Source organism: Capricornis sumatraensis, chromosome 13 (assembly GCF_032405125.1).
Source record: "Capricornis sumatraensis isolate serow.1 chromosome 13, serow.2, whole genome shotgun sequence".
Lineage (NCBI taxonomy): Eukaryota > Metazoa > Chordata > Mammalia > Artiodactyla > Bovidae > Capricornis > Capricornis sumatraensis.
In genome coordinates, this window is record NC_091081.1 from 57,258,981 (window position 1) to 57,403,159 (window position 144,179).

Below are 144,179 nucleotides of genomic sequence, written 5' to 3' on the forward strand. Positions count from 1 at the left end.
AAAGAGGAGGATTGGCCCACTGGCCTGGTCAGAGTATGCCAGAGCTTTATTCTTTCAAGCATCAGTTTGACATATTTGTGGAAACTTGGTCTTATTCTTCAAGCTGATTTAGGGGTCTCTTCTTTAGCCTCATACAACACTTTTGTGCAGAAGTACTAGAGAATTTCATTTATGGAGTATTTACCCACTGTTCCTTCAGTACTAGGTATTTAATGAACTGTATTGAAGAGTATATTTTGCAGAATGTCCAAGCTAGAAGGGTGAGAGAGTCAGAATTATTAAAATCCAAGTACCTTAGGGATCTACTTTTTTGTTGAATGCTAAACAGATTGTTTTATTGTGGATTATCTTTCATCAGATTCACTTCTAAGACAGCTTTCACTTACTATCTAGCAGATTTCCACATTTCTGCTCTGTGTTCCAAATCATTGTATTCTCAGCAAATGCCAGCTGTTCTTGATATTGGCCAGGGCTTGTACAGTTAAGTAGATAAGATGGTCAGTGGACTTCCCAGGTGGCTGTAGTAGTAATGAACCTCCCTGCCAATGCAGGAGACTAAGAGATGTGGGTTCCATCCTTGGGTTGGGAAGATCCTCTAGAGAAGGAAATGGCAACACACTCCAGTATTCTTGCCTGGGAAATCCCACGGACAGAGAAGCCTGGTGGGCTACAGTCCATAGCGTTGCAATGAGTCAAACAAGACTGAAGCGACATTACATCATCATCAAGATGGTCTGTAAGAATTATTTGTCATAGCCAAATGCAATTAATTTTTATCTTATGCTCACTGATGCTCCATTTATTAAATAAAAGTTGGCCATCCATTTTTAGACCTTCTTAATGTGTTTTCCCCCAAGTCATTTTTTAAATCGATGTATAATTAAATGGCAACACACTCCAGTATTTTTGCCTGGAACAAGAAGGTGGGGTCTGGGCTTCAAAGGGAAGTAAGGTATTCACAGCAGGGTGAAAAGAGTTAACGTTTGGTGAGCAAATATATGCCAGGCCATGTAAACAATAGAACATAGATAAGACTTTGATCTAACCAGTTTGGTAAGTTCCTCTTTGTCTATCACGCCTAGTTCATATTTCACTATACTATTTATGACGTGAGCTCCTTCCTCAAACAGGTCTTATATCTTAAATTCTTTTAGTTAATAAGTGCTGGGAAGTTCAAAGATTCTTCCTGAGTCTTTTCAGCATTCCAGAGTGGCACATTTGGGGGCAGCCTGCCCTGAATCAGTGCTAAACCAACTTTGCTTCCATGGGATACCTGCTACTCAGTTATAATATGTTATCCCTTTTATATATTTCTGAATTCTGTTACTATTTTATTGAGATTGTATTTTTTTCATACGCCACTATCATCACCAACTCCTAATAAAACATGTCTTTTTTTTTTTTTGGATGATCAGCTTTAACTAGTGAAAAAACTCCTGGGTATCATACGGGTCCAAATGACCTTTAACTTTTTTTTGAAAGTTGTGGAATACCTCATACAGCTGGAACTCATGCTGTTCACTTGCTAAATTTTGAGCTAATAATTCTCCTGTTGTGGCTTTGCTATACAAATATTTGACCTGGAAGATACATAGTTCCCAACATTTGGTATGTATATGCAACACCGTATGCCACTGTTAGGGGTCCTCAGTGATTCAGTGGTTAAAAAAAAAAAAAAAAATCCACCTGCTATGCAGGAGACAAGAACTCAATCCCTGAGTTGGAAAGATCCCCTGGAGTAGGAAATGGCAGCCCACTCCAGATTTTTTGCCTGGGAAATCCCATGGACAGAGGAGCCTGGCAGGCTATAGTCCATGGGGTTGCAGTACAGTTGGACAGTTCTTAGTGGCTAAACAAGAGCAATGCCATTTTTACTATGTAAGAACTTCTAACGATTATACAGTGGAAGTGAGAAATATATTTAAGGAACTAGATCTGATAGACAGAGTGCCTGATGAACTATGGACAGAGGTTAGTGACATTGTACAGGAGACAAGGAGTAAGACCATCCCAAGAAAAAGAAATGCAAAAAAGCAAAATGGCTGTCTGAAGAGGTCTTACAAATAGCTGTGAAAAGAAGAGAAGCAGAAAGCCAAAGAGAAAAGGAAAGATACACCCATTTGAATGCAGAGTTCCAAAGAATAACACGGAGAGATAAGAAAGCATTCCTCAGGGATCAGTGCAAAGAAACAGAGGAAACAATACAATGAGAAAGACTAAAGATGTCTTCAAGAAAATTAAAGATACCAAGGGAACATTTCATGCAAAGATGAGCTCACTAAAGGACAGAAATGGTATGGGCCTAACAGAAGCAGAAGATATTAAGAAGAGGTGGCAAGAATACACAGGAGAACTATATAAAGAAGATGTTCATGACCTAGATCATCACGATAGGGTGATCACTCACCTAGAGCCAGACATCCTGGGATGTGAAGTCAAGTGGGGCTTGGGAAGCATCACTACGAACAAAGCTAGTGGAGGTGATGGAATTCCAATTGAGCTATTTCAAATCCTAAAAGATGATGCTGTGAAAGTGCTACACTCAGTATGCCAGCAAATGTGGAAAACTCAGCAGTGGCCACAGGACTGGAAAAGGTCAGTTTTCATTCCAATCCCAAAGAAAGGCAATGCCAAACAATCCTCAAACTATTGCACAATTGCACTCATCTCACACACTAGTAAAGTAATGCTCAAAATTCTCCAAGCCAGGCTTCAGCAATGTGAACTGTGAACTTCCAGATGTTCAGGCTGGTTTTAAAAAGGCAGAGGAACCAGAGATCAAATTGCCAACATCTTTTGGAACACTGAAAAAGCAAGAGAGTTCCAGAAAAACATCTGCTTCTGCTTTATTGACTATACCAAAGCCTTTCACTGTGTGGGTCACAACAAACTGGATAATTCTGAAAGAGATGGGAATACCAGACCACCTGACCTGCCTCCTGAGAAATCTGTATGCAAGTCAGGAAGCAACAGTTGTAAGTGGACATGGAACAACAGACTGGTTCCAAATAGGGAAAGGAGTGCGTCAAGGCTGTATTTGTCACCCTGCTTATTTAACTTCTATGCAGAGTACATCATGAGAAATTCTGGGCTGGATGAAGCACAAGCTGGAATCAAGATTGCCAGGAGAAATATCAATAAACTCAGATATGCAGATGAAACCACCCTTATGGCAGAAAGTGAAGAAGAACTAGAGAGCCTCTTGATGAAAGTGAAAGAGGAGAGTGAAAAAGCTTACTTAAAGCTCAACATTCAGAAAACAAAGATCATGTCATCCGGTCCCATCACTTCATGGCAAATAGATTGGAAACAGTGGAAACAGTGTCAGACTTTATTTTTTGGGGCTCCAAAATCACTGCAGATGGTGACTGCAGCCATGAAATTAAAAGACGCTTACTCCTTGGGAGAAAAGTTATGACCAACCTATATAGCATATTAAAAAGCAGAGACATTACTTTGCCAACAAAGGTCCATCTAGTCAAAGCTATGATTTTTCCAGTAGTCATGTATGGATGTGAGAGTTGGACTATAAAGAAAGCTGGGTGCTGAAGAATTGATGCTTTTGAGCTGTGGCATTGGAGAAGACTCTTGAGAGTCCCTTGGACTATAAGGAGATCCAACCAGTCCACCCTAAAGGAAATCAATCCTGAATATTCATTGGAAGGACTGATGCTGAAGCTGAAACTCCAATACTTTGGCCACCTGATGCGAAGAACTGACTCATCTGAGAAGACCCTGATGCTAGGAAAGATTGTAGGCAGGAGGAGAGGGGGATGACAGAGGATGAGATGGTTGGATGGCATCACTGACTCAATAGACATGAGTCTGAGTAAACTCCGGGAGTTGGTGATGGACAGGGAGGCCTGGCATGCGGCAGTCCATGGGGTCATGAAGAGTCAGACACGACTGAGCGACTGGACTGAACTGCACTGAAGAACTTCTAAAATCCTGATATAAAGAATTCAAATTTTCTGCTGGAGACTAACTTCATGAGTTATCCTGAGTGTATTAGTTTGCTGCCATAGTAACGGAAATAGGTGGCTTAAAAAACAAAATGGTGCTTTCTCACAGTTCTGGAGGTTAGAAGTCTGAGATCAAGTTGGTAAAAATTTGAGATCAAAATTTCCTATTTTTCTCAGTAAGTAAAAATCCATTAATATCATTATTTATATTTACAAACATCAGAAATATTTGCAATTCATAGGTATATCATTTGGTTGGTTTCTTTGGAGGCCTCTCTCCTTGGCTTGTGAGCGGCTGTCTCTTACCTGTGCCTTCACATGCTCCTCCCCGACGCGTGTCTGTGGCTAACGTCTCTTCTTACAAGTACACCAGTCATACTGGGTCAGGGCCCACCACAATGACCTTATTTTAACTTAATTACCTCTTTAAAGACCCCATGTCCAAATAAAATTGTTTTGAAGGTGTGTATTTGAGGGGCATACAATTCAGCCTAAAACTATTTCCTCTGGGCCACCAAATGCCTGTCCTTGTCCTATGCAAAATACATTTCACCCAACACAATAGCTCACAAATCTTAGCCATTTTAGCATCAACTCCAAGTCCAAAATTTTGTCTAAATATCTAAATCAGGTATAGGTCAGAATTGAGGTGTGAGGCATCCTGAGGCAATATTCCCTTCCAACTATGAATCTGTGAAATTAAAAAGCCATAAAACTAAAAGAAGCTTGCACCTTAGAAGAAAAGCTATGACAAACCTAGACAGTGTGTTAAAAGCAGAGACATGACTTTGCTGACAAAGGTCTGTCTAGTCAAAGCTAAGGTATTTCCAGGAGTCATGTAGGGATGTGACAGTTGGACTATAAAGAAATCTGAGTGCTGCAGAATTGATGCTTTTGAACTGTGGTGGCAGAGGAAACTCTTGAGAGACCCTTAGACAGCAAGATCAAACCAGTTAATCCTAAAGGAAACCTACCCTCAATATTCATTGGAAGGACTGATGCTAAAGATGAAGCTCCAATACTTTGGCCATCTGATGCAAAGAGCCAACTCACTGGGAAAGACCCTGATGCTGGAAAAGTTTGAGGCAGGAGGAGAAGAGAGTGACAGAACTTGAGATGGTTAGATGGCATCATCAACTCAATGGACATGAGTTTCAGCAAACTCCATGAGATAGTGAAGGACAGGGAAGCCTGGCATGCTGCATTCCATGGGGTTGCAAAGAGCTGGACATGACTGAGCAGCTGAACAGCAACAACATCAAACCTGTGAAACCAGGTAACAAGTTATCTGCTTCCAAAGCATAAAGGTAGGACAAGCCTAGGATATACATCCCCATGTCCAAAGGGGAAAATTGAAAGAAATCAAGGGGTCACAAGTTCCAAGCAACTCTGAAATGTAGCTGGGCAATTTCCTTTAGATTTTGAGGCTTTTGGTGTGATGCTCTGTCCTCCAGGTTGCGGATGGGGGTCGGCTCAGGAGAGTTTGTAGGTACTTGACTGGAATGACATGGGCATCCAAGCACGGGAGGAGATAGTGGTGAGGTTGAGAGGTTGAGAAGAAAAGAGAGGCTTTCTTCTTTTTTAGCAAAAAGAAAAATTATGTGGAGCCGACCAAAACAGATGGAGCAAAAGGGTGAACATAAACGTGTACTCAGGGAAGTGTGTTAGTGGTCAAACCAATGTGATTAAATTGGTTCAAAGTAGAGGCTTGGCACTGGGAACAGGAAATGCATCAAAAGTTCAGGAAACAAGCAAAGGCAGAAAAGGAGATTATGGTGACCAGTAGGACTTGGACAAATTGAGATCACCTAGGGTGTCTTTGGAAAGAAGGGCAGATCACTGTTAGAGCCGGCCTTCAGACAAATAGTTGGGTCTGCCTGGAGAGTGAGTCCAGAGTAGTACCTCTCAGAATTGGAGAGCTCTGAAAGCCAGAATGGGTAGTTTGAGTCAGCAGCTATTGAGATCATCATTTTGGGTGTATGAATAAAGGAGTGAACTTTGAGGAAAACAGAAACCTTCCCGGACCCCCCCCCCCAAAAAAAAAAAACCCCAAATGCAACAATATAAAACAGAACCATTTGGTTTTGAAGAAATACTGCCTTAGGTTTGAAGATTAGGGAGTGTACCTACCTGCCTAAGGAATAGGGTATAGCAATTCTAATGGAAAGCTGGAAACCCTAGAAGTTGAGGATGGAGATGAAACAGCTTAGAATCTTTGGAGGCTGGGAGTGGATGGGTCGGTTTGCTACTGTTGTTGTCTTCTCGCCCTAGCTTGCTGATGATTGTCTTAGTTGAAGTCAGGTGTAGAAACAGGGGTCAAAGACCATTCAACTGGAGGAGCCTTTCTAAAATGAGAGATGTGAATCCATGAATCATTGTCTTTCAGTCTGGCTGTGCATGGATTAGTTATTAACAATGATATCTGTTAAGGTTCTTCTCATTCTGATTGTAAACAGTCTTTTATTTCATGCCCGTTCCAGTAAACAAAATCTCCAGGTTGAAATTCATGATCCTTTTCATCTCCTGAGCTTTCTGGAAAAGTCATTATCAATTTTTAAAGTGTCTCTGTGAGACCCTGTCAATAATATAATATACTTCCTTTTGCACCATTGCGGGTGAAAGTTTCCAAAATACTGCTTTCCCCCCATAACCATTTTTTTCAGATGCTCATTGAGTTGAAAGATGTACTGGTGTAGTGGCAGTTGGGCTCCAGTAGACACTATAAATTTGTTTTGTTCTGTCTAAATCATTCCCCGGAGAAGGAAATGGTAACTCACTTCAGTATTCTTGCCTTGGAAATCCCATGGACAGAGAAGCCTGGTGGCATATAGTCCATGGGGTCACAAAAGAGTTGGACATGACTTAGTGATTAAAACAAAACAAAAAAACCTCCTAAACCACTTTTAGTTTAGTTTAGTTTAGTCATGGGGTCAAAATTCCCTGCTTTTGTTGCCATATCTGTTTCCCTTCTATGGTGGCAATTTCTTGAGTCCCTAGGAAAGGAATCTTTTATTGGGTTAACAGGGCTGCTGGAGAGCAGTGGACATTCTCAAGGTTGCACAGGATGAATATTTAAAGCTGCTGTTGGGCTGCAGCATCAGCAAGCTGTTTCCTTTAGTTTCCCCAGTGTCAGGCTTGGAATGCCCTGTTGTTTTAATAATTGTTAAGTGTTTTGGTAATTGTATAACAATTAATAACTGTACAACTTATTTTTAAAAACAGATTGTCCTGAAGAGGTTAAAAACCTCATTGTTTTGTTAGCACTTCAAAAGTATAGTGACCTCATTATAAATTCTTGTTACATGACCTTGTTACCTTACCAGACGTTTTCATGTTAGCACAGCTGGTAAAGAATCTGCCTGCAAAGCAGGAGACCACAATTTGATTCCTTGGTCTGGAAGATTCCCCTGGAGAAGCAAATGGCAACCCACTCCAGTACTCTTGCCTGGAGAATCCCATTCCCTGGTGGCTCAGCTGGTAAAGAATCTGCCTGTGATGTGGGAGACCTGGGTTCGATCCCTGGGTTAACAAGATCCCCTGGAAAAGGGTATGGCTATGCACGCAAGTATTTTGGACTGAAGAATTCCATGGACCATATAGTCCTTGGGGTCACTAAGAGTCAAACATGACTGAACGACTTTCACTTCACTTCACTTCACCTGACCTTTAGTTGACAAGCTAGAGTAAAGAATTCATGTGACTTGTTCTACTGACTTTGTTTCTGGTAAATAAAAGTTTGTAATTACATTCCTTGTGGATATTATTGCATTTGCAGCTTTTTAATGACCTTGCGTGTCAATTAAGTAAGACCTATCTGTAGATCTGGTTAGATCAGCCTTATCAGTAGGAGTTTCTTGTAAATCATTCCTGGAGCAACAAGATAATCGGTTAACAAATTGCAGCCACAGTCATTTGCTTCTTATGATGCTGGAAGCAGATTTGCAAGATTAATGTTATTACATCCAACCAAGGTGATATGAAGGGCAGAAAGCAACAGTAGTTCATGAGAAGTTTGTTGGCTTACAGAATTGTGCTGAACGTAGTAGAGTTTAGAAGAGACTCAACTGAGTGTAAGATATAATCGGTTAAAGGAAACCCTGTTCTTATTTCTTTAGTATTCCATCTGTAATATCCCTCATACCTGCTACGAAGTCTAATTTAGTTTTAGAGCATGAAAACAAGTCATCCACAAGCATCAGAATAAGACAGTAACTGTCTATAAATGAAAAAGACTTAAAAAGCATGGTTAAAGACCTGACTACAAGGCAATTATTAAGGAAATTGGCCATTTCTGTGACATACAATATTTTAATATAATAGCTAGTATTAACACTGACAATATTCCAGAACTCTTCAAATTTTAGCAACTTTGTATGATTTCTAGAGGCTTTACATTAATAATATTTACCTATACAACTTAAGAAAATGTATTATTACTCATTTGGCAGTGTTCCCCATGTAATTTTATATACCAGATAAGTTTAATTAGCTTAATGTCTTTCTTTGGGATATACAAGAGCCCTCTGAAGCATCCTGAAGTTAGCTGGAGGTCAAAAGGATTTCATGAATTTGATTTTAGAAAGATTGCCAGGAGAACACAAGGTTTTAAACATTTGGCCAAGTAGAACCATGTCAGTGTGAAGCCATGATTATTCATACAAACAAAATGGCAATAAGATTTCAAGGGCAAGTGAGAAAAGTTACTGGTAAAGAGGCTTTATAAATCTGTTACCAAAAGCAGATGAATATTTCAAGAAAACTTTGTCTTCTCAACAGAAAAGTAAACCAAGTTGCAGTTTTACATCATTTCACGTTTAAAATTAAAACTCATTCATTATTTATGCATTTAAATTTATTTTTAATTGGAGGATAATTACTTTACAACATTATATATGTTTCTGCCCTATATCAACACGAATCAACCATAGGTAATCATATGTCCCCTTCCTCTTGAACCTCCCTCCTACCTCCCACCCCATCGCACCTAAATTCAATGTAACCCCTAAACCAAATTATATCAAAGGGCAGTCAGCCAGTTCACTCCAAAGACCCCTCTAGGTCCCTGCCTAGGAAATGTACTGGTAGCCTCTTAGACTCCAAATCCCAAGAAAAACAGCTAGAGTACAATTCAGGACATTTAAAGCAATGATGTTCAGATATCAGAAGAACTCACCAAAGCACTTTAGGAATACCAAGAAGAGGATAGGACTCAAATGGCCCATGCTGGGACCAAGCACTGGTTTAGGGTGGACTCCAGGTGTCCTCTGTGGGTATTTTTGATGTTCTGCCAACTATGCCAAGAAAGTGTTGACAAAAATGCAATTGCCTATCAAGTAAAGAAAGTAAAAAAAAGGGAATTTTATTTGAGCCAAACTGAGGATTACAAGCTGGACAGCTCTGAGAACTGTTCCGCCTGTTAGAAACTAAAGACACAGCCATATACATTTTCAAGACAAAGGATCATACATCAAAATGTGGTGCTGGAGAAGACACTTGAGAGTTCCTTGGACTGCAAGGAGATCAAACCAGTCAATTCTAAAGGAAATCAACTCTGAATATTCATTGGAAAGATTGATGCTAAAGATGAAGCTCCAATACTTTGGCCATCTAATGGGAAGAGCTGACTCATTGGAAAAGACCCTGATGCTGGGAAAGTTTGAGGGTAGGAGGAGAAGGATGACAGAGACGATGTGGTTCAGTGGTATCACTGACTCAATGGACATGATTTTGAACAAACTCTGGGAGATGGTGAAGGACAGGGAAGCCTGGCGTGCTGCAGACCATAGGGTTGCAATGAGTTGGGTATGACTGAGAGACTGTAAAACATCAGAATGTTCACCAAGGATACATAGTGAGCAGGAATTCACAATGACCCCTACAGAGCTGAGAAAGAAGGCTATTCTTTAAGAAGTTACAGTGCTAGCATCAGAATAAAGGAAAACATTTAAAAAAAAACAACAACTGAACTTCACATTTGAGCAGGGATCCCCCTCTTTGAGGAGCTCTGTTGATATGTATGCAGATAAACACTGCACATTAGGGAAGGAGGGAGGGAAGGAGGAGGTCCAAAAAAGCACAGAGAGAGAATTTTAGATTTACTTTTTCCTTGTGCTGCCTTAAAACTTACATTTTATTTCATCAAAGTATAAAAGTATTTTTGCCTATGGTAGGCAGAATGTCAATGTCCTAATCCCCAGCCCTTGAAGATATGTTAAATTACATAGCAAAGAGAAATGAAATTTATAGATGAAATTAAGATTGCTAATCTGCAAACCCTCAAATAAGGAGGCTATCCTGGATTATCTGGGTAGGACCAGTATAATCCAAGGGCCCTTCACAGCAGAATAGATAAATTGAAGAGAAGAGTCAATAGGAGATATAACTAAGGAAAAATGGTCAGAAAGATGCAAAGTTTTTGGACTAGAAAGTGGAGAAAGGGGACCCAAGGAGTGTAGGCGGCTCCTGAAAGCTAGAAAAGGCAATAGAACAGGTTGTCCCCTGAAGGCTCCAGAAAGGAATCCAGCCCATCTGACATCTTGAACTTAGCCCATTTGAACTTTAAACCAACAGGACTGTAAAATAATAAATCTGTGCTGTTTTAGGCCACTAAGTTTATGATACTGTGGCCTAAAATTTGCTAGCAAATTATGTGGCCTAGTTTGCTACAAAGCCACAGAAAACTTATATGTATCTTAAGTATCAATATTGGCTATCTGACAGAGATTATTTATGTTATAATATTTACTATATTGGGCTTCCCAGATGGCTCAGTTGTAAAGAATCTGCCTGCCAATGCAGGAGATGCAGGTTTAATTCCTGGGTTAATGCAGGTGAAGATCCCCTGGAGAAGGAAATGGCAACCCACTCCAGTATTCTTGCTTGGAAAATTCCATGGACAGAGGAACCCAGTGAGCAGCAATCCATGGGCTCACAGAGTTGGACACAACTAAGTGACTGAGCATGCACACACTATTTATTATAAAGTAATATTTTAAAAAAATACAGTAGAGGCATTCTTACCCTTCTTTTTATTAAAAGATATTTTTTCTTTACTTTTAATGCTGAAGATTTCAATATGTGTTCTATAAATAACACAACTTTGTTAGGTCTAAAACCTAGCTTGTCATCTTTCCAGGGAACTAGCCTGCTGTCCTGATAGCCCTCTATCTGCTCATGATCCCACTCTTCTTTGGGTGATCTGGGTTTAGAATCAGTCCCCAAGCTCAGCCTTCATATTTTTCAAACCCAGCTCATACTGATTTCCATAGCCTTTCTCTGACTTCATCGCACTGGGTCTGTGACAGCTATACCTACCTGGCCTTTTCTGGCTTCATCTCCTCACTCTGGTCCATTCTCTAGAACCAGGAAAATATTCCCAAAGCAAATTTTTTATCCTATTACTCTCTGCCTCCAAATCCAGCTTTGGAATTTCATTTCCAAAAGACTCACATTTCAATTTTTCCAATTCAAACCTTTTCATTTATTCTTTCTTTTGCCACAAACTAATTTTTGACTCCAAATTTATTATTCTTTTAATCATACCACATAGATTTTACAGACTGAAGAATTCTTATCCTTATAGCCTATTCTCATGTCCTGGATCATTTTATCTGTTTATAGAGGCTTTGATTCAAACGGTACTTTAACTCAGACCGAGAGTGCTTGTTGTGTTGTCCAGAATTTAAAACTTTAGTTTTTTAGTTATTCACTGTGAAGTCAATTGATAACACTATGAATATAATTGTTCAAGTGATGGGTTTCTATAAGTACATTAGTGCCAGACTTTGGAACTGCAGAGGACCAGTTAGTGAATATTTTAAGCTTTGTGGTCCAAGATGCATAACCAAAGGTATTATGTAGGTATATGCATGAAATCAAAGATGTGTGCACTTATATAGTAAAAGAGGAAACAAAGTTCACAAATTTTTATTGATAAAATTGAAAATAAAATAGAGCTTTTCTCCTCCTGGTTTGGAGGATAATATTTTATTTTATTGAGGTTCAGAATTGTTCTTCCTGGTCACTCAGACGGTAAAGAATCTGCATACCATGCAGGAAACCTGGGTTCAATCCCTGGGTCAGGAAGATTCCCTGGAGAAGAGATTGGATACCCTCTTTAATATTCTTGCCTGGAGAGTTCCATGGACAGAAGAGCCTAGGGGCTACAGTCTGTGGGGCCACAGCTGGACACAACTGAGCAAGTACACTTTCACTCTCATCTCCAGTATTCATCTGTGCTGACTCTTCGTGAGATTTTATGTATTTCATCTTGAAAAGCAATTTATCACACCCATGCTGCTAAGTCAGTTCAGTCGTGTCTGACTCTGCAACTCCATAGACGGCAGCCCACCAGGCTCCCACATCCCTGGGATTCTCCAGGCAAGAACACTGGAGTGGGTTGCCATTTCTTTTTCCAGTGCATGAAAGTGAAAACAGTGAAGTCATTCAGTTGTGTCCGACTCGTAGCGACCTCATGGACTGCAGCCTACTAGGCTTCTCTGCCCATGGGGTTTTCCAGGCAAGAGCACTGGAGTGGGTTGCCATTGCCTTCTCCTATCATATACATAGGTATGCAAAATACTATCAGTCCACGAGTATGGATTCTACTTTTTCAGTCATTTTTTGGAGATCTAGTAACCCAGTCACTATATTAATATTTCCGTTTCGAGAACTTGGGTCCAATAGTCCATGGTGAGATTTTACCTTGTCCCTTCCTATATGCTGCTGTCTCTTAGCCCTGGCTTGGCATTGCTAGCACCACTCCCACCTGGACAGCTTGTTCTAGATTCAGCTCCAGTTTGAGAACTCCTCTTGCCAAGGGCAAGCTAGCATCTGTGCTTCCTAAACCCATTTGCCTATATGGTTAGCCTTTTCCTGCATTTTTTCATAATAAGCCCTCCTTGAATTTGGCCACCTGCCCATCCATCCCTGCTATTATTTTATTTGAAGTCTCCCTATCTTGATGGACCTTTTCCTTTTGTTGGACCTGAGTCTAATATAAACCTCACCTCCACCACACTCAGTGTACCTAGTTTCTCTGAACCTTTCCAGTCCTGCTTGTCCAACTGCCACCCAAGCTTAGGTGGGAGAACCAGGAAGGGCAGTTGATGTTGGCAGGCCCCTGGGGCTTTCCCAACACATTAACCAGGGTGCTTACTGTGATTTTAGAAAATTCCCAGAATTCTGTGCATGCAGGGACCTTGTAAAATTTAAAAATTATTTATGATTGGTGGGGGATGTAGTGGTAGCTGCCTTCTAGAATAAGAGGATTCTAAGCATTAGAACATACAGAGTGAAGTTTTCATAATCCAGAAGGTGGAGATTATTCTAAAATGAAGGGAGAAAGAATAGTGAGACTTCCAGTTCCACAGACAGAGAAGCCTGGTGGGCTACAGTCCATGGGGTGCAAAGAGTCAGATACGACTAAGCAGGCACGCATGCACACATACAAGATTCAAGTAAGTTAGTGCAGGTTCAGATGACACAGGCAGTCTAGTCCAAAGTCTAAACTGCATGGAAGATGTGGATCTGGCTGATGTCCAGTGCTTAGGAGAACTGTTAGGAAGTTTCCAGGACTCGAGAGACTCAAAAGAGGTTGGAGCTTAAGATTCAGTTAAGAGAAATGTTATAACAGAAAATATGACTGGAGGTTAGGCAATGCCAATATCTCTACTGTACACATTTGTACATGCCCCAGGTAGATTCTCTGAGGCTTACTTCTGTCAAGCTCTGAAGACCTAAGATATTTCTCTATTATAACATCCAACAGTTATAGGCATGGAGATAATCTGAGATCAACTTACAAAATGAAGAATCCAATGCCGAGTCTTTTACTTTGAAACAGACGTAAGACTTTATCAGAGGTCTCCTGACTTCCTTGTCTGGTCTTTTCTTGTGTTCTCAAGGTTGCAAGGGCTTGAGAAACAAGAGAGAAAGAAGGGAGAATGGGTGTTCTGGCAGTGTGGGAGATTAAACAACTGGTTACCATAGCCTAGCCATGCTGACATACAAAGCAAACTATAACAGAGAGGAAGATAAAAGTGGGAGCACTGAGAACCAGACTCAGAGAGACTAGATGGTCTTAAGTGCAAATGTGCTTAGTCACTCAGTCATGTCCAACTCCTTGTGACACCATGGACTGCAGCCTGCCAGGTTTCTCTGTCCATGGCATTTCCCAGGCAAGAATACTTACTATGGCTTACTATGCACTCTTCCAGGGAATCTTCCCAACCCAGGGATCGAACTCAGGTCTCCTGCATTGCAGGCAGATTCTTTACCGATTGAGCCACCAGGGAAGCCCCAGAAACCCAGAAAAAAAACAAAGGCTTATATTACTAGGTGAGTACCTAAGTCCTAGGAATAGGATTTATAGTCCTAGGAATATCTTGCTTTTGAGACAAATTGTGATGTAGGCTTAATCTTTCTTTTATATAATAAGTATGTCATAGCACAACAATAATGACAAAATACCTTGCTGTGGGAATCTGAGAACCTGTCAGAAACCTATTTCTGAGAGATCACTCACCAAGGTGATCTGAGCAGATGACCAAGTCCCTCAGGTCTGTTAGCTTTATCTGTAGGGGATTCCCAGGTGGCATCAGTTGTAAAGAACCTGCCTGCCAATGCAGGAGACATAAGAGACAGGGGTTCTATATCTGGGTCAGGAAGATCCCCTGGAGAAAAGCATGGCAACCACTCTAGTATTCTTGCCTGGAGAATCGCAGGGACAGAGGAGCCTGGAGGGCTATGGTCCATAGGGTTGCACAGAATCGGACACAACTGAAGCGAGTTAGCACACACACATGTACAATTGGCAAGTTTGATTAGAATCCAGAGTGAATGTTTTCAGGAGAGAATTCAAAAGTGCATATAGGACTCAAAGCAAAGTGTTTAGACTAATCTTGACTACATTAAAAAAAAAATCACTAGGAAGGATATTTAAATATACTGCTTCCTTTGTCAAAACTCCAGAAGATTTTAATTCAATCAATGTGGAGCCTGGGCTTCATAACTTAAAAATTAAAATTAAAGAGCTACTTTGGGCAATTCGAAGTTTACCCAGTACCATTTACCAAAGATATTCAAATATGGTTTTGCGCATTTCTGAATTTCTAAAGACCTGGTGGTTCATTGTGGTCCATGGAAAGAACTCCACAAGACCCTGAATTAGATTTTTTCAAAAGGCAAAAAGAACAGTTGTCTACTGCTGCTGCTGCTAAGTCACGTCGGTCGTGTCCGACTCTGTGTGACCCCTTAGACGGCAGCTCACCAGGCTCCCCCTTCCGTGGGATTCTCCAGGCGAGAACACTGGAGTGAGTTGCCATTTCCTTCTCCAATGCGTGAAAGTGAAAAGTGAAAGGGAAGTTGCTCAGTCGTGTCCGACTCCTAGCGACCCCATGGATTGCAGCCCACCAGGCTCCTCCATTCATGGGATTTTCCAGGCAAGAGTACTGGAGTGGGTTGCCATTGCCTTCTCTGACAGTTGTCTACAGTGTACAGAAAATGAACTTTCATCTCATGACACTATTGTTATTACAGCTTTTTTTTACTGTCTTAACTATCCAATCATTAAAGAGCTGCGCTCTTTCCAAACATTTAATAGCCAGTCACAATGATGTAATTCATGCAGTTTCTCTTTGCCAGACTAGAAAAAGGAAAATCAGTCTGCTGTCTTCTGGTGGAACAGGTTTATTTAGCTAACAGAACAATGCAATCTACACTGAGTTTAACAACGGAAGAAACTGTTAAGAGAAAGACTGTTAAGAAGTACAAAATAATTTGTATTGTAAGTACATTTTAATATTTTCACCTTTGTAGTTTGTGGCAAAAGGTACGGGTATGACTCTAGGATTGTATTTGTTTGTGTTGCAATTTAAATAAGAAGTTTTAAGTAACTGTGTTCAGTTTATCCCTGACGACAACTCTAAAGCAAAGTGAAGGATTTAAATCACATTTTGCAAATAAGAAATTTGCATAGCAACAAATTAATATTTGGTCAATCTAAAAAACTGGGATCTGTAGCAAAATACTTAGCAGCACTGATTTTACCATGATTATAATTATAATTATCTCCCAAGTCACCTTTGTGCCTCAGTATGTTAAGACCTCACTATGTTAAGGGTGAGGAATGAAAATCAGTGTCTTCAATTCTTTTCCAATTCTTGATTTTGTGCCATTTAACTTCACTCCTACGGATGGTCTCTTTCGCCTGTTTTCTCTTTCTAGTTCTTTTGTTCCGTAAGATCTCCCCTGTCCTAAAACAAAAACTTTCCTTGATTTTATTACATTGTCTTTTCTTTTTACCATCGAACTCCAACTCTTCATTGCCTCAGTTTTCTCACTAGCCAAGCGTTTTTTTATTCTCTAGTTTTAGGGTTTTTTTTTTTTTCTGCACTGAAGTTGCCTCCTCAAAAGTCATTATTTCTTCTCCTCTGTCCTTCTCCCTGCTAAGTCTCCATAACAACAGTACACAGATATTGTGGAGTAATTTCTCATTTTGAATTCTTTCCCCTTGCTTTCATGATGACATTGAAATTCCTGTTTTTATCACTTTTCTCCTTATCTAAATTATTTGTTTATTTATCTTTCTTCTCTTTGGGCATTTCACCAAACACTGTGTGAAGATCTTTTCCTTAGGGACTCTAACCTGATTCATTTAAGATTTAAGAGTGTATTCTCCACCAAGAATTCCGCAGAAGCCACTAGTTCTCACCTCTGACTGAGTTTCAGTCCTAAGTTAGCAAGTACCTTCTTGCCCTTCCTCCAGCATCTACCTTACAGTCAAAATCATTTGCATGATTTTCTCACAACAATTCCACTGCAGTTTTCTCCTAGATTCCCAACTTTACTTAATGCCATCACCATTTTCTCTTTCATGCAACCATTGTTTGGAAGTGTGAGTGAAACAATGTGTGTAAGTATTGAGCTCAATAACTATAACTAAGGGAACTCTCAAGATATCCCTTTTTTTTTTCTGGGAATTTTGACATTTTTTATTCTCGGAACTTTTAGCTCTTATGCCATTTATCATACTTATCCTATCTTATAAATTCAGGGAATTATCAATTCCTTGAGAGCAAATCTTGTTCGTCATATATTTCCCTTCTTTGTATCCTTTTAATGGTTTATCAGTACACATAAATAGAAGATCAATATTTTAAAATCATAGTTTCTAGTACTATTTCTAGATTTTAGTAAAAGTTGTATTAAGAAATTTAAAGTGTACCTGTGTTTCTAGCATTCTTTATTCAGTCAAGCTAAAATCAAATGTTGGTTTCTCAGTAATTTTTGGAGTTTCAGAGTACTCCCCTCTACAATTTGTAGATAACATAAGATAGTTTAAGATATATTTGCACCTTAATATCAAGAAACTTGTTCAGAGTTACATAGTTAAGTCATGATTATACAAGATTGAAAATGAACCTTCTTACCCTTGAGGCTTCCCAGGTGGCTCAGTGGTAAAGAATTCACCTGCCAGTACAGGAGATACAGGAGACTTGGGTTCGATCCCTGGGTCGAGAAGAGGAAATGGCAACCCACTCCAGTACTTTTGCCTGGAGAATCTCACTGACAGAGGCAACCCTGGCAGGCTACAGTCCATGGGGTCACAAAGAGTCAGACATGACTGACAGTCTTAAGGACAGCTACAGCAACAACAAAAGACAGCTGCTACTGCTGCTAAGTCGCTTCAGTCGTGTCCAACTCTGTGTGACCCCAGAGATGGCAGCCCATCAGGCTCCCCTGTCCCTGGGATTCTCCAGGCAGGAACACTGGAGTGGGTTGCCATTTCCTTCTCCAATGCATGGAAGTGAAAAGTGAAAGTGGAGTCTCTAGATGTCGCTTATTTTTCCAGCAAGTTTGAATGGTAAAAGAACCAAAAATAAGGTGTAAACTGAAATGTAGCTGACTCTGACTCCTGAGGTTCATCATAGGAAAGTGTCCCGGTGCATTTTTGCTTTGTAACATTTTAGGCTTAATCTAAATCTGTGGCTTTAGAGAATGAAAATAAGGGGGAAAGTGCTAATGGTGTTATTTAATAACTGTTTATGTTCACTTTTCTTCTTTACCTTCTCTACTGAATGAACACCTGTTGGAGGTCACTGACCTTGGGCTAACTTTCAAACTTCATATGAGAATTGTTTTCATAGTATTTAACATGCTTCCCCATCCTTGAATTCATTTCCATTTTAAAAGTTAGATGTGTTAATTTTTAGTTGATTTCCAAAAGGCAAACAAACAAACAAATCTATACCTTATGTAGGGTCTTTATTATCAAAAGCAAATTTTTATACTGGTTTTTTTCTTTCATTAAAGTGATTTTTAAAAAAATAACAAATTTCATAAAATACTTTCCTAATTTCAACTAAGAAAATATGCAACTTGAGAGTCGCAAGGTAAGTTTTCTTTGGTACAAAATGAGGGCTGCAGCCCAGTAGAAAGAGCCTCAGATAGCTCTGAGAGATAGCTCCAAAGAGGCAGTGGGGGAAGTCAACATAAAAGATTTTGGTGAAGCGGGTTGTTGTTATTCAGTCGCTCAGTCAAGTCCAATTCTTTGCTACCCCATGTACTGCAGCATGCCAGGCTTTCCTGTTCTTCTACATCTCTCTGAGTTTTCTTAAACTTATGTCTGAGTTTGAGTTGGTGATACCATCCACCATCTCATCCTTTGTTGCCCCCTTCTCCTGTCTTTCCCAGCATCAGGGTCTTTCCCAATGAGTCTGCGCTTTGCATCAGATGGCCAAGGTATTGGAGCTTCAGCTTCAGCAACAGTCCTTCCAATGAATATTTAGGGCTGATTTCCTTTGGGATTGACTGGTTTGATTTCCTTGCTGTCCAAGGGATTCTTCAAGAGTCTTCGCCAGCATCACTGTTTGATAGCATCAATTTTTGAGCACTCAGCCTTCTTTATGGTCCAGCTCTCATATCCATACACGACATAGATTTGACTTATGGACCTTTGTTAGCAAAGTGATGTCTCTGCTTTTGAATATGCTAAGTTTATCACAGCTTTTCTTCCAAGCAGTATGACTACTGGAAAAAACATAGCTTTGACTATGTAGGCCTTTGTCAGCAATGTAATGTCTCTGCTTTTTAATATGCTGTCTAGGTTTGTCATAGCTTTTCTTCTAAATGTCCTTTAGTCTCATGGCTGCAGTCACCATCTGCAGTGATTTTGGAGCCCAAGAAAATAAAATCTCTCACTGTTTCCACTTTTTTCCCCATTTGCCATGAAGTGATGGGGCCAGATGTCATGATCCTAGTTTTTTGAATGTTGAGTTTAAGCCAGCTTTTTCACTCTCCTCTTTCACCTTCATGAATGGAAGGAGAAGTTCAGTGCTATTAAGCACTCATTTTACAAAAGATTTTCTGTTAGTCATAAGGAGCTCATCTAAATATGAAGAGATGCAGGGATTAGAATCCTGAAATCAGTTTCTGAAAATAGCTAGGTATCTAAAGACCTGCTCCACCAGATTCTCTGGAGCACGGAGTGCCTCACTCCGCCCTGAACTCCCTCAGGGGGTGTTAAAGGTCAACAGCTGCAGCAGCACAGGGTTCACCCTCCCACAGAGTCAGATGGCACATGCCCTTGTCGTTCAGTCGCCGGCAATGCTCTTGGCAAGTGCCAGTTTGTGAAAGTGTAAGTGTTGGTTGCTCAGTCTTTGTGATTCCTGTGGACTGTAGCCCATCAGGCTCCTCTGTCCATGAAATTCTCCAGGCCAGAATGCTGGAGTGGGCTGCTATTTCCTTCTCCAGGGGAATCTTCCCAATCCAGGGATCAAACCTGGGTCTCCCACATTGCAGGCAGATTCTTTATTGTCTGAGCCACCAGGGACTCTATTTTGTAGTTGATATAAGTAATCTGTGTACCTAATTAATTACTTAAGTAAACTGTGTGTTCAAGCTCTATCATCCAGGATACTTATCATTGGACTTGATGGGGAAAGAGGTCAGTGAAAAGCATTCTCTTTAATTTATATCACAGTTTAATTTCAGTCACAGTATGAAGTCCATTACACTGAAGAGCTTTGTCAGCATGGTGATAACAATTATATACACAATCTTTAGTCAATGACTTCCAGATTACCCTAAAACATTTGTTTGCTATATAGATTAAAGCAGGTAACTTGCTAGTTAATAGTTTGGAGATTATATTTTTATATGTTAAATATATTCAGAGGAGAGTGAAAAAGTTGGCTTAAAGCTCAACGTTCAGAAAACTAAGATCATGGCATCCAGTCCCATCAGTTGAGTTCAGTTCAGTTCAGTCGCTCAGTCGTGTCCGACGCTTTGCAACCCCATGAATTGCAGCACTCCAGGCCTCCCTGTCCATCACCAACTCCCGGAGTTCACTGAAATTCATGTCCATCGAGTCGATGATGCCATCCAGCTATCTCATCCTCTGTCATCCCCTTCTCCTCCTGCCCCCAATTCCTCACTTCATGGGAAATAGATGGGGAAACAGGGGAAACAGTGGAAACAGTGGCTGACCTTATTTTTCTGGGCTCCAAAATCACTGCAGATGGTGATGGCAACCATGAAATTAAAAGACGCTTACTCCTTGGAAGGAAAGTTATGACCAACCTAGAGAGCATATTAAAAAGCAGAGACATTACTTTGTCAACAAAGGTCTATCTAGTCAAGGCTATGGTTTTTCCAGTGGTCATGTACAGATGTGAGAGTTGGACTATAAAGAAAGCTGAGTGCTGAAGAATTGATGCTTTTGAACTGTGGTGTTGGAGAAGACTCTTGAGAGTCCCTTGGACTGTAACGAGATCCAACCAGTCCATCTTAAAGGAAATCAGTCCTAGGTGTTCATTGGAAGGACTGATGTTGAAGCTGAAACTCCAATACTTTAGTCATCTGATGCAAAGAGCTAACTCACTGGAAAATACCCTGATGCTGGGAAAGATTGAGGGCAGGAGGAGAAGGGGACGACAGAGGATAAGATGGTTGGATGGTATCACCGACTTAATTGACATGGATTTGGGTGGACTTGGGAGTTGGTGGTGGACAGGGAGGCCTGGCATGCTGCGGTTCATGGGGTAGCAAAGAGTCGGACACGACTGAGCGACTGAACTGAATTGAACTGAAATATCTTCACTATTTTCTCATGATCAGAAACCCTGTTTCCTGGAAATGAGGTAGTTCATGATTTCAGAGTTTAGGGATACTTTTAAATAAATAAGGCTTCCTTTGTGGCTCAGAAGGTAAAGAATCTGCCTACAATGCAGGAGACCAAGGTTTGATCCCTGAGTTGGGAAAATCCTCTGGAGAAGGGAATGGCAACCTACTCCAGTATTCTTGCTTGTAGAATTCCTTGGAAAGAGGAGCCTGGTAGGCTACAGTCCATGGGATTGCAAAGAATTGGACAGGACTGAGTGACTAAAATAAATGAATCATTTAAATAAATGATCTCCAAACATGTATCTAGTTAAGAAAGGAAAATGTGCAAAGATAATTGGCCCCCTTGGTTTCGTTTTTACTTTAACTCAATTTGGGGTTAAACCAACTGGGATTAATGTATTTGAATTTAAAATCTGTAATCAATGGTATTTTAAAATTCTGGTATTATGAAAAGCTAGCACACTGTGCTCCCTTAACAATCACTGGGAGAGACGGGGTATCTGGATTTTTGTATATTTTAATGAAATTGTAAAGGTCACATTTTAAAAAATTTTATAACAGGTCCTTCTCATTTTGTTGGTGGCTGTGTCACTTGCATTAGGCCTGGTGGCTGGACTCAGACGACAAGAAGAGCAAGGTACACCCCTCAGCATTTCCGCAGAATGTTTTTTTCCTTCTTTCTCCTCACCTTCACTATTAGAACTTGGACTTGCCCCCCTCTCTCCTGCATGTAGCTCTTCTCCTGCTAGGCTCCTCTTTCTCCCATACCCCATTTTTGTGTGGTTAGCGCTATCCATTGCCACTTCTGGACTTTCCCCTTTGACCTCATCTCCCTTCTTATTTGAGGTTCATATCATTCCAGTTTTTCCCCACTAACTTTTCATCACCTTTCTAGAGGACTTTGGTAACTGGATCAAAGGTTCCTTCTCTCCCTACTCCTACTCTATCATTAATACCAGATGATAAACTCGGCCTTGAAAGTCTTAGTTGCTTCACTCCCAGGACCTCTAGCCACCACATTTGTACTTGACATCACGTTAATATTACCCTATCCTTGAAATCTAGTTATTTCTTGGTTAAGCAGTGCCACTTTCTTGAAATAGAGTGCACAGTAAGAGCTTCACAATTATTATTACTATTTTTGTCATAAGAAGCAAAGAAAAAATAGATTCATGGCTCAAAACATCAAAACACCTCACATGTCTTTTGCCATATCCTATTAGTACGTAAGAGTAAATAAACCATTTATAAGTGACTCTATAAATGCACTTTATGTGTATTTACTAATTTTGCTATGTGTTGTTTAGACACTTTTACTTAGGGAAAGTATTGAAAGGTTGTTGCTGACACACGAAAAGATGCTGGGATTCTTGGCCTCTGGAGGAGAAGAATTCAATCAGGGCCAGAGATGAGGCTTGATCACTCAGAGCTTTGTGTAATAAAGTTTTATTAAAGTATAAAGGAGATAGAGAAAGCTTCTGACATAGACATCAGAAGGGGGCAGAAAGAGTACCCCCTTGTTAGTGTCAGCAATGGAATTATACACTCTAATTAGTTATTCAGTTCAGTTCAGTTCAGTTCAGTTCATTAGCTCAGTCGCGTCCGACTCTTTGTGACCCCATGAATCGCAGTACTCCAGGCCTCCCTGTCCATCACCAACTCCCAGAGTTCATTCAGACTCACGTCCATCGAGTCAGTGGTGCCATCCAGCCATCTCATCCTCTGTCGTCCCCTTCTCCTCCTGCCCCCAATCCCTCCCAGCATCACAGTCTTTTCCAATGAGTCAACTCTTTGAATCCAAAGAATGTCTGGAGGTTGTTAAGACCTCACTAGACCTACTCCCATAATTTACATTTTAAGATAATAGGATTCGCCAGAAAGTTTTTTCCAGTGACTGTCCTCAAGCAGGATACATTATTGTTATGTAATCCTAAGGAATGTAGAGAGGAAAGAAGTTTGTCCCTTATTCCTCCTTGAGCACTCCAGACCCCTCTCTCCTTGGGGACCCCTAGACTTTTTATCAACCTGCTTAGAAAATGACTCTCTCAGTATGAGGTCAAATGTTAGAGAATTTATTCTCCTTTTTCATTTGGTTGATCAGCTTCTAATGTGATTCCGGTGGAGAAAGTCTTATTGCTTCTTCATTGGGAGATCCTTGGTGATGTTAACTGGCAATTTTTCAACATGTTTTCAGTTAATTTACAGACACACAACTCCCCCAGTGTCACATGGGAATACAGTGGAACTGAGAGGTGGGCATTGACTAGAAAATGCCCATCTTTTCTGGTCATTTTGCTGCTGTGTTTCTGAGCTGCAGTACCAGTCCTAGATCTAGCAAATGTTGGCAGGCCATTTTGGTGGTATTAATCTGATGTTAGTGCATACAAGTGGATATCAATTCTTGGTTATTTCCTCCCACAAATCACATAACTTAATTGCAAAAGGCAATAGTAATCTCTGAACAAAATCTCCAATTAATCCAGCTCTTTCCATCCCTTCCTTATGTTAGTACAGCTATTGACAGGCTCCCCAGAGTCATTGTTCCTCATTCTCTTCCTTTCATCTTGGTCCCTCAGGGCTTATTTGTCATCCTTCCCCTCACCCTCTTGCCCAGGGGATTGGCATTTAACACTGATCCCTCTTTGCCAGCTTCCTTAACATAGTCACCCCCTCATTCTTCCACCACAAGTCTTGTTTTATAATCCCCAACTCTTGATCATTTTCACCATTCTCTGCTCTAATCGACCTGCTTTTCATAGGCAGTATTTTTTTTCAAGTGCGAGTTTTTAAACTAGTTTTTTCTAGTTTGAATGACAATTTTATCATTTTTTTGTGCACATCCTTTTTTTACTTGTTTTCAACAAATGAGCACTGACTCTGTACTCAGTGCTATTCTAATCACTGGGGATATAGTGATACAAGAAACAGACAAAAATCCTTCAAAGAGTTTACATTCTAGCGTGGAATACAGACAGGAAAAAATATGCAATATATATTATATATATTATGATAGAGAAAGTGCTAAGGAATAAATAAAACTGAAAAGGGGAACATGAAATATAGAATCAGGAAAGGTAAGAAGTATATAATAACTTTTGAGTAAAGAGCTAAAGGAAGTGGGGAAGAAACAAGGATATTTTGGCAAAGAACGTTTTAGGCATGAGAAAATAGCAAGTGCTATTCTTGCCTGGCATGTTCTGTTTAAAGAATAACAGGAGATCAGTGAGCTAGAACTAAAAGGACCAGAGGGAGGGTAGTCATAAAATGAGATCAACCAGAGTCAGATCATAGAGGGGATGGTAGGTCAAAATATGGGCTTCAGCTTTCATTGAGTGTGATGGGGATTGATTGGAGGTTTTGAGTGAAAAGAATGACATGGCGGTGTTTGCGTTTCTTTTTTTTTTCTTTTTAGTTTTAAAAGGTTTGTAGTTTTTCTTTTATTATTTTCGTTTCACATATGATATTATACATGTTTCAATGCCATTCTCTCAAATCATCCCACCCTCTCTGTCTCCCACAGAGTCCAAAAGACTCTTCTATACATCTGTGTCTCTTTTGCTGTTTTGCATACAGGGTTATTGTTACCATCTTTCTAAATACCACATATATGCATTAGTATACTGTATTGGTGTTTTTCTTTCTGGCTTACTTCACTCTGTATAATAGGCTCCAGTTTCATCCACCTCACTAAAACTGATTCAAATGTATTCTTTTTAATGGCTGAGTAATACTCCATTGTGTATATGTACCACAGCTTTCTTATCCATTCATCTGCTGATGGACATCTAGGTTGCTTCCATGTCCTGGCTATTGTAAACAGTGCTGTGATGAACATTGGGGTACACGTGTCTCTTTCAATTCTGGTTTCCTTGGTGTGTATGTCCAGCAGTGGGATTTCTGGGTCATAAGGCAGTTCTATTTCCAGCTTTTTAAGGAATCTCCACACTGTTCTCCATAGTGGCTGTACTAGTTTGCATTCCCACCAACAGTGTAAGAGGGTTTCCTTTTCTCCACACCCTCTCCAGTATCTATTGCTTGTAGACTTTTGGATCGCAGCCATTCTGACTGGCGTGAAATGGTACGTCATTGTGATTTTGATTTGCATTTCTCTGATAATGAGTGATGTTGAGCATCTTTTCATGTGTTTATTAGCCATCTGTATGTCTTCTTTGGAGAAATGGCTGTTTAGTTCTTTGGCCCATTTTTTGATTGGGTCGTTTATTTTTCTGAAATTGAGCTGCAGGAATTGCTTGTATATTTTTGAGATTAGTTCTTTGTCAGTTGCTTCATTTGCTATTATTTTCTCCCATTCTGAAGGCTGTCTTTTCACCTTGCTCATAGTCTCCTTTGTTGTGCAGAAGCTTTTGATTTTAATTAGGTCCCATTTGTTTATTTTTGCTTTTATTTCCAATATTCTGGGAGGTGAGTCATAGAGGATCCTGCTGTGATGTATGTCAGAGAGTGTTTTGCCTATGTTCTCCTCTAGGAGTTTTATAGTTTCTGGTCTTATGTTTAGATCTTTAATCCATTTTGAGTTTATTTTTGTGTATGGTGTTAGAAAGTGTTCTAGTTTCATTCTTTTACAAATGGTTGACCAGTTTTCCCAGCACCACTTGTTAAAGAGATTGTCTTTTCTCCATTGTATATTCTTGCCTCCTTTGTCAAAGATAAGGTGCCCATAGGTGCGTGGATTTATCTCTGGGCTTTGTATTTTGTTCCATTGATCTATATTTCTGTCTTTGTGCCAGTATCATACTGTCTTTAGGGTTTTCTATGTAGAGGATCATGTCACCAGCAAAGAGTGAGAGTTTTACTTCTTCTTTTCCAATCTGGATTCCTTTTATTTCTTTTTCTGCTCTGATTGCTGTGGCCAAAACTTTCAAAACTATGTTGAATAGTAATGGTGAGAGTAGGCACCCTTGTATTGTTCCTGACTTTCGGGGAAATGCTTTCAATTTTTCACCATTGAGGATAATGTTTGCTGTGGGTTTGTCATATATAGATTTTATTATGTTGAGGTATGTTCCTTCTATTCCTGCTTTCTGGAGAGTTTTTATCATAAATGGATGTTGAATTTTGTCAAGGCTTTCTCTACATCTATTGAGATAATCATATGGCTTTTATTTTTCAATTTGTTAATGTGTTGTATTACATTGATTGATTTGCAGATATTGAAGAATCCTTGCATCCTGGGATAAAGCCCACTTGGTCATGGTGTATGATCTTTTTAATGTGTTGTTGGATTCTTATTGCTAGAATTTTGTTAAGGATTTTTGCATCTATGTTCATCAGTGATATTGGCCTGTAGGTTTTTGTGTGTGTGTGTGGCATCTTTGTCAGGCTTTGGTATTAGGGTGATGGTGGCCTCATAGAATGAATTTGGAAGTTTACCTTCCTCTGCAATTTTCTGGAAGAGTTTGAGTAGGATAGGTTTTAGCTCTTCTCTAAATTTTTGGTAGAATTCAGCTGTGAAGCCATCTGGACCTGGGCTTTAGTTTGCTGGAAGATTTCTGATTACAGTTTCAATTTCTGTGCTTGTGCTGGGTCTGTTAAGATTTTCTATTTCTTCCTGATTCAGTTTTGGAAAGTTGTACTTTTCTAACAATTTGTCCATTTCTTCCAAGTTGTCCATTTTACTGGCTGATAGTAATATCAGTTGATAATTGTTGATAGTAGTCTCTTATGATTGTTTGTATTTCTGTGTTGTCTGTTGTGATCTCTCCATTTTCATTTCTAATTTTAGTGATTTTATTTTTCTCCTTTTGTTTCTTGATGAGTCTGGTTAATGGTTTATCAATTTTATTTATCCTCTGAAAGAACCAGCTTTTGGCTTTGTTGATTTTTGCTATGGCCTCTTTTGTTTCTTTTGCATTTATTTCTGCCCTAATTTTTAAGATTTCTTTCCTTCTACTAACCCTGGGGTTCTTCATTTCTTCCTTTTCTAGTTGCTTTAGGTGTAGAGTTAGGTTATTTATTTGACTCTTTTCTTGTTTCTTGAGGTGTGCCTGTATTGCTATGAACCTTCCCCTTAGCACTGCTTTTACAGTGTCCCACAGGTTTTGGGTTGTTGTGTTTTCATTTTCATTCGTTTCTATGCATATTTTGATTTCCTTTTCGATTTCTTCTGTGATTTGTTGGTTATTCAGCAGCGTGTTGTTCAGCCTCCAAATATTGGAATTTTTAATAGTTTTTCTTCTGTAACTGACATCTGCTCTTATTGCATTGTGGTCAGAAAAGATGCTTGGACTGATTTCAATTTTTTTGAATTTACAAAGGATAGATTTATGGCCCAAGATGTGATCTATTGCGCAGAAGGTTCCATGTGCACTTGAGAAAAAGGTGAAATTCATTGTTTTGGGGTGAAATGTCCTATCAATATCAATTAGGTCTAACTGCTCTATTGTATCATTTAAAGTTTGTGTTTCCTTGTTAATTTTCTGGTTAGTTGATCTATCCATAGGTGTGAGTGGGGTATTAAATTCTCCCGCTATTATTGTGTTATTGTTGATTTCCCCTTTCTTACTTGTTAGCATTTGTCTTACATATTGTGGTGCTCCTATGTTGGGTGCACATATATTTATAATTCTTGCATCTTCTTCTTGGATTGATCCTTTGATCATTATGTAGTGTCCTTCTTTGTCTCTTTCGCAGCCTTTGTTTTAAAGTCTATTTTATCAGATATGAGTATTGCTACTCCTGCTTTCTTTTGGTCTCTATTGGCGTGGAATATCTTTTTCCAGCCCTTCACTTTCAGTCTGTATGTGTCCCTTGTTTTGAAGTGGGTCTCCTGTAGACAACATATATAGAGGTCTTGTTTTTGTATCCATTCAGCCAGTCTTTGTCTTTTGGTTGGGGCATTCAACCCATTTATGTTCAAGGTAATTATTGATAAGTATGATCCCGTTATCATTTACTTTATTGTTTTGGGTTTGAGTTTATATACACTTTTTGTGTTTCCTGTCTAGAGAAGATCCTTTAGAATTTGTTGGAGAGCTGGTTTGGTGGTGCTGAATTCTCTCAGCTTTTGCTTGTCTGTAAAGCTTTTGATTTCTCCTTCATATTTGAATGAGACCCTTGCTGGGTACAGTAATCTGGACTGTAGGTTATTTTCTTTCATCACTTTCAGTATGTCCTGACATTCCCTCCTGGTCTGAAGAGATTCTATTGAAAGATCAGCTGTTATCCTTATGGGAATCCCCTTGTGTGTTATTTGTCATTTTTCCCTTGTTGCTTTTCATATTTGTTCTTTGTGTTTGATCTTTGTTAATGTGATTAATATGTGTCTTGGGGTGTTTCGCCTTGGGTTTATCCTGTTTGGGACTCTCTGGGTTTCTTGGACTTGGGTGATTATTTCCTTCCCCACTTTAGGGAAGTTATCAACTATTATCTCCTCAAATATTTTCTCATGGTCTTTCTTTTTGTCTTCTTCTTCTGGGACTCCTATGATTTGAATGTTGAGGCATTTAACATTGTCCCAGAGGTCTCTGAGATTGTCCTCATTTCTTTTAATTCATTTTTCTTTTTTCCTCTCTGATTCATTTATTTCTACCATTCTATCTTCTACCTCACTAATCCTATCTTCTGCCTCTGTTATTCTACTGTTGGTTCCCTCCAGTGTTTTTGACCTCATTTATTGCATTATTAATTATATATTGACTCTCTTTTATTTCTTCTAGGTCCTTGTTAAACCTTTCTTGCATTTTCTCAATCCTTGTCTCCAGGCTGTTTATCTGTGATTATATTTTGTTTTCAAGATTTTGGATCATTTTCACTATTATCATTATTCGGAATTCTTTATCAGGTAGATTCCCTATCTCTTCCTCTTTTGTTTGATTTGGTGGGCATTTATCCTGTCCCTTTACCTGCTGGGTATTCCTCTGTCTCTTCATCTTGTTTATATTGCTATTTTTGGGGTGGCCTTTCTGTGGCAGTTTGTGGAGTTCTCTTTATTGTGGAGTTTCCTCACTGTGGGTGGGGTTCTATGGGTGGCTTGTCAAGATTTCCTTTTCTAACACAAGGTTTGAAAAGCTTGTGTTATGGTGGGTGGAGCTGGGTTTCTTCTCTCTGGAATGCAATGAAGTATCCAGTAATGAGTTATGAGTTGTCAGTGGGTTTGGAGTGACTTTGGGCATCCTGTATATTGAAGCTCAGGGCTATGTTCCTGTGTTGCTGGAGAATTTGTGTGGTATGTCTTGCTCTGGAACTTGTTGGCCCTTGGGTGGTGCTTGGTTTCAGTGTAGGTATGGAGGCGTTTGATGAACTCCTGTAGATTAATGTTCCCTAGAGTCAGGAGTTCTCTGTTGTTCTCAGGATTTGGACTTAAGCCTCCTGCTTCTGGTTTTCAGTCTTATTTTTACAGTAGTCTCAAGACTTCTCCATCTATACAGCACCGATGATAAAACATCTAGGTTAAAGATGAAAAGTTTCTCCACAGTGAGGGACACCCAGAGAAGTACACAGAGTTACATGGAGAAGAGAAGAGGGAGGAGGGAGATAGAGGTGACCAGGATGAGATGAGGTGGAATCAAAAGAGGAGAGAGAAAGCTAGTCAGTAATCACTTCCCTATGTGCTCTCCACAGTCTGGATCCCTCAGTGATGTTCACGGAGTTACACAGAGAAGAGAAGAGGAAGGAAGGAGACCGAGGTGGCCAGGAAGATAAAAGGGGGGAATCAAAAGGAGAGAGACAGATCCAGCCAGTGACCAGTTCCCTAAGTGTTCTCCACAGTCAGGAACACACAGAGATTCACAGAGTTGGATAGAGAAGAGAAGAGGGAGGGAGGAGATAGAGGCGACCTGGTGGAGAAAAAGGAGAGTCCAAAGGGGGATAGAGCAATCAGGCCAGTGATCTCGCTCCCAAGTAAAAATGGGTAATGAAGATTGGGTTCTTAAAGGTACAAAATTGATAACAAATACTATAAAGCAAAGATTAAAAATCTAGAGTAGAGGTTGGATTTTCAAAAATACAATATTAAAGAAAAAAGAAAATAAAGTCACAAGAATTATAAAATACACATATATATGAAGTTTGCTTTAAAAAATAGAGTCTCTTTTTTTTTTTGCAAAGTAATAATAGGTTATAAAAATGAAAATTAAAGGAGTAATAGAGGACTTAAAATAAAAAAATAAAGAAAAATTAAAGAATGATAGTAAAAATAGTAAAAATACATCTAGGACTTTCTCTGGCATTGTTGTGGGCAGTGTGGGGTCAGTTCATTTTCGGATAGTTCCTTGATCCAGCTTATATTTCTCAAGATCTATAGGCCCCTTCCTGTGTAGTTGGTACTAACTACAGGGTTTTAATCTATTGCACCTGCCACTTCCAAGGAGGTTCCCTCTGTTTTAGCTTCTTCTGTTTGCTGGTCTCTTCAGTGTCTAATTCCCACCCTGACACAGGGGGCGTTGGTGGACACTTTTTTAGGCTTACTCGTTCAGTCGTGCTGTGGAGGGAGGGACGCTGCAAACAATAACACTGGCGCTTGCTCACAGTGTCTTGGCCACACTGGGTTTGCCCCTGCTCACGGCGTGTGTGCTTTCCCTGTCTACACTGCTTAGGCTCTAGGTTGCCCTGCCAGGAACTATCTGAGACCGGCCCTGGGTTGCGTGCACTTCCCAGGTCTAAGCTGCTCAGGTTCAGGTACTCGGGTTGTCCTCAGAGGTGCAGATTCGGTTGGGCCTGCGTTTTGTGCCCTTCCCAGGTCCGAGCAGCTCAGGTGGCCAGGTGTTTGGCGAGCGCGGTCACTGTGACTTATCGCCTCCCCCATCCCTGCCGCTTGGTTTTGTGGGTGTACAACTAGTGCACCTTCTCAGGCGGATGTTGACCGTCCATAATCCCAAGAAGTTTTGGTTAGCAACTAAGCCTGCTTGCAGTTTGGTAGATAATGACTCTCTGGGGCTGCGATTGCCCCCTTCCAGCTCTGGCTGCCCTCGCCTGCCTGTCACCAGGCAGGGGGATGGGCTGGGCTATGTCTGCTCAGTCCTTTGTTCTGTGAGCGGGCCTGGCGGTGTCTTAGGTTAGGGCTTTTTGCGTGTTAGCTATCCCACAGTCTGGTTTGCTATCCCAAGTTAGTTTCCTCAGATTGCCCTCGGGGCATTCAGGCCCGGTCCTTTCTCTAAGCAATGCAGCCTGCGCCTCCCTTGCCCAGCCCCCACTTGCTAGGGGCAAATGCAGGCATCTGCGCTGCTTCTCCGCTGGGGGAGTTACCCTTGGGCACATAATCTGTGGGTTTTAGTTATTTATTTATTTTTCCTCCCAGTTATGTTACCCTCTGGTTCCAAGGCTCGCCACAGACTCAGCAGTGAGAGTATTTCCTAGTGTTTGGAAACTTCTCTCTTTTTTGAGTCCCTTCCTGGGATGGAGCTCCATCCCTACCTCTTTTGTCTCTCTTTTCATCTTTTATATATTTTCCTACCTCCTTTTGAAGACAATGGGCTGCTTTTCTGGGTGCCTGATGTCCTCTGCAGGCATTCAGAAGTTGTTTTGTGGAATTTACTCAGCGTTCAAATGTTCTTTTGATGAATTTGTGGGGGAGAAAGTGGTCTCCCTGTCCTATTCCTCCGCCATCTTAGGACCGCCCCCTGTTTGCTTTTCTATGTGATCACTCAGGCTGCTGAATAAATGCCCGAGTGATACTAGAAGCAGAGAGACAAGTTAGAAACTTATTGCAATGATATAGAAGAGCCATATGTCTTGGACCAGGGTAGTAGCATTGTAACTGGGAAGAAGTATTTGGATCTGGAGATCTTTTGATGTAGTAGATAGACTGTATCAACAGGTTGAATATGGAGTAAGAAATAGAATAGTCAAGAATGACCTCAGGGTTTCAACATGAACTCCTGATATGGAATTTCCATAATTGAGATTAGATAAGACTGTAGAAGGAGTTGGTTTGGGAGGAATAATCAGGAACTCAGTTTTGGATATGTGAAATTTGAAGTATCTATTAGATGTCCAAGTAGAAAAGTCAAAAAGTAGTTGGATATATAAGGCTGGCATTCAAGGAAGTTCTGACTACACATAAAACACGGTGAATACCAGCATCATATGTAGGATTTAAAGCAATGTGACCAGGGTATGCTAGCCTTAAAAGATTGGAAGATGAAGGAAGAAGACTAGGAAAGAGTGGACAGGAATGTGGGAGGGAAGCCAGGTGATTGCTGTGTCCTGAAAGCCAAGTGCAGAAAATGTTTCAAAGGAGCAGAATGAATGTGAAAATGTAAAGACATTTTATGTAAATGGTATATTAACCTTTCCCCTTACTTTCTCACTAAACTTTGTTGCTATCTAATTGCTATGCATGCACCTATTCTTATGCACCTATCTACTTATTGCATGTATCCAACATGTCATTTGACCTATGCCCTCTCCCAGTGTTGCTTTTCTTATATCATTCTGACTTAAGATCCTTTATATATTTCTCCTGCTCTTTCTCTGGGAGCTTCCCAGATCTCTCAAACCCTGTTGATACCTTGGTATGAGTTTCGCTGTGAAAATTTGGTGAACAATTTTGATGTAATAATGTTTGCTCTTCAATTCTGGGAAATTTTATTATGATTTCTTTAACAATATCATTTTTATTTTCTTTGTTTTCACTTTTCAGTACTACCTCCCTGTTTCAGGGTCAGCTAAGTAGTAGACTCAATTACATCTGCAAAGCCCCTTTACCATGTAAGGCAATATATTCATAGACTCAAGGATTAGGGGAGGAAACCTTCCTGAGAGCCATAATTCTGCCTACCACACCCCTCCACTGAATTTTTCATTACTGCTCTCACACTTTTTATTTCCAAGAGCACCCTGAACATGATTTGCCTTTTTAAAATTAGTTTACTTCTTATTTCATGAATGTGATATCTTTTCTGAGCATCTCAATCAATTGCGTGTGTGTGTGTGTCTAACTCTTCTACTTCTTGCATTATTTCCTCTTCAAAAGTTTTCCCTTTTTCTCTTGTTTGTCCTGATCCTTCATGTTGGATGCTATCCTGCTATACTCAAAAGTCTGGTGACCATCTGTTCCATTGAAGAGTAAGACTTGTTCATCCTTTTTTCTCATTATGGCTGTCCTCCATGTCTGCTGCCTCTGTGATGAAAGCAACTCCTCCCACTTTCTTCCAAATTATGAGCCTTCTATTCTGAAGTGGAAAGTGAGGTCCAGACTTTCAACCAGTTTCACTACATTTAGCCTCTGTTTGTCCCTCCTACCCTCTCCTAATGGCCCCTGGTGTCTTTGAGTCTGGGACTTATCTGGAGTCCTGGGGAAAAACCAATTATTATGTATTACTCATTATTTATCACTTTGTACTCATGAGTCAGGTAATGCAAGAAAACTCATCTATTTTTCTGTCCTAATCTGTGCTGGGTACTTCTTGTGCTTCCACCATCAAACTTTGAGACACTGGATAACTGCTGAGCACTGATTGCCTAATCCCTTCTCCCTACAGGCAGCTGCAGAAAAAAATGCTTTGATGCTTCACATAAAGGACTAGAGGGCTGCCGCTGTGATGCGGGATGCAAAGGCCGAGGCGACTGCTGCTGGGACTTTGAAGACACCTGTGTGCAATCAAGTACGAACTCTGAGAACAAGTTTATTAGCATGTTGGTTGTGTGATCATTAATGCATGTGCAAATGTTTGCCAGACACTTGAGTGTTAATAGTTTGCTTGGACTGACATAACAAAGTCCCACATACTGAGTGGCTTAAGCCACAGAAGTTCTGGAAACTAGAAGTCCAAGTTCTAAGTGTTGGCAGGGTTGGTTCATTCCAAAATTGTGAGGGAGAATCCATTCCCTGCCTCTTTTCTAGGTTTTGGTAGGTTGCTGGCCATCCTTGGTGTTCCTTGTCTTGTAGCAGCAAAACTCAACAATCTGCCCTTGTCTTCAGATGACCTTCTCCCTGTTTCTTCACAGTCTTCCTTCTGCATGTGTTCATGTCCAAATTTCCTCTTGTTACAAGAATACCAGTCACACTGGGTTGGGACCCATGCTAATGACCTCATTTTAATTTGTCTGCAAAGAATCTTTTCTAAATAAGGTCACATTCGTAGTAATAGGGGAAGAGAGTTAAGACTTCAGCATTTTTGGGAAGGGACACAATTCAGCCCATAATACCTTGTATTCAGGATCTAGTATTAGCCTGTCCTCTTTTTTGGTATTCTAAAGATAGAATTCACACTTTGTTTAGTTGAGGTTGAGGAATAACAGTTTCCAGCAGATAAAATAGTGTCAAATTATACACATTTCAAAGGCAAGTTTTCCTATGGCTTGTCATCTTATTTAATTTCATTTTTAGTGATTCTTGGAGAGCATGACTCCTATAGAAAGCTGGTGATTCTTGGTGATTCTGATGCCAGTGCTCCATAGAACACACCTTGAGAAACATTGTTCTTTTTTTTAAATTTATTTATTTTAATTGGGAGAAACATTGTTCTTGAGGTGGAAGAGACAGCTTAGTTTGCAATATCTAATTTTCTAGGAAGTCAAGGAAAGTGGTGGTGGCGTGTCTAGTGGTTTAATGATAATGAAGATTAGAAGAGTAGAGCTCCTTACATTATTCTGAAAAGGGCTTGAGGTAGAGGAAATAACCCAGTATGGATAAGCTCTGTATTCCCTTTGATTCATTATTAAAAATCTTTTCTTTCTAAGTACATAATATATAATGAAGAATGAAGAACACTGCATGACTGAAACATACAGCTGTCACCTAGCCAATGCATTTGTCTGATCATAGGGCTGACATTAATGCCAATCACCATTTCCTGGCAGGTGGCCCTTTAGGAAACAATCTCCTCTAGATTTACTGAAACTGATCTCGCATTAAGTGCTTATCTTGGAAAAATACCAGAGGCACATTGGGGAGCTGATCTACCATTCTTTACTGTCAGCTGGAATGTACCCTGGCTGCCTGTGTGCTTACAGACCTGACCATGTTCCTGTTACTCCTGTTGTCACTGCCTCTTCTTTGATGTCGGTCCTTAGATCAGGCTGGGCAGGCTGCTTTTGGGTGGAAATGGTCACTCAAGGCTGGTAGTTCTTTTATCCTTGGGTGGGAATAGGACAGGTGTTCAGTTTCTCCAAACGCAGAGGTGTACCTGATAGGTAGACCAGAAACACAGCTTATAAAGCTACACTCCTCTCTGCCACCCATGCCAAAAGAGGAAAAGTGGTGGATTGCCCCTTATTTGTGTTATGTATTTTCATTTGTGGATGCAGATAAACTAAGCATTTGACTGTATGATAATACAAGAAGAAATGCATGAAGTTTATATTTTTGGTATTGGATGCTTAAAAGAAGTTGTATGCTCAAAACTGAAATGTGTAATTCTTCAGCTCAAATATGGACGTGCAATAAATTTCGCTGTGGGGAGACCAGATTGGAATCCAGCCTTTGCTCTTGTTCAGATGACTGTTTTCAGAGGAAAGACTGCTGTGCTGACTATAAGAGTGTTTGCCAAGGTAAGCAGGTGTTGCCCCTTTGCCTCCATGAGTTCAGTGACCCTAGAGCTGGCCTAGGCTGCAAATATTAAAACCAGTTAAAGAATTTTTAGCCACTCTGTGTGGAAGAAAAGACACAATGTGTTTACTGTGAGAAGAAATGTGTTTTGTGTATGATAGAGAAAATGAGCTCATAGCGTAGATATTATAGAAGAAAAAACTCAACGTTCCATGTTGTCTGTAGAGCAAGATCTTTTTCAGTCCAATGACTATCGTAGACATCCTTGTAGTTTGAGACATGGGATGGCAGATCCTAAAGTTAAAACATCGCAAACAAGATTCTCTGGCCCAAATAGCAGTTGGTTAAACCAATAGGACTGTTGAAACAACTATGTCCTGAGTGGTTGGTTTAATGGCTGATTTAGGACTGGCGAGAAGTCATGCCGAGCCAAGATGAGAATCCAGGTTTATCAATGCCTGATTTCACTTGCTTTGCTACTTTAGGGGTGCAGATTAAAAAAAAATCACCAATCTCTCTAAATATCTGATGAGACTTAAGAAAAATGCACACATACATTTAGCAACAAAATTGCTTCAAGTTTTGCTGAAGCAGTTGCTGTCAACCCTTTTCTCATAATCAACATGTGTAATATCTTTAGACAAAAAAGAGATTAAATTGAATTTTGATTTTTTTAAATAGGAAGAAAATGTTATAGTAGAAACATTATTATCCCTTAGTAGAAAATAGGTTTTGCATTAATGGACAAATCAGTTTTTATGCAAAATATAATTGAATATCAGCTAAGAAAGGCAATCAGAAAGGAAAGTAAAAGCTCCAAATGGTAAGTCTGTTTTTAAATAATAATTGGTACTTAACAGTGAATATTGTGTCATTAAAAATTCATCTAAATTCACAAAGCAAGTATAGTTTCCAGTTTGCTTGTTTCTCTAATAAGTTCACTGACCATACTGCCTCTGACCTTTGTAGTCTCCTGCCTTCTACCCTAATTTTATAACTCTTAATTTTTTATCTCAGTAGTGGTTCTCTGGTCATGTGGTAAATTTTCTCACTGAATTCATTGCACAGTGTTTCTTGAATTTAGCAAAAACAAAAGCGATTGTTACAGGCACTGTTGAAGTTTACCATTACCACTAATTAATTACTTTGATAGTGTTCCCTGAATCATTTCAGTTTTATTTTTTAAACAAAGGTGTTTCCTCACTCTAAGAATTCAACACTTCACAGAGGTAAATGATTCTTGCCAAAATTGTGTCTCCAGGCAGGAGTTGGAGGGAATTAGAATAATTTTTTGTGTAAGAAACCAGCTAGTTACTTTTATATTTTAAGTTTAGAATTTTGAAAAAAAAGATTAATTTCTAATGTATAGATGGAAGAGAACAGTATGTTTTTACCATAGGTCCGTCACCTTTCTTCAGCAATGATCAACTCATGACCATTCTTGTCTCATGCTGACACAGTGAAATTTTCAAAAAGATAAAAATATGACTCTAATAACTACAAAGCAAATATATCAAAGAGTCATTAACTCTTTAAGGAGATAGCTGATTGGAGTCTTAAGCTGGTTCAGAGGCTCAGAAACTAAGTATACATAGAACTGAAAGCGTGTTGGAACAAAATCACTAAAGATATAATTTTTGGTGGGACACAAATGATTTGCTGTGTTACAGGACAATTTACCTGCTATCAGACAAGAATCAGTTACACTGCTATTAGTTTTCTACTGATTAAATGAATCCTTGTGTGTATACTCAGTCACTCAGTCCTGTCCGACTCTTTGTGACCCCACGAACTTTAGCCCACCAGGTGCCACTAGGCTCCGCTGTCCATAGGATTTTCTCAGCAAGCACACTGGAGTGGGTTGCCATTTCCTCCTCCAAAATGCTATCCTTACTAAGGTGTAAAATAAATACTAAAAGATAAGCTAGATAAAGGTATATACTTCTAGGCAACTAGACAATCCAGAGAGGGGTTTTTAAGATTATAATAATTAGCAGCATAACATTAAAATGAAGTCTAATTATCAGTTCTCTTTTTGCTCATTTTCAAGTTTTAGAGTTTTTTCTTAATAAAATACCCTCAACCCAGCTTTCAAAATTTTAGATTACATCAAAGGAAATCCTAATGTTAATATCATTCATCTATAAATATTTTTAGCATATATCTAAAAAAAGATGAACATTTAACAAAATTAGAATGCATCAATATATCTAAAAATGTCTTCAGAAATTATAATATTTATTATCTGTGTTCAGATTTTTCTGTTCCATGATATAAAAAATATTTGTTTCAGGTAGGGTCCAAAGAGATTTCAGACATTTCAATTGGCTGATATATTTCAAGTCCCTTAAAAGTAGGTTCTCCCTTCCTTTAGTTCCTCTCCTGCAATTCACATGTTGGATAAAGGAGTCATTTATTCTGTAGAATTTCCCAGTCTGGGATTTGTAGATTGGATCTTCTGTGACTTAAGCATTTTGTCTTCTCCCATATTTCCTGCAAACTGGTAGTTAGAATTAGAGGACTGTTCAGATTCAAGTGTCTACCTACCTATCTATCTATCATGCATTCTTCACAAGTAGTGGTGTTACTTCCAAGAGCCATATCTGTCTGTTTGGGGTTATTTTGGTCATGTTAGGCATGTATGATGATTGCATGGCTCCACTGCATGTGTGCTGAGTTGCTAAGTTGTGTCCAACTCTTTGTGACCCATGGACTATAGTCCATTAGGAGTTGCAAATGATGGCATTCATATTAGATCGTTTCTACTTCATTAATGAACTGAAATGTTCTATAAACAGAAACATCCATAGAGTGAGAATTTTTAAGTTATGATATTAAAAATTTGTTCAATTTTTCCCATTTAATATCAATATCAATTATTCTCCTTGGTTATTTCTCCTTTATTCTTGCTTTCTTTTCATTTTTCTTTAGACTATATACCTATGTCAATTAAAGGGTCCCTGGTAGCTCAGTTGGTGAAGAATTTGCCTGCAGTTCAGGAAACCCAGGTTTGATCCCTGGGTCAGGAGGATCCCCTGGAGAAGGGAGTGGCAGTTCATTCCCATATTCTTTCCTGCGAAACCCCATGGACAGAGGAACCTGGTGGACTACAGTCCATGGGGTTGCAAAGAGCCAGACACAACTGAGTGATTAACACTTTCATTTATTAAGCTCATTTTTTCCTAGTGGTTGGGAAAGCATTGTCTTCAAGGGAAAAAAAAAAAAAAAAACATTTGGGGAAAAAAAAAAAGAAGGAAGCAATTGTCCCTTTCCAGCTAAAAGAATTTCCTTTGTTTTCTCGTAAAGATGGGCTTCTTGATATTGTTAGTATAGATTACTGATCTGTGCAAATTGCTACAGGCACTGACCTTGCCAACATGTGAGCTAGCATTTAACACCTTCTGTATGAATTTCGTCATTGGAGTAGCATGAATTAAGTCACTTGGAAAGATTGAATCCATTGAATGTTGGTTTCTCTTTTCTTGTCTAAAGATGTTGATCTCATGCTTTTCAGGAGAAACCCCATGGGTGGAAGAAGAGTGCAGCACAGCCCAGCAGCCTCAGTGCCCAGAAGGGTGAGACGGACACGGCCATGTTTATCCTCCTTTAAAAGATGGAATGTGGAAATGTAGTTTAAGCAGGACGAAATTTCCTCCACCATGTTTACACTTGAAAACAAAACAATTAACAAAAGATTAGCTTCCTTGTAGCTTCCAACTCACAACACACTTTGGTTTGCTTTATTGTTTACAAAGCAACTTGTATTAAGTTATTATCTTACAACAATGACTTAAAAAATGGTTTAAGTATCTGTAGTCACATCCCAAGGTCCTATAAAAATCAGAACTAGAATTTAGATCTAAATGACGTTAGCCCAAACTCTTTCCATTGTCATCCTGGCCCCTCAGATTTATTCTCACTGAGGGAAAGGGAAGAGAATTGTCCATGGAAGGCCTCACTGTGCAAGGTGGACCTTGGAGAATGGATGAGGAAAACTCTGTCAGGTGGGCATGGGTGATGAACATGTGAGGCATCACATCTCACCCCACCTTCCCATGAACTCCTTCACATGTTTATGATGGCTGCTCCTGGACTTGGTCCAGCCCCAGAAGTATGCCCCATGTCCCCTCGCAGTCAAGGTGGATTTCCCCTTTGCCTCTGGTATTCCTTTCTGCCCTTCATCTGCTTCACTCTTCTGGCCCAAGCAGTGAGTGGGAACATGATAACGAGACAAAAGAAAGAGAAAATACTATCAGGCTATAGAAAGAATTGATGGAGACATTTTTAGATAATATTACTTCATTTAAAAAAATGTGTGTGGATAATGTGTCTATTTGTATATCATGTTACTTTGGTTTATACCAGATCCAGCTATCCTTTTCAGAAGTTTCTAGTTAGAAGAGTAAAGAATTTAGAATTTAAAAAAAAAACACTTGAGTTTGGGTCCTGATTTCCTTAGGACTTTGCCTTAGTAACTTCCTTAAACTTTATCTATAAAATCAGAATAATAGTAATAATAATAATAGCAATAATAATAGTGCCAAGTTCAGAAGATTTCATGTGAGAAGAAAATCAACATCCTGATTGCATAGATGTATGACACTGTTTTTAAGCTGCAAGATTATTTTGAAGCCATATTTATAAACATAAATTTTAAAATCAGAATTGTGCTAATGACTTTGAGAGTTGGACTACAAAGAAAGCTGAGTGCCAAAGAACTGATGCTTTTGAACTGTGGTGTTGGAGAAGACTCTTGAGAGTCCCTTGGACTGCAAGGAGATCCAACCAGTCCATCCTAAAGGAAATCAGTCCTGAATATTCATTGGAAGGACTGATGCTGAAACTGAAACTCCAATACTTTGGCTACCTGATGCAAAGAACTGACTCATTGGAAAAGACCCTGTTGCTGGGAAAGATTGAAGGCAGGAGGAGAAGGGGATGACAGAGGATGAGATGGTTGGATGGTATCACTGACTCAATAGATATGAGACTGACTAAACTCCAGGAGTTGGTGATGGACAGGGAGGCCTGGCATGCTGCAGTCCATGGAGTCACAAAGAGTCAGTCACCACTGAGCAACTGAACTGAACTGAACACAAATTGCAATATGTCACTTAAATTCCTGGATGATTGTTTTCTACACACTGTAAACTGTCCAAATTTTCTGTTTTTATTTTTTGAGATGTAGTTCTTGTGCATTGAAGTGTTCACACTTCAGTATAATTTTTAGAAATTCAGAAACCTATGTAACCCACAGATATAGAATATTTCCAATATATAGAATATTTCCATGTCCCCAGAAAGATGTCTCTGTTCTGATTTTCATCACCATCAGTTCAGTTCAGTTGCTCAGTCATGTCTGACTCTTTACGACCCCATGGGCTGCAGCACACCAGGCTTCCTTGTCCATTACCAACTCCTGGAGCCTGCTCAAATTCATGTCCATCGAGTCAGTGATGCCATCCCACCATCTCACACTCTGTCATCCCCTTCTCCTTCTGCCTTCAGTCTTTCCCAGCATCAGGGGTTTTTCCAATTAGTCAGCTCTTCAGATCAGGTAGCCAAAGTATTGGAGCTTCAGCTTCAGCATCAGTCCTTCCAATGCATATTCAGGACTGATTTCCTTTATGATTGACTGGTTTGATCTTACAATCCAAGGGACTCTCAAGAGTCTTCTCCAGCACCACAGTTTTTGCTGATTGTATAGAGCTTCTCCATCTTTGGCTGCAGAGAATATAATCAGTCTGATTTCAGTATTGACCATCTGGTGATGTCCATGTGTAGAGTCATCCCTGTGTTGTTGGAAGAGGGTGTTTTCTATAATCAGTGCATTCTCTTGGCAAAATGCTGTTAGCCTTTGCCCTGCTTCATTCTGTACTCCAAGGTCAAATTTGCCTGTTACTCCAGGTATCTCTTGACTTCTACTTTTGCATTCCAGACCCCTGAAATGAAAAGAACATGTCTTTTGAGTGTTAGTTCTAGAAGGTTTTGTACGTCTTCATAGAACCATTCAACTTCAGCTCCTTTAGCATTACTGGTTGGGGCATAGACTTGGATTATTGTGATATTGAATGGTTTGCCTTGGAAACTAACAGAGATCATTCTGTCGTTTTTGAGACTGCATCCAAGTACTACATTTTGGACTCTTATGTTGACTATGAAGGCTACTCCATTTCTTCTAAGGGATTCTTGTCCACAGTAGTAGAAATAATGGTCATCTGAGTTAAGTTCACCCATTCCAGTCTGTTTTAGTTCACTGATTCCTAAAATGTCGATATTCACTCTTGCCATCTCCTGTTTGACTACTTTCAATTTACCTTGATTCGTAGACTAGGTTCCTATGCAATATTTTTCTTTACAGCATTGGAAATCCACAACTAGGTGTTGTTTCCACTTTGGCTCTGTCTCTTCATTCTTTCTGGAGTTATTTATCCACTGTTCTCCAGTAGCATATTGGGCACCTACCAACCTGGGGAGTTCATCTTTCAGTGTCATATCTTTTCATATTGTTCATCACCATAGATTCACGGTTTAGAATTTTATGTAAATGCACTCATACCATATATCCTTTTAAGTCTGTCTTTTGTTTTCTTCTTTGTTTGTTTGTTTTCTTTTATTGTTTGTTTGTTTTCTTTTATTGTTTGCTTAACCCAGTGTTTCTGAGACTCATAAATATTATTGCATGCATTGTTTATCTCACCTGGGCTTTTGCACAGTGTGTTTTCCCTGAGTGAAACATTCATCCCTTTCTCTTTTCATATCATTTCAGTTTGTTCTTCAGAGGTCAGTTCACACATCATACCCCCTGGAGAGCCTGCTTTCACCTTACCAAGACTGAATCTATACACTTGAATAGCATCCTGTACCTGCATCTAGTCCTTAATCACTTCTGTTTACTTCTTAATTCCATCCCCTAGATAAGGGCTGTGGGACTTTCCTGGTGGCTCAGATGATAAAGAATCTGCCTGCAGTGCAGGAGACTGGATTTGATCCCTGGGTCAAGAAGATCCCCTGGAGAAGGGAATGGCAACCCATGCCAGTATATTTGCTTGGAGAATCCAGACAGAGGAGCCTGGTGTGCTACAGTCCATGGGGTCTCAAAGAGTCAGACACAACTGAGCGACTAAGCACACACACACAGTTAAAGGCTATACTTCCTTAATGCCTTTATTCTCAGTATCTAGCACAGGTGACAAGTTCCCTGGTGACTCAGACAGTAAAGCATCTGCTTGCAATCCAGGAGACCCGGGTTCAATCCCTGGGTTGGGAAGATCCCCTGGAGAAGGAAATGGCAACCCACTCCAGTACTCTTGTCTGGAAAATCCCATGGATGGGGGAGCCTGGTGGGCTGTAGTCCATGGGGTTGCAAAAGAGTTGGACAGGACTGAGTGACTGAGGACTTTTTTAGCACAAGTGAAACGAAGTGAAATTTGCTCAGTCGTGTCTGACTCTTTACGACACCATGCACTATACAGTCCTTGACTTCTCCAGTCTAGAACACTGGAGTGGGTAGCCTTTCCCTTCTCCAAGGGATCTTCTCACCCCAGGGATTGAACTCAGGTCTCCCACATGGCAGGTGGATACTTCACCAGCTGAGCTATCTGGGAAGCCCATCTAATGCAAAGTCCATCTCAAGTACTTGTTAAATGGCTTTAGTTCAGTTCAGTTCAGTCGCTCAGTCTTGTCCAACTCTTTGCAACCCCATGAATTGCAGCATGCAAGGCCTCCCTGTCCATCACCAACTCCCAGAGTTCACTCAGACTCAAGTCCATCGAGTCAGTGATGCCATCCAGCCATCTCATCCTCTGCCGTCCCCTTCTCCTCCTGCCCCCAATCCCTCCCAGCATCAGAGTTTTTTCCAATGAGTCAACTCTTCGCATGAGATGGCCAGAGTACTGGAGTTTCAGCTTCAGCATCATTCCCTTCAAAGAAATTCCAGGGCTGATCTCCTTCAGAATGGACTGGTTGGATATCCTTGCAGTTCAAGGGACTCTCAAGAGTCTTCTCCAATGCCACAGTTCAAAAGCATCAATTCTTTGGCGCTCAGCTTTCTTCATAGTCCAACTCTCACATCCACACATGACCACTGGAAAAACCATAGCCTTGACTAGACGGACCTTTGTTGGCAAAGTAATGTCTCTGCTTTTCAATATGCTATCTAGGTTGGTCATAACTTTTCTTCCAAGGAGTAAGTGTTTTTTAATTTCATGGCTGCAGTCACCATCTGCAGTGATTTTGGAGCCCAAAAAAATAAAGTCTGACACTATTTCCACTGTTTCCACATCTATTTCCCATGAAGTGATGGGACCAGATGCCATGATCTTCGTTTTCTGAATGTTGAGCTTTAAGCCAACTTTTTTGCTCTCCTCTTTCACTTTCATCAAGAGGCTTTTTAGTTCCTCTTCACTTTCTGCCATAAGAGTGGTGTCATCTGCATATCTGAGGTTATTGATATTTCTCCTGGCAATCTTGATTCCAGCTTGTGCTTCTTCCAGCCCAGCGTTTCTCATGATATACTCTGCAGAGAAGTTAAATAAGCAGGGTGACAATATACAGCCTTGACGTACTCCTTTTCCTATTTGGAAGCAGTCTGTTGTTAAATGGGTTACTCTTCAGTAAATGCATATTCTGGGAAACCAAATGGACACTGTCCAGACTCTCCTCACAATTTCCTTTATAATGTGCAAATAGATGGCTATGCTAATATTTATTTTTAACTCTACTCAAACATATTGAGAGAAACTGAAATTATTTTTGTTTTTAGCTGGTAACAGCATTTAAAATTTTCTTTATGATAATACTGCACATTTGTCAGAATTTTTAAAGACGTATTCTAACCAGATTCCTTGGAAACACATATTCTTATTCAACAGTATAGATAAACTGCTTGAGCACAGAGTTGAAAATTTCTTTGCCATTCTTATTTGCACGCACTATGTTTAAAATTCAAAACAAAATTACTGTGTTCATAGCTGTTATTCATAATAGCCCTAAATTGGAAAGTATCCAAATGCCCATCAACAGGATGAATCAATTGTAGTTTATTCATTCACTGGACTTCTAGACAGCCATGAGAATGAATGATCTACAACCATATGCAAAATTATGGATGGACCTCAAGCATAATGTTAAGTAAAAGCAGCTAGACACGGCAGAATACACACTGTATGATTCTGTTGCATACAAATCTAAGTACAAAAATAGGCACAGCTAATCTATGCTGTTAGAAGTCAAGACATTGATCATCTTAGTGAGGTGTGGTTTGCAGAAGTTTTTGACTAGATGAGAGCATGAGGGAAAGATTCTAAGTAATATTCTGTTTTGTGATCTCGGTGATGGCTACACAGTGGCGCTCAGTGTAGAAAAGAGTTATGAAGCTATACATCTTTAATTATGTGTGTATAAAATACAAATACAATTTTAGAAGTGAAAAAAATATTAGATGGAAAAAAAAGATAGTCACTGGCTATAAAAGTTACCTTTTATGGGTAACCAAAGTTACCTTTCATTATTGTAACTTACGTACTCATCTAAAATGAGATTGTAATGCTTTGGAAGTTAATACTAACACGCTGAAAGTTCAAAAATGTAGAACTTTACAATAATAAAACATAAATTTCAGAGTTCATGAATTCCATAACACAATAACAATAGTTGGATCCAAAAAGTGGTAGAATAATTGTAACATAATTTTGAGTGTGAGCATTGAACTCAGGAATCATTGCTTTTGGATATTTAGCCAAAGCCAGAATTACGAAAGGTCTACAATATAGAATTCCATTTCTGTTGATGTTTTGTTAGTGAAGAGAATAGATTTCAAGTCTTTCTGAGGCTGAAGCCCCTGATTTTTCTCCACAGCTCACTGCCTGTTCATTGTAAACACTCAGGGCTAGACAAATTTCTTACATGGTATACTTGAGCGTCACAGATAGCCAGTGACAAGGAGCAAATGGAAATAAAGTTAGCTAAAACTGTTTAAACTCTAGAACTCAAAAGAAGGTAGATTCTCAAGTTGAAAGACCCAGATAATTTAGGTAACACCTTTAAAAAAAAATTGTACATTTAAAATAATAATAATAATAAAATTAAATTTTAAAAAGAATGTATCCATATTCAAAAAAATTGTACGTTTTTATATGGGTTAACAATGTACTGGAAACACTGATTACACAGGGAAATAATATTTAAAAAGAAAAAGGGAAACTTAGAACTTTTTCTGACGTACTTTCTTAGCATTCTCAAATTTAGAGAATTGTAAGTAGTATAGAAAAGAGTCTTTTTGAAAAAATCAAAATACTGGTCTAAATTTTTGTTTTCCACTTTCAGATTTGACCTGCCACCAGTTATTTTGTTTTCCATGGATGGATTTAGAGCTGAATATTTACAGACATGGAGTACTCTAATACCTAACATCAATAAACTGAGTAAGCCTCCTACTATCAGATGTGTATGGATGACAGGTTAACTAGTTAGTTAATCTCTAAATAGTGCAGCTTTCTTTTTGACCTTTAATGTTAGTGATTTGTCTCAGCCCAGCTCCTCTCAAGAGTTCTGATGACTTTACTATTGACATCTATTTTATACTTGTTGGCTCCTCCTTCCTTTTTTGCAGCATGCTCATCTTTTTGTTTATTTTGTGATTGAATATAACTTCTGCTCTGTGAAAATCTGTTCCTAGATAATGTCTCAAAAATGGTGCTTATCATATCTAGGTTCTAGGTTTTAGCAAGGTGGATATGACAAGTAAGAATAGGAACCTGAAGGAATCTGAGGAGACCAGACAGACCAGCATATACCAAGGCTCCCATAGGTGAAGGGGCTTCCCTGGTGGCTCAGTGGTAAAGAATTTGCCTGCCAATGCAAGAGATGCGAGTTTGAACCCTGGTTTGGGAAGATCCCCTGGAGAAGGCAATGGCATTCCACTCCAGTATTCTTGCTTGGGAAATCCCATTGGCAGAGGAACCTGGTGGACTACAGTCATGGGGTCACAAAGTGTTGGACACAACTTAGCAACTAAACAACAACAACCATAGGTGAAAAGTCCAGTATCTCTGTCCAGTTCTGCAATCAAGATGCCTGGAACCTGGCTCCACCTCTTACTAGCAAGTGTACTTCCCCTGTTGGTGCCCCAGTCTCTACATCTGTAAAATGTTCACTTCCCACCTAATAGAAATACCACGAGACTATATACATAGTGGGCCTTAGATGGGTTTAAGTTATTACTATAATTGTCATTTTTATTGTCATCTTTATCATGATGTTGTATTTTTGTGTTAGGGCATAATTTTATAAAGTTGATAATAGAGAGGAATGGAGTAATAACCTATATTTGGGGAAAAAATCTGAAAGAGAATAGATACACGTGCAACTGAATCACATTACTGTACACTTGAAACTAACACAACATTGTAAATAAACTATACTCCATTATGAAATAAAAATTAAAAAAAAAAACGAGGAATAGAATAGCCAAGGCCATAAAGCTGAGAAATATCAGATGTTGGCTCCAGGGCCCACGCTGTTCAGTGCTCTGCAGTTCCTCTCTTACTTCCTCCTTTTGTTAGGCCCTCTTTTACATCCATGGTCCTCAAATTTTATGACAGTTTTATTTTCCTCCAAATTATTTTTTTAAAAAGCTGTTTGACTCTAAGCTGATCACCTTTCCTGGACCTTAGATTCATTATTTGTAAAATGAGAGGATTCAGTTCAGTTGCTCAGTTATGTCTGACTCTTTTTGACCCCAGGGACTACAGCATGCCAGGCCTCCCTGTCCATCACCAACTCCCGGAGCAGTATGAAAATTTTACAGTGTGAAAATGAGAGGATTAGACCTAATTATTTCTACTGCTAATTCCAGCCCTAACATTCCTTGACTGTAGAAAGATAAATTACTTCCCCCTGCAACACAAAGGGCTTTGACTCTTCAGCCTCCCCCTCACTCTTTGAGGCAGATCTTAAGCTAACAGATTAAGAGGTTGGTCTCTGACAGAACTGGCTCCAAATTCAGGATTTGTCAACTGCTGCTGAGTCACTGTGTCCTGGAAAGTAATTAACAACACTCAGTTTCTATTTCCTTATCTGCATTTCCTCTAGTAGTCTAGATAGCAAAACCTGGGTCCCAAAGGGAATTTATCTAACCAGGCTGAACCGAACCCCTTTAGAAGTGGAATTATTTGATTTGTTCATCCCACAGACACTTGGAAAGGACACCAGTGAAATATTGGGCCATTGAGAGTCTTCCCTTTTGAAGATTTATACTGTTTTTTAATAGTTTAATAGTCTCTTTAATGTGTGAAGACATCACCAAGGCAAAATGGGCTCTTCATTTCTAGGAGGCCCAATTAAGAGTAGAAGTGGTAAAAGAGTTAGGATTAGGACCTCCAGAGAATGGTAGGCTTGAGATGAGGTATGTGACAGAAGGCATCACTTTAAGGAAGCCTAGGACTTCATCTCCAGTGTCCCATCAAACTGCCTGGAGACTGAGCGTGGTCTAATACCACAGTGCCATGAGATATACCAGTGACTACCAAAGGGTCACGGACTCTAGTGAGAACATTTTTTTGTCTCAATGTGGATGAGAACAGACAAAAGAAGGTCCAGGATCAGCAAACTGTCAAGTGAGATAGAAGTAATTTGTCTTGAACGGGACGTCAGATTTCTTAGAAAGTTAGATGTGAAACTGGGGTTACGAGAAGACTACTAGTAAGCATCCTTGTATCCCAGGGATAAATCTCGCTTGACTTTGGTGTATGATCCCGATAATGTGCTGTTGAATTTGTCTTACTAGTATTTTGTTGAATTTTTTGGATCTAAATTCATGAAGGTATTGGCCTGTAATTTTCTTTTTCTTTAGTATCGTTATCTGGCTTTGGTATCAGGTATGTTAATCTCATAAAATGAATCTTAGCATATTCTCTCCTCTTCGTTTGTTTGTTTTTTGGCAAAGTTTGAGAACTGGCATTAACCCTTCTTTAAAGGGCTTCCCTGATAGCTCAGCTGGTAAAGAATCTGCCTGTGATGCAGGAGACCCCGGTTTGATTCCTGTGTCAGGAAGATCCCCCAAAGAAAGGATAGGCTACCCACTCTAGTATTCTTGGGCTTCCCTGGTGGCTCAGTTGGTAAAGAATCCACCTGCAATGTGGAAGACCTGAATTCAATTCTTGAGTTGGGAAGATCCCCTGGAAAGGCTACCCTCTCCAGTATTTTGGCCTGGAGAATTCCATGGATTGTATAGCCCACGGGGTGGCAAATAGTCAGATATGACTGAGCAAATTTCACTCTCACTTTTCACTTTCCTTCTTTAAATATTGGCATTAATCCATCTTTAAAGGGCTTTCCTGACAGCTCAGTTGGTAAAGAATCTGCCTGAAATACAGGAGGCCCCAGTTCAATTCCTGGGTCAAGAAGATCCTCTGCAGAAAGGATAGGCTTCTTTAAATATTAGGTAAAATTAACCTGGGAAGCCATCTTGGGCTTTTCTGTTAGGAAGTTTTCCATTACTTGTTATTGGTCGGTTCAGATTTTCTATTTCTTCATAATTCAGACTAGAGAAGCATTAGAAGTGTTAGTCACTCAGTCATGTCCAACTCTTTGTGGCCCTATCAACTGTGCAGCCCACCAGGCTCCTGGGTCCATGGAATTTTCCAGGCAAATACTGGAATGGGTTACTGTTTCCTTCTCCAGGGGATCTTCCTGACCCAGGGATTGAACCCAGGGCTTCTGTATCGTGGGGAGACTCTTCACATTTGTTCATAATAGTCTCTGATAATCCTTTATATTTCTGTAGTGTTGGCTTCTGACTTTACTGATTTGAGTCTTCTCTTTTTCCTAATGTAGCTAAAGTTTTGTCAATTTTATCTTTTCAAAAAACCTACTTTAATTTTGTTGATTTTTAAAATTGCTTTTCTCTTCTCTGGTTCACTTATTTCTGCTATAATCTTTATTGTTTTTTTCTTTTTCGCTGACTTTGGAGCTTGCTTGTTCTTTTTCTAGTTCCTTAAGGTATAAAGTTAGGTTGTTTGCTTGAAATTTCTACTTTACTTAATGTAGCTGTTTACTGCTATGAGCTCCTTTCCTTGAAGTGGTCTTGCTGCATCTGTACATTCTTCAGCTATTTTATCTACTCATCCATTCAGTCTTCTATTCCTTCTTACAGTTTATAGTTACTATGGGTATATATTTATTCCATATATGTTTTCAAATTTTTGGTGTATTTTCTTTTTAAAAAGATGTTTTTTAAGGAACAAAATATGCAAATAATAAACTTAAAAAATGATAGTGAAAGTTACAACAGATTCTTTCCTGATCTTCCTACTTTTTCTCTACAGAAGCAACTCTTTCCTTATTATTTTTATCCTATTTATTGTGCATCCTTCCAAAATTATTCTGTTCAGTCATAATTTAAGTGATTAAGATCAGGAAGAAATGATGATAGGTCTTGCTTATGATGAACTGTTCTCTAATAGCTCTTGTTCAAAGGCAGGTGGTTAAAAATGGTAGCTTGAATCTGTAGATAGTCCACAGATATGTCCTGTTTAAGACTAGGAAAGTGTCATGTTTTCACATCACTGGTAACTTAGTTTGCTTTTTATTTTACGCTCTGTGCCTTTAGACACATTTAAGAATTTGAACACATTATACATGCTTCAGGGAAGTAAAAGCAGAAAGCTTATATCTCTCTTTATTGTATGATTGTCTTCTCCACTTAAATTCTTCTAATTATGTCAGTAGATTAGATCTCATTTTATATTTCTTATCATATGATTTCATAACAATATTAAATATATCTTTGTCTATTTGAGGACAAGGTTTATTTGTTGATGGTACTAACTGAAAAAAAAAATGGTTATTTTAATCTTTGATTATACATTATGACCTAGAGCAAGCTTTAGGTTCAAGTACATCAGAACCACTTCGGGCACTTGCTAGAAATGTAGATTTCTTTTTTTTTTTTTTTTTTTTAGCTCCTTTCCCTCCACCTTTCAACCCTCACTATCCCCACCAGATTCCTATTTAGTAGACTTGATATTGGATCCAAGAAGATTCTGAAGGAGGAAATTCCTGGATCATATTGGAAATACTGGTTTCCTGGCTGGGAAGGAGACCAACTCCAAGCCTATTTGAGAAAAACTTTATTATTTGCAGATGCAAAGTTTGTTGCTTTCTGGACAACAATCATTTGCACCTTTTGGTTTAACCTAAATAGAATCTCGAGTGGTGAAGTTCTCTTTTAGAATTAGAGGTGATAGGATTTTGGTACAGAAAATGTCTCATACTTCACCCTTGCAGAGGAAATAGCAATGTACCTTAGTGGTTCTGACCTTCTTCAGCAAGGTTATTGCACAGATGAAAACAACAAAATAACTGAAAGCAAAATTAATGCCCTGCTTTGTGGAAAACAGAGCACAGGAAACTTCGCCGATCAAATGGAAACTGTACTGAAAACAATAAGGTGGAAAGTTAATTTTGTAAACGTTGCTACGTGGCGTGGGCTTGTGCATTCACACAAGTCCAATTCCTTTTCGGTTTTCTAGATAGTTGTGTTGGCTTTTGTTATATTGGGAAGCAAAGATTATATAGAAAATTTTACTTTAATGAGCCAGGTCAGAAAGAGTGGAACAGCAAAAGCAAATACAACTGGCACTGTGTTGAAAGTTTAGGGTCTTTTTAGCTCAGGTGTCAGCAGTCTGGGCCTTTGGGCCAAATCTGGCCCACTCTGCTTATCCCTATTCTGCTAATGCTAAGAACTGTTTTCGTTCTTAAATGGTTGGGAAAAAAAAGAACACCTTGTGCCACGCAAAAGAAATTACATGAAATTTCTTTGTCTGGATGTCTACAAATAAAGTTTTGTTATAATAGAGCCATGCCATTTGCTCAAAGCCTATTTATTTATTATCTGGCTCTTCACAGAAAAATTTTCCTGATACTTGACTTAGCACTCTCCTCTCCTGAAAACTGTCATTCCTTGAAACAGAGGAATTTTAAGCATCAGAATTTTAACCTCTTTCTATCTGCAATTCACCCCCTAGTTAGTTTTCTATTTCTCTGGGAAACTTTCGTGTTCATAATTTTAGTTATTCAAACAACTTCTGAGGAAGAAACAACGTCTTAATTTCTCACTGTCCTTTGTTGCAGAAACATGTGGAGTTCATTCACAATACCTGAGACCTGCCTTTCCAACCAAAACCTTCCCAAATCATTATACCATTGTCACGGTAAGTGCTTGGTCCAGTGGCAAGACTGACAGAGCCCCGATGGGCAACTGACCACACCAGACGTGCTGAGGCAGGAGCTGGCCAAGCCACAGATTCAGGATCATGTGTGGTAGCGATCACAGCTTAATTCAGGCTGGGAAGGAATGTCTGAGTATGCCAGTCCAGGGCTATGAGATGTTATCTATGAATGAGTGTCTCAGTGTTCAGCTTATTTATCTCTGTGACAGGCCAAGATAGCCTCTAGGAAATGGGAAATACCTTCTACTCTGATCTTTTGATTAGCCCCCATTTATCTGAAGGTCTGTGGGAATGGTAGGCTATGTATGCAGACAGCCACTTTGATGTGCAGAATCTCTTTCTTATCTAGTTTTAAAAATTATATTTAATTTGGTGAAGTCTCTTATTTCATAGTTAAATTCAAACTGGCTATATCTCTTTAAATAAAGCAAATAGAGCAATGAATTCTCTTCAGTGTATGAGAAGATGTACATGAAATGATCAAAATGAACTCAAAGGAAGATTGAGTTTTTTAATATTTATAGATTCAGGGCACATCTTAAGGAGTCCTCTGCTCAACCTTTCTTGCCAAAGAATATTATATTTTTACTACTTTGCATTTAGTCTTTTATTACTGTGTGTTAGTTGCTCAATCGTGTCTGACTCTTTGCAACCCCATGGACTGTAGACCCCCTGGCTTCTCTGTCCATGGGATTTCCCAAGCAAGAATACTGGAGTGGGTTGCCATTCCCTTCTCCAGAGGATCTTCTTGACCCAGGAATCAAACCCAGGTCTCATGACTGAGCAACTTAGCGCACGCACCCGCACGCACACACACACATGTAAGTCTACATACATAATATATAATACATATATGTGTTGTGCTCATACATATATGTATGTTGTTGTTTAGTCGCTAAGTCATGTCCAACTCTTGCAACACCATGGACTGCAGCCTGCCAGGCTCCTCTATCCGTGGAATTTTCCAGGCAAGAATACTAGAGTGGGTTGCCATTTCCTACTCCAGGGGATCTTCCTCACTCAAGATTGAACCCACATCTCTTATATCTTTTGCATTGGCAGGTGGAATTTTTTTCCACTAGCACCACCATATGTCTATATAAATAAGGGATTATGTATAAGTGCTATTACTATTCTATATATGTGCATGTATCCATATTCATATATATATAGTAATGTTCTGAAATAATGACCCTAAAAGTCTATCTAAATGTAGTTATAATTGCCTATGGTATCATAGACATTCAGTGAAAATGTGTGGAATGATTGAATGAGTCTTTGTGACTGGAATGAATGAATGAGTGGATTGATGGATGAATGATAGGGAGAAGCACAGAGACTTGACAAGCTTCCTTCTAGAGTGCTGATAACACATTTTAACCCATTGGCCAACATCTGATACTTAATAGCTTCTGTGTAACAGATATCTTGCTCTTATGGCCAATAAACCAATTCCTAATCATTATTGTAATATAGAATCTATAATTAGAAGTTATTTAAGAGTTACATTAAAACCATCAACACAAATCATCTTCCTAACATCATTCATTTGCAGCTATGGACCATGGTGGAACTGGTATATATGTAAAAATAATACATGTATTTGGTATTTGGGTTCAGATCTAGGGGTTTTATATTGAAAGGTATATGACTTCTTTTCAAATAAAAATTATAGGTCTTATGCTATTTCAATTTAAATGCATGTTTTGTTAATGTATTACTTTATCTTAAATCTTTTTTTTCTGAAATTATCATTTTAGGGGTTATATCCAGAATCACATGGCATCATTGACAATAATATGTATGATGTAAACCTCAACAAGAATTTTTCACTTTCTTCAAAGGAGAAAGATAATCCAGCTTGGTGGCAGGGGCAACCAGTACGTGTCATTCTCCATTTCCCCACATGACAATGGATCACTGTTCTCTCTCCACTCTGAGTTTTACGTTGTCTTTTTAATTTCTCAGAGCTAAGGGTGGGAAGGTGCTTAAGCACTATTTATAATTATGATTTGGATCTTTTCAATGTATATAATTGTTCACCTAATTTGCCTTGAGACTTGGATGTTGAATTATAAATATATCAACCTGGAAGTTACTCAGAAAGATTATCTGTTAACTTCTAACTCATTCTATTTTATAAATTTTTAAAAGGGAGAGAAGAACTGTACAATTTTACTAATTTGAAAAATGATCTTTCTTATTGCTTTCCTATGTTTTTTGATTTTTGAAATGGATACCTAGATAATAACTTTTTAAAACTGCTGCAAGGACAAATTCAAAATAATTTCAACACCTTTTAATAATTAAATAATTTTGCAATGGTTTAATATTGTTCAGTTTCTCATAAATAGCGCCATTTCTACTCAAACTGATTATTTTCTTGATCTCCACTTATTTAAAATTTTCTCTTCTTATAGATCTGGCTGACAGCAATGTATCAAGGTTTAAAAGCTGGTACTTACTTTTGGCCAGGATCAGATGTGGCTATAAATGACACCTTTCCTTCCATATATAAGAGATACAACGGGTAGGAAAACACCTGCAAATGTAATCCTATCTAGGCAGGAATGATTTGAATTTTTTGTTTGTTTGGTCTTAGTCATAATGGTAATTTTATTTTTCCAGTTATTTACGCCAAAAATCTTGAAGTCAATGTTGATTCCTCCCTCTTACATCTCTTATCCAGTTTGTCAGTAAATGCTTATGCCTCTAATTCAAGATATATGCAGTCTGAGAATTTTTGATTACTTCCAGCACCAACACTGGTTTGAGCTGTCATCCTCTTTGCCTGTATTACCTCAGTTGCCTTTTAACACATCTCCCTCTTTCTATGTCTATTTCTTGTAATCTGTTCTCAATTCATCAGCAAAAAAAACAAGTCTGAATACGACACTGTTTTGCACCCCTCACTTTCAAGGCTCTCAGTTTTGTACAGAATAAAGCCAACAAGCCGTGGTTGGTAGTGGCCCTGCTATCCCCTTGCCTCTTAGACTCCTTTACTAACATTTTTCCTGGGTTCTCTCACCCTTTTCAAGCCATACTGACCTTTTTGGTGACCCCAGTACACCAGGACACCAAGCTTGCTTCCACTGCAGGGCCTCTGCAAAGGCTATTTCTCTGCCCGATATAATCTGACTCCATTTATCTGCATAGCCCGCTCCTTCACCTCCTTCTGGCTGTTGCTCAAAAATTACCTTCTCAATATTGTCTTAGCCTGATCACAGTAAGATATCAAATTCAAATTCTCCCATTTGAGTTTCTCCAGTGCCCCTTCTTCTGGTTCCCGTCTTCCTTTTCTTCCCGCATTTATCACCTTTTAATACACTATGTAATTTATTTATGGGCATCACTGACTCAAAGGACATGAGTCTGAGCAAACCTAGGGAGACAGTGAAGGACAGGGAAGCCTGGTGTGCTTCCCTGCGTTCATGGGGTCACAAAGCCTGGTGTTCATGGGGTCACAAAGAGTCTGACACAACTTAGCAACTGAAGGACAACAAAAGGCCTATTTATTGTTTGTCTTCCTTGACTCTAATATGACCTCTAGGAAGGAAGGCATCTTTGGTTTTCTCACTGATAAATTCCATTTAAAAGGAACAAAATTATGGCTGACAATAGATAGTACACATAACTGCACAAATGAATGAAGTGAACAAAAATAAGCAAATTGAATGGATGAATTAGTAACTAATGTAAAACAGTTTTATTTTAATTGGAGTAACAGTGAAGGAGAGATGAATGAGAAGGAAAGACAGCAATACACAATTTATATCAAGGCACAAGTATCTCTGTATAGGTGTTGAAAACAGGAATCTCTTTGAGTAATATTAAATCCCTTTCAGTGTTCTTATAGTATATGAACACCAAAGAAACATCCGAAAATATCAATCTGTCTCCTTGAGTAGGAATATAACGAAGTTCTCCTTGAGTTGGTGAATTTTTTAAAGTTATTTTTACTTTTCCTTTCAGAAGTGTCACATATGAAGAGAGGATATTTACGTTGTTACAGTGGCTGGACCTACCCAAAGCTGAAAGGTAATACTTAGTGTCAGGGAAGTGCTGGCTTAGCGGGTTATCTGTGGGAATAAAGTGAAAGTATTTCTTTACTTTAAATGACTATTTGGGGGAAAAAAACAAAGCAAAACTTGGCATTTCCTTTTTATGGGCATTTTTCAAGAATTGTTCCTAAAACTAGGCATTTAAAGAAAGAACTTGTGTGGCAGAACAAAGGGTCAGTAAAACGTCATAAACCAGGAACCACAAAGGGCTGAAGCACATCAAGAGAGGCCTTAACCGCAAGAACAAGACAGATTGTTCAGAACTGAGTCAGACCAGTGCTTATATCCTGGAAGGTCTTGTTTACTTCCTGCTGGACCACTGTTCTTGCCAAGGCCAAGTGAAACCACTGGGCCTGGATGAAGAGAAGGAGGTGAAAGTGAAAGTCATTCCATTGTGTCCAACTCTTTGTGACCCCATGGACTATACAGTCCATGGAATTCTCCAGGCCAGAATACTGGAGTGGGTAGCCATTGCCTTCTCCAGGAAGACAAGGAAAGACTAGAGGAAAAGAGGAGGAAGCTGCCACAAAGTTCCAGATCCACAAGTCTGCCAGATCCAACATGTACCTTTATTCCAAATGAATAACGTCTCCCTCTGTTTCGATTTTACCCCTAGACCCGATTTTTACACCGTATACGTGGAACAACCTGATTCTGCAGGACACAATTATGGACCAGTCAGTGCCGGAGTAAGTTTTTCTTTTTTAAACAAAAGTAAATCATCTGACCTTCACCCACAGCATGAAATGCTATTCTTTAATTTCCACTGAATACAAGGGTATGTGATATATATAAGAAGACATAAATAGTTAAAAATATAAAAAATAATCTGCTTAATCAGCCATAAAATAGTTAAAAGTCTGAAAAGAATATCTCTTATTAACCATATCTTGATTAATTTGATAACATTTATTGAGTACTTAGATGCTGTGTTGTTACTTCATGTAAGAAGAACATCAAGGCGAGATCCTGTGTGTCAGTATGTTAATATACCCCATTTCAAGCCGTGTCACCTGAAAGTCCATTGTGAACCATCCAGCTGTCTATCAAAGCACAGTTCCCTGAGAATTCATTATAATTAGACAATATATTACTGATCAGGCAGAGTTATTCTCTGTCTAAACCCCCATTACAATTCAAGTAGACTCTTCAATACTTGTCTCTTCATTATCTAAACCATTTTGTATTTACTACAGAAATATAGTCCTTAAGTATGATTTTTTAAACAAGCTGATTCTCTTCTAAAACCCACTCGAGCCTGCATTGTCTTAGACACAATGTAAAGGTGCAAAGGTCCCGTGAGTATGGTGTCTCCCACCCCCCACCCCCCCCTCCCACCGCCATGGAGAATCACATCATGGTTGTCCTCAGTTGGAATGCAAGTGTGTTTATTCTGCTAGTGTGACTTAGCTGCTGGTTAGAAATAACCTTTTTCCTTCTCATTAAATCAAAATGATTTCTAATACAAGCCGCACCCAAGTCTGACTACTTTGAACCCGCTGATTTTTTTAGTTGCTCAGCTGTGTCTGACTCTTTTGCTACCCCATGGACTGTAGCTCGCCAGGCTCCTCTGTCCATGGGATTTCCCAGGCAAGAAGAGTAGAGTGGGTTGCCATTTCCTACTCCAGGGTCTCTTCCTGACCCAGGGGTTGAATCCACATTTGTTGTGTCTCCTACCTCCCCTGATAGATTCTTTACTGCTGAGCCACCAGGAAAGCCCATGGAACCCATTAGTCCTCATTTATATTTCTACGCCACCCTTGACTCACAGAATTCAAAACCTAATCAGGTTATTCTAAGAGTGAATGGCTTCACTTCAGTTCAGTTCAGTCCCTCAGTCAAGTCTGACTCTTTGTGACCCCATGGACTGCAGCACACCAGGCTTCCCTGTCCATCATGAACTCCAGGAGTTTACTCAAGCTCATGTCCATTGAGTCAGTGACGCCATCCAACCATCTCATCCTCTGGTGTCCCCTTCTCTTCCCGCCTTCAATCTTTCTCAGCATCAGGGTCTTTTCAAATGACTCAGTTCTTCACATCAGGTAGCCAAAGTATTGGAGTTTCAGTTTTGACATCAGTCCTTCCAAAGAATATTCAGAACTGATTTCCCTTAGGATGGATTGGTTGGATCTCCTTGAAGTCCAAGGGACTTTCAAGAGTCTTCTCCAATACCACAGCTCAAAAGCATTGATTCTTCAGCATTCAGCTTTCCTGATAGTCCAACTCTCACATCCATACATGACTACTGGAAAAAGCATAGCTTAAATTAGACAGACTTTTGTTGGCAAAGTAATGTCTCTGCTTTTGAATATGTTATCTAGGTTGGTCATAACTTTTCTTCCAAGGAGTAAGCGTCTTTTAAATTCATGGGTGCAGTACCATCAGCAGTGATCTCGGAGCCCAAAAAAATAAAGTCTGACACTGTTTCCACTGTTTCCCCATCTATTTCCCATGAAGTGATGGGACCAGATGCCATGATCTTAGTTTTCTGAATGTTGAGTTTTAAGACAACTTTTTCACTCTCCTCTTTCACTTTCCTCAAAAGGCTTTCTAGTTCTTCCTCGCTTTCTGCCACAAGGGTGGTGTCATCTGCATATCTGAGGTTATTGATATTTCTTCTGAAATCTTGATTCCAGCTTGTGCTTCATCCAGCCAAGCATTTTTCATGATGTACTCTGCATGGAAGTTAAATAAGCAGGGTGACAATGTACAGCCTTGACGTACTCCTTTTCCTATTTGGAACCGGTCTGTTGTTCCATGTCCAGTTCTAACTGTTGCTTCCTGACCTGCATATAGGTTTCTCAAGAGGCAGGTCAGGTGGTCTTGTATTCCCATCTCTTGAAGAGTTTTCCACAGTTTATTGTGATCCACACAGTCAAAGGCTTTAGCGTAGTCAATAAAGCAGAAGAAAATGTTTTTCTGGAACTCTCTTGCTTTTTCAATGATCCAACATATGTTGGCAATTTGATCTCTGTTTCCTCTGCCTTTTCTAAATCCAGCTTGAACATCAGGATGTTCACAGTTCATGTACTGTTGAAGTACATTAGTTTATTAGCATGTAAGATGAGTTCAATTGTGTGCTAGTTTGAGGATTCTTTGGCATTGCCTTTCTTTGGGATTGAAATGAAAACTAATCTTTTCTAGTCCTGTGGCCACTGCTGAGTTTTCCACATTTGCTGACATATTGAGTGTAGCACTTTCACAGGATTGTCTTTTAGGATTTGAAATAGCTCAACTGGAATTCCATCACTTCCACTAGCTTTGTTTGTAGTGATGCTTCCTAAGGCCCATTTGACTTCACATTCCAGGATGTCTGCTCTAGGTGAGTGATCACACCATCATGATTATCTGGGTCATGAAGATCTTTTTTTGTATAGTTCTTCTGTGTATTCTTACCACCTCTTCTTATTATCTTCTGCTTCTGTTAGGTCCATACCATTTCTGTCCTTTATTGTGCCCATCTTTGCAGGAAATGTTCCCTTGGAGTCTCTAATTTTCTTAAAGAGATGTCTAGTCTTTCCCATTCTATTGTTTTCCTTTATTTCTTTGCACTGATCACTGAGGAAGGCTTTCTTATCTCTCCATGCTATTCTTTGGAACTCTACATTCAAATGGGCATATCTTTCCTTTTCTCTTTTGCCTTTCACTTCTCTTCTTTTCACAGCTATTTGTAAGGCCTCCTCAGACAACCATTTTGCCTTTTTGCATTTCTTTTCCTTGGGGATGGTCTTGATCCCTGCCTCCTGTACAGTGTTACAAACATCTGTCCATATTTCTTCAGGCTGTCTACCAGATCTAATCCCTTGAATCTATTTCTCACTTCCACTATATAAGCAAAAGGGATTTGATTTAGGTCATACCTGAATGGTCTATTGGTTTTCCCTACTTTCTTCAATTTCAGTCTGAATTTGGCAATAAGGAGTTCATGATCTGAGCCACAGTCAGCTCCTGGTCTTGTTTTCATTGACTGTATAGAGCTTCTCCATCTTTGGCTGCAGAGAATATAATCAATCTGATTTCGGTGTTGACCATCTGGTGATGTCCATGTGTAGCCTTCTCTTGTTGTTGTTGGAAAAGGGTGTTTGCTATGATCAGTGTGTTCTCTTGGCAAAACTCTATTAGCCTTTGCCCTGCTTCATTGTGTACTCCAAGGCCAAATTTGGCTGTTTCTCCAGGTATTCTTGACTTTCTACTTTTGCATTCCAGTCCCCTATAATGAAAAGGACATCTTTTTTGGGTGTTAGTTCTAGAAGGTCTTGTAAGTCCTAATAGAACCATTCAAATTCAGCTTCTTCAGCGTTACTGGTCAGGGCAAAGGCTTGGATTATGGTGATATTGAATGGTTTGCCTTGGAAACTAACAGAGATCATTCTGTCATTTTTGAGATTGCATCCAAGTACTGCATTTTGGACTCTCTTGTTGACTATGATGGCTACTCTATTTCTTCTAAGGGATTCTTGCCCACAGTAGTAGATATAATGGTCATCTGAGTTAAATTCACCCATTCCAGTCCATTTTAGTTCACTGATTCCTAAAATATTGATGTTACTCTTGTCATCTCCTATTTGACCACTTCCAGTTTGCCTTGATTCATGGACCTAACATTCCAGGTGTCTATGAAATATTGCTCTTCACAGCATCAGACTTTACTTCCATCGACAGTCACATCCACTACTGGGTGTTGCTTTTGCTTTGGCTCTGTCTCTTCATTCTTTCTGGAGTTATTTCTCCACTGATCTCCAGTAGCATATTGGGCACCTACCGACCTGGGGAGTTCATCTTTCAGTGTCCTATCTTTTTGCCTTTTCATACTGTTCATGGGGTTCACAAGACAAGAATTCTGAAGTGGTTTGCCATTCCTTTCTCCAGTGGACCACGTTTTGTCAGAACACTCCATCATAACCCATTTGTCTTGGGTGACCCTACACGGCATGACTCCTAGTTTCATTGAGTTAGACAAAGCTGTGGTCCATGTGATCAGATAGGTTAGTTTTCTGTGATTGTGGTTTTCAGTCTGTCTGCCTTCTGATGGAGAAGGAAAGAGGCTTATGGAAGCTTCCTGATGGGAGAGACTGATTGAAGGGGAAATTTGTTGTTGTTCTGATGTGCAGGGCCATACTCAGTAAATCTTTAATCAAATTTTCTGTTGATGGATGGGGCTGTTTCCCCTCCCTCTTATTTACCTGGGGCCAAACTATGGTGGAGGTAATGAAGATAATGGTGACCTCCTTCAAAAGGTCCCATGCAGGCACTGCTACACTCAGTGCCTCCAACCCTGCTTCGGGCCACCACTGACCCACACCTCTGCTGGAGTCTCCTGGACACTCATGGGCAAGTCTGAGTCAGTCTCTTGTGGGGTCACTGCTCCTTTCTCCTGGGTCCTGGTGAGCACAAGGTTCTGTTTGTGCTCTCTAAGAGGCTTAGTAACTATCTAAAACATATTCACCATTTCTTCTTTTCCATTTTAATTGTTATCCATGTTTGATTTTATTTGAGAGGGAATACACGAATCTGAGGCTTCCAAGGTGGCTCAGTGGTAAAGAACCCACCTGACAACGCAAGAGACCCGGGTTCTATCCCTGAGTCAGGAAGATCCCCTGGAGTAGGGAATGGCAACCCATTCCAGTATTCTTTCCTGGAAAATTCCATGGACTGAGAAGCCTGGTGGGCTACAGTCCATGGGGTCACAAAGAGTCAGAAAGACTTAGCGACTAAACAACAGCTCTAATCTGCATTTGTCTGATCCCTACGGCTGACATTAGGCACCATATCTTTTTCTTCCTTACAGTGCTCTAGTTCAGTATCCAAATAAATTTTGAGTATAATTTGGACAAGTGCTTCAAAGGAACAGATCAGGATTTCCTGAGAGATCTTGAGGGGTTAACGTAGTCTGGGTTAAGGCTGGTTAGAAAGTTCTCTGAATAACAAAAGGGAAAAAAAGTTTACAAATGGCCTGATTAAGGGAGGAGCTGAGCACGTTAGAAGAACACATAAAATGAGCAATGGATGGACAGACAAATGGATAGGTGGCTAGACACATAGACAATATGATGATGGTAAAAATAATAATAGCAGCTACTTCCTACTGTGTACTGCTCTATGCCAGGTGCCATGTGGATCACCGAAGGAGAACCATCTCTCACTAATGTCTGAGCACTATGAACTAGGGGAGGGGGCTAAGGGAAAACCTGTAACAGGAGGCAGGCACCAAATCTTGCAAGTTCTTCTAGGCCATAAAGTGTGCAATGAAAATATTGAGGCATTTTAATCAGGGAAGGACCTGATCAGATCTATGTGAATTTTAATACCACTTTTACTGTGTAAGAGGAATGGGTTAGAGGAACCAAGGGAAAGTAGGGAGAGATGAGTTAGACTTTGCAACATTTCAGGAAAGAGATGGTAGTGACTTGGACTATGATAGTGACAGCCATTGTGGATAGAAGATGTGTTTGAGATTAAGAGATAGACTTAATATGACTTTGTGTGAGACAGGTGATGGGGTAGGAGAGTTTCAGATTTTTAACATAAGCAGGCAGGTTCATTCCAATAAGGCCACTGAAAGGGATCTTCTTAGAGGACATTATTTTGTAACTGGGATGCCTGCAATGTCTAAATGGAGACGTCCAGAAGGCAACTGAATGTGGATTTAGAGCTCAAAGGAGATGAAGATCAGACTGCTTGGCAGTATTTTTATAGACAGTCATGGAAGTGGAGATGTCCTAAAGAAAGAAAGAGTGAAGCAGGAGAACAGAAGGATTAAGACTAAGCCTCACGTGAAATTTAAGAAGAGGCAAAACAGATGGAGAAACATTACCTTGTTCTAGATCTTTAAGTTAAACCTCAAGTTTCCTGGTCTCTATAACTGGAAATTCCAATAGCACCATCCATGAATATTTACTGAGAGAATTAGATTTCATTAGATAGTACACTAATAGTAATTGGCTTGTAAAATTCTTTCTCAAAAATAAAAAGCAATCAGTTTTCCAATCCATTGCTATTATACATTCTATTTACTGAAAAAAAATAATGAAGTCATGCTAGTTACAAATTTATTCACTTAAATCTTAAGTCAATTCAATGTACTATATTGATAAAGTATAGAAAAATCTAAAATCATGAAAGAATACAAACAAAATAAAAATGAACTCCAATTCACTATTCAGAGACAACCACTGTTAACAGTACCTTGATATATTTTACCTTGGTTTTCTGTTCGTGTGCTTTTACTATGAAATGCTAAACATGTTTGAAAACAAAATTGCATTATGCAATATGTATGAGTGTGTATACAGTTTGATTTTAACATTTTCTATGTACCATTGTATTGTGATTGTTTTCCTATGGTATTTTTAAAATTTATATGTATATATTTTAGTGGCTATTGAGCATGCCCACTGAAGGATGTGGCATAATTTTTTTCTTGTATTTAAATTGTAAATAAATAATGTGATGACTGGTCTTGCATGTAAATCTCCGTTTGCACTCTGTTTACTTCAGATAAACACCCAGGAACAGTATTATTAGGTTACAGCTTACACCCCTCTCTAACTCCCTGGCTACACATTGTCATACAGTCTTCTAGAACGTGTGTAGCCATTTGGGCTCCTACGGAAGTGTCTACGGACCCTTCTACCCAGCATTGGACACTATCAGGAAAGTATTTGCAGTTGAATAATGTTTGTTGATGTTGAACACTTTTTCTCAGATATTTATTGACCAGTCTTCTGTCTTATGGAAAATGCTTTAATATTTTTTTGTCTATAAGAATATAAGGAATTGGTCTTTTGTACATGTAGCATGGTTGCTGGGCTCTGATATCCTATTCAAAATCCAACAATTTTGGAGAAGGAAATGTATTTAATTCTTACTCTGTTAGGTAATAACTTAAGTAATTAAGCCTTAACTTAAGATGATCTTAACTCCAATTTTTTGTCCTTAGGTAATTCAAGCCTTACAGTCGGTAGATAATACTTTTGGATTGTTAATGGAAGGCCTAAAGCAGAGAAACTTAGTCAATTGTGTCAATATAATCCTTTTGGCTGACCATGGTATGCTTTTTTAAAATCATTTTTTATCACTGATTCTGTCTTATCCCTTCGGGGAGCACACAAATATAATAAGGAATTTTAGAGTCTGTATTTCTAGACCTAAAAGCTCTTGAATGCATTAAGAATGATAGGCTGTGATGACTAGAGGACCAAAATTTGTACTTTAAGTTTAATTATTCCAACAGTCATTCTGAAAAATTGATCCATACATTTCATTTTCTGTAAAAATGGAGTTAGAACTATCCAGGGATACAGTTGGGCTGTTATTCAATCACAAAAAGTGCCCTTTTTTCCAGTAAATGATTCTTTCATTTAGATTGCCTTCAATTGACTGTGTTGACTAACTTTACAATGTTCTGCGTATTTTTCTAAATCATGTGAATAGACTTCTCTAAAGTCCTAGCACTCCACATTTCTCTACTTGAGGTTAGCTCTCCATTTCAGTTAACTTGTATGTTTAAGGAAGTGAGATGCTGCCACGCCCTCTGCAACCTCATTTTTAAAGTACTCATTCATTCAACAGATATTTCTAAAGTGCTAACTCAATGCCGAGCAGTTTCCTCGATGCAGTGTGTGAGGAAGTACATAAAGGAGAGGTGGACCTTTTCTAGATGGGGTGGCCTAGAGGGACAAGAAGATGAAAAGGAGCATGTCTGTAGAACTTCTGTATATATCTTAGGACATCAAGATGATGTGAAACATAGTAATTAAAGAGTTTCTAATTGTTCTAAAGTTAAGGGAAATGTTTTAATACATATCTTGTTAAAAGAAATTATAAAACATAAAAATAATGAAGTAAATAAAAATAATACAAAGAAAAGTTTGGACTGAGTCTGAAAAATCTTCAAATAAAAAATAGAGTTAGCTACCAAATCTTTTTAGGAACATACGCTGCTCATATAAATTTAAATAAGACCCTTATGAAAAATAAATATTCTTTAAACTTTGTTCTCCTACTTATTTTATTGTTTTATAAAAATGCATGCTATCTTTGGGATTTGAAAGTATTTCATCTTGCCTTATGTACAAATCAAATTTTACAGATTAGCTCTCTATAGAGAACATTCTTTTTCAAAATTAACTGATCTACATTGAACAGATGATCTGTTTATAATTCTTATCCATTCTTTCTTATAAACCTGATTCCTCTCTTCTACTAACAAGACTTTCAAAGCCTGCCATTTAGAATGAAGTAATTGGGTAAACTGTAAAGCTTCTCAAAAACTTGGTGTGATATATGTAACATAAAATATCTGCTGTTCGACCTGATCAGAGACAACCAATTGTTACCATCTTAAACATTCAGTGGACATTTTTTTTTAAAATTCAGGAATGGATCAGACCTACTGTGACAAACTGGAATATATGACTGATTATTTTTCCAGTATTAACTTCTACATGTTTGAAGGACCTGCCCCCCGCATCAGGACTCGTAACATACCTGATGATTTTTTTACCTGTGAGTATGAAGATGCCCAAATAGAAAAATAATGGTAAAACTAAAAGCAAATAATATAGGCCCCTAATTCTGAGAATTCAGGTATTACCAGGCCCCCTCTTCTGACTTCTTGGGAAGACCACACAGAAGTAAATAAGAAACTCCCATGTTTAAGTACACTCTGTTGATAAAGTCTATGGTAATATCTAACATTGTTAGGTTAAAATATATTCCACTCCATTCTTAAATACTAAAATAATTCTTTGCTTAAAATACTTTTTATTTAATTGTACCAGATCATAGTTATTAATAAGCTATGTCAAATCACCTGAATTATTTAAATTTTACAGTTGTGAAGTTTCAATTGTAATATGACTTGTTTTTCTTTTCAAACAGTTAATTCTGAAGAAATTGTTAGGAACCTCAGTGTAAGTATACTGTCTCCTAATACATATATCTAGATTAATATAATGTCTTTAATCTGGGTTTCAAGAAAATTGTATTCTGTATTATCCAGTCCAAACCATTTATAATTTATTTCTTAAACCTCAGTCAACAATTTTTTGTATTCCTGTCAGTTGCTTTTATTTTAGCTGTTTTTATTTTGAAATTGACACCACCGTAGGAAATTTGTCTTGGTACCAGTTTCACTGACTTCTAAATTGAGTGGGCTAATGTTTCATTCAAAGGTTCTAGGCTAGTGAGTTTTGGGCAACATCTTGATTTAATATCAAGAAATAGCAAATCATGGATTTTATAGATCTTTCTATACAGTTAAGAGCAGTCATTTCTTTAAGTATAATTGAAACTGCTTTTAATTGGCTCTTGCATCTCAGGTTGTAAAAGCAGGGTAAATCTAGATAGCTCAAAGCAATTGAGATTTTTCAAGGTGAAATTCACCACTTCTGGAGAGTGTGTAGTGGTTTTAATAATTCTGTGCTTAAAGTATATTTGCAAATATATCTCTATTTATACGGATTCATAGGTTAACCATTGCTTAGGGTGGGGCTAGATTTATTTACATATAGGTAATATGCAATTATAGTAAAAGCAGAATAAAATGTGAGTGACTGAAGATAAAGAAACACTAGGGAAAGAATAGTTACTATAACCTGGGACACACTGCAAATTTGAAGTAGGAATGACTGCTTTAGGCAGAAATGCCTTCATGTTAATCACTCCTTTTTTCTCTTACACCTAGTATCCTGATCTTGAACAAGCATGAGGGGTCATCTTACCCCTGCTAGTGAGGGTTTACATGTAGTGTACCCATGCTGATGGAGGGGCGGTATAGTGAATTTTTAATATACAGACTCTAAATCCACACGTTGTTTCCCCTTAAGAAGTCCTGTTGGTGAGTTGAGGAAGGGCAAATGCCTAATAATCCCAGAGGTGCAGAGGGATTTGATAACACAGGCTTTGGAAATCCATTACATTTGTGCAGAGTTTGCCCATTTTATAGATGTCAGGAAGAAATAATTTACCTCTTTTTCAGTGCCGAAAACCTGATCAGCATTTCAAGCCCTATTTGAGTCCTGATTTGCCAAAACGCCTACATTTTGCCAAACATGTCAGAATTGACAAAGTCAATCTTTTGGTGGATCGACAGTGGCTAGCTGTGAGGTTTGTGTGTCTAATGTTTCTCGTAATACTTTTAACAATCATCTTTCATAATAAATTTCCTTGACCTTATCCTGTTATTATGATCACATGAATCTTCCTGAGCATGACAATTTCTTTATCTTTTATATGTTATCTAGCACTTCTGTATATGAAATGACTGTTACTAGGTTGCCAGCCTTAGCATTCACAATGTAGATAAGAATGAGGAAGAAGGCTGACTATTTATCAATTGTTACAGAGATTATTGGTACCAGCACGTTCTCAGTCTCCACTCTGGTGGCAGACAGGATATAAAAGTGATTTTAGTTGTCTCACAGGCTGGTAATGAGTAACTGATTAGATGGCTCTCTAAGATCTTTGCCATCTTTGTGGTTTCTCTGAAAGAGCATGCTTATGTCTGTAAGGCCAAGCTAACCAATTAGTTATAACTTTTTTTTTCTAGTTACAATTGTGATTCACATTGATCATTGAGCATCTGCAAAATATGTCTGTTTTCAGAAAATATAAACCATAATTCCATCCCCAAATAACAAATTAATTAATTGATTCAGCAAAATTTGATCTGTGCTTTCTCTGTGTGTACCAAACCTTGTTCTAGGCTTTTGGGATTACAGAGATAATTCCTGCCCTCCTCGTCAAGTGGAGAAGTCTGATAATAAGCCAGTACACAAATAAATACACCCTATCTGGTAGTTTACATTCCCTTTTACATTCCCTGTCTCACAGTCCCTATTTTTTGTATTTTATTACAGTATTTTTTCCATATGTGTAAGTGGATATAAGTGGAATCAGGTTCATATTATGTTTTCTGGCCTATCTTATTTGTATGTTACATAATACAGAGGAAAATAAAGGCACAGTAGCTGAAAGATATGTTTAAAAAAGGAAGAGGAGATGAAGGAAGAGAAGAAGCTGGGCTCTAATATAAATGTGTACAGAATGAGGAACTGAAGAGGTACTAGAGTCTATTTTCTGAGGTAACAGGAAAGCCAAGCAGAGTACCACTCGCCCAGAGAGAGTGCAGTTTAACATAGTGCCACTAGATGGCACTAGCCTTTCTTCTTGAAGTTTGAGCCCCTTCGGCTCAGTGGGCTGTCCTGCGCCTTAGGACAGCATTCTCTAAAAAAAAAGATTAAAATATATGAACATGATTAAGCTTTACTTCTGTTAGATTATAAGTTTTTAGTAGTGTGTGTTTGTAATATATAAATGTGAGTTCTCCAGATATTTACTGTCAAGGATATGAGATCAAATGGTATAAGGAGATGAATTAGCAGACTAATAGTACAACATGAGAAAGTGCCCATGGGTTTGACAGCATGGACTATGGGCTCTGAAAGGAGAGTCCAGCCACAGTAATACCTCTGGGTTTCAGTCTTTATTCAGTTCAGTTCAGTTCAGTCGCTCAGTCGTGTCTGACTCTTTGTGACCCCATGAATCGCAGCACGCCAGGCCTCCCCATCCATCACCATCTCCAGGAGTTCACTCAGACTCACGTCCATCGAGTCCGTGATGCCATCCAGCCATCTCATCCTCAGTCATCCCCTTCTCCTCCTGCCCCCAATCCCTCCCAGCATCAGAGTTTTTTCCAATGAGTCAACTCTTCTCATGAGGTGGCCAAAGTACTGGAGTTTCAGCTTTAGCATGATTCCTTACAAAGAAATCCCAGGGTTGATCTCCTTCAGAATGGACTGGTTGGATCTCGTTGCAGTCCAAGGGACTCTCAAGAGTCTTCTCCAACACCACAGTTCAAAAGCATCAATTTTTCGGTGCTCAGCCTTCTTCACAGTCCAACTCTCACATCCATACATGACCACAGGAAAAACCATAGCCTTGACTAGACGGACCTTAGTCAGCAAAGTAATGTCTCTGCTTTTGATAATGCTATCTAGGTTGGTCATAACTTTTCTTGCAAGAACACTGGAGTGGGTTGTCATTTCCTTCTCGAGCAGTGAGATGTAAACAGATCAGCAGCCCCAAAGTTCAAGTTGTGAGAACTTGGACATATTAATATTTCAAGGCTTCATTTTCTCAGCTGCAACATATCATGAACCTGGTTTTACTATTCTCTTCCTAAGTGAACACAAAGCAAACTAACTTACATCAGAGGAATTGTTGACCACAGCCCTAACCAGAGCAACAGGAAAGTCTCACCCGATTAGATCTTGGGGTTATTCTATCTCCAGCTCTTAACACATGAAGCTCAGGCTACCTGTTTTCTAAGTTAAAATACATCATCTTTAGTTGTAATGTTCAATATTTGATAAGTAGATTAGATTCCATTGTTGAAAATTACAGCAAATTTCATCATTTAATATAATCTATTTTCCTCCTTCTCCTCCTTGTTTTGCCCTTTTAAAAATGTGTTAGATTTTACTAGTTTGGAGGAACCCAGTTATTTGAAACTAGTTGAAGTAATGTTAAAGTTCCCTTTTAGATAACATGAATAATAGCTTTTTATTTGATGAATGGAAACTGACAAATCATAAGTAAGTCCAGGCACCTTTCTCACAGTGGAGATAGACACAGTCCCCACTGAGGATAGCCACCCAGGCAGAGAGGATGGCAACAATTCTAATCAGGTGTAGCAGCTGTTGCAGTGGGATCAAGGACAAGGCACAAGGAAACAGAAAGAGTGATTTCACACTGTGGGTGCAAATGCCAGAGAATGTCAGAGAACACTTTCTGGAGGGCCTGACTTCTGCTCTAGGTTTTAAAGACTCAGGATGGGTTAGGCTACATGCTGTGACATAGCAGGTCTGCCCAGGCAGTTGTCAATCTGAGCACTGTACAGAGACACTCAGCCCAGAAGATGAGTGAGAGAGGAAATCTAACCCTTGCTCAGCTCAACAAGCCTTGACAGGCTGTGTTTACAGGAGGAGATGGACCTAGTTTCCTTGCTGGAAGGCACTCATCTGCTTGCCAAGCCTTGAGCACTGGCAGCTTGTAACTTCTCAGAGGTGCTTCTTTCTCTGATTGCTCAGCTCAGAGCAGTGGAGTACTTTATTATTTTTTTAAGCCAGTAGGAACTCTGGGGCAAAGGAAGGTGGAAAGATAGGGTCAGGTTTCCAGGCAGAAGGATCAGACTCCATCAGCTGAAAGTAGATCCATATTGCTAGAGCGCCTAGTGAGTAAAGCTGACCTCTGCACAAAGGGCCTTATTTGTCACGACTAAGGAATGTGACTTCGTAAAGAAAGTAGGAGAGCACTCAGAGATAGAAGGTGGCTCAAGGTGAAAAGGTTGGGATTTGCATTTCAGAGCGCTCACTCCAGCTGCCCTAAGGAAGAGGATGGTCAAGTGAGTAGCACGGAGGCAAGTTAGAAAAGTGAAAAAGTGTTAGTAGCTCTGTCGTGTCTGACTCTTTTAGACTCCATGGACTGTAGCCCACCAGGCTCCTCTGTCCATGGAATTTTCCAGGCAAGAAAACTAGAGTGGGTAGCCATTCCCTCCTCCAGAGAATCTTCCTGACCCAGAGACCCTACCAAAGTCTCTCGCATTGCAGGCAAATGCTTTACTACCTGAGCCACCACAGGTCATAACCCATTCTTTAGCATGATGACGGCCCCAAGGGAACCTTGGAGCCATGGGGGGTGGTAAAACTAGTCAGCACACTACTGGGCAAATATGTATGGTGAACTCATGACTTAGATTTTCCAGAAAGTTACTGGCTCATTTTATTCTGTCTCACATTTGTACTCATTAAAACACGTGTTTCCATTTCCAGGAGGGATATATAGTGTTAAATACATTTGAGGGTGTGTGTGTATGTGTGTGTTACATGGAAGATTCTGAAGTTCAGAGTCAGGATAACCAGTTAAGGTCAGATCCATCATAGCACAGAGCAGTGAGAGTAGAAGAGAAAAGCGAAGGAAAAGTGACAGATATGGCAGAGAAAGATAGGACTTGGTAACTAATCGGGTATCAGGAGAGGTCTTGCTCATCGCCCATCTTTGTCATTATCCAGCTGTGGCAGAGAAATGGGGCCTTGATTTTGACTTTATTAATTAAACACAGAGAAGAGAAAAGAGAATTTGCTCCAAGAGATTTTAGATAGTACTTGGAATTTGAGCTAAATTTTGAAAGATAAAATCATTTCATCTTTTCCAAGTGCCAGCTTCCGTTTTTCCATATATAATTTCCAGAGCCAAATTAGTGTTTGGAACACTTGAACATGAATAATTAGAAGAACAAATTTCTAAAGTTTTCATTTGGAAAACCATAGAAAATAGAGTTTTTCAAACACTATTTTTGTCTTTTGCTTCCAAATGCAGTTTTGTAATACTAATGTTTTTCTAATGGAGCTGGATTAGGAGCTGAAACTATAAAAACAAACAAAAACTAGATTTTTTTTTCTGAAAACTGAAAAATAAATAAAGGATCAATTTTAGAAAATTTTATCAATGACTTGGTTCAAAAGACCTTTTCTTTCTTTCATTAATGAATACTCTAACTTGCCACACAGAATTTAAAACTGAATTCACCTCAAATAGTTCCAATAATCTTAGGAAAACCAAATATCTATTCAATAAGGATAAAAACATTTTTTAAAACAAGTTTTACCTTCTACCAACAATTTTATTAGAATTAAGATGACATGAGCTGGCACCTTACAGTAATGAGCTTAAACCCCATTTAAAATAGGACTTCTCTTATTTTCTCCATCCTGGGTAGTATTTAGTTTCTCCTTTCTTCCCTCATTTGGGTAGAGTTGAGTGTGACCTGGTCACTGTTGAGATTTATTTTTATTTTTTATTTAAGATGAGTGAGAATCAGTTATGAATTTTTAAAAAGTTGAGTATTTTTAAGACACTAAATTAAAGCCTGTTCTTAAGGCTACAATGTAAATAACCAAAACACTGTGTATGTGAGTGTGTGTGTGTATTTGCCCATGGGGTAGGGAGAAGCAAATGAGAGAAGTCTTTTAAGGCCCAAGTTTGGATATAGTCGACATTTTCCCTTGGGGGCCTACTTTGAGGGCTTTGCAGGTGGCGCTAGTAGTAAAGAACCCACCTGCCAGTGCAGGAGACATAATGAGGCCGGGGTTCAACCCCTGGGTCAGGAAGATCCCCTGGAGGAGCGCACGGCAACCCTCACCAGGATTCTTGCCTGGAGAAGCTCATGGAGAGAGGAGCTACAGTCAGGCTACAGTCCATAAGGTCGCTGAGTCAGACATGACTAAAGCAACTCAACATGCGCACTTAATTTGAACCAGTATAAAACTGTCGTTCAGTCGCTAAGTTGTGTCTCTTTGCAACCCCTTGGACTGCAGCTCAACAGGCTTCCCTGTCCCTCGCTATCTCCCAGAGTTTACCCAAGTTCATGTCCGTTAAATTAGTGATGCCATTCATCTCATCCTTTACTGCTTTAAATAATTTTGGTTCATTTATCACTATTTAGTTTTCAAGTATGAAAACTGTATATAAAATTGCTAATATTGCTCAATTCAAAGATTAAAATGTGAAAATGTAAGCGAAATACAAATAAATTGATTTTTAAAAGTCTTTCAAGTAATAGAACATCCTCCTATGGAAGAAAATCCCAAAAGTTAAATATAAACTCTGAATTTAAAGAATATACTGGCTTTTCCTGCTCAAATGTTATAATTAACTTACCCTGAGTTTTCTCTATCCATATTATCATATTATTTCCCTAGACATACCAGCCATAAAATAGGAATTCATATTTTCCCCAGTTCCAAAGATATATTTTTAAAGTACTGAAATGCTTAAAGAAATATATTAATGAAATTAATCTTAATCACACAGACATGGCTGTGTAAACATTCAAGTAAGCCTGAAGACATTTTTTTAAAAAATATGTTACTTTGTTTATCTTTCTCTTAATGTTTAAGAGTCAAACATTTTTGAATTCTATTTATAGATGCTGGAATTCTCCTTCCTTCTCTCCTACCATTCTCTTTGTTCTTCTGTGGCTGTGAATTTGAGCATGAAAATAAATATATTTATGCTATTGTTGACAGAAAATTTTACTTATATAAAAGCAGAAACCACATCAAAACCTAGAAAGCTCAGTTTGCAATAAGGTCTCATATCAAAATAGACTGATCACAGTGTAATAATATTTTTTTATAGGAATAGAGACTATTCATACTGTGGAGGAGGCAACCATGGTTATGACAATGAGTTTAAGAGCATGGAGGTAACAACTTATTGCCTTTTTTAAAACAAATATTTATTGAGCACCTACTTTGTGGCAGACAATGTTCAGGACTCTTGAATACATTTGTGAACAACACAGATAAAGACCTCTGCCCTCTTGAAGTTTTCATTCTAACAGGTGGATATAGAGAATTGACATAACAAAGCAATATGCTTTGCTGATTATCTTGGGAAGGTAGATATGTGTATATTTGTATTCCTGTCACCTGAAAATAATTGCTTACCCATGTTTGATTCTGTTCTTCTAGTTATTTATATTCTAAAACAATTAGATCTGTTAGACGTAATTAAGTTACCTTTAATTAGAGCAGGAAATGGCAACCCACTCGCATATTCTTGCCTGGAGAATCCCATGGACAGAAGAGCCTGGCAGGCTACAATCCACGGGGTCGCAAAGAGATGGACATGACTGAGTGACTAACACACAAAATCAGCTAAACATAAATAAAAATGTTTAGGTCTCTTTATCCTAAAAGTAAATGAGAGATGTATTTGAGAAATCAGTGAGCAAATATAAGTTGTACAAAAATTCAATGCTTAGAAATTTCAACATTTTTTGTCATGTAGTAATAATATATATGAATGATGATATGCAAGGAATATAAAAAGAATATATGATTTGTGTGCTACTGCTAAGTCACTTCAGTCGTGTCCGACTCTGTGCAACCCCATAGACGGCAGCCCACCAGGCTCCCCTGTCCCTGGGATTCTCCAGGCAAGAACACTGGAGTGGGTTGCCATTTCCTTCTCCAATGCATGAAAGTGAAAAGTCAAAAGTGAAGTCGCTCAGTCATGTCCGACCTACAGCCTACCAGGCTCCTCCGTCCATGGGATTTTCCAGGCAGGAGTACTGGAGTGGGGTGCCATTGCCTTCTCCTATGATTTGTGTGATGAATTTCTAATTTATATTATCCAGATATTGTAGAACTGTGCTGGCATTGATTGTCCACTATTACTTGTATTCTCCTGGTCTGTTGACATAGGAGATGCTATGGAAGTAGGTGGATTTAGAAGTAAACACAGTATAGATTATACTTGATCGCACTTAGTACAATATCATAGGTAGAAATGATGCAAAAATCATTTTCAAATCTGGAAAGCAGCCAATATTTATGATAACTATAAATGGAATATTGAAAATTGTGATCACTCCATTGTACACCTGTAATGTATATAATATTGTACAACAACTATACTTTAATAATAAAAAAAACATACAGCAAAAAAAATAAATTATGGAAAGCATTCCTTACAGAGGAATAAGATATGAATAGAAGAGTTGTTAAATCATGTCTCTTATCTGTTTTTGAGTTTACATGGCATTTAGTAACTGGACTTTTAATGCCTAGGCTATCTTTTTGGCACATGGACCCAGTTTTAAACAGAAGACTGAAGTTGAACCATTTGACAATATTGAAGTCTATAACCTATTATGTGGTAAGTATATCCATATATATTCAACAATCAAATGTGAATTGAGTTTCAAAAATATGAATTTTGAAGTTGGTGATATGCTGATATCACTTCTAGGTGATATCCTAGAAGTAGATGCTCTGTCTTAGGAAGACAGAAAGTAGAAAAAGACAAGGGAGAAATATTTATTAATCAGAATTATTCAGCTATAAGTGTGAGGTTTTTTAAAGTAACGATAGACACTAAACCTTGGGAGAAGAGAAGGAAATGGCAAAAATATTTGGAAGGAAATGGCTCCAGTATTCTTGCCTGGAGAATCCCATGGACAGAGGAGCCTGGCGGGCTACAGTCCATGAGGTCACAAGAGTCAGACACGATTGAGTAACACAACTGAGCGACTAAGCACACAAAATTGTTCTTACCAAAAGTATAGCTTTTTATGCTGCTGCTGCTGCTGCTAAGTCACTTCAGTCGTGTCCGACTCTGTGCAACCCCATAGACGGCAGCCCACCAGGTTCCCCCATCCCTGGGATTCTCCAGGCAACAGTACTGGAGTGGGGTGCCATTGCCTTCTCAGAGCTTTTTATGCTAGAAATCCATGATATGCTTAAGGCATAAAGTGACCATTTAAGCAAAGATACTTCTCTCTGGAGGAACAGAAACAGTTCATGAATATTCCTGTGGCTCATTTAGAGCAACTGTTCTTATTTTCTTTTTTTCTCTCTCTCTCTCTCTCTTTTTTTTTTTTTTTTGTTTCTATTTTCTAGAAAGATGAGGTAGGTAAATTGGGAAGGAAAGGGAAAGCTGGTAAACCAAATGGCATACACAGCAGAATTTATTAAAGAAGTAAACAGCAGGTGTTTGCTTTCTATCATCTTCTGCATAGATGTTGCTGCCTTCTAATTTAAAACTCCTTTGAATTTATTTTTTAAACAGATCTGCTACACATTCAACCAGCACCAAACAATGGTACCCATGGTAGTTTAAACCATCTTCTGAAGGTGCCTTTTTATGAACCGTCCCATGCAGAGGAATTGTCAAAGTTTTCTGTTTGTGGCTTTACTGCTCCATTGCCCACAGATACTCTAGCATGTTCATGCCCCAGAATACCAAACGTAAGTAATAACTTTATGGATCCATAAGAGTGTAAAGGGCAAGCTCATCCATAACCAGGGTAGCTAACAACCAGGTTTCTAATTTAGCTCAGATATTGACTAAATGAGTATGTGGTTTCTCTGAACCTTATCTGGAAATAAGAAATACATTGCAAGATTAAGTTTTTGACTATGTTTGGTAAACTGGAAAGCACTATTTGGCAATTGTTACTCCATGGTGGGCTAACTGTCCTTGATCATTCAAAACAGTGGAATCCTGGGGCTCTCTTTGATTTTCCTCATAAAATACCTCTCCTACAGCTCAAGAATCATATGGTCAAACTTGCTTATTTCAGAACAATACCTAGAGGGGCCAAGGACTGAGATCTAGCATCAGACACACCCACTAGAGTAGGTGGTGTTGAGTCTGATCAGCAGGAAGTCTAGCATTTTCAGTGGGAGGTATTTGATCAACGCTTGGACACTGGTTGACAGTCAGCACTGGGAAGGTCTTTTTAGTGGTCAAGTGCCAAAACTAGTTCAGGAATAGGATTTCAGATTCCTGGAGACTCTCAACAAGGTGAGATTCCAGTGCTAAGAGGGGTTTCCCAAAGGCTAGCAATCAGAACAGGAACTCAGAATACAAGGAGAAAGCCCCTACACCTCTGCACGAATTGGAGCACATGGGTAGGGCTGGGATTTCAGAATGGAGTTGGAATGCAGTTATCAGGAGTCTATCAAGCTCAAACTAATGTCAAGGTACACTTGATGCCAAGTTCCAAGGGTGGTTGTAAAGCTAAGTAATCAGTTGCTGCCTCAGGTAAGAATTGTTTCTTACATTCAGGGGACAGGGAAGACTTTCCATTCTCTAATCCTCAAAATAACATTATATCACAGAAATAAGGGCATGAATAAATTACCAACCAAAAACGATTTAAAGGGACAAAAATCTAAACTTCCCGCAAAAAATCTAATCTACACTGAAGATCAGAGTAAAGGTGTGGGTTTCCTACTGCTCCAGATAACCTCAGTAGAACCACTATTTAAAGTAATGATAATAAATGTTATGAAGCAGGTGTTTTATTCCCCTCTTTAGAGATAAAGAGGACTCTGAAAAGTTAGATGAATTGTCCAATGTCACAGAAGCTCAGTCTATCTGACTGGAAAACACAAGTTCTCTGTAAGGAAGGTCCCTTCCTGCTCAAAGTGTGGTCCCAGGATCAACATCTGCATCACTTGCAAGCTGACTGGAGATTCAGAATCTCAGGCCCTACTGAGCTCAGGCATACACCGAACCAAAATTTGCACTGAAGCAAGACCCTCAAGGGAGTTGCATGCACATATAGTAAAACGTGAGAAGCCCTGGGATGTTGTCATCCCAGCTTAGTAGTTGATTCCAATCACAGTCAAAACGATCAGCCTTATCAATTTTTTCTTTGCAACTTCCCACACAAAAAATGTATTCCTGCAAATAGTAATATCTCCGTATCTTTAAGTTAGTGAAATAACCGGTATTTAAACTCAAGTTAGTCTGACTTTTTTGTTCAGTAGTAAAACATTTATGCGATTACTACAGAAGTAATCTTGGTACCTTGTAAAACATATGTTGTTACTTTGATTCACTTCTTCCCCATCTCCCACATTATCTTGCAGAATTCTGACCTTGAACGTGTGAATCAAATGCTAAATCTCACCCAAGATGAAAGTAAGTCAATAGAAACTATATTAAATCTTTGTTGTTTAGCCCTAACAAAACACCATATTGTCTTTTTGGGGCTTCTCTGAAATAAGCTTACAGTCTCTTTTGACCATGAAGATTTTATTGTCAATACACAGGAGGGAATCTAATCACAACATAACAAGCCCGCAGTAGTTGCAATGATTCCAAGCATGGGACAGACTCCTTGAAATGGCTATGCATCACCTATAATCCTCTATTCACTTTTTTATATGTGAAAAGACAAATTGCCTGGGTTTAAGTCCTGTGTTACTGCTTGCCAGCTGTGTAACCTGGGCCAGATTACTTAACCTCTCTGTATCTCAGACTTCTCACCTATAAAAATAGTACTCATCTCATGTAACTGTAAAGATTAAAAGAGCGGATGGGTAGAAAGAATTTAGAAGTGTCTGGTCTGAAGTAATGTAATTATTACCTGTTATCTCTTTTATTTTTTACTTAAAAATTTTTAATTGTGATATAATTGATATATAACATTATAGTAGTTTCAGGTACACAATATAATGACTTGATATTTATATTTATTGTGAAATGACCATCACAATAAGTCTATTTAACATCTGTCCCCATACACAGTTATAATTGTTTTTCTTATAATTACGGCTTTAAAAGTTTGCTTTCAGTCAGTTTCAAATGCGAAATACTGTATTATTAACTATTGTCAACATGTTATCTTTTAAGTATTCTTGTACAAAACTCTCTAGGCCTGTTTTGTCATTTGTAAACTGGAAATACCTATTTTTAGACCTGTTATGAAGATTAAATGAGTTAATATATGTCTGTACTTAGAATAGTGCTTTTCACACAGTAAAAGTTCAGGAAATATGTTGGCTATTTTGATAATCTTATAATCTATTGTTATTCCATGGCATAAATACTTTGCAGGATTTTTAGCCATCAGTGCTTGATGAAATCTGGAATATAATGGCAAACAAAAAAGAATAAATACATTAAGACATACTTTTAATAAAATTCCAATTTCTTTCCTAGGACAATCAGCAAAGTGATTAATCTCTGTTATAAGTATGTGCTTTTAATTTTAAGGTTTTATCTCTTCAAGTATGTCTTGTGAACTGTTAGCTGTTTAGCTAAGTAATTTATCTAAGCCTTAGTTTCATAATTTGTAGAATGGAATAATAACACCTACCTCATAGGGTTGTTGTTAGACGCAAAGAGGTTAAATAAGTAAAAGAGTTACCAGCTGCTGCTGCTAAGTCGCTTCAGTCATGTCTGACTCTGTGTGACCCCATAGACAGCAGCCCACCAGGCTCCCCCGTCCCTGGGATTCTCCAGGCAAGAACACTGGAGTGGGTTGCCATTTCCTTCTCCAATGCATGAAAGTGACAAGTGAAAGTGAAGTCACTCAGTCGTGTCCAGAGTACCTGGAAAATAGTAATCCATCAGAGATAGGTGGTTTCTATGCATAGACCCCATGGACTGTAGACTGCCAGGCTCCTCTGTCCATGGAATTCTCCAGGCAACAATTATTTACTGCAGTGGGTTGCCATTCCCTTCTCCTGGGTATCTTCCTGACCCAGATATTAAACCTGAGTTTCCTGCATTGCAGGCAGATTCTTTACCATCTGAGCCAAGAGCTCAGAGCCAGGCTGTGCAATAGAAACATTTGCTAATTTCACATTTTTATTTTATGTTATTTTTATTTTAGTAACAGCAACAGAGAAACTCAATTTGCCATTTGGGAGGCCCAGGCTTATACAGAAGAACAAGGAGCCCTGTCTCCTTTATCACAAGGAATATGTCAGTGGATTTGACAAAACTCTCAGGATGCCGCTTTGGAGCTCATATACGGTCCCTAAACCAGTAAGTTACCATATCCATTGGTCCACAGAGGCTGGAAAGAAACTGTAGTTTGTTTGGTTTTTCTTTCAGAGTGATACTATTTTTTAATTTATTTTTAAAATTGGACTATAATTGCTTTACAATGTTGTGTCAGTTTCTGCTGTACAACAGTGTGAATCAGCCATATGTGTGCATACATCCCTCCTTCTTGAACCTCCCGCCCAGCCCCCACATCCCACCCTTCTCTCATCAGAGAGCACTGAGCTGAGCTCCCTCTGCTGTGCAGCAGCTTCCAACTAGCTGCCTGTCTTACACATGCTAATGTGTATGTATCAGTGCCGCCTTCTCAAGTCATGCCACCCTCTCCTTCCCCTGCTGGGTCCACAAGCTGTTCTCTACATCTGTGTCTCTCTCTATTCCTGCCCTGCAGATAGGTTCATCAGTTTCATTCTTCTAGATTCCACATATGTGTTAAGATCTCGTATTCATTTTACTCTTTCTAACTTACTTTACCGTGTTTGACAGACTCTAGTTTCATCCACATCACTACAAATGACCCAATTTGTAGTTCTTTGACATTTTAAATGCGGAATTTTGATTTCCAGTAGAGATACCAAAAGGAGCCCACTGGGCTTGTGGTTTGTAGGACAGTGTCCCAGGTTTTACTTGCAAATACTTGCAAGTGGTACATGAGTGCAAAAGAGGGATACTTGGTGTTTTGCTTGAAGAAAGTAGAGTGTTTACAGGCCAGTTGGCCAACTGGTGTGGCAGGCAGAAAAAAGATTTCAAAGAGAAGCAACAGGAAGTACAGAGGCACATGTTTCATTTGGTATTTCCCAAGTATTGGTGGGTGCACCTAAGAGGTGATGCTAATTTATTTATAAAAGGTTTTGTTATTTATTTGATTACTTTAAAATACTATACTATCTGTTGTGTACCATGGCAGGTACAATAAACATAACGTGAATAAGAGGTAATTTTCTCCTATAGGGTTTAGCCCTCTAAGAAGTCAGGCTAGACTTATATGCATATAATAGGGGTCAGGTCTCTCCAGATTGAAGTTGAGAATCCAATTGTTTCAATCCTCTGTTTGTTTTTACTATTTGGCAAACTCCTTTTCAATTAATGTCACTGGGACAATTGGCTTCCATAAGAAAAAAAAAATCTCAGCTCCTTACTTGACATCATATACAAAATTAAATTACTGGTGAAATTATAGACCCAGATGTGAACAGCAAACCCATATTTTCTCTTGTGTATATCTCTATGGCCTTAGGATAAGGAAGGAATTCTTAGTACATAGAACAACAACAAAAACTAAAATAATTCAAAGGAAATTGATTAATTTACATTAATGTGTTGCAAAAAACTAAGTTATGGATGGATTTGCATTTCATATAAGAAACAAATGATGAGTATACAGGAGAAGGAAATGGCAACCCACTCCAGTATTCTTGCCTAGGAAATCCCATGGACAGAGGAGCCTGGCAGGCCACAGTTCATGGGGTCACAAGCACTTGGACCTGCTTAGTGACTAAAGCACCACTATAAGTGATGAGTATACAGAATAGTACTTAGGATCCAGAACAGGCTGTAAATTTCTGCCTATAAACAAGAGAATCACAAGCATCTTACTTAATAAATGGGCAAAAGATATGGACCAAGCAATTGAACCTCATTAACAATTAGGAAAAAATAAATAACAGCAAAAATCAATCTGCCAAAAATCAACCCAAGCACTCATTCATGGTAGGAATGGTTTTATTTAAGGCATTCCCCAGGACCATACAGCTGCCCAGTAAAAGTTTACTAAGTGAATACACTGGATAAATTAATCCCAACCATTATTTTTAAAGAGTTAAAGAGAAAGCAGTACTCCCAACCACAAAGGTAAATAATCAGGAAGCTATTTTTTGTAGAGAAAATTGTTATTTTAGATACAAAGATTCTGATGACAAACCCCTACTTATTACTGTTCTTTGCTAAGGATACAGATATTCCATCTCTTTTTATGGAAAGGAAGTGATCGGTGGTATCCAGTTTATTTACTCTTCTTGTTCCAATTCAAGAGTTTTGGAGAAAAATAAGCATGTTTTCCCACAACTAATTAAGGCTTTTTTTGTTCTCAAAGCCAACTCTCCTGCTGACAATGGTTTAATTGTGGCCAGTGGTAGACAAGCACTCATGTTGTTTTCCAATGTTGGCAAATATTTTACAAAGTTACCTGAGTTCATATGTATGGTTAATGGCGACATCAATTTCTTAATAGGCGCAGTGTTCAGTTATTTGTGATTTTCATACAGTGAACATACTGTGAAGCATATTATGAAACAAATATGAAGTTATTCATTCCTTAAAACTAATTTCTGTTTGTTTTTGATTTTGAGAGGGGCAGTATGTTCATGGCCAGTTTTATTAGTCAATTCTCTTTTGAAAACTCTAGGTACCTGGGATTATGTGCTGGTAAGGGGAATGTTTATGTTTCTAATACTTTCCCCTGCTGTCTTGCATTCCTGAATTTATATGAGCTTTAGCGGAAACCAGAGGCAGAGAGATTTTAAGTGGGCTCAGACTAGGAGTTTAGTACAATTCTTTTTTTGTTATTGTTTTAAAACGAGCGTCTTTGTTACCCAAAGTTCCTGTCCTTTCACTGGTCCCACAGAACTGCTTGTGTATTTCTCCCTCCATGTGACAGGATGGAATTCTAGCAATTTTCTGCTTTCTAATTCAGAAATTACTCTGTTAGTATGTTGTGGTTCAAGAAAATTACATACAAGGATGTTTTGAGATTCACATAAAAAATGTTGTAAATCAGGTCTGTGTTTGAAAAATCAGACTTTAAATAAGCACTTTTTGGAGCGTGGACCCAATTGGCTTGTGTTTTTAAGTTTTATGGAGCTTTTGTTTTTCTGTGGCTTTGGTGGGTTTTCTAATTGTTGTTGTTATTATCTCAGAAGAGTTTTGGGGAAGTAGTTGTGATTTGAAATCAAGGTCCTAGAGCAATTGCTTCAAAACTGTTAAGGTTGATCAGACTGTATAAGGATTTTGCTTTTGTGCTTCCTCAGCAGGAAGATGTAAAGTGTTCGTTTTTTTTGTTGTTGTTGCTAGGTAGAAAATTTAAAATAATAGCAAAAATTACAATTGTTATTTAGCATATACAATTCAGAAATTGAATATGAAGTCAAAGGGCTTTTTCAGAGAAGAAAATCAAGGACACTTTGAAAGATATCTCCCTCTGCCTATATATAGGGAGAAGGATATATATATATATATATATATGTATATATATGTACATGTGTATACATATGTATAAATTTCAAATGATGGAATATTTACAAAGCCTTTTTTGTTTCTAAAGCTTGTTAGCAGTGATATTATAAATTATGACCCAAATATGTTTTGTGAGTCTTTAAAAACTAGGGACATTGTTGTGTATTGCAAAAGATTTTTTGAACTGTAATAAATATTTTTCCCTATAGAAAAAAAAATGATATGACCAGAAAAATAATTTTAAAATGTGTATAATTGTTATTCTTACCGTAAAGCAAGATAGCAGTTCTTCCATCTTCCTATAAATATGTTTTAGCTTTGACATTCAGCCTACAGATAAGGAGAGTTTATAATTTCAATAAAAATAATTTTATCCCTTTTTAAGATCTGCTTTGTCTTCATGCCCAACCAGAAAGTATCTCACTTTCCTGTCTGTGTTCATCATCTACTTCCCTTGAAGAATTTTGAGAGCTAGAGAGTTCAGATTTCATCTGAGTGTCTGAGTTCTATTTATTGTTTTCCTGACTTTCTATCCTCTGACTTAAAAAAAACTCTAAGGAACTCAGAAAAGATGGCAGGATTAAACATCAACTCAATATTCTGGGTGTCCATATGGTTTACTGGGTTAGCTGTAAGTCTCCCTGGTTCTCTCACTTTGCAACATCTTTTTTTGGCCATACCTAGTGGCACGCAGAACCTCCTTCACCAGAAACTGAACCCCTGCCCTCTGCAATGGAAGCATGAAGTCTTAACCATTGAACCACCAGGGAAGTCCCTGCAACATCTTTATGTGCCCCTTTCTACCAAGCAAAGAAACCTGGTCATTCAGAATTATTCAGTTTATGTTTTTGAAAGAATATGAACAAATGCTTTTAGCATTCTAGTGTCCATCACCAACAGGACAATGAAATAAATGGTGAGAGTGGATATACTGTATCTAAAACAAATACCTTCATATTTCTTAATCTACTCCTTGTTTTGGTGGCTATATCACTGAGGAGCTTCCTAAGAAAGGAAGAAGGGAAGATATATATTTGAGACTTCATCTCAAATGTGCATCTCAAAATGTTTTTATTCTAAATAATATGCATAATTATGGAATAGCTTTAGAATTTTAGAAATATGTTTTCTTCAAAATTAATATGATATTAGACTTCTAATGTTTGTATATGCTTCTCCTTTTTTTCTATCTCTTGTTTTTAATTCACTTTTTGAGAAATAGCTGCAATTTCATTTTCTAGAGCTTATTGAAAATTTTATTTCTGCTGTCATATTTTAAATCCCAAGAGCACTTTCTCTTATCTCCTTCCTTTAAAAATGCTTTCTGCTCTTTCTTTATGATACCATATGTACACTCATCTAGCTAAGAAGAGAGTTTTCTTCCACTCTCTGCATTGTCTGTTTTTCTTCTTGGTTCCTCTTCTCAAGCCCAACGAATATATCTGATGGTTCTTGGCTGCCAGTTCATGTTTTAAGGGTGAAACACTAAGTTACAGGGCCGGGGCTTGCCAGCTGATAGGCTCCATTATAGATGAATTAGGAGGACCAGACATCTCGTTGGAGATTCTCAATTGTATCTAATTTTCTTTTCAGGCTGGTTTGTTTTCCAAAGAAAGGACACTTCTAATCTGAATCAACATACACAGGGACGATGAGACAGGAGGGAATCTTACCATTCAGTACATAGATTTTTAAATTTAATTCCGTTGCTGTGTACGTGTGCTTTAGCCTGGTTGTCCTTCTGGTTCAGCCTCTCCAGTGAGCAAACATTCTGTCTGGCCTCTTTTACAGACTTTCAACCTACCCTCTTCTTTCCAACTTTACACACATCCCCTGTCGTTAGGAGACTCCCAAGTTCTACGCCTCTGGTGTCCTACAGTAAGATTCAGCTTCTTTGGGCTTTCCCCAACCACAGGCTGTTGCTTGTCCATGTTCACTGGCTCACCAAGTCAAGGTTACAGTAGTAAACAAATACGTTTCTTTAACTTCCTGTTTCTGAAAAATTTTTATCATCTCTTATGTGTCTTTATTATTACTGTTCTTTTAGTAGGATTTCAGAAGGAAGCAAAGATAAATGTTTGTGTACAATCAAGTTGAGAAATTTACTCAACTTCTGTATAGTTTTTTCCAACTGGAGTACTGCAGTATGTTAGGGGTACTTTCTCCACTTGTCCTTCCCCTCATCATCTCCCATCTGTTCTATATCTCATCTTGGGGATAACACACAGGGTAACTTGCCTTTTCCTTTGTTAACTGATCTTGTGCATTTTATTTATTTTTCCCCAACTTTATTGAGATATAATTGACATATAATGTGTATAATGTGATGATTTGATATATGCCTATATTAATAAAATAATCACCACGTATGTTTTAGAGGTAGTCGTGATTTAGTCACTGAGTTGAGTCCAACTCTTGCAACCCCCTTATTAGACATCATAGCTAATTTTTGCTTTTAACACAATATAGTGAATAGAGGAAGAACATTCTAATTTAATTTAATCTTCTCTTTTATAAATTATGAAATAATTTTTTTAAAAAATAAGTACACAGAGGGCAATAGAGAGCTTATGAATCAAAATCTCTGAAAAATTTAAAGGAATAGCAAAATGTTTATATACTCATATGCTAATCAAAATATGATTATATAATACTATATCACCTTAAGTACTTAGGTGGCACATTTATAGGACACCAGCTAGTAAATAAATTATTGTGTCATTCTTTAAATAAAGTTGCAAAGAAAATAAAAAAATTCTTATATTTCATAACCAATAAAGCATAGCTACAAATTTATTAAAGTTCCCAATTAAGTAAATTCATACAACTATAGCTTCTTTAAGTTAATCTTAGGTAACACTAGAAGTTCTTGTTCAACTGAAAAATACTATTCTTAATTCTGTCTATATTTTAAAAATAAATTGTTTATATTTATTTTAAATTTTTAATTGCAAGCACAATATAAATTACCACCTAAAAGTTAGATCCCCAAAAGGATTTGGATGTTTAGGAGTAGCTCTCATTACTTCTCTGTACTCAGTTCAGGTTTTATTCTGCAAATAATCCTTTCCAAAGTGTATTTGATTTGCCCTCCCTGTGTCCCTAACCAGAAGGGAACCACAGAAGAAAACATTGCTGAAGACATCCATTTCCATCACTTGCGTAGACCTGATTCACTAAGAAAATAGGAAAAGGTTAAGTGAAAAACATTCTAGGGAAGTTACAAACCATATAAGGGGACGGGTGAGCCACACGTGGGCGTCATTTTTTCTTCTCTTCTCTCTTTCAACAGGGAGACACATCGCCTCTTCCTCCCACTGTCCCAGACTGTCTGCGGGCTGATGTCAGGGTGGCTCCTTCTGAGAGCCAGAATTGTTCCTTCTCTTTAGCAGACAAGAATATCACCCACGGCTTCCTCTATCCTCCTGGTTTGTATAACTCTTTTTTAGAGCAGCAGCTTAGAAAGCCCTCATCAGCTGGATGTGGGCATGTGCCTTAAACATATGCTCCCCACCAAAACTACCTGCTTGGGCTAAACTAGCTGCCCAGGAGGTTTCCAGTGGTTGTGGGCCAGCCTGGAGCAGTGCAACAGCTATAATAAAAGCTAATAAATTTTGCACTGGGAACCACACATCAGCTCTGATCTGGCCCAGATGTTCAGAGAGTTCGGCAGGTTTAAGTTTAATTTTAAAACTGAAGTCTCTTTGGAGAAGGACACAAGCGTTTAAAAAAACATTTTTTTTTTTTTTTCTCCATGCTAAGGCTTGCATAGAGAATGCAGCTGTGAGTATGAAGACAAATTAGCCTGGAATTTGGGCCTTTTGCTCATGCTGTATACCCAACAGCTTTAAACTGCGGATTAAGCAGCTGAATGAACTTGAAATATTTTTTCAGAAAGTTTTTCTCTTGGGAACATGCAAAAGCTGGTGTGATTTTTCTAAAACTCAAATCTCTTCTCTGTTCAGCAAGGGTTGTCGTTTCCTTAATTTACTCAAGAGATTTTCAACAATTTTAACTTCTGGGAAAGGGTTTTTTCCAGATATTTGGCTTCAGTTTTCTGGAAGCCATAACCAAAAAGGTCACTTTAGAGATTTATAATTCAGAGATTCTGAGGCTTACAGTGGAAGAGAAAAGGCTCAATGAAAGCAAATATTACATTGATTCAAAATTCCTAACAGAATTAGGATAATAAACTGATGTATCTTACTATAATCTCTAGAGACAATTAGAGCTCCATCAAATGTATGTAAACCCTAGGACAAATCTGAAATAGTTGCAACATTTGATCCACAAAAATTTTTAAATTGACCCATAAAATAGTGTCTGTTAAGCCTTAAGATATTGGTTGATTTATAAATGTTTGCCTTGATAAGGAAATGAAATTAAAAGCTAAACAGCTTGTCTCAAAAAATATCAAGGCTAGAATGAAACTCCCTTCTAATTTTTCATTACAAATTCTGTTAGCAGTTCCATTCTGGGCAAATTCTTATTTTTCTCTGAAAAGAAGATAATGTTTATTGACTTTCCAACTTTCAGAGTTTAATTTAAAAAGTAGAAAAGTTATAGAGGGTCTGAGGACTGTGAACAGCATCTGAAATCTTTAAGAAAAAAGCCAAAAAATCTTGCTTCTCTTTGCCTTTCGGTGCCCATACGTTGGCCTTTCAATAGAGTATTAGTTAAGGTAGCCAAGTGCAGTTTAAATAAAAATAGTGTTATAAGAAACACTCATAGGCTTGCAGGAATTTAAATCCTCTCAATATTTCAGCGAGAGATGCTATGAGACAAATGAAGCACAGAGAGACATAGCATATTGCCCAAGTGGGTCAGCAGAGCTGGGATTCCAACCCCAGGATTCTGGGTCCAGAGTACACACACCCAGCACACACTCTGCTAGACGTCATGTCCCTGAGTCTTCAAAGCCAATTACAAAGCCTAGCAAATGTTTGATAGCACTTTACTCCAAGCTAGGTACGCTTCTAAGCATTTACAGATACTTTATTTAATCTGAGAAAGATCCTCATGTTAAATTCCTGGTGGGCTGCATTAAGAGTTGGGCACAACTGAGCAACTAAAACATTCACTTTCTTTGTAAATTCAGTATAATCTTATCTTGAAGCCTTAATTTAATTACATTTGTGAAGACACTATTTTTCTACCTATCACCTTCTGAGGTGATGGGATGATAGGACATGGACATATCTTCTTGAGGGTCACCAACCATCTGCAAGGTATCAGATGCATAAGACTGCCTGAATTATGAATGACGTCTACCAGAGAGTGTTTTGTGACTCTGTGTTTTTTGTGTTAATAAATTTACATTAAAATGTAATAGTAATAGGCCTATTATATAGAATGCTATATATTCTTTTGTAGCTTGAGTTAATAAGATTTATTTGTTTTGCAGCAAACAATAGAACTTCCAATAGTCAATATGATGCTTTAATTACAAGTAATTTGGTCCCTATGTATGAAGCATTCAAAAGTAAGTATATACTTAGATTATTAATTTTGGTGACTCTTTGAATTTCTAGACACATCCTTAACTGAAATTTGTTTATGTTACTAGTCATTTTGTTCTTATGTTTTAAATATTGAAACAGGAAGGATATTTAACATAAATTCTTTTCACCTTACTTGAACTTTGAGCGACTTGTTGCTAGAAATTTGATAATATTTTAATCCTAATTTTACTGTAAAGAGATAATCACAAAATAAAACTTTAAAAAATTGTACACATTTGTATTTATATATGTACAATTGTATATAATAATGCAAATGTATTATTTCCATACAAAATAAAATTTTTCTGACACTCACCATAAGTAAATGAAATGTGTTCATCCCGAGTCATAATTAAAACGGCAGTATGTATGTTCTGATCATTGTTTAATATTGTCTCCAAAGCAGTTCAGCCCTCGGAAGGCCTTCGGAGACATATTTAACTATAATTTCAAGACTGCAACTACATCAACAACAATACCTACCATGGATGTGGCTATTTAGTTTTGCTGCTTAGACTGTTTTGCAGAATTCCTCAGTGACCACTGACAAGTATTGAAGTAGAATTGGATGCTATTTAAATGTACTTGTTTATAATAGAAAATATTTCCATGTTCAACAAAGGTAGATATTTTAAGCACTTTATTCCTTTATTTTTAGCCATGTGGAATTACTTCCATAGTGTTCTCCTTGTAAAATATGCCATGGAAAGAAATGGAGTCAATGTGGTTAGTGGACCAATATTTGATTATGATTATGATGGCCATTTTGATGCTCCAGATGAAATTGCAGCGTAAGTAATTTGAAACCAAATGGACATTTTGATTTAGCAATAGGGTACCATAAGGGGAAACCTAAATATTTTAAATTAAAACTCAGTATTCTATTATATAACATATTTATGTAGAGATATAATTGTTGACTATTTTCAACTAGTCTATCAAAAGAATTCACAAAAATTTTATATGGTAAAGACTTAAACCAACAGGCAAAGAAAAAAATGTCCAGGAAAGGTTTAGCAAATTTTTTATTTGGAAAATTTCTAAACTAATGAGAAAGGAAAACATAGTTTTGTTGCAGCTAAGGAAGCAGGGAATGCTCACTGTGCTATCAGAAAGTAGAGAACCATTTCAGCAATAAATAAAAAAAATCAAGAAGTGACTATTCAAAATATTGCCCAATATTTCAAATAGTGGATGATTCGTGAAAGTATCTCCCAGGAGAGATTATAGGTGTCCTGTAGAAAACTAGTCCTGTTTATCTTTATAAACTTTATATTTACAACTGTCTTTGTAAACTAAGCTGTATATTTTTGTACTAAACTTAGTCATATAGATTGCTAAGGATTACTCCTGAATCCAGGTCTCAGGAACAGAGAGTTGAAGTGTCATCCATGATTTTTATATTATCAAAATAGATAATAGAAATGTACTAAACTAAATGTACTAAACTATGGTAATGTCTAAGCCTAGACTGTGTAAAACAATGATCTCTACTTATACCTTCTGATAAGATAACATTTATGACCACTAATTAAGCTTGTCACCTTTTAAATTTTGTTTGCCTTGTCCTTATGTCAGTGTTTATTGATCCTGTCTTTCTCCATTTAATAATTCTAGCAAATGTTTGATAGCACTTTACTCCAAGCTAGGTACGCTTCTAAGCATTTACAGATACTTTATTTAATCTGAGAAAGATCCTCATGTTAAATTCCATTAGCTCCCATTTAGAATAAGAAACTGAAGCACAGAGAGGTTAAGAAACTTGTGTAAGTTCCATAGCTAAGTAGTAAAGCCAGAACCCAGGCAGTCTAGCTCTGATTCTAAATCACAGTAACATAGTTATACCACTTATACCATACTTATACCAGTTCATTTTCCTGTTAGTGGACTCACACTAATAGCTTACCTTTATTTGGCACTTGAAACTTTTAAAGGCACTTTTATGTTTGTTATCTGAGACTAAAGGGCTGTCAGATCAGTTGTATGAATTTATCCCTGTCTATGCTGTGAAAATGGTACCACAGGATCACCTCCGTGTTAAAGCTGAGGAAACTTAGAAAGTCATAGAATATTAGAGGATTAGTACACACCCAATGCCTAGTAGAAGTGTGCAGCTAGTCTTGGATTCCCAGATCCTTCATTCCCAGCCCCTGCTCTATTAGGAAATGTCCCTAGAAAGTATAAAGTCAACAAAACTGGGAGGCAGAATATCATGCTCTGCTTTTCTTTGTATTCTAATATTTTCCATGGTAGAATGACCAAGCTTGGACTTCTGTAAATCTTGATTCTGGCTCAATAAGGTTTAAAAATGTGTGATAAGATTTTATATTTTCTATTTATTTACTTTCTTTAGCTATAATTTTACCTTGGTGTTTCTTAAAAAAAATATATATATATATAGACACATAATCTTCAGAAGCAAAAGTACAATAACATCAAATGTTTTCAATTTTGCTTTTAGCTATGCAGTCAACACCAGTGTTCCCATTCCAACGCACTACTTCGTGGTGTTGACTAGTTGTAAAAATCAGAGCCAAACCCCTGATGCCTGCACTGGCTGGTTGGACGTCTTACCCTTTGTCATCCCTCATCGACCTACCAATGTGGAAAGTTGTCCTGTGAGTATGCCCCCAGAGAGGCCCTGGGCCCAGAGAAAATGATTCATCAGAGCTCATCTGGGCTTTCATAAGGTGGTTCTGACTACAGTACATATTTTAGGTGTTTTCTAGGTTAGAGTCGTACTAAATGTGACCTCGTTTTTGAACTTTCCCTTAGACTACTGATCTCTATGTAATTAACATTAATTTAAACATGAATATTTAAATATTAATGTAAACATGTATATGCTTACATGAACATGTGTTTATATATGCTTGTCATATATATTTTGTTTAGATATATTTACTCACATTCACTAATAAGGGAAGGGTTGTAGCTTATTAATCTTTTATTCTGAATGCATACCTTAAGGTTCTGTCCCAATGTTGGCACGAAATTAATGCTTCCTAAGTGAATACATAAATATAAAAATCCCATCAACTTGAAACATGAGGTCTGAAAAAATATATATATTATGTATATATGTATATTTTCCTAAATATATACATATATTTACAAAATAAGTTGGTTCAAATGACATTCCTTGTTTAATATCATGTACTAGGCCACTTCAAAATCTTGTGGATCAAGGCAAATTACATGTAAATATTTACTTTGACTTCATATATGTTCTTCATAGAAAAAATATGCATCCTGATAATTGGTCTTTACTGAAGTCATTCAACAAATATATTGAATACCTTGTAACTGCACAGTATCATGACAGATTCTTTTTAGAATGCACCAGGGAAGAATATATTGTCTCTGCCCTCAAGGAGTTCATATATAAGTTTGATATGTAAATTATATCTGTAAATGTGATGCACACACACTAATGGGTTAGTTGATCATATAAGAATTATTTTAAAAATTAGAAAGTAAAAGACACTACAAAGTTGGGATTCATTGCCAAATACTGTTATAAGTATATACTGTTTCAAATTCAAAACACGTCTAGCTGGGATAATCAATAATGGTTATATAAACTGAGGTGGAAGTAAGGCCCTAAAAGATGGGCATCATTTGAACGGAGCGAAAAGATTAGAAAGACTTTTCCATGGAGATAATGAAGGGAAGGACTTGGTAACTGCCTGGATGCAAGAGCCAAAGGAAAATGGAGAGTCAAAGCTGAATCAGAGATTTTAAATGTAGACAATTAGGAAAAAGGAAGGGAAGTTAGGAATGAGAACTATTTTGGCAGGTAGGTAGGATAATTAAGAGTAGGCACATCTGATTTGTAGAAATGGGCATTCACATGGAAAATCCCATAGGCTATTAGCGATGGATTAAAGCTTAAGTTCTAGGCCAGGTTGAGATTCTTCTCTATTCTTTCAGGTATTGAACATGTAACTGCCTTCACCATGCTATGTACTCTGGGCAATACACAAATAAATCAGATATGAATTATAGCAAAAAAAAAAAAAAGGCTCATAGTCTAGTACTGAGAACCCTAGTCAAATAGAGAAAAGAAAAATAAGTGGCACAAAGAGGGACAGGTATTTCAAAGGAGAAATACTTTCTGGTAAGGAAAGCAACATTCTAGCTGAGTCTTGAAAATAGGGTTTGAGCTTGAGTGTTTGATGGTTGCTTTCACTGACTAGAAATGGAGCGCAAAGGTCAGAGGCTAAGCAATGGATCACTCACAGTCCTAGAACCATGAAGAGTTTCCAAACAAGAAGCTATCAGGAGATGTTGTATAGCTGACACTCTCCCCATTTGTCTTGTCTGAAGTTTATTTAGCTGGGACAAGGGGAAGCAATTATTATGCACTCCCTCTTCTAGTGGCAGACTTCTGTGACTGACACTCTGGGTATGATACTCTTTTCCACTCAATCAGGACTAAATAGTTCTTTATCATAGAGGTCCTAGGTAGCCACTCATAACGGGTGTGCAAAGAAGAAACTATTTGCTATCCCTAGTTTAGGCCCTTATTACCTTCTATTAGGACTTTTAAAAATGAATTTTAAGTAGCTTCATTGTCTCCTGTCCTTTTCACCTTTACCTGTGTATACCATGACTAAGTTCCTCATCTTAAAATTTAGCTTTCAATTACGAGTATTTTCTCATCTGCAAACTTTGATTATCTATATACCCTGAGTAAAGTGAAAGTGAAGTCGCTCAGTCGTGTCTGACTCTTTGCGACCCCATGGACTGTAGCCTACCAGGCTCCTCCCTCCATGGGATTCTCCAGGCAAGAGTACTGGAGTGGGTTGCCATTTTCCTTCTCCAGGGGATCTTCCCTACCCAGGGATCGAACCCAGGTCTCCCACATTCCAGGTGGATGCTTTAACCTCTAAGTCACCAGGGAAGCCTGAATAAAAGTGCTGTACCAAAACAACAAAAATCTCCCAGCCTGTACTTAAGGCTTTTCACATTTACCCTCAGTTGACTTTGCAGACCCAACTTCCAGGCCAACTGAAGTTTTTGAAATTACTTGACCAGCTCTTGGTTTGCCCTACCTCCATGTCCTTGCTCATGAGCTTCTCTCTTCTAGAATGGCTTTCTCTTCAATCTGTTAAAAATTCCACTTCAAGGTAAAGCACAAATGGTACAAAGCTTTTCCTCTGCATCCACAGTGGAGACGATCTCAGAATTAATAAGGCATCATTTCTATTGACTAAGATGTGAAGACCAATAAGCTGGACATATTCCAAGACGTTAAAGAATTGACAGGATAGTAATCAGGGCATGACACTGGATAAACAGAACTATGAGACATAACATGTTGAATATGAAACAAGCTATGATTATAAGAGAGGCTGTGACATTGATACATGTGACTGTCAATTTGATATGAAGGAGGGAAGGACAGGACGATAAAGTCAGGTAACTGAAAATTTAGGTGTGACTGGCCAAGAAATACAGAAAATGATCAGTTGTTTTGTGAAAGATAAATTTGTTGTTTGTGGTCCTTCAATTGAGAAACTAGTTGAATACCTAAGAGGCTACAGTAGAGAATAGGATGCAAATGCATGGGTTTTGGAGTTGAAAATCTGAGTTCATTTACTGATCTGGCCTCTTTGGGGAAATAGCTGAGTGTCACTTTCCTCAAATGTATGAAACAATTCACCCCCTAATGATATTGTTGTGAAAATTAAATATTTCATATAGACTCCTAAAAATTCTCAATAAACAGTAAGCAAATGGCGGTCATTATAAAGAAATCACATTTCATGCAGGAGTTACAGTCTAAAGTCAATATAAAGTGAAATCTTGTATACAGATAAAATCACATAGAATCAAATCACCAAGAAAGTACAGTACCTACACAAGCTATATCTTGAAAAGAAAGTTAAAATGTTAGTCACTCAGTTATGTCTGACTCTTTGTAACCCCATAGACTGTTTCCCACCAGGCTCATCTGTCCATGGAATTCTTCAGGCAAGAATACTGGAGTGGGTTGCCATTCTCTTCTCCAGGGGATCTTCCTGCCCCAGGGATAGAACCTGGGTCTCCTGAATCGCAGACAGATTCTTCACTGTTTGAGTGATGTAGAATCCGCCTACACTTCCACTAGTATTAGAACAAGTAATTGTGCTTTAATAGTGAAATTGTGAAATAGTTAGCTTGCTTTAAGGGTCATACTATATGAAAATTCTGCATTTTAAAATATTTTAATCACTGAGTCTGTGGAGGTACTCACACTACAAGAGGTTTGAGGCAACTGACACCATTTGTAGAAATGGTAGATTCACAATTCCACCGCACACTTGATGTAGAGAACTTGATTCTTATTTTCTTTCTTCCTTTGTTCTTCCATCATTTCTTCCCTCTTCCTCCTTTTTCTTTTTCCCTTTAACTTTGTATTATTAAATTCCTGTCAGAGAAACGAGAATGTTGCTGTAAGTCCACGTAACTATCTGTGTTTTAACTTAGTACATGTTGGAAATGTAATTGTGTGTATGCTTGGTAGTTCACTCGTGTCCAGCTCTTTGCAATCCTGTGGACTGTAGCCAGCCAGGCTTCTCCGTCCATGGAATTCTCCAGGCCAAATACTGGAGTGGGTTGCCATTCCCTTCTCTCGGGGATCTTTCCGACCAGGGATCGAACCAAGGTCTCCTGCATTGTAAGCAGATTCTTTACCATCTGAGCCACCAGGGAAGCCTGGAAATGTAACTGGGGGTATACAATTGTATTGTAAATAGAATTGGGGATAAGACAATACAGGTATGGAATTTAGAGGAGATCAGAATTATAGAGATAGATTTTGTATTAAATCACAGGAGTGAAATGAAATTGCCATACAGAAGAAAGTAGAGAGAGGAGGCCCAAAGATCAGATGTCTGTTCTTCCAAGAGGGCAAAAAACTGAAGTAAGCTGAGGAAACAGAAGGTGTCATTGAATAAGGGAGCAGAGCTATGGAAGATAAAGAAGGAACTTTCAAAACAGCTAAGCGAAAGGGCTACAAAAATCCCGCTAAGTTAGGCGATCCTCGTCTAGATGGTTTCATTAGTGTGATACCAGCAATGACCAGACTATATATAAGTGAATAAGGAAGTAGTTAGGAGGAAAAAACACTGAAACTGATATCACCTCAAAAACCTTACAAATTGAGTTTTATTTGGGGTGTATACAATTTTATGTAATAGGTATAATACATATAGATTAATAAATAGATTATGTAAATGATCAAAAGCATATATTTAAATATGGTTCATAGAAACTCAATATACACAAGGCTTCTATTCTTTCGGGATGCATTGGTACACTAGAGCAGTTGTCTATAGCTGAATGCTGTTCAGATTGGTTGGTGCTGGTGAGCCAACCATTTCATTTCTGATATGAAATAGCTTGAGTATTACCCCTGCCTAGGTATAATTATGTTGTTCTTTAAGATCATTTCTTTGCAATTTTACAAAAGATTGTCAGGTGTTCACTAAACATTCAGTTAGATGGATACCAAATAAGCCAGGAGAAAATAGAATAATAAAAGCCAAATGGGAGAAAACTTTATGGGAAAAGTGATCAAAACCATTCAATGTTGCTAAAATGTGAAAAAGTGAAATGAAAGTCGTTCAGTCATGAGCGACTCTTTGCCACCACATGGATTATACAGTCCATGGAATTCTCCAGGCTAGAATACTGGAGTGGGTAGCCTTTCACTTCTCCAGGGGATCTTCCTGATCCCGGAATCGAACCAGGGTCTCCGGCATTACAGGCAGATTCTTTACAAATTGAGCTATGGGGGAAGCCCTAAAGAGTGAAGGCAGGGAGAAAAGACTGAATTTGATTCCCATTAGAAATATGAGTTAAAATTAGCACATCACATATTTATTTAACAAAGAATAACTCACCTCATGAATCTTACCTGGAAGAATACTTTAGAGGTTTGAAACAGTGATTTCCTCTTATACTTCCTCTGGCTCAAATAGTAGCTGCCTATTTTAAACTTGCATATTTAAAAAACAAGTGAACAAGTATGCTAAAGTTAATTGAAAGTTATCCATGCAGACTCATCTAATTAACGAACTTGTAAACTTTCTTACTTTAAAAAATAGCTAGAAATTTAGCAACTTCATATGACTGTCAGAAAAGTCAAAAATAAAGAATAAGGAATTTCACAGCAACCCATGGCTCCAAATTATTGAACTAACCCATATATATATATATGTATGTACAATATTTATTGTAAAGTTTTTTTACTATGCTATTTATGTTTTTTTCAATATACTATTTTTTATATTTAGTTAAAAACCTACTGAAAGTCAAATGGCCAAGAAATATCTGAAAAGACACTCAATAATACTCAGAGTAATAAACTTTAAACATGGATAAAGCACTATTTCGCAACATGGTTTGGCAAGGATGTGGGGAAATGGGGATTATCCTCCACTGTCCGTGGAAGTGTAGATTGTTGTATACACTTTAGGGAGTGTTCAGTTCAGTCGCTCAGTCATGTCCGACTCTTTGAGTGTTAGGTTTACTATCTAGTAAAATTAAAGTTGCATAGACTCTATGTTTGTATATCCTAGAAACTCATGTTCTTAAACATAGAAGACATGTGCCAAGTTATTCATGACACTACTATTTATAATGCCAAAAATACTATCAATATGTCAATGAAAATATAAACTCAGCTGCCACAAACCATAGCTAAAAATAGATGATTTAACTAGCTTTAGATATTTCACTATGAATAGATTACAAACATAAAATTGAATGAAAAAGTATAGAATCTCATTTATATCATTTATATGTTTGAAAACATAAATCAATGCTATATATTTTATATTGATGTTCAGTAAAAGTTAAAAAAAACACAGACTGGATTCACACTGACTCATGACAATGATTTCCTCTGAGTAAGACTTGACTTCATCTTTAATGTTTCATTTCTTTAAAAAAGTTATATCTGAAGTAAATATAAAAGTGGCTCTACTTTATGGCAGTCTGTATTTACTATCGTATAGTTTGTACTTGCGTTTTTCTTTTTATGTTAACATACAGCAAAATTTAGCTCTATCAAATTAAGATTTAAGGCAATAAAAACCATAAGAATAAATATCAAATCAATGAGTTGGATATTTTCAGCTAATATAATGTTCTATGTCACTATACCTGAGAAAAAAACAAGCAAACAAAAAAACCACAGGAAAAAGGGACAACTTCTAAGTAATAAAAGAATTTTCTGTTAATGAAAAACCATGCTCCAGGGGAAATAATCTTTTGCTTTTCTGTTTCAGGAAAATAAATCAGAATCTCTTTGGGTTGAAGAAAGATTCAATGCACATACCGCCCGCGTGCGTGATGTGGAACTTCTTACTGGACTTGACTTTTATCAAGAAAAAGCACAGCCTGTCTCTGAAATTTTGCAACTAAAGACATATTTGCCTGTATTTGAAACCGTTATTTAACTTAATATATAAAACAACTTTGGCAAATTGTGAATGATTTTTTTCCTGTTGAAGACCATAAAATAAAATTTTCTATTTTCCTTAACTCCACTAAAAGCTGTATTGTGTAATTTTAATTATTCCTTTCTCTTTTTCATTTATATAAAAATATAATGTTTTAAAGTAACACAGTTTGCACAGACTGTGCTATGTTATTCCTTCCTTATTATCTCATTTATAATCCTTGGCTATCTTTTTCTTCCCAACGTTATCTAAATAGAAAGCAGAGTACGAGAAGTAGGTCTCACTTTTGAACCGAATCAATTCTACATCAGTTTTGTTATAAAACTTTTTACACTTAGCAATCAGGAAATATGTATTAAAATTAAAAAAAATACACATTGCCTTCATTCAATAATTTCATTTGTAAAAGTGGTGCCAACAGATATACTTTGCACAAATGCATGAAAGTATCATCTTTTACGAAGACCAAGTGGTAGTGATGGTTAAGTTGCTAAGTCATGTCCAACTCTTGTGACCTCATGGACAGTAGCCCGCTTGGCTCCTATGTCCACGAGATTTCCCAAGCAAAAATACTGGAGTGGCTTGCCATTTTCTTCTCCATACAAAGACCAGAAAATAACCTAAAAGTCTTGTTGAGCAAATTATGTTCATGCATGCTAAGTTGCTTCAATTGTGTCCGACTGTTTGTGACACTATAGACTAGCCCGTCAGGCTCCTCTGTCCATGGGATTCTCCAGGCAAGAATCCTGGAGTGGATTGCCATTTGCTACTCCAGGGGATCTTCCCAACCCAGGGAATGAACTCGCATCTCATGTTTCCTGCATTGACAGGCGAGTTCTTTATTTCACCATTAGCACCATGTGAACTAATGGTAAGCCCAGGTGAGCAAATTATGGAGTTTATTCAAACAAACAGTGGAATGTGATTCCACTGCTATAAACAAAGAAGTTGGTCTATATATTGATGATGGTATGGCTATTGTTAAATGAAGGGCAAAGAGTGGTAGAATAGCATGTATAGTATGCTATCATTTTTAAGGGACGGGCAAAACTTCTCTCTAAGTGAAAGTGTTAGTCTCTTGGTTGTGTCGACTCTTTGTGATCCCATGAACTATAGCCCACCAGGCTCCTCTGTCCGTGGGATTCTTCAGGCAGGAATACTGGAGTGGATTGCCATTTCCTTCTCCAGGGGATCTCCCCAACCCAGGGGTTGAACTTATGTCTCCTGCATTACAGGCATATTCTTTACCATCTAAGCCAATCTCTTTAAGAGCTGGATAATAAAAGTTTTTAGGGTATACAGAATGTTGCAACTACTCAACTCTGTTAATACATCAAGGAAGTGGTCATAGATGATACATAAAAGGAATTGGAGTAACTGTGTTTCATTAAAACTTTATTTACAAAAACAGATGGGGGCTAGAATTGATCCATGGACTGCAATTTGTCAACCCTTGATTTATGTCTTAAGCCAGGGTGGCACAAATTAATACTGAGAGATGGAGATACAATTTTTATTTTGCACCTTTTGACATTGCCAAAAATTTTTTTAAAAAAACTTACTTTATACATATGTATCTCTTTAATTTTTCAAAATTTGATTTTTAAAAATTTGTTTTTTATTGAAGGATAATTACTTTACAGGATTTTGCTGTTAAATGTGATTATTAAGCAAAGAGATCCCAGTATTCATTTGGTAGGTAATAGTGTTGGTCAGATTTTAAGATTTGCAGACTGGCAATGTTCCAGACTCCTTTCTGATATATATACACCAGTTCATCTAAGGGACACAGGCTTTGTTAGTGACAAAAAATCTTGTGGCCTGAGCTTCAAAAAGTCAGACTATTACTATTATGACTTCAACTGAATTAATTATAACTAAAAGTTAAATGTTAGCTTAGGCTCATTGGATTTTTATTAACGCCACATAAAGAATTGGATTTAAAATGTACAATATAGAGAGGCTGAAAGACGAGACAAAAAGATGGAAATTATTTCCAGCTAAGTGTCAGTCAATGTTGATGCCCTGTATATACACAGAATTCCTCCAATCAGTGGTCTCCTGCCCCACCGTGGCCTATAAACCAGATAAGACCACCTGGAATTTAGACCCCACTTTGTGGTAAGACAGTGAAGGATGGTTTAGTGCTGAACTGCATTTAAACTCTGGATGCCCTCATTACTTCTGAATTTCTGTTAAAGTAACTAAATTGTTTTCGGTATCAGATTAAATGGGTGCTCAACACAGAAATAAAAATTTCACAAAGAGAAACATTAAAATCACATATTTTTGCACAGAGATTGTGTAATGTACTTTTTTTGGTATCATTATCTCATTAAAAAGATATATGTATGTGTAAAATCATTCTGACAGAAAGACCCTGAGTTAACAATTTATGGAATTACAGGAGATTTACAATTGCTAATTTATAACTGTCAGTATGTAGTCTAGTTTTTATAATGAACTTGTTTGTAAAAATGTAAAACATACAGCTAGTTGCATTAAAAGAAATATTTATTTAGAAAGAATTTTAAAGACACAGAAAGGTTGTAAGAATAGCATAAAGAACTCTGTATAACCTCCACCCATCTTTACTAATTGTTAATATTCTCATTATGTATATTTATGGATAGCTTTAATTTTCCCCCTGAACTTTCTGAGAGTACATTGGAGTCATCATGCCCATTTATGCAGCAAAAGTTCAGGGTGTATCTCCTAAGATCAAGGACACTTGTACAACCACAGTCAGGAAGTTTAATGATGATACAATACCATTTTTTAATTTCCAGATCAAATCTAGTTTTTTTCTCATCTTCAGTTATGTCCTTTAAAATATTTTATTTTCTGTGACCACCTCCCGCCCCCGGCCCCAAACAGAATCATGCATTGCATTAAGTTTTCTTTCCTCTTTGGTACAACATTTCCTCAGCCCCTACCAAGTAATGTTAATATTTTGAAGAGTTTATTTATTTTGTAGGCTGTTCCTCAGTTTGGGTTTGTCTATATTTCCCATAATGTTTTGTATTTTTGGCAAATGCTACGTCAGTGGTGGGCTTCCCTGGTAAAGAATCTGCCTGCAATGAGGGAGACCTGGGTCTGGGTTTGATCCCTGGATTGGGACGATCCCCTGGAAAAGGGAACACTACCCACTCTAGTATTCTGGCCTGGAGAATTCCGTGGACTGTATGGGGTTACAAAGAGCTGGACATGACTGAGTAACTTTCACTTTTTTTACATCAGTGATAGCATGCTCAGTGCTTCATTTCTGGGAGCACAAGATGTTCAACTTTACCATTACTGCTGAGGCCAAATTTGGTCCCATGGTTACGTTGGTGTTCACTAGGTTTTCCTTCTACAAAGAAAGTGTTTACTCCTTATAAATTGGGAGTTATTTGTGGTGAGATAGTTGAGAACCAGAAGTATCCTGTTTCTCGTTAAATTTTTACCTGTTTTTAGTATCCAATAATAATTCTTCCTTGATTCAATTTTTACTATGACAGTTCCAAAGGGTGATTTTAAAAACTGCCATTATTCCCCCTATATTTATTGGCTTTCTACTGTAAGGAAAAGAGTTCCCTTCTTATTTTTTGTTTTTTTTTTTTTTTATCTGTAGAGACTCATGGATTCTTTCTTACTTCAACTGATTAAAATACACTGAATCATTGTTTATTTTGGTACTCAAATCGCCCTCAGACTTGACCTGTGTAAGCGCCTATAAGTAGGCTTTTATGTCCTTTTGACATGTCATTATTTTTTTAAGAACTTCCTTACTTTTTAGTAAAAATAAATGTTTTAGGCTCATCTTGTATGACCTGTACTAACTCTGAAATCAGCCATTTCTCCAAGGAGCTCTGGTTCTATTTATTCAGTGCTGGTGTCTTAATTAATTTTGGAGCATCACTGTATCTAGGATCCTTTAGTCAACAAAAATACGATCTATAGCTACATCTCTGTCTGTGTCTCTCCATTTATGTTTATAATTACACATATAAAATGCAATGAGTTCAGTGACCATTCAGTAAGGTTATGGTCCTTTCTAACTCTTCATTTCGTAATAGTATCTTCCTTCTCCAACAGTGAGAAACTTGTCTCCCAACATTATCAATATTTTTATTCATTGCTCAATCTTACAATACAAGGAATGAAGGAATTGCTAAACAATACCATTGAGAGAAAAAAATCTACCAAGTAGAATTAAGAAATGTTTTCGGTTCCTTGTGTCTCTAGACTTAAAATTTATAATCAGATTCTGTGTCCCAAAATGACTAGGATTAATTTTTCCCCCTTCAGTATAGATACATTATTCTTTCACGGATCATGCCTTTGGTGTTGTATCTGAACATCACACCCAAGGTCATCTAGGTTTTCTGCTATGCTCTGTGCTAGGAGTTTATAATTTTGTATTTTACATTTATGTCTATGATCTATTTGGAGCTGATTTTGTGAAAGATGTAAGGTCTCTGTTTAGATTAATTTTTTTTTTTTTTGCACTTGGATGTCCACTTGTTCTAGCACCATTTGTTGAAAAGACTACCTTTGCTCCATTGTATTGCCTTCACTCCTTTGTCAAAGATCAGTTGACTACCATAGTTAATTAAGTCAGTCCCCTATGTGAGAGCCTTTAATCGTTTCCAATATTTTGTAGTTACAAATATACTGCATTGAATAACTTAATCCACATGTATATGTGTTATGTGTTATATGTTAGTGTCTGACTGTTTGCGACCCTCTGGACTGTGGCCTGCCAGGCTCCTCTGTCCATGGGATTCTCCAGGCAAGAATACTGGAGTGGGTTGCCATTCCATTCTCCAGGGGATCTTATGGACCCAGGGATTGAATCTGGGTCTCCTGCATGGCAGGCAGGTTCTTAACCACCTGAGCCACCAGGGGAGCCATCAGGGAATCCACGTGTAATTTTGTTCAAAGTGTATCTTCTGTAAAAATTTCTAGAAGTTGGTAAGCATATATATGGCAGCTTTTTTTTTTTTTAAATAGAAGTACTATATTGGCACAACTTTAATTTCTAAATTGGTACATCAAAATCTGAACTTAGAGATGTAGTTTTCCTCCATCAGAAAAGCAAACATTTATTTTTTCTAAATCATAAAAAGCACATACTCATTGTAACACTATCCAAACTACATGTACATATATATACTATTTCAGTTCAGTTCAGTCACTCAGTCGTGTCTGACTCTTTGCGACCCCATGAATTGCAGCACGCCATGCCTCTCTGTCCATTACCAACTCCCAGAGTTCACTCAGAGTTGCGTCCATCGAGTCAGTGATGCCATCCAGCCATCTCATCCTTGGTCATCCCCTTCTTCTCCTGCCCCCAATCCCTCCCAGCATCAAAGTCATCTCCAATGAGTCAACTCTTCACAAGAGGTGGCCAAAGTACTGGAGTTTCAGCTTTAGCATCATTCCTTCCAAAGAAATCCCAGGGCTGATCTCCTTCAGAATGGACTGGTTGGATCTCCTTGCAGTCCAAGGGACTCTCAAGAGTCTTCTCCAACACCACAGTTCAAAAGCATCAATTCTTTGGCACTCAGCCTTCTTCACAGTCCAACTCTCACATCCATACATGACTACTGGAAAAACCATAGCCTTGACTAGACGGACCTCAGTCGGCACAGTAATGTCTCTGCTTTTCAATATGCTATCTAGGTTGCTCATAACTTTTCTTCCAAGGAGTAAGCGTCTTTTAATTTCATGGCTGTAATCACCATCTGCAGTGATTTTGGAGCCCCCCAAAATAAAATCTGACACTGTTTCCACTGTTTCCCCATCTATTTAACTACATATATAACTATTTTACATATAAACTATATTATAAATATATTAAAATCACACATAGTCACATCAACCAATGATTATAACAAATTCTATTAATTCATGACACCTGGAGATAGCTTTCCTTTGTAGTATTTGAACATGGCATTTGGGGAAATGTCAATCCACATTACTTTGGTTCAGAATCAGATTTTTTTTCTCAGGGGAATTTCAAAGCTTTCAGGTAAATACTTATGTTTTAAGGATTTTAAAACTTTCTACATAAAGTTTAACTTATTGGAGTAAGTCAGGAAATGGCTACTTCGTATTTCAATAAATCCCTTGACATTTTATAAATTTATACCCACAATGTGTAGCTGAGAATTAATGGAACCTTAGGTGGAGAAGGCAATGGCACCCCACTACAGTACTCTTGCCTGGAAAATCCATGGACGGAGGAACCTGGTAGGCTGCAGTCCACGGGGTGGCTAAGAGTTGGACACGACTGAGCGACTTCACTTTCACTTTTCACTTTCATGCACTGGAGAAGGGAATGGCAACCCACTCCAGTGTTCTTGCCTGGAGAATCCCAGGGATGTGGAAGCCTGGTGGGCTGCCGTCTATGGGGTTGCACAGAGTCAGACATGACTGAGGCAGCTTAGCAGCAGCAGGAGGAGGTGGGTATAGTCATGATCCATGTTAGTATTCATGACCAATCATCACCCCAAGTCTTCCAGTTATTTTTTGACTTTTGCACAATAGAGCTATATCATCTCCCAGGTGATGCAATTGTCTTTCCTTTTTATTCTACTGACATGGAAACGTGAACAACTCAATTTTTGACAAGTCCTTTGTATATAATTGATACCTTAATACTACAGAATTGCTTGCTTTTAAATAGAGGAACCTCATATTACTGCTATTTTAAATTATATGTATTTTGGTAGACAGGTATATAAGAGGGAACTTTTGGTGAGTTCCAATGTTACTGAATCAAGTATTGCAATTCTTGTTTGCAGAAGAGAACATTCTAACTCAAGTGGGGTCAGCTAAGGTCTTGGGAGCAGACTTGGAAAGAAGGGAAATTTTAAAGTTTGGCTTATTTTCCAGATTTAGTTAGGATTCTGGAAATTTATTTTCTCAATGCTTTTCTCTCTTCCTCCTTATTTTTCTTTCTTTCTCCCTTCTCTCTCTCTCTTTCTTTCCTTCTTTGTAACCTCTCAGGGTTTTTAGTGACACAGTTTGAATTAAGGGAGCTCAGGGTCTATTCTTCCATAAAGCATCAGAAACAAGTGAGTTTTCTGGGCAAGTAGAAACAGAGGGGTGGAGATAAACAGGATGAGGTGGTGCACCTATGTATGTGCCAAGAATTCATCTTTAGCCATTAATTTAGCTGGAGTTTAGTATAAGAATATCCAGTGTTTGATCATTTAGAATAAATACATGAAGTTTCTAGCAGTCTATATTTACACTTATAGATTTGACTGATCTTGATTTTATAAATCCCGTCTGGTTTTGGCACTTGAGGTTATTTCCCAACTATATATGGGTTCCTTTAAAATCTTCTTGCCCTAGGGAAATCTCTTTCCTTCCTCCACCTCCATCCCCACCCCTGCATCACCACGACTCTACCACCACGGCTTGTCATCTGTTTACTTTGAGAGGGCTGGGCCTGGGAAGGGAGACAGGACATAAACTGAAACAGTTTTCAAAAACACAAACAAGGCTGTTAGAAGAAACTACTTCCTTTTTACACAGGACTCTTGGCAGACCACAATCACTCCCTCAATCAGTGGACTCACGCTCGTACAAACTTCCAGACAGGAACAAACCTCAGCCTTCCAATGACAGATTTGTGTAATTCTGAATTGTCCCAAATCCACATTATAAACACAGCTGAATAACAACTAGTAAATTACCACACCAGACTTAGGCTGGTTCAGTTATTCTAAGATACTATGTTTCTCAATGTGTAAAATTAAAGGTGTTATAGGTGTAGAAGAAATCTAAAGAGGCCAGCTAGTCCATCTTACACGGCTCACTCACTAAAGAATGTGTGTGCTTTGCTAGTCATGTCTGACTCTTTGTGGCCCCATGGACTTTAGCCCACCAGGCTCCTCTGTCCATGGGGTTCTCCAGGCAAGAATACTGGAGTGGGTAGCCATTCTCTTCTCCAGGGATTGAACCTGAGTCTCCTGCGTTGCAGGCAGATTCCTTACTGTCTGAACCACCAGGGACCCAATAAAAAATAATGTTCTGTATCTCTAAGGAATAAACAAAGACCTTAAACCACTTTTCCTAGTTCTAAAATTAAGATATTTTGCCTAATGGTTTGCAGTGTCTTCTCTATTTAATGTGTTATTACAAAGTTTGTTTATAATAGTCTTCCAAGGAATAATCTCTTCTCCGTTGTGTTATGAGGTGGTATCAAGTTGATAACAGACTATGCATTCCTAATTTACAGACATCAAGATTTAAATTTTGGTTTCCCAGCTGTGTGACCTGGAGCAGCTTTCTTAAACCTACAACTTTCTTAAACTAAGAAAAGCTGTCTTAGTTTTCTCTTCTGTAAAAAGGGAGTTTTTAGTACCTACCTCATAGTCATTGTAGGGGTTTAATATCTTTCCATATTTAGAATACGTGCAACAGAGGCTCTACCATGGTAGCATCACCTTCTCTCAATTGTACAGAAAACACTCTTTTTGAATGAACCGGGCAATTGCTTCTGCTTCACCTAGGCTTGGGTACAATTTCAATGACTCAAATTTTTGAATTGGTGTCCAGGTTGACCTTTGCCCTGTGATTTGGAGGGCTGACTCTCATATTTCCTGCCAGAATGAGTTAGTCACATTCATAGCATCTCTATCATGGTTTGTGGTTGCCCTGATCTTTAAATTTGGTCTGCCTCTATTACAGTCCTTATTCACTGGTTAGGTCCAAGAATATTTTTATAAGTTATGGCCACATTAGCAATTTAAGGGCAAAAGAAAAGGAAGATGGCACGGTTAATCCTGTTACTCTAGGATACAGAAAAAACCGGAAATATTGTCCACAGTGACTCCAATCAACTGACTTTGGCAATAGATTCATATATTACCTCCTGATCTGTCTGGATCTCATCTCAGAAAATGGGCTTATTCTGATGATTTCATCATCAATTATCCCCTCAGATTGTGACTTCATGCTCTTATAGCATGTAAGAGTTTTCCAGAAATTAAGAACAAAAATTTAGAATTAAATCTTTATTCAATGACTTTGATACTAAATGTCTGCCTCTCTTGTTGTCCCTTGATTCCGGAAACAACTACTTTTTCCTAGTCATTAAACCACGTGTCTTGCCTATTTCGGGTCTTCTCATCAAACCTATTTATTTAACTAACATTTATTGAGCTCCTGCTAGGTTCCAGACATTGTTCTACGGCTTTGGATAATCAGTGAACAAAATTGACACTCTTGAGAAGCTTATAGAGAGGAAGAAAAACAATAAAAAAAATAGATACAACAAATAAGAAAATTAAATTATATGTTAGATAAATGCTATAGAAAAAAAAAAAAAAAAGCAGAATAAAAAAGGACCAGAACAATGTGTTGTGAAAATGTGGAGGATAGTTTGCTAAAAGTAATACATAGGGTGGTTAGGGTAAGCCTCCTTGAGAAAGTGAGGTCTGATAGAGACTTGGGGGAGATGAGGTATGAGGCAGGCAGATAGATGGGGGAAGCTGAGAGGTCATGTGCCTGGTGTGTTCAAGGAGCCGTAGGTAACACAACATTGTAAAGCAACTATACTCCAATAATTTTCTTTTCAATTAACAATGGGAAGCCAGCATGACTATTAAGAAAAATATCTTGTCCCCTCAGGCCTCTCAAACTGTTTTCTGAGATACACAAAAGAATAAAAAACTAGATAAAGGAGATTTTTTTTTAAAGTTGCAGCCAATTCAAAAAAGTGATCAAAAATTTTTTTTGTGGTTCTTTTTGATAATCTGAGTCATTCTGCCTCAGAACAAAACCTTCTTGTAAGCAGAGACAATAATGAATGGGGTCTATCAAGTTCCATTTAACAGTAACAAGTCTGTGAGCCAAAACCTCACGTATAACCTGGATTTTACCACCTATTCATATTACAGTATTGTGCTGTGCTATACTGAGTTGCTCAGGGGTGTCCAACTCACTGCGACCCCATGGACAGTAGCCCGCCAGGCTCCTTTGTCCATGAAATTCTTCCAGGCAAGAATACTGCAGTGGATTGCCATTTCCTCTTCCAGGGGATCTTCCCAAGCCAGGAAGATGTATGCCTCCTACATTGGCAGGCAGTTCTTTACCACTAGCGCCACCTGGGAAGCCCACCTGGGTATTAGGATAAGCCAAAGGAAATTGTCATTCTTTTAACTCAAAAATTGCTACACATTGACAATTTTATATGTTTTAACCCACACCCCTTTTTGGTAACACTAAAATAACATGAAGTGTTTCATTTTTGGCTAAAAAGAAAGATGAATAAATGTTAATAAAAAAACCCATGAAGTATATTGATTTTCAGAGATATAATTTGATATTGTCATGTAGTTATCATTTGTCATGGAGTTTTAATTGTTTAATTTATGAAACATTTTAAAATTCATAAGTGTATGTTCCAAACACTTTCACATATCTTCTCATGTAATTTTAAACAGTTATGCTTACTCCCAGTTCCCATATAACAAGCCTGATGGGAACAGAAGTTGAATGGTTTCCTTAAGACCACAGTTACTAGAATGCTGAGCCAGACTGGACTCCGTGTTTTTTGATTCTAAGCACAGTGTTCATTCTGTTTACCATTATTACAATCCTTTGCTATCAATTAATCAAGAAATTGAAAGATATAAAAATTTAAAGACCCACGTCTCACCTTTAAAGAGTTGATAATCCAGCCAGGACAATGTTTTCTAAAGTGACTTCTGTGGAATCCTAATCTGCAAGGGTGACAGTTTTATGCATTAGCTTTCCTGCGTCTATTCTGGGTATTTCTGTAAAGGTGTTTTTGACTCATTTAAATCAATGGACTTTGAGAAAAGCAGACTACTCTTCATAATGTGGTGGGCCTCATCCAATCAGCTGATGGACTGAATAGTAGAAAATGTCCTCAAGCAAGAGGGAGTTTAGAAGCTGCCTTAAGACTTCATCCACAATATCAGCTCTTCAGACTTGAACTGTATAATGGTCCTTCCACAGGTGTTGGCTCATTCTGCAGATTTTAGACTTGCCAGCCTCTATAATTGTGTGACCCAATTCCTTAAAATCAATAAATCTTATTATATATGTTTCATATATATTATAGATATTTTTATATCTCATTAGTTCTATTTCTCTAGAGAAAACTAATAGACCTGGGAAGTTCCATTATAACATGGTCTATATGTTTAGAAAGCACTAAACACTGCTATGTCCATTGGAAATACATACAGTTCACATTAGTACACCAAAGCTCCAAGGATTTCTTTTATTTAAAACAGAAACTTTAACTGTAATTTAAATAAAAAGTACCAGCAGCCTATGCACATAGTTCTAGTGTTTTAAAGAACACACTTTGGTAAATGTGGAACAACAAAGACAATTAGTATTAACTGGTACTACATGGAAAGACCTGCCAAGTGCTTTAGGAAAAGAACAGGGAAGAAAAAGTCATTAAAGGTGGACTCTTGTATCATATTGTGAGAACTCTGTGTGCTTCATTTTTATTGATAACATGGGATAATTTAATGTCTGTTGTAAGGATTAAATGATATAACGCATGAAATATGCTTAGAAAAGTGATTATTTTATAGGTTGACATTTGCTCTGAAAATTATAGCAAGCCTATGGATCCCAATGTGAAAGAATTTAGTCTTAAAAATGAGACTGTAGGAAAAAATGCATTTTAATGACCATGAAAAACAATGGCAAATTTGAAAACATAATTCTTTTAACCACTATAGATAGTAGTATTAAACACATTATTAAGATTCAGTTACATTGTCAACTAGAGTGTTCGTGAAAGACTGACTAAAGGATCTTTGCTCTGTTCTGATAGATCTTAACTTCAAAACTTCTGTTGGCATCGTCTTTAAAGCAATTTTAGTGTATATATTTATCATAATGATTTACTTATATGCTTGCTAGCAATTTAAGAAAATGAATCTTACTCATCTTTGTACCAGTAACAACCAATGTGTTTGATTGATAAGGGCTCAATCAATTCTAAGTTAAACTTCTCTGGCCCTTTTATCCTTGTGCTAGAAAAATACTAAGAGCTTTGGCTACACTAAACTACGCTTAGACTTTAGAAACAAGGGTATAGTAATATGATTTGTCCTGCCATATATTTGAATCTGAGAGAGAACAAATTCTGCTCACTTTTAATCTTTCTTCTTTTCTCTAGATTCCCAGGTACCCTGTAAAGTGTCTGTAGTTTACAAGACACATAGACAGTAGACTACAAAAATTTAATTCACAACTAACTATATTATATTCAAGTGTGCAGATGAGTCATCATATGCTGACTGATAGGGAAAAAAATAATTAACCCAAAGTCTAATCCTGCTTAAAGCCTGTGTGCTCAGTAGAGTCCAGTTCTTTGCAGTCCCATGGACTGGAATCTGCCAGGCTCCTCTGTCCATGAAAATTTCCAGACAAAAATACTGGAGTAGGTAGCCTTTTCCTACTCCAAGGGATTTTCCTACCCAGAAATCAAACCTATGACCCTTGTGTTTCCTGCATTGGCAGGCAGATTCTTCACCACTAGGCCCACCTGGGAAACCCAGTGTTCAGACACTTTAGGATGAAAATATTTAGCTCTCATACAGCATCTTCTCTCTTTTTCTCTCTTGGTTGATGTCCAGGTTTAAAAGAAGAAGTGGAGTTTGTGACCTTGTGGGAAGAGATCCCTGACCTCCTAATTCTGTAAGAGTGTGCTGGCTGGCAACTTCTGGCCTTGGCGGTATATTCCTTTCTGCCTTTCATGAAACTGACCTATTGGTCTCCAAACTGGAAATCTATCAGTGGTGAACTCAAGGGTCCATTAATTTGGCTTAGACACCTCAGCCTCTGAGTCTCTCACCACATCCTCCTTCTATCTAGTTGGCCTGAAATCATCTTCTACCCCATTGTGGGATCTCCTCTCCCACATGGTTAGCCCTGAGCTTAGGATTCAGGCCACAGGGAAACTGAGTAGTTCTGAAAAGCTAACTTCAGGGGTTCCATCTGCCTACCACTCTGCTCAGTATCTATACTGAGCCCTACATTGGCTCAGGAAAGTTTCCTCCCCAAGTTCAAAATGCAAGACCATGCCTTTACCCCATGTTATTTCCTCATGAACCTAATATGTTTTGCGCTGCCAGAGATATAAAAACTGATATATCTGCTCTTTCTACTCTTTCTTTTTCTCCTCCTTTCTGCATTCCACTGAGACCAAGAAGGAGCATCTTCTCTCCTTTTAAAACTTCCCCAGTGAAAACTCTATGTTTTGGCAGTCAAGCCAATCCCTGAATATGTTAAAGGGGAGATCAAGGAATTTAGGTAATTGTTTCCTCAAATAATAACCTGTGGTAAAAGTCTAGTTGTCTTTGTGCAAAGTCCTATATTTGAACATCAAAACTCCAGGCTTTCTTTTGGTATTTGATAAAAGAATGCAAAACATTAACTTCTCCACTTCATCTGTATCCACATTTGGGCAAATCAAGATCATGGCTTGTGCTCAGAATAAGCAAAAGAGAAAAATCACATTAATGCTTGTTAAAAATAAATTGGGGGCAGGAATTAAAGATATTTCTTGCTAAATGAGTTTTATGGGGGAGGTACTTACTACTTTAAAATGATGCACACAGCACTTAGGGACATAAAAGATACTAGAAATGAGACAAGTAAAAGTTAAATATTCCTTGAATATATTGTACCTTTCTAGGAAGACTTTAAAATCCTTTCTCACTTTTTTCACACAAAAAAACCTAATTTTGAAGTAATTATAGACTCACAAGAAGTTCAAAAAATAGTACAGGAGTCCAGTATATTCGTTACCCAGCTTCCCCCAGTGGTAACATCTTATACAACTAGGGTGAAGTATCAAAACCAGGAAATGCCATTGTATGATACTGTTAAGTAGCCCACTGATCTTATTCAGATTTCACCAGTTCTCACATGCACTCATAAAACATTACTTATTTATATTTACACAATCCTATTCTTCTATTTAACCCTGAAAGAAGGTACAGATGAAGCAAGTGAGGTTCAGAGAATTTAGAGTGCTGCCCTCAGTCCAGTGTGATGTCCCCTCGAAAGAGCATATGGTAGCCAACAGGATGAAACCAACTGGTTTTAAGGGCCCTGCCCAGAAATGTTTTCCTTCTGGAATCTGAACTAGTCCAATCAGAGATTTGCTAAATTCACCTGAAATCTTTGTGCCCTTTTTGAATTGTGTGTATTCCTAAGAGATTAGCTCACTCATTTTTAAATTTTTTTCTAGTATCTCAAGAAATGATAGATGATTGAGATGTGGTTAAAGTTTGGAGGATAAGATGCTGATGATAACAGGGATGGGGGGAGGACCAGCAAAGGGGGAGTTGGGGGCTATCCAGGGCTAAGATGCTCTCCCCCTTCATAGATATGTGACAGGAAAGCTGTATTCATTAGGTATGACTGGAGTGACCATGGACTGTGGCCACCACAGACAGGGTGGGTAACACAGATTCTGAGACTCAGCAGCAAATGATAAAGTCAGCTATTAAAACCTAAAATTTTAATTGTTTTTATTTGAAAATAAGAATAACTTACGTAATATGTGAGCATAAAACTTGAAACCACCCAAAACAGCAGGATGAAAGTGGAAGAATTATAAGCTTATGTTTCAAAAAGCAATTAGGGAAAAAACAGCGTAGCATACCATAAGGCTGGAAACCAGTGGTCTGGAGGTTTTAGTATTGCCAGCGAGTAGAAAAAGTTTCCATAGAATTTCATTAACCAAGTAGAGTCAGAGTGACTCAAGACGTGTCTGGAGTTTAGACTTCTTTGATGGAAACTTCGTAGGCTGCATTTTCCTCTTTCCCCACTCTGACTTTACAAGCCAGAGCCCACATACTTGGAAACAGTCACTGGGCGATTACTAAATGGTTGCTGAGTGATGGTGTAAATAGTTGGAAAAAGTTTGAATTTGGATTTATGACAGCTATCAAGGTTTGTCGGCCTAACTTCATGTTACATATAGCTTATACACTAATAGGACACGTGAATGTCAAAGGAAAGTCAAAGGAAAGTCAAAGTGCACTGTGTGTTTCCAATTAAAAATGCATCTTGATTAGCCAAGTGTGTTATACAAGTGTAGACAAAAAACTTTTTTAGGTTTCTAGAAACGTTTTCTTACAAAACACTTCACGTTGGGAGACTCCGTGTGTTCTCAGAAACCACTGAAATGTGCTTTCTGAGAGGGTACACAGAAGGCTCCCACGTAGAGGGAACTTAAGTCAAGGGGCCCCTGTCCTGTCACCAAGGGCTCCAGGGTTGGCTGGCTCTTTCTTGTCAGAAACCAAAGCTTGGCACAAGGACAGGCTGAGAGCAGAATTGACTTTCATATTGTATATTTATTCATTATGTTTATGAATATATGAAGATTTTGTATATTTATCCATCTGGTAGAAATATTCTCTTAGCTACAAAATTTCACTGCCTTCACCACCACTACACATGCATTCCTTACTCAGATTTCACCAGTTCTCACATGCACTTACATGCACTCATACCTGTTTATTGGGTGAATATTTTGATAAACTGCCTGAAATGGAACATAAAACACTCACAAACTGGACTTAACTGGTGCTAAGTAATTATCGCTCTGTTTTTTTTATTGCAGCGCGAAGGGCTATTGTTGGTGGACAGTATTGTTTGGAACAACCCAAAAGCTGGATTTAAAACAGTAGAGTGGATTTTTTTGATTGACCGACAACCGAAGGGAGTGTCGGGGGCAAACAGTGAAGACGAATTTTTGCCAAGTTTTTTTCTGATGATATGTGATGTAATTTCCTTTCTTCATTTCCCCTAGAAATCTTCAGTAAAATTAACATTACTTATGATTGAAATTTAGTGTGGCATTTTTGGGGGAATGCAGTGAAGGGTTGAGTTAGTTTCAGAGTAGGCCCAGGGTGAGAACAGAAGCCACCACAGAATTTGAGGCATATCTGGGTTACTTAGACTTTCAGGCAGTGATTCATCTCTTAATTGAAAATGTTATTATGACTATTAGGTTATCTGCTATTAATACTTTTCCTTCAACTTAGAGTGTTGAAGCAAAGAAGGACTACTTTCTTAGGTGAGAAAGTATATTCTTTCATATATGCTTTATGAATCTATCTGCATGTCACTAATAAAAATTTAAACACTTGTTAAACTCTGAGTGGAGAATTAGAAGCCATTTTGCAAATGGGTATTTTGGACCATCCAGTTAACAGGGAAACTTCAGGTGTAAAGCTACTGCTGCTACGTCATTTCAGTTGTGTCCGACTCTGTGCGACCCCAGGTGTAAAGAGAGATGAATTAATAAACACTTTCACTGAATTTAAAATATTATCTTAAAAACTAAAAATGACTTTAATTTTACTTGTTATAAATCTATAAATTCTTACTGTAAACAAAGAAATACAGACAAGCAAAAGAAATAATGCATGATACTGCTCTATTTAGAAAAGATAACCAACAAGAACCTACGTATAGCACAGGGAACTCTGCTCAGTGTTATGTGGCAGCTTGGATGGGAGGGAAGTTTGGGGGAGAATGGGTCCATGTATATGTATGGCTGAGTCCTTTTGCTGTTCACCCGAAACTGTCATAACATTGTCAATCAGCTATACTCCAATACGAAATAAATAAGGTAGAAGAGATAATACATGCAATTTTACCAAGCAGAGCAAACAGCTGCTAATATCTGGTTGCATATCCTTCTAGTGCTGCTTGTATTAGGCTCTATTCTGTGTATTGGTTATTATTTGTCTCCTATTGTATGTGAGCTGAGCGCTCTACATACAATGTTTTATTACTTCTCTTTCTATACTATGAAATAAATGTGATTTTACACAAGTGGAAACATTTGACTCTTCTAAGGGGTAGAAAGCAACCCCTTTGGAAGTTTTCCAAGAGCAGTCTAATTATTTATGGCCTCTGGCACATTAAACAGGTAAGCTTACCTGTCACTGTGTTGTAGTGCTCACCATAACCCTCGCTGCACAGAAAATGGCCTAAGTCAAAGAATTCCACTAGGAGACTTCAGGAATACACAGAAATTCAGACAAAACCAAACCTCCTAATTCACTGAGAATTCAGGAGTATTCAACATACAAAGAATTCTCTCTTTGTTAATTGGGACTGTAATATATAATAATATCTTCATTCAGTTCAGTCGCTCAGTTGTGTCCAACTCTTTGTGACCCCATGAACTGTAGCACGCCAGGCCTCCCTGCCCATCACCAACTCCCGGAGTCCACCCAAACTCATGGCCATTGAGTTGGTAATGCCATCTAACCATCTCATCCTCTGTCATCTCCTTCTCCTCCTGCTCTCAATCTTTCCCAGCATCAGGGTCTTTTCAAATGAGTCAACTCTTCACATCAGGTGGCCAAAATATTGGAGTTTCAGCTTCAACATCAGTCTTACCAATGAACACCCAGGACTGATTTCCTTTAGGATGGATTGGTTGGATCTCCTTGCAGTCCAAGGGACTCTCAAGAGTCTTCTCCAACACCACAGTTCAAAAGCATCAATTCTTCAGTGCTCAGCTTTCTCTATAGTCCAACTTTCACATCCATACATGACCACTGGAAAAACCATAGCCTTGACTAGATGGACCTTTGTTGGCAAAGTAATGTCTCTGCCTTTCAATATGCTGTTTAGGTTGGTCATAACTTTCCTTCCAAGGAGTAAGCGTCTTTTAATTTCATGGCTGCAATCACCATCTGCAGTGATTTTGGAGCCAAAAAAAAAAAAAAAAGTGACACTGTTTCCACTGTTTCCCCATCTATTTGCCATGAAGTGATGGGACCAGATGCCATGATCTTCATTTTCTGAATGTTGAGCTTTAAGTCAAATTTTTCACTCTCCTCTTTCACTTTCGTCGAGAGGCTCTGTAGTTCTTCACTTTCTGCCATAAGGGTGGTGTCATCTGCATATCTGAGGTTATTGATATTTCTCCCGGCAATCTTGATTCCAGCTTGTGCTCCCTCCACCCCAGCGTTTCTCAAGATGTACTCTGCATAGAAGTTAAATAAGCAGGGTGACAATATACAGCCTTGACATACTCCTTTTCCTATTTGGAACCAGTCTGTTGTTCCATGTCCAGTTCTAACTGTTGCTTCTTGACTTGCATACAGATTTCTCAAGAGGCAGGTCAGGTGGTCTGGTATTCCCATCTGTCTCAGAATTTTCCAGTTTATCGTGATCCACACAGTCAAAGGCTTTGGCATAGTCAATAAAGCAGAAATAGATGTTTTTCTGGAACTCTCTTGATTTTTTGATGATCCAGTGAATGTTGGCCATTTGATCTCTGGATCCTCTGCCTTTTCTAAAACCAGCTTGAACATCTGAAAGTTCACAGTTTACATATTGCTGAAGCCTGGCGTGGAGAATTTTGAGCATTACTTTGCTAGCGTGTGAAATGAGTGCAATTGTGCGGTAGTTTGAGCATTCTTTGGCATTGCCTTTCTTTGGGATTGGAATGAAAACTGACCTTTTCCAGTCCTGTCACCACTGCTGAGTTTTCCAAATTTGCTGGCATATTGAGTGCAGCACTTTCACAGCATCATCTTTGAGTATTTGAAATAGATCAACTGGAATTCCATCACCTCCACTAGGTTTTTCGTAGTGATGCTTCCTAAGACCCACTCGATTTCACATTCCAGGTGAAATGAGGTGAGTGATCACCCCATTGTGATTATCTGGGCTGTGAAGATCTTTTTCATACAGTTCTTCTGTGTATTCTTGCCACCGCTTCTTAATATCTCCTGCTTCTGTTAGGTCCCTACCATTTCTGTCCTTTATTGAGCCCATCTTTGCATGAAATGTTCCCTTGGTATCTCTAATTTTCTTGAAGAGATCTCTAGTCTTTTCCCTTCTGTTGTTTTCCTCTATTTCTTTGCACAGATCACTGAGAAAGGCTTTCTTATCTCTCCTTGCTTCATAGTTGATTCATTTTCAAATATGAAAGTGTTAGAATTTCCAAAGGAGGAGCTTAGCCATCCCAAATACTCAGGTGGGTGTGTTTGAACCTTGTATATGTTTTGAGATATTTGTTAAAACAGCATTGCCATAATCAATGCAATCGTTATGGCTGAGATAGTTATGGTTAAGAAATGAATATAGTGACAACTTGATGATGACTATAAAGACAACATGATGATGGGAAAATATCTCATGCTACAAAAAGTATATGACACTTTTTAGCTTTAGCAAGCAATGCATTCTTTTACTATGTTTAAATTTCATAACAGTCTGTACATTGGGGAAACATGAAAACTTTTTTCCAAATGAAATTGTTAAAGCAAACTCTATGAAATATGAGTCACCTGCCAGACTTCCAAGAAACTGACAATCCTGGGTTTCTGTACATGTGGTGATTCACTCTTCCAGGATGTGAATCTTTAAGCAGATATTCTAGAAGGTGGGCGGCAAAGAAGAGAAGCTAAGAGCAAGAATAACAGTTAAAGAGTACAATGGGTGTTATTTTACACATATGGGTTTCTCCTCTGAATATATATTCTTGGTATTTTCACCCATTTTTAAAAATCTTTTGCTTTTTTTTATTTCTGCTCTATGATCTGTGGTAATTTACTTTAAGATGGAGGTTATCAAAAAGCAATGGGATCACTGGGGGTGGCTGAATCTTTTTATGTAGCTAATTTTTTTTCAAGTGCCTGGAAGTTTGCCTTTAAGAAGCACTATTTAAAACCACTTAACCATACCTGAAGGGCTTCCCTGGTCTCTCAGACAGTTAAGAATCTGCCTGCAATGCAGGAGACCTGAATTTGATCCCTGTGTCAGGAAGATCCCCTGCACAAGAAGGGAATGGCTACTCACTCCAGTATTATGGCCTGGAGAATTCCATGGACAGAGAAGCCTGGTGGGCTACAGTCTATAGGGTGGCAAAGAGAATCAGACATGACTGAGCAACTAACACAACCATACTTGAAGCGTTTCTTTATAAAATGTACATGAGACATGGAATTCTATGGATAAGGAAGCTTGGCGTGCTGCAGTCCATGGGGTTGCAAAGAGTTGGACACGACTGAGTGAGTGAACAAAGCCAAAATTGGATAGAAAGATCTGGAACTCAAGAAGAGAACTTTGGGTTCCTGATTTCTGAGTCATCAGCCCATTGTTTTCAGTTTTATCTGTGGAAATGATCATGCATTAGAGTGATAAAGGGGTCAGAATGTTTAAGGGGAAGAGGAGCAGAGAGGAAGACAGGCAATAGAATGTGGAGAATTAAAGAAGAGGGAACTTCGGAGAGAAAAGATGAGACTTCTCCTTTTAGGCAACAAGAAGGACAAGCTAACCAGACAACATCATTGCTAAGTAACACCTATATGTGTTGAATAAGTTACAACAAACATGCTTTGTTTTAGTCTGGTTTGTTTGTTTTTTTTTTTTGGCCATGCCATGAAGCTTGCAGGTTCTTAGTTCCTTGACCAGTGATTGGACCTTGGCTCTCAGCAGTGAAAGCGTGGAATCCTAGCCACTGGATTGCCAGGAAATTCCCTAAACATGCTTTAAATATGTAGCCAAACTTGCAAAAATTAAGGGATGTATCCCTAGGGCCCAAACATAAGAGACAACTCAACACCTGAGTGGTGAGGGTGTGAGCTGGTGCTGCAGCAGCCCTGGGGGTGTTTACCCATCTTAGGGTAAGGGGCTTAGCTTTCCTGAAGGAGCAGGAGATGAGATCTTATAATTAAAATTTTTTTAGATGACATAAATATTCATAAAAAGGCAAGTATAAACAAATAGTAACATGTGTATAATACAACAGTATCCTACTAAAATGCAGTTACAGTGAGGCATGACTACACGGATCAGCATAGAAAAATCTCAAAAGCAATGTTGAAAGAACAAAGAATGCTTCAGAATAATACTCCAGAATTCCATTTAAAGGAAATTTAAGCATACAAAAGATTAAAGAGCATTGATATAAGTAATAAAAGCAGTAGTCCACATTTAATGTAGTCCATGTCATTGGTTACTTCTAGTGAGGGAGAGAGAAAGGGTCAAGGAGAGATATGTGAGAGCTTCCATGATATTTTTAGTGTTGTCTTCTTTAATAAAGTGAAAAAAAATAAGGTAAAGTTGTTAAGATTTGTCAAAGCTAGGTGGTTAGGATATGGGGCCTGGTGTATGCTTGAAATGTCTTAATATAATGTGTTAGTGAATAAGTGAAAAAACTGAGATATCATCTGTAAGCTGGAGAAGCCAGAGGGAATGAAAAAGATATCAGAGTGCAGGTGTGTGCATGTATGTACATGCGCTCCTATGTGTATGCGTGTTTCTGCTGAGACTGAGGGTGTTCTGGTCAGTCATGCAGAAGGCATGAAGCAGGTTCACTTACATAGGTGAATATACATACAAATGAATGAAAGGTGGCCTTAGCTTTCGCTGTCGACTACAGAGAGAAAAGAAGCCAGAAGATTTGTGATGCAGTGAAATTTAAGAAATAGATCTGAGTGGTAGAGACCAAATAAATGGATAGATAGACACATAGGGAGGCAGGTTTTGAGTTTCAAAGCTGAGTTCACCAGACGGTTGAGTTCAAAATACATTAAATATCGTGGTATGAGCCTGTGTTTGTGTGGGTCTAAATGTTTATCTATCTGTACAGCAATCTGTAACTTTTAACGTAGCAGCACACTCCCTTACATCTTCCTTAGACTCAGTGTCTGCTGCCAGTGTCTGGGGGCACGTGGCTAGCGTGGCTAGGGTGGAGGAGGAAAGCAGAAGCCACGCACTATGCCCTGCCCCTGCTGTTTATCTGGCTGAGTACCCACAAAAAGCCGCTTAGCCTTCCTAAGCCTCAGCACCTTCCTAAGCGGTTGTCTTGGGACTGTGAAGTGTGAAAGTGTTAGTCGCTTAGTCACATCTGACTCTTTGCGACTCCATGGACTGTAGCCCACCAGGCTCCTCTGTCCATGGGATTCTCCAGGCAAGAATACTGGAGTATTTCCTCCTCCAGGGGTTCTTCCCAACTCAGGGATCAAACCTGTGTCTCCTGAGTCTCTGGCACTGGCAGGTGGATTCTTTACCACTGAGCCACCTGGGAAGTCTATTCAACTATATGGAGGATGGTAAAATAAGATAAATTTTAATTTTTATTTGAAATGATCTATTGCTAAATTAAAAGCAAGTTACAAAACCATGTGCAGAATTTGACACATTTTTCTTAAAAAGTTAACATATATGTCTATATTGAATAGAAAAGACTTGGAAGAATCAGCACAAAATTATTAATGATAATTGTCTCTGGATAGTGGTATTTTGAGTGACTTTACTTATTTTCTTTTTGTTGACCTATATATCTAAACTTTCTTCAGTGATCATGAATAGAATGCATAAAGGCAGAAAAGGATAAAGAATACTTCAAAGAGGCATTTTATCACTTTGATTAGCTTATATCATCAAATTATTTGGGGGAAAACGTTTCCATGCATTCCATGAGGGCTATAGGGGAAGAAAAGCTTTATTCTATCATCCTAGGGTCTGTGGACTGAAACTGATAAAAGACAGAGTCACAGGAGAAAAGCAGAAAATTTTTATTTAGTATTTTTTTGTGTTCATGAGTGTCTTCAAAAGGAAAATGTCAGGGACTTCCCTGGCAGTCCATCAGTTAAGACTCTGCACTTCTACAGCAAGAGATACAGGTTTAATCCCTGATCAGGGAAGAAAAATGTTTCATGCTTTGGGGTGTGGCCAAATAAATAAATAAATAATGATAAATTGTGGGAATGGGATAAGACAAAGGGATTTGGGGGAGGGCATCAAATTGTGAGACTGCTAGAAAATATGGAAGTGAAAGGGTTATTCGCACAGTTGTGCCTGACTCTTTGTGACCCTATGGACTGTAGCCCACTAGGCTCTTCTGTCCATGGGATTCTCCAGGCAATACTACTGGAGTAAAGTTGCCATTTCCTCCTCCAGGGGATCTTCCCGACCCAGAGGTCATACCTGGGTCTCCTGCACTGCAGGCAGGTTCTTTGCTGTCTGAGCCACCAAGGAAGCCTGTAATAGAAAATATATGGGGGAGCGAATGGAAGCTAAAGGGTAATTCAGTAGGTTTGGTTGATATACCAGTCTCTGATGATGAGCCTGTTCTCTTCCTGGTGCAGGGTGGGCACCTCCATCATGGGAAATTTTATGCTATACTTTTAGACAGAAAGAGAAGATCAGAGGGCCTCATCTGTACCTGCTGCTTCTCAAGTACTTTTGACTCAAAATCATCAGTATGTCAAAGAGGCATGCCTTGAGGTGGCATATTCTGGACCCCTTCAGGGCGGTCATTGGCCTTAGGAAGGCCATATTTTTCCCCTGATGAGACTGTTGAGGGCCACATGCCTGTGGGTTATGTGAAGGCTGATGGGGAAAACAGGAGAGCCAAGAAATGGTACAATGGACACATACTTCTCCCTACCTCCCTCTCATTCCTCCCCACAGTATTCTCAATGGGAAAGATGATCTCTATTGCACAAGGTCAAAAGTGTTTTACCATCCAAGGTCTCAGGGGGGAAAAAGGAGAGAACAATCTTTATCTCAACCTGTAATCAATGGTGAGCTCTCCAAGCCACAATGCCTCCCTTTTGCTAAGCTAATTATCTTGGTTGAAAGAGTATCTTTGAGCTACTCCCAATGGACAGGTCTCACTGATGAGGAGCGGATTTGGAAACTTGGCTAACAACTCCCAGGGGGGCTACAAACAGGTCTCCTAAGGCTGTTCACAGGCTTTTTCTGGCAGATTCCCAAAGCCTAGAAACCTAAAAAAGTAAAAATAAAAATGAACAGAAGAAGACTTGATTCTTTTTCTCGGGCCTTAGGCAGCCATTCTGGAACTCTTCTCCCAAGCCAAGGCTGGGGGTGAACCCACTGGAATAACTGATCATACATGTGATATTCTCTGGTACTCTTGCCAAGGGGTTCTTTTTGATTCTAATGGCCTGAGATTCTAGACTCCACTAACTCACTGCCTGGCTGGCATTTTCCTTTTCATTAGAACACTGCTGATTAGATTCAGGCATCCAAAGACCCAGCGTACATGGAAGAAACTAGTCAGAGAGAGGCATTTTAGGGTAACAGTCAAGGACTAGGGTTCTGAGCCTGTTAACCACTGATCAGCCAGTTGTTTAAGCAAAGTTTCTAAGCCTCATTCTCTGAAATGGAAGTAAAAACAAAACTTATTTCAAGAGGTAACTGTGCTGTACTTAGTCACTCAGTTGTGTCTGACTCTTTCTGACCCCATGCACTGTCGAACCCTCCAGGCTCCTCTGTCCACGGGGATTCTCCAGGCAAGAATACTGGAGTGAGTTGCCATGCCCTTCTCCAGGGGATCTTCCCAACCCAGGGATCGAACCCAAGTCTTCCACATTGCAGGCAAATTCTTTACCATCTGAACCACCAGGGAAGCCCAAGAATACTGGAGTGGGTAGACTATCCCTTCTTCAGGGGATCTTCCTGATCCAGGAATTCAGGGTCCCCTGCAAAGCAGACAGATTCTTTACCATCTGAGCCACCAGGGAAGACCAAGAGGGTTAAATTCAATGGTGTCCTTAAATGCCTGGCATATGAGGATTTAATAAACTCAGCATTAGCAAAGAGCAGTTGTGAGGGAGTTCAGGATTGTCCTGATTCTGGTTTGAGAGGTGATAGAAGGTCAGACTGGAGTGAGTTTATGACCAGAATCCTTCTCGCTGGGGAACGTGACCATCCCACCTCCTCCAGTGGAGCCTTCTAGGCAGTTATTTCTTCAGGTAAAAGTACTTCTTTCTATTCCCAAACCCCAAACCATCCTCTTTCAAACAGCACTACTGTTGCCTGAAGGTGATGTTTTGGATGTCTGTGTTCTTGAGTAGTTCTTAAAATTTATGCTTATAAATCTATGTTCTTTAACCACAGAACTTCAGAGGTGCAGAAATCTGCTGGGAACATTACCAGGGAAAAAGAATATTTCTTCTAATGCTGTCAGTTTCCTGGTAAAGGGAATACCAGAGAGCTCAGAATATTTAGGTTATTTGAGATAGCAGGGAAAAATGAACTATTAAATACTAAAAATAAAAAAAAAGCATTGAATCTACTTAATCTGATCGCTGCAGCTGGCAGCAGTTCATTGCAAGTCAGTTTCAAAATATGATAGCTTTCAAAGAACCTTTTCATATATTTTCTGAGCTTTCCCTGAAAGGATTCCTTTCTCTGTGAACATTGCTATTTAGGAGGGTTTCTATAAACAAAAATGAATTTGAAGGTAAGCAAGGTTTTTAAAGGAATAGAAGCCTGATTCAGAAATAAATGTTTATTGAACGGGGGAGAAATTCAGCTGATTTTCCCATCCAGGCATACTGATTTTGCTCATTTTCAAATCAGATTCCATGTTTTAAAGTCCCATTTAGGAAATCTGCCAACAGTTCCCTGGGCACATGCTCATGGCTACCTGTCTATAGTTTTCTGTGAGATTGGGCTGCTACCGTTATGTTTTAAGCTGCACACAAAACCTCTGTCCTTTCAGATTCCAAAGTCACTTCTGATGGCTAGAGTGGTTTCTCTGCCTTTGCTGGTTTTGTTTAATAGCTCAGTCATGTCCAATTCTTTGCTACCCCATGGACTGTAGCCCACCAAGCTCCTCTGTCCATGGGATTTCCCAGGCAAAAATACTGGAGTGGGTTGCTGTTACCTACTCCAGGGGATCTGCCCCACCTGGGGATCACACCTAGGTCTCCTGCAATGGCAAGCAGATTCTTTACCACTGAGCCACCAGGGAAGTTCTTCTCGGTTAAGCATTTGCCCTTCAGGCTAAAATGCTATTTTTGCTTGCTTTTTTTTATTGTTCCCTGTTTAGAATCTTCACTGACTTTAGCTGCTTGGAACTTTTACAGACGAAGAGAATCTGTTACTACAAAAGCAGTAACTCAAAGCCCTGGAAGATGAGACTGGATGTACAGAAGTGATGACTTTCCGTGTTCCCAACATGCTTGGGAAGAGATGCTAGTTGTGTGTGTGCCTCAGGGATCAGGCACTTTCATGCTAAATATGAAGATTAAGTGAATAAGGCCCTGGGGAAATGCCTGACTCAGAGATGGGTTACAAATTTTCTGCTTTCCCCTCCAATTCCATTCACCCTGCAGCACCCTCTCTAAGACAGAAGCAGCTATTATGTGTGCCTGAATACTCTTTTCTCTCAGGGCAAACACCTGAAATTTTCTTTTCAGTTGCTCCTATAGATATCAGTTGCTGTGTCCTGGTTGCTCAGCTGGTAAAGAATCCACCTGCAAAGCAGGAGGCCCCGGTTGAATTCCTGGGTCAGGAAGTTCCCCTGGAGAAGGGACAGGCTATGCACGCCAGTATTTTGGGGCTTTCCTGGTGGCTCAGACAGTAAAGAATCTGCCTGAAATGCAGGAAACCTGGGTTAGATCCCTGGCTTGGGAAGATCCCCTGGAGGAGGGCGTGGTAATCCACTCCAGTATTCTTGCTTGGAGAATCCCCATGGACAAAGGAGCCTGGCAGGCTATAGTCCATGGGGTCTCAAAGAGTTGAACATGACTGAGTGACTAAGCACAACACACATACCCCCACCTCAGTATCTTTGTAGTTTCCTTGGATTAAGAATTTCCTTCCATTTCAGTTGCGGTGGCTGAAAATGAACTCAGTACCCAGCTGAGGTGACCGCCACAGGAGGTGGCCTTTTTATGCCTTCTGAGCACAATTTCTCTCACAAGACAGATCAAAGTCAGTTTCCTGGCTCACTCAGTGCGCCACTGAACTGCATCATGTCCCAGAGGCTCCCTACACACTCCACCCTCGGTCCACTGTTAGTGTCCTATGGAAGACTCTGTCAAATGCTTTTTGGAGATCTAGCTGTGCTCTGATTATGGCATTGCCTTTATTTAGCAGCTTCCAAAAAAAGAATAGTGTTGTTTTATTATGAGGGTGGGGATTTTTCTTTTTTTCATTGAAAAGACATTTATTGAGTGCCCAGACCATGGTAAACACTCAGTAAGTGACTTTAGAGTGAATGAATGAATGAATTTGTAATTCATGAATTATTTTGGCTTATGTTACTCCTTCAGACTGATTTTTAATGTATATGTTTTCAAGTCAAACTTATATAATTTTACTTATGCGATTTACTCCCAGGTGGCACAGTGGTAAAGAATTTGCCTGCCAGTGCAGGAGACACGGGTTTAATTCCTGGATTGGGAAGATCCCCTGGAGAAGGAAATGGCAACCCACTCCAGTATTCTTGCCTGGAGAATCCCATGGACGGAGGAGCCTGGCAGGCTATAGGCCAAGGGGTCACAAATTCAGACACAACAGAGCAACTGAGCACGCACACAACTAAAGCAGCTTTACTGTCCTCTTCTGTCTCTCAGAAAATATGTTTCAACTTGTTTGAAGTGGCTCAGAAATCTTGAAAGCAGTTTCCCTGGAGAAACTTTACTTTGGGGATAAACTGGCTCAGGGAACCATTCCTTTTTATTTCACAATCTCACATGTCTTAGGCGTCTATGTCTTCTCACTGTTCCACAGCTTGGTCTGAAGTTCATTCTTTCCTAAAAAAAAGGCCAAAAAACAAAATCAAACAAATTTTTGTTCCTGCTTTCTCTCTATAATTCGTTAACATTTCTCTATGTGCCATGAGAAACAGGTGTGTTTTCTCTAGTTTTTTAACTTTGAATACTATTCATGAGATTATTATATTGTCCTTAGGTGTCTATGGCTTAAGAAACACTGTGTGTCTTTCTGCTGTTGTTACCTAGGTTGGGATGGAAAAAACTTTCCTCTACTCTTCTAATTTCTTCTGGCTGTTCTAAGAATTAAATTGATATGAGACAGATTAACAGGAGAAAATCAAACAAAAGTTTAATAACATGCATATTGGGAGAGACAGACCAAAAATAAAAAAACCACCAAATTTGTTTGCCAGAATGGTAGAGCCCTGTAATAAATGTGTGTGTGTGAGTTGCTCAGTTGTGTCCAACTCTTTGTGACCCCATGGACTGTAACCCATCAGGCTCCTCTGTCCATGGAATTCTCCAGGTAAGAATACTGGAGTGGGTTGCCACTTTCTTCTCCAAGAGATCTTCCCGACCCAGGCATTGAACCCAGGTCTTCTGCATTATAGGTAGATTCTTTACCATCTGAGCCACCAGGAAAGCCTTCAACTAAGGACAAAAGAGGATACTGGGATAGTGTTTTGGGGCCTTAAAGGGGAAGAAGAGAATTCACATGGAGATAGAGAAGTAAATGTTTGGTAAACAAACGTTTGCTGGGCCTACAGAGACAGTGAGCCACAGAGAGAGATTTAACAAACAGGCTTTGCTACGTCTTCCCTGTCTGCCGTACCTGGTTCAGACTACAGTATGGTATGGTGACAACCCCCTTCCTGGAAAAGGTCCTCTAGCAACATTAGGCAGTTTGGGGAAAGTCAGAGTTTTTTCCTAAGTCTTTTGGGCCTTGATTGTTTTCAAATAAAAATATTGTAATCAGTCATTCATTCATTCAGTCAGTTCAGTCACTCAGTTGTGTCCAACTCTTTGCTGCCTCATGGACTGCAGCACCCCAGGCCTCCCTGTGCATCACCAACTCCCAGAGTTTACTCAAACTCATGTCCATCGAGTCAGTGACGCCATCCAACCATCTCATCCTCTGGCATCGCCTTCCCCTCCTGCCTTCAATCTTTCCCAGCATCAGGGTCTTTGCAAATTAGTCAGCTCTTCGCATGAGGTGGCCAAAGTATTGGAGTTTCAGCTTCAACATCAGTCCTGCCAGTGAATATTCAGGACTGATTTCCTTTAGGATGGACTGGTTGGATCTCCTTGCAGTGCAAGGGACTCTCAAGAGTCTTCTCCAACACCACAGTTCAAAAGCATCCATTTTTTGGTGCTCTGCTTTCTTTATAGTCCAACTCTCACATCCATATATGACTACTAGAAAAACCATAGCTTTGACTAGATGGACCTTTGTTGGCAAAGTAATGTCTCTGCTTTTTAATGTATTGTCTAGGTTGGTCATAACTTCTTCCAAGGAGTAAGTGTCTTTTAATTTCATGGCGGCAGTCACCATCTGCAGTGATTTTGAAGCTCCCCAAAATAAAGTCTGACACTGTTTCCACTGTTTCCCCATCTATTTGCCATAAAGGGATGGGGCCAGATGCCATGATCTTCGTTTTCTGAATGTTGAGTTTTACGCCAACTTTTTCACTCTTCTCTTTCATTAAGAGGCTCTCTAGTTCTCCACTTTCTGCTGTAAGGGTGGTGTCATCTGCATGTCTGAGGTTATTGATATTTCTCCCAGCAATCTTGATTCCAGTTTGTGCTTCATCCAGCCCAGCGTTCTCATGATGTTCTCTGCATATAACTTAAATAAGCAGGGTGACAATATACAGCCTTGATGTACTCCTTTCCCTGTTTGGAACATGTTGTTGTTTGGAACCTGTTGTCTGTTGAACAGAGTGTTGAACAGTCTGTTGTTCCATATCCAGTTCTAACTGTTGCTTCCTGACCTGCATACAGATTTCTCAAGAGACAGGTCAGGTGGTCTGGTATTCTCATCTCTTTAAGAATTTTCCACAGTTTGTTGTGATCCACACAGTCAAAGGCTTTGGCTTAGTCAATAAAGCAGAAGTAGATATTTTTCTAGAACTCTCTTGCTTTTTCAAAGATCCAACAGATGTTGGCAATTTGATCTCTGGTTCCTCTGCCTTTTCTAAATCCAGCTTGAACATCTGGGTCATTACTACACCTATAAAACCCATGCCACACTGAGTGCTTCATGCATAATTTTTATATTGATACTATTTTTACATTATTATAGTAAGAGGAACCGAAACTTCAGATTAAGTAGTAACTAATTTAACCAGAAAATGCAGTCAGCATTAGAACTCAGATTTGCTTCCTCAGTGCCTCCACTCTTCAACTAAATGACCCTGCCTACTGACTTCCATTTATCTATTTGAAAAATATTTATTGAGTGTATGTACCAGATGCCAGGCACAGTTCTAAATACTTAGGATATGTGTATGCTCAGTCACTCAGTCACATCCAACTTTTGAGACCTTATGGACTGTAGCCTTCCAGGCTCCTCTGTCCATGGGATTCTCCAGGCAAGAATACTGGAGCGAGTTGCCATGCCCTCCTCCAGGGGATCTTCCTAACCCAGGATTGAACCCATGTCTCTCAAGTCTCTTCCATTAGAGATTTCTTTCTTTACCACTGAGCTTGCCTGGGAAGGCCCACTCAGAATATATCAGTGAATAAAGACAAAACTTCCTTCCCTTTTGAGTTTTAGATTCCAATGGGAGAGACAGACAAAAGAAACAGTATAATTTCAAATAAAGTTATATCCATGTTAACAAGTGCTAAGTTCTGGGATGAAAAAAAGGAGGCAGATTCAGAGGAAGCAGGAATTACAGGCAGTGTGGGCCAGGGCAGGTTGCCAGGTAAAACAGAGAGTGAATAGAGAGTGAATCTCACTGGAAATGTGGCATTTGAGCCAAGATTGGAAGCTGAGGGATGAGGGAGCCATGCAAATCTCCAAGGAGAGGATTTCCAAGCAGGGGGAGCAGTGAGAGAAGAGGGATGTGTCTGGTCATCTGAGGACTGGCGAGGAGGTCAGGATGTTCAAGTGTAGGGAGTAAGGAGCAGAGGCACAGGAGGTTAGGTCAGAGGGGAGACAAGGATCCATGTAGGGCTGTGAATTTAATGAGTAAGTGTAGGAGGCACTTGAATGTTTTAAGCAGAAGCAGGGTACATTCTGCCTTAACTTTGATCAGGGTCATTGCATCATCCATATTGAGAATAGACTGTTTATGGGGAAAATGTAGAAGGCAGGCCATTTAGGAGGTATTGCTTGATTTACTACCACTTGTATTCTGACAGTCCGGATGTCAGTGGGATCAGTTGAGGGAATAAGAGGTTAGATTCTGCATGTATTAATATTCTGAAAATAGAGGCACAGATCTGCTAAAGGGTTAGATACAAGGATTGAAGTAGAAAGAAAAGTCAAGATGACACCAAAGTATTTGTCCCAAGCAACTGAAAGGATAAAGTTGACATTAACTAAAACAGAAAAGTTTAGGGAGAAGACAAGGAGCTTAGTTTTGACCTTGAGTTTCCGATGTTGATTAGACAGCTAAATGCAGTAGTCGAGTAACCCTTTGGGTACTTCTCAGTCACTTTATATACATCACAGCACAGTTCATTGATAAAAGTTATTTACCATATAAATGATTTGAATTGTTGGTGAACTCTGGATATCTTTCCCTCATAATCTTTATGTGCTTTTACTTATACCATTGGTGTGATTAATTGATTAGCACCTTCATTAGAATCTAAACTCCAGGTGGGCAGGTATCACCTTTGTTGGTGCTCATTTAGTCATGCTATTTCCATAGCTTAGCCTAGTGCCCGGCAGATGATAGGTTTCAAGGCAAATTTCAACCACCCAGTATTTGCTGAATGAATTGATATTTGTTAAAAGAATGAATTTAGAAGAGGGATTTTGATCTGCAAATATTTGGAAATAAAAGAAAAAACATTTTAAAAAAATTTTCAAATCTTACTACTGTGCTATTTTACCAGCTGTATCCACAACTTTCATTCAAGTTTAAAAAAATAATCTTATCTGAAACTATATTTGTCTTAAATGTGAGATTTCGAACAGCTTGAGGCATCAGGCTATGTGGCTATTAGTATAGCTTATACAATAATACATGAATATTAAATGCTTACATATCTAAGTATATAATTAAAAAAATACATGTATATGATCAAGTTGTTCTCTTCAAGTGAGATGACATGTCTGAAATGACAGTGTATTCCAAGCAAAAAACATTAATAAGATTCATAGAAATTGCAAATAAGTAAATCAGAACTGTTCTAGATTGTACAAGCTTGTAAAGATTTACTTTATTTAAATGTGATGGATTCAAGTAGTTGGCAATGAGATAAGAGAATAGGGAAACAGTGGGGGAGAAATAGGTGGAGAATCTTTATGCAAAACCCATGGGAGTTTGGATACTTGGCACTCTGTGCTCCTGAGGGACCCAGCCACGAGGAAAGTAAACAATGTGTCCTTGGATTCACCAGTATCCTCGGGGGAGCTTTTTCTGGAGTCTCAGAGCCACTCTTCTTTCTGATGAGGTTGCAGAAAGGAATTTCTCCTTGTTGCCCCATCTCTTGGAGACCTTTCTGAATTTCTCATCCTGAGATGAGGAAGATGAAGTTAAATCCCAGAAGAGCAGGGCTGCGTGAGCTCCGGCAGGACAACGGAGTACCTGGGAGTATCCCAGCTCATTTAGCTTATTTCCATGATCTTTCCTGGAGCACACCATTTTGACATTCTTGGTTGAAACTGGACTCAAATATGGAAAAAGTGAGATAGCCTGTCTGTATCTATTTTTACAAGGGTTTCAGGCCAATTGGTGGGGCTGTAAAATCTGAACAGGCCAAGATTTCCTACAGTTTCCCTGACCTACACCCAGCTCTTAAAGGAGTATATCCCTCATCTATCAGAGATATCTATCAGGGAATAAACTAGGTTAAATATCACAGATAGATCTCATGACACTAGTCTGCATGTTGCTTCCTAAGATTTGAGTATATTTTACTAGTTCTCCATGCTTTCCTCTGCAGAGTGAGTAAAAATCTGTGCCTTTGGCAGTGACACATAGCAACACAGTGAAACTTTCTAAGCATCAATTTTTTCATCTACAAAATGGCATAACACTAGATTATATCAGAAATATTTATGGAGTAATACATATAAGGAACATATACTTGTCACGGCATCTCATAAAGAATAAGTATTCTAAATAGTTGCTTTTAGTACAGAGAAATTGCATGCGATATTATTGAGATGTGATTTAGACACTGGGGACACCTAGCAGTGGATGTGAGCCAGTTGTGTCCTTTTAGAATTCATCATTGCCTTTCCCATATTCTGTGGGCCATTATCTCCCCTCAATATCCTTAGTGACATGGCTGAAAAATGCCTCTGCCTCTGATTGTGAACCCTCCAGTATATTTCCTTTGATCTTGAATCAATTGACTAAAAACTCCACAGCAACCAAACCCCCACCAACTTCTGTAGCCGTGTTGCTTCCTGCAACAATCATCCTCAAGTATTCTTCCTCTCTTCCTTCAAGTCTTTACTGAATTGTCACCTTCTCTGTGAGGACTTTCCTGCCCACTATGGTTAAAACTGCAGCCACATCTCTCTCCTTGCTTATTTTTATCTATAGTTTTGACCACTTACTAATATACTAGATATTGTATTTGTTTTCTGTGCTGTCTGCCTCCCCCCAGACAGTGAGTGACAGGAAGGCAGGGATTTGTCTCACTTTCAGTCACTGCTGCATTCCCAGTGCCAGCCGTGTAGCAAGCCCCCAATATCTCTTTGTCTGATACACGGATAGTGAAAGTGAAGTCACTCAGTCGTGTCCGACTCTTTGCGACCCCGTGGACTGTAGCCCACTAGGCTCCTCCGTCCATGGGATTCTCCAGGCAAGAATACTGGAGTGGGCTGCCATTTCCTTCTCCAGGGGATCTTCCCGACCCAGGGATCGAACCCAGGTCTCCCGCATTGCAGGCAGATGCTTTAACCTCTGAGCCACCAGGGAATACATGGATGGGTGTCCATTAAAAAGTGTAAGGATCTTGATGGTGGTGGTGATGGTAAAAGTAGAGATTCAGAGAGATTCAAATAGGTAGCAAAGTGGGAAGATTGACCATGAGGTGGGAAGAATAAGGGACTGAGATGGTCTGATGGGCCTGGTGAGATTAAATACATTTCTGACCTCTTAATTCTACATTAGAAGTAGATTAGATGTCTAGTGACAGCTCCTGGGCTAACTTGTCACTGATATTGAGTAAGAGAACAGTTTTTTGCAAACAGAACCCTGAAAACAATCCAGGAACCCAAGGGTCATGGAGTTGGAGGATATGACAGGCTGTCAGAGTGTGGACATGATAACCTAGGATGGTAGGAGAGCAGAAGTGAAGTGAAGTTGTTCAGTCGTGTCCAACTCTTTGCGACCCCATGGACAGTAGTCTACCAAGCTCCGCTGTCCATGAGATTTTCCAGGCAAGAATACTGGAGTGGGGTGCCATTTCCTTCTCCAGGGGATCTTCCCAACCCAGGGATCGAACCCGGGTCTCCTGCATTGCGGAGAGACGCTTTACCGTCTGAGCCACCAGGGAAGCCCTCTGGAGAGCAGAGAGAACACTAAAAGGCAGCAGAAACCAGGGCAACCTGCATACTTTGGTATTATAATCATCATTTTAAGCCAAGGCTGTGTGTGTTCCTAGAGCTTTTCCACGTGTGCATTCCATAACACCTTTTCCAGGTGTGCCTGGCTACTTGCACTGGAATTTTTTGTTCCTGTTGACCAAGGGATGTTTGAAATTGTTCCACTTGCCTCATCAGATGCAGGAATTTGGTTTATCTAACTCACTAGTTTCTGTCTTTTTTTAATCCAGATAATATCTGGATATCTAGGATAATGCTATCCTGAAGGGAGAATGCTGGCAAGGATAGGTTCAATAGAATGAGGCTTGCAAATAAATACACAAACTGATTTCCGAGTCCATAGTGTCCTCTGCATGCACCCTCATTTGCCACAGTCATTTTAGATGCTCAGTGCCCTCATCTTGGAGAACGCAATGGCACCCCACTCCAGTACTCTTGCCTGGAAAAGCCCATGGATGGAGGAGTCTGGTAGGCTGCAGTCCATGGGGTCGCACAGTCAGACACGACTGAAGCAACTTGGCGGCAGCAGCTCTCATCTTCTTTTGCTTCCTTTTCTATCAGAACCAGTTCCTGAAGTGTCATAGATCTTTCTCCATTAAGATATAAAAGTTAATAAAACATATTCTGTTATCCTTCTCAATCATATTTTCATTTTGATAAATAACGTACAGATATAGGTAAATAAGGACTTCCTGGTTCATGGGGTCGCAGAGTCGGACAGGACTGAGCAACTGAACTGAACTGAACTGAACTGGAATATAGGAGACACGGGAGGTTCAAGTTCGATCCCTGGGTCGGTAAGATCCCCTGGAGGAGGGCATGGCAACATATCCCAGTATTCTTGCTTGGAAAATTCCATGGACAGAGGAGCCTGACAGGCTACAGTTCATAGTGTCGCAAAGAGTTGGATATGACTGAAGCAGCTATGGATGCATGCATGCACACACATAGGTAAATAAAAGCCAATCAAAGGCATTCCTAACACAATATGTAATTTCAGCATTTCTGGTTGGTAGTGGATACTGGCACCTGGAGGCTTTGATTTCTGAAATCAGAGTCTTTGTCAGTGAACACAAAGATGAGATGCAGTCAGCCTTGCTTACACCTCCGTATCTTTGCTTCCTAAGGCTGAGGACCTTCAGGGTCCTGGAAAGATTGATCCATGTAGAGTAGGTATTTCGCTTTTAATTAGAGAATATAGAGATCGTACAATCTTAAGATTCCACTCTTCTAGAATCAGACACTGATCAAGAAGAAATGTAAATATTCAGTAAATCTTAGGTATAGAAAGCTAGCCAATTCATCATTTTGGGGGCCCGTTCCCACTGGTTACTCTGTGTGGTAAACTGACTTTCATCTTCATTTCTCCATAAGAAACGGTCAGCATCACAACTTGTATATGTTAGCATTTCTTGATTGTTCCAGCACATGTGATTTCAAATTTGCTCATGGCTTTTATGAGAACTATTAGTGCACTCTCACCAGCAGAACTGTATTCCAAGAGTTGGAGACTAACAAGCATTAATCATGAAAAATACTTTCCAGTTGTAGTAATGAAGTCTGGTTTCTTTGGTTACTTAGCAAAAAGCAATAAGCAAGCCTATATTGATAAATGTGGGGCAGGCTTCCCCTTTTCCTCTTCTACCCTACTTCTCTCCCAGGAGATTGGTGTAGAGAAAATTGCTCTACCCAGGATAGCAACCTTCCTTGTGTTCAAACTCTCACGCAGAGCTCCATCAGCTCACTCTCCAGGCACACGACTCAAGCTTCATGTGTGATCCTTGGGTATTGGGTTTGCAGTTTCTACAGGAAGGCTGACTGGGGAAGGGGAGGCTGGGGACAGACACAGGCATTTGTGCCTTGGGCTAGGGCAGTGATAGACGCTGGATTTCTCCTTCTTGCCCTCTGGGAAGCTAGTGGTCACCTTGACACCTACTGTCAGTACAAATCTTAGCTCTGGCATGAGAGTCATGCAAATTTTCACAAACAGCAGAAAAGAGGAAAAAGTCTGGACAGTGTTTCAACATTTTAAAATTTGTGTCCCTCTTGAAAAACAAATGAACAAAGTTGTTGTTGTTTAGTTGCTAAGTCATCTGACTCTTATGTGACTCCATGGACTGTAGCCTGCCAGGCTTCTCCATCCATGGAATTTCCAAGCCATGTATACTGGAGTGCATTGCCATTTCCTACGCCAGGGATCGAACCTGCATCTTTTGCATTTATTGGCAGGCAGATACTTTACCACTGAGACACCAGGGAAACCCTTAAGTAAACAATTGTTGTTGTTCAGTCACTTAGTCGTGTCTGACTCTTTGAGACCCCATGGACTACAGCACACCAGGCTTCCCTGTCCATCACCATCTCCCGGAGTTTGCTCAAATTCATGTCCATTGAGTCGGTGATGCCATCCAACAGCTCATCCTCTGTCATTCCCTTCTCCTTCTGCCTTCAGTCTTTCCTAGCATCAGGGTCTTTTCCAATGAATTTGTTCACATCAGGTGGTCAAAGTACTGGAGCTTCAGCTTCAGCATCAGTCCTTCCAATGAATAAATGAATAAAACATAACTTAAAATTTCAGAATAATCATTTTTATTTGATTTTCTAAGTATAAAATTATATCTAAGTAGTCTTATATAATCCATGGAAGATTTCTGGTCTGAAGTATGGGTGATTTTGCCAGGGGTTATCTTGAGGCTTGGAGGTGGGGATTGGCGGGTAGAGACTTACTGGAATTGTCCACTTTCCTTCTCTACAGAGGGTTCAACTTTATAAAACCTCCTGACATTTTGGTTCTACTAGGAGTGTGTGGGATCCATCCAAGGGAATGAATTTGGCAGTTATCCCAATGACTTGATTAAGGGGAACAGTCAACTGGAATAATTCCATTTGATAAGCATATTTTCTTTCGTCCATTCTAGTTTGCCTGCTATTTATGGAATAAAGCGGATGGTTTCCAAGTTTGAAGCTTGTGCATAGATCGGTTCTAATACTGGTGGAAAATTTAGAAACACAGAACGCTTTGCAAGCCAGGTGATTATTTTTTAATGAGCTTATTTCCCATTGTAAGCTGATTATACATGTAGGAGAATCATTTCAAAATGCTGTTTCTTTAACAGGATGATAGCTTTCAGAGACTTCTTTCTACTACTTCTTTCAGCCAAAGAATAGCTGAAAGTCAGCAAAATCTTTATGTATTCATGATAATAATATCTTTGTATTATTATGTCAATTATATATATGTATATATCACAAAATAACAAAACATCCTTGGAAAGAAGGCAATAGGGGATATCAAGTTAGGGAAAAGAGGATCAGGGAATATCCACAATCTTCCTTATGAAAGGATATTTGCATGTTGCTTGTTACCTGAAAACTAATGTCATCTTGGAATTACAGACTCAAGGGAGTAAGAATAGTCCACGATGGGTCAAAAAGAAGTAATATTAAGCAGCAAACAAGTCTTATGTGATTTCTTTAGAAGTGAACTTCTTTATAGTTGAGGGAGGGCAGAGGAAAGGCATGTCTATTTATCTCACCACAGACCTTATTTTTTTTTAAATCACAGTGACTTTTATATTTAAACTCAAATTTTACTTTGAAATAAAAGGACATTTTTTTTTTTTGCATACAGTTCTATATATTTAGAAATTTACTTTGGATCCTCAAACATGTCTACAAATTTACACTTTATCACCTCGGGATAGAATGTCCTTTGAAACAATTAAGAAAAACCAGTTTGCCTTCTTAGGGATTATAACCCGTAGATATTTTTTCAGAGTAAAAAAGCCTGCTTTCAAACAGTCATGGTATGAAATTAGAAATGAACATTAATTTAAAACATACAATATTTACAAGTTATGTTTGCCAATACTTATTTAGTTTGAAACTAAAAAAGTAAAATCCTAGGAATTGTAGAGGATACAAACTGCCAACCCTAAAGAGACAAATTCACCCGTTAGGAGTAAACAGTTCACCTTTGGTTTGTAACTACTCCATAGTAATTACAACAGGAACAGTATCACCAGCCCTAGAGGTCCGTTAAAACTTACAAAGTGTTGGAGGTTCAGGATGGGGAACACATGTATACCTGTGGTGGATTCATGTTGATATATGGCAAAACCAATACAATATTGTAAAGTAATTAACCTCCAAATAAAATAAATAAATTTATATTAAAAATTTACAAAGTGTTTCAGGTTCAAAATCTGAATTAATATTTCAAACAGCATTTTTTGAGATTATCAGATAGTATTATTACCCTTATTCTGAAAATGTGGAAGCCAGAACAGATAGAAGTTAAATAACTTCGCTAGGGTCATCTAGTCATTAACTAGAGAAATGAGGACTTCAGCAAAGGTATTCTGATTCCAAAGCCTTTTCTCACCACAAAATGATGTGAACCACCTTTAAAAACAGCTGCAGACCCTTCAAAACAATCGTATTTGAGTGCAGTCTGCTTGGGATCCATGGATATTGCGCACAATCTAATCGTACATGTCCCCTTCCCTTTCTCTAGACAAAAATCTTCTAATAAAATATCTGCAACTAACAGAGGAAGTTGTATGAGTAAATATATCTAGGAAGCAGATTTTCCAAACAGGTTAAATCCTGAGAAACAACTATTTTTAATAGCTTGTGTGACTACTCTGGGCTCCACATAAACAGATGGACAACTAAGTACTTAGCATGTCTTTAGCACATTGTAGAAATGGTATCATGAAAAACTATGTGCAATACTGAAGCAGGAATACAGGCATGGGCTTTCCTGGTGACTCAGTGGTAAAGAATCTGCCTGCCAATGCAGGAGACCAGTGTTCAATATCTGGGTCAGGAAGATCCACTGGAGAAGGAAATGGCAACCCAATCCAGTATTCTTGCCTGGAAAATTCCATAGACAGAGGAGCCTGCTGGGCTGTCCATGGGGTTGAAAAAGAGTCAGACAACAGCTAAGGGGACTTAGCAATTAGACAACAGTACAAGCATCCTGACTCAGCAATGACTTTTCCTTCTGTTTCTTCAAAATGTGATAAGTGTAGCTTCATGCTCTTCCCAGAGATAATCAGAATGATTAAATAACAATTTTTTGACATGATATGTCCACATTCTGCTTTGGGTCCCATGCCTGCCACTCCAAAAGAATTTATCTTTCTACCTTTCAAAACTACTTGTTCTCTGATGGAAAACAGGACTACAGAATGATCTCACTCTTCCTTTTTTTTTTTTTTTGCAAACCTTGGACTTTTTATTTTGTCTTGGGGTATAGCCAGTTAACAATGTTGTGATAGTTTCAGGTGAACAGGGAAGTGACTCGGCCATACATATACATGAATCCATTCTCCCCCAAACCTTACATCCATCCAGGCTGGCACATAACATTGAGTAGAGTCCCATGTGCTATCCAGTAGGTCCTTGTTAGTTATCCATTTAAAATATAGCAGTGTGCACATGACCTTCCCAAACTCTCTATCACATTCGCCTTACTCTTTCTTTTTAAAGGCTAGTACTCCCACCTTGAGGATGATGCTGATCAGGGCCTTGAGAGAAAACACAAGTCCACCCCAGGAAGTCACTTCCTCTGCTATCTGCCTGTGAGACCAATAACTAGTCATAACTTGGGGACATGATATCCAGCCGGGAAGGTGCTGGACCTAATAGGGAAGGACAGGGACTGAACAGATGAGATATGGAATCTAGTCAATGCATGCAGGCAGTCTCTAAGAGAGAACTGTTGGGAGTGTGCCAGATCAAGTGAAATGGAATATAATGCATGATATTTGATATAATAAAATATGTTTATCAATACAGGGATACCCCTCTCTTGACACAGGATTTAACGCTGGTCCAAAATCACTGCAGATGGTGATTGAAGCCATGAAATTAAAAGACACTTACTCCTTGAAAGGAAAGTTATGACCAACCTAAATAGCATATTCAAAAGCAGAGACATGACTTTGCCAACAAAGGTCTGTCTAGTCAAGGCTATGATTTTTCCAGTGATCATGTATGGATGTGAGAGTTGGATTGTGAAGAAAGCTGAGCACCAAAGAATTGATGCTTTTGAACTGTGGTGTTGGAGAAGACTCTTGAGAGTCCCTTGCACTGCAAGGAGATCCAACCAGTCCATTCTGAAGGAGATCAGTCCTGGGTGTTCTTTGGAAAGACTGATGCTAAAGCTGAAACTCCAGTATTTTGGCCACCTCAGGCAAAGAGTTGACTCATTGGAAAAGACTCTGATGCTGGGAGGGATTGGTGGCAGGAGGAAAAGGGGATGACAAGGATGAGATGGCTGGATGGCATCACGGACTTGATGACATGAGTCTGAGTGAACTCTGGGAGTTGGTGATGGACAGGGAGGCCTGGCGTGCTGCGATTCATGGGGTCACAAAGAGTCGGACATGACTGAGCGACTGAACTGAACGGAATTGAACGGAGGGTCCACGGAGGATGATGCTAATATATTGCTGGATTGACTTCAGAAACTTGGGGAAATAATGGCTCACTCTTATTGAAGTAGAAATTCCAAAACTCCCTGGTAAGTGGTTGAGCAGGGGGTCAAGAGGCTCACAGAAGACAGCATGCCAGAATGGATATGCTATATAAGGCCAGAAAGCCTACCAGCCGTGGGAGAGCCCAAAAGAATGCAGTTTACCAAGCCCACAATAGGTGCACTGATGAGAGGGCACCAGTATTATTGTGGGGCGCAGTGATGTTGTCTTCTGAAGGCCAGGGCTAGAGGTTAGGAGTAGCTCTACAGAACTAGACTCCCTGAAAGTCGTGGAGAGAACAGAAGCCAGGTGATGGAATTTAACCTTGCGAAGCGAAGGAGATGTGATTATCATACTGAAGAGCACTGTAGGAGTAGCAAGTAGAAGAGCCTGATCCACCAAGAGCTATGAAGAAGGTTAATAGAGCATGATGTTCCTAGGGGAAGATAGCTGGGCAGACAACAAGGGCATTGTCCGACATAACCTACAAAAAAATTCAGGATAGATAATTAGGAGGGTGAGGGCCAACAGCCCAATAAAATGTCACAATCCTTAGCCTAGTTTCTAGAACTGAGCCGGTTTTCAGACCTGTACCATACTCAGTCAAGGGCAGGCTGTGTCCGCATGAGGATGGACTACTGCCATACCACAGCAGGTAGAGGCATTGATGATTCTTTCCAGTTCTTTTCCAAAAGGGGTCTATAGCCATTTACTAGGTAATTATACTCTGGGAAAAAGGATACACCCAGACATTCTGAGAACTGCTGAATCTAATACCTGACTTGATATTGAAGTCAAAGACCTGAGGCCTCATGCTGATCTCTCTAGTTAAATTAGGGGCATGTGTTGGCCCAGCAGTAAACAGAGTTCTGGCTCATGCCTGTCTCGTGTGGGGCCTATGGATTGACAAAGTGCTTAGTTCCTCAGGCTGTGAAAGTATAATTGGAGTGGACAGATTTGGCATTTGTCTGAATGCTCCTTTGGATTCCTTGGCTGGTTGGTAAGAGCTATCGCATAGTGGGAAGGCTAAGCCCAAGCCTCTAAAAGTGCCTCTGCTGGCCAAAACAGTGGACCTAAAACAATTTCACATCGCTAGAGAAATGGCAGAAATTTGTGTGACCCTTAAAGATGTAAAGGATTCCTAGGTAGTGGTATCTATCATGCCTACATTTAATTTACTGACCAATTAAAAGGATGGCCCCTACATAAGCCAGAAAGAGCCTGGTGGATGACGTTGGGCAACTGCAAACATAACCAAGTCATAACTATATAACTGCAACTGCAGCTGCTGTTTATATGTGGTAGTGAGCAGTGGGGGCTGCTTTAGGAGGTCTGTAGGGAGTTGATACACCAAAGATGTCTTCAAGTATGTTGATTGATGTTAAGGATCCAGCTAAAGTTGAAGGTGGTGGATGAATGATTGTATCTTTTCTCGGATGTTGTGAGCTTTAATGCTCAGAAACCTAGATATAGGGTCTAAACTGCTGTGTTTGTTTCCTGGGCTGCTGTAACAAAGTTCCATAAACTTGATGGCTTGGTAGACTTCCCAGGCGGCACTAGTGGTAAAGAATACCACCTGCCAATGCAGGAGACATAAGAGATGTGGGTTCAACCCTGGGTTGGAAGATCTGGAGAAGGGAATGGTAACCCACTCCAGTATTCTTTGCCTGGAGAATCCAATGGACAGAGGGGCCTGACAGGTTATAGTCCACGGGGTTTCAAAGAGTTGGACATGACTACTGAAGCCACTTGGCATGTAAAACAATAAGAATGTGCTCTCTCGTGGTTCTGGGAGACTAGAAGTCTGCAATCAGTGTCAGTAGCGCTATGCTCTCTTTGAAAGCTCTAGAGGAGGATGCTCCTTGCCTCTTCCAAGCTTCTGGCGGCTCCTGGCAATCGTTGGTGTCCCCTGGCTTCCAGCTGTGTAACCCCAACCTCCATCTTTACATGATGGTCTCCCCTCTGTCTTCTTCTCTGCTGTACGTTCAGGTAGGAAAAGCCTACACTCACCCTCCTAGGTTGGGCTTCCCTGGTAGCTCAGAGGTTAAAGCGTCTGCCTGCAATGCGGGAGACCCAGGTTTGAGCACTGGGTTTGGAAGATTCCCCTGGAGAAGGAAATGGCAACCCACTCCAGTATTCTTGCCTGGAGAATCCGATGGATGGAGGAGCCTGGTCGCAAAGAGTCGGACACGACTGAGCGCTTTCACTTTCACTTTCACCCTCCTAGATTTTTCCTCTACATTCACGCTACTACTGCACTCACAAGACTTATGACACCAGTTGTATATGGGCTTTTCTTGTATCATACAATTCTGTGACACCAGCTGGGTCTCCTACAATTTAGCTAACTTTTGACATTATCTATTTGGAGACTGTGTAGGTCCCACAGGGTAAGGACTCAGTCCCACAAGACTCAATCCACCCAACTTTTGATGTCAGTTGCCAGTAATTGGTCCCCAGGTTATCCACAAACTCTGTCTGACTTAGCTATGAACTGGAGATTCCACGGCCCCCTCCTTGGGTTAGATTAATTTGCTACATCAATTCACAGAACTTGGGAAAACATTTACTTAGGTTTTCCAGTTAGTCAAAAATAGGATAAAAGATACAGATAGCCAACCAGATGAAGCGATACATAAGGTAAGGTCTGAGAGGATCCTGAGCACTTCTGTCCCCATAGAGGTGGGGTGCCATCTGAAAAATGGATGAGTTCACTAACCTAGAAGCTCCCTAAACTTTGTACTATTGGGATTTTTATGGCAGCTTCCTCACATTAGCCTTGATCAATTATTAACTTCATTTCTAGCTCTTCTCCCTTCTGAAGAAGTGAGGAGGGGAGGGCTGAAAATTTAAAGCTTCTAATCACAGCTTGGTTCTTCTGATGATAAGCCCCCATCCAGGAGCTTATTCAGAGTGAACTGTTTAGAACAAAAGACGCTCCTAGTATTCTTATCCCTTTGGAATTTACTAGGGTTTTGGGAACCTTGTCTCTGGCCCAGGATCAAAGACCAAGTATTAAAACAACAAGAGATACTCTTAGTGCTCTTATCACTAGGCACTAGGAGCAAACGTGTTTGTGTGTGTGTGTGTGTGTGTGTGTGTAATGTGATTGACACCTTACTTCTGAGGTGAAGTCTGTGTTTCTGTTCCTTGAACTTATTTTTTTTTTAATTATCCATTAGATTTCATTTCATTCTGCTTTTGAACACTGATAGTTTTACAAAGATCTGTTTTTGCCACTCCCTGTTTCATTTGGGGGTTATTTCCTCTAGGAATACACCTTTTGTATTAGACAGAGGGGCAACTTTGTATTATCTTCTTAGGCAGGACATGGAGTAGGCTTTGTGCCTAGTGTGGAAGTGACATTACATGATTTAGAAGCCAGGTCATAAAATTCAGTAACTGCCAGTTGGCTTTTCCAGGAAGTTTGTTCTCAGAACTCAGCCACAATATTCTGAAGAAGCCCAGGTCCCCACGTGGAGAGAGTACAAACAGGCATTTTGGCCAGTAGCTCAGCTGATGTCCCAGCTAATGGCCAGCTAATAACTGATGTGTGAGAGTACTTTCAGATGATTCCAGGCCCCAGCTGTCTAGTCACCCCAGCCCTCGCATCTTTCCAGCTGAGGCCTCGAACATTATGGATCAAAGATTAGCCTTTCTTGCTCTGACATTTCTGAATTCTTAACTCAAAGAATCTGTGAGCACAATATAGCTGCTTTTTAGTTACACTACTAATTTAGAGGTGGTTTATTAAGCAGCAATGGTACCTAGAATAGATAGGGGGGAAATAGAGTATTCAATAAATGGTTCTGGAAAAAAGTAGGCAGACATTTGAAAAGTAGAATCCATATCTCATACCAAAATAAATTTCAGATGGGTCAAAAAGTGAAATGCAAAAACTTAAATGAAAACCTTACTAGGATACCACTGGAGAATTAAAAAAAGAAAGCTTAGAAGGAAGATTTGTTGAAGTGTGATATAAAATTCTGAAATTATGAAAGATCAATAAATATGACTACATAAAATAATATGTTGCTTGGGAAAAAATCATAATCAAGAGTCATAAGTGAAGTCAAACGATCTTGACTATATGATGGGTCAGTAAGGAAAAGATCAACAAGCCATAGAAAAGGGGACTAGTGAAAAGAATAGTCAATTTGCAGAAAAAAAGAACTGAAAACTCTTATATAACGAATGTCAATCTTACTCATTATCTGAGAAACGCAAACAAACACTACAATGAGGTACCCCTTTTCACCCAACAGACAGGCATAAGAAAACCTGAATCATGAAATGTGGGAATTAAAAGTATGGGTCCTGGAAATCAAAGCTGACTGACTGACCTTGGGCAAATTTGTTAATTTTTGCCTGCTTCAGTTTCCTTATCTATAAAATGGTGATGATAACAATCATACTTATCACTTATGGTTTGTGAGGATTAAGTGATTTAATGTATGTAAGCCATTTATAACAGTGTCTAGAATTATAGTAGACTATTATTACTGTTAAATTGAGAGGTTAGGGTTGGGAACTGGAACACTTATGCACTGCTTAAGTCAGAGCAAATTTATTTACTCCAGGTAAAAGGCCGTTTGCCAGGATCTTTAGAAACTAAAGAACTTCCCTGGTGTATCAGATGGTTAAGATTCTGCCTGCAATGCAGGAGACCTGGGTTTGATCCCTGGGTTGGGAAGATCCCCTGGAGAAGGGAATGGCTACCCACTCTGGTATTCTTGCCCAGAGAATTCCATGGATAGAGGAACCTGGTGGGCTACAGTCCATGAGATCACAAAGAGTTGGACACAAGTGAGCAAATAAAACTGGACTTGTATCAATGTCTATTAGAGATATCAGTGGCTTGAAGCTTTTGCTCAAAAAAAGCATCTCTCAACTGTTTGCCAGACAGGTCTGTTACCAGCAGCTGTTTCCCAGCCAGTCCCAGTCATGGCTTACAGCCAGGGAGTGGGAGAGCATGCTTGAGTGAATCCTGAAGTTCTTTTCATCTCTGCTTGCGAGTACTATCCCAGGTTTCCAGGACAGCACCTACTAGAGCACAGGGCCATCCATTCTGCTCACATGGCAGCCTCTGCTCCAAGCTTCCCTGTGGACAGACAGACCAAGGCTAAACTTATGACCCACAGAGTCCTCGTACCCCGTCTTGAAAGACGTAACATTTACAGACATAAAATTATGATACATTTTATAATTTGTGACTTAAAAGGCTCAAATATCTCTACTCTGAAGAAATTGGATGAATATTTATGCAGTATTTTTTCATTTTGTCAACTTGCATTCTGACGAAATGTCTTTGCAAGTGTAACTGTATATGACTGAGGAGAAAAGACATGACATTCATAACCTATTATAGATCACTTGCTATTTACAGTGTCTCAGAAGTTAAAACAAAAAATATCCTTCCTCAGCATCATTCTGTGATTTGCTTTCTTCTTGGCTCTCCTTTCAGATGTATTCCTTCATATATACTGGGATGTCCCTTATTTTCAAAAAATACATTTGAATCTATTTCCTAATTTACCATTTCTTATGTTCAAAATGTACATACCTGAATTACATTTCAAATGTATATTATTATTTTTATCCCTTTTAAGCTTTTTTTTTTTTTAACCTTGTCAATTCCAGTGCTTTCCAAAAGGTTTCTGGCAATATTGGGGGATCTTGGCTTATTCTCATGTATAGAAGGGAATCCACAAAACTGGTGGATTAGGAACTGATGTCCGAATAGTTTCCAGTTTATGACTCATAGTCAATCTATCTCATTTTTTCCTATACACATATCTTACACAACCAACAAAAGCCATGTTTCAAAGTCATCTGGATCTGTGGTCTGCTTTCTATTAATACCTCTTCCTTATCTTTCAAACCTTGGTGCAAGCATTTCTTCCTCAGGGAATCCTTTGCTGACCACATGCTGCTACAGATTGATCCACTCCTGCTACAGACTGAGTCAGACATTCCAGTTATATATTCTGCCCTCTTATACTATTTTTTTTTTTACCATAGTGTTTATTATCATTTTTTTCTTCCAGTTCTC

General features: G+C 38.8%; 1 protein-coding gene across 1 annotated transcript; it reads left to right on the plus strand.

Annotated features, from left to right (window-relative positions):
* Positions 1–15,634: 15,634 nt before the first annotated feature.
* ENPP3 (ectonucleotide pyrophosphatase/phosphodiesterase 3) lies at positions 15,635–97,429 on the plus strand. The gene is made up of 25 exons (XM_068984992.1): positions 15,635–15,747; positions 21,648–21,723; positions 33,527–33,649; positions 35,412–35,537; positions 39,050–39,110; positions 45,862–45,959; positions 51,670–51,749; positions 53,528–53,647; positions 54,188–54,297; positions 55,740–55,805; positions 56,445–56,517; positions 63,768–63,876; positions 65,207–65,335; positions 65,711–65,742; positions 66,810–66,937; positions 73,031–73,097; positions 74,467–74,554; positions 75,467–75,645; positions 77,278–77,329; positions 79,029–79,183; positions 85,725–85,860; positions 87,837–87,914; positions 88,592–88,724; positions 90,395–90,551; positions 97,215–97,429. Exons 1-25 carry the CDS (start codon positions 15,670–15,672, stop codon positions 97,383–97,385), a joined length of 2,625 nt encoding a protein of 874 aa, XP_068841093.1. The 5' UTR covers positions 15,635–15,669; the 3' UTR covers positions 97,386–97,429.
* Positions 97,430–144,179: the final 46,750 nt, after the last annotated feature.

Bases quoted from the DNA above. Each gene is read 5' to 3' on its own strand.
- ENPP3 (XM_068984992.1), top strand. From the start codon at position 15,670: ATGCAATCTACACTGAGTTTAACAACGGAAGAAACTGTTAAGAGAAAG. The intron at 56,518-63,767 runs GTAAGTTTTTCT...TTTTGTCCTTAG, and splicing joins ATGGACCAGTCAGTGCCGGA to GTAATTCAAGCCTTACAGTC. The intron at 77,330-79,028 runs GTAAGTCAATAG...TTTTTATTTTAG, and splicing joins AAATCTCACCCAAGATGAAA to TAACAGCAACAGAGAAACTC.